We start from the raw sequence: 144,179 nt of genomic DNA on the forward strand, positions 1-144,179 counted from the left end.
CCCAAAGCCTTTGCTGTAGCTGAATTTGCTGGCTGCCCTGTGAGGGGAATGGGTGAGCGGGGCAAGGCAGCCTTAGCCTAGTGCCCACTCCGAGGCACTGCCCTGTCACCCAGGCTTCCATCTCGTTGCCCCCACCGCCCCCCCTCCAGCAAGTTCTGGAAGGCAGACGCGCATGCGCCCTCCTGCGCCCCTGCCCAGCTTTCCACGTTTCACTTCCCTCCCTTTTCCTCCGCAGCTCCTGCTCCACCGCTACGATTGGCCAGACGACCTCCTCGCCTCGTCCAATGAACGCCGGCCTCTCGCCCCCGTGTTACTGGGTAGAACAAAACAAAAACAGAGCAAGAGCGGCCAGAGACGCTCCGAGGCAGCGGCAGAGGTTGAGGAGCGGGGGTCAGGGCAGCGGAGCGGGGACAGGTCAGCGGACCAGGGACCTGGGCGAGCAGCGCCAGCGGCCCGAGGGGTCAGTACCGGCGCGGCTCGCACGCTCTGGGGGGTGAGGGGTGGGGGCTGCGCCCTCTCCACAGCGTCGGTCTCCCCTCAGGTGCAGCCGCACGTTGGGAGGGGGAGGGGGCGTGGAGGCGGCCGGGTCAGGTCAGGTCTGGTCCGGGTCGGCGGGGCTGGGGTGTCCGGCCGCCTCTTCCGAGCCCCGCCGGCCCCGCCGCGCCCGCCCCAACGCCCCGGGCAGCGGAGAGCCCACCCGGCCCCCTCCCCTGGGCCCGGAGCGCGGCGGCGCGGGCCCGCCCCTCCCGGACCTCAGCTCCGCTGGACCAGGCGCGCGGGGCGCTCGCCGCCGAAGGGCTGCGTCCCGTCCCCGCCGAGGCCGAGGTTTTATTTTTCTGTGGCGGGTGGGCGTCGGGGGGCGCGTTTCTGGCTTGACGGGAATCCTGAGGGAGGCTTGCGTCCTCCTCGCCCCCCTGGCCTGCATGGGAGCCCTCGGAAGGGGCACCCCCTCCTTCGCCCGGCCTATCCAGGCTCGGCCCTGCGCCCCTCGCCCCGGGTCCGGTCGGGACTGGCGGCCGCGGGGGTCCGGGCCTGCGCCCGCGGCGGGCCCGCTACCGTGGGGGCCGCGCTCTCGCCGGGCCGTGGGGAGGCGGACACGTGCCCGCCGCCGGCCCTGCGCGGACTGGGCTGCGCCTCTCCTGAGGCAAAGGGTCGTGTTTTTGTTTTTTTGGGGGGAGGAGGGCGGTTATGTTTTTAGTTTAAATGAAATCTGCCAGAGAAGACAAAGACAGGAAGGGAGCCCCCTCTCTGTGGAAAGCGAGCTGTGCTTGTTGCATTGGGCAGTGTGGTGCTGCAGCGTACCCGCGAGTGTGTGGCTTTTGCGAGAGCTTCGGAAACCGTTCGCTGAGGTCAATGTCGCCCGCCTCCCGCGTCCCTGTGAGCACTGCCTGCGTTGCCAGCAACAGAACAGTATCTACAGATAAAACAGTTAAAAATGCTGCTTCGTGTGGAAAAGACAGTCACCGCCTGTTTTTACTTACGTTTTACTGTTGAGTTTTCGAACTCTGGCATTCTTGCTATTGTAAGGCTTTAAAAAAAAAAAAGGGGGGGGAGGGGGGGACCACTGCCCGATGGGTTGCAAATTTAATTATTGGTATTTATGCCCTTACCCTTCCTTCACTATAGGTTTGTTAAATTCCCTAATATCTCAGCAGGCGTCTTCGTATTATATTTCCATTGGGTTTTCTGTTGTAATAATAAGAAAAGTAGTTGCTAGGAGTGCAAAAAGAAGTGACACTTGGATATTTTCTGTGTGCTCACTTTTGCATCATTGTGGTTAAATACTTCAGCTGGTTTTCTTTTAAGTTGCTAATTAGCTGTAATTGTAGCCCTGGAATGAATACAAATAAATTTCTAGCTTACATGTGGACTGAACTTAAAAAATGGTCAGAATGGATGATCAGGTATATAGATTATCAGGAAATGGGTATTTTTGTGGGTGGGTGGAGTCAGAAATGGAGGCTCTGTTTTTTAAGGAATGTCTTGGCAGTTGAAGACTTATGAGTGTGCTAGAGGCCCAATGCACGAAATTCATGCATGGGTAGGGTCCCTAGGCCTGGCCAGAGATCAGGCCCAATCTGGGGGGCAACTGGCAGGGTGATGGGGGGGCTGGGGGGGGGCCCGCTGGCACCCGCCTTGGCTGGCCTGGGGCCTGCGGTGCCCCCTGATGGTCAGTGCATGTCATAGTGGCCGGTTGGTCCCCTGTTTGGTCGATTTGCATATTAGGCTTTTATTATATAGGATATTTCTGTGAAACATTGTAGATATGAAAACAATGTTTAATTTCAGCCTTAGTTTTGTCTAACATGTATAGTTTTCTTGTTGAAGCTTAAATTTGTAGTTTAGTATGAAGGCTGTGGGTTTAAATTTATTGATTTACATTTTCTTAATTTTGGGGGCAAAAATGTTAGGTAAAGTGGGGGGAAGACCCCACTGCTTTGAAGACATAAACTCAATGTTTGTGTTGCTATCAAGTATGACTGAGTTCTTGATTGCATTATCATTGCCTGAAGAAATAGGGCTATTTTTTATGATTACTTAATAAAAACAAACTTGGTACCATATAGATGATATTCATTACCTGATAATTTTCTTTGCCCAACTGAATGTGTTCTGTATAATATTTCAAAAGAAATATAGTTACTGTTTGGAGAGCAGTATTTAAAAATTTGATATAACAGTAGGAGTCTGTTTTAATAAACTTTTCTCTTTTAACCCTAAAAAATAATCTTCCTGTAGTATATACTAAGATTTGGTATTGAATATGTGCAAACAGTGCTGGATTTAGAAGATGTAGGTTCTAACCCTGGTTCTTTCACTGTGCAGCCTTCTCTTTCTGTGGACAGATCACCGGCCTTCTTAGAATCTGTTTAATTGTGTGCAAAGTGGAGTACCTATCTCAAGATTTTTCTGAGAGGTACATGAAATAATGCATGTAAAATATTTTTGAATTATAAAGGGCTTTGTAAACACCAGTTATAATGGTTTCATTTCCTTTATTGGCTATGTTCTGTAGAAAGTACTTTCTTAGATTATACTTGCATAAAATATGAAAAAGACTTTAATGTAACTCTCGTGTAAAAATCTCATACACACATCATATGACATTTTCACTTCACTGTGACATAATTTATACACAGAAATGAAACAGACATGCCTTTTCAGCCATGAAGGACACTAAATGTTGAAATTTGCAAACTATTTTGTTTGCATATCTTTATGTATCTCTTGTATATGTTTTTAAGGTTATTTTTACTCCTAAATCCAGAGTTTGTGGGAATTATGATATTAAAAGGTATTTATGTAAAATCATGTTTTTAAATTCAGAATATAATTGGAATGATGTCATCATTTTGTTAATTTCTGAAGCAACATGATAGCATCTTAGTAGCCTAAGGATTATGTCATATTAAGAATTTATGATTTTAACAAAAGACATTTACTTTTGTTTTATAAAATAATAACCTTTTCTGGAGAAAAGGGTTACAAACTTGAAAGATGTTAAAATAGCATATATATTGAAAAATTTAAAAATTAGTTTCACCTTTAAGTCCAGGAGGCATCCACCTATCATTATTCTAAAATGACATCTATTGTTGGTTAAGTTATATGAGAAAAATATGCTTTTCTGTAGTTCATTAGTCATTTTCATTAATTTCATTAAATGCCTTTCCTCTGAAATTCCATTTTATGTCTTAAAGGAAGAGCACACTGCTGGTGAAATTATTGTAAATGACTGGAAGGACTTATATGTAAACTATACTTAAGTATTTGACAAATATTTACAGAGAGATAGATTCTGAAATCATACTTGGTTACACCTGGCAATAGTTCTCATGACAATGTATCTTGATAGTCTTTCATATAACATTGAATTTATATCACTAAGTTAAATTGTCTAAATAAAAGATAACTGATTTCATTAAAACCTTCCAGCATTAGTATTTTTAAGCCATTTTGAAATTAAGGCCTAAAATAATGAGATACTGATGTCATTGTACTCATTTCTTTTTAAAATAGGTAAGATTCTTTTTTCTAAAGTGTATTTTTCAGATTATAAAAATAATACCATTGTTATGGAAAACAATTTTAAAAATTTCTCCCAATCTTATAGTTGTATAACAGTAATTATAGATACCTAGGTGATGAAATGGCAGATATATCTGCCTTTAGATATGTTGTAGAGTGAAAAATAACACAGGCACATGTTATTATTGATTAACCAAAATACTGTTGTTTGCATTTTGTAGTAGTGCTCATAATTCATTGGTAGCATACTATCCAGTATTCATTTATATCAGATTAACTATGAGGCCTGTTTTCCTAAAATATTGGAAGTCTGTGTGTGTACTCCTTTAGCTTGAAGTAAACATGTATAACAATATCTTTTAATGCCAAGTTAAAGGGGTAATTTGGCACACCCAGAAATATAGACTTTTTTTTTGGACACAGATATAATGTGTCAAGAAGATCGAAACCAATTATTATTTAGGGTAAACTATCTTTAAAAGTAAACAAAACACATGGAATTGTGTGTGTGTGTGTGTGTGTGTGTGTGTGTGTGTGTGTGTGTGTTTTACAGTGTTAAGTAAATTGAATTTACCTTGATTATATCAGTTTGGAAGGTATTGAAACATTTTTTTTTTCTTTTTAAAGAAATAGATCCCAAAGGAAGACTTCCATTTGGTAATTTAATCAGTGCAAGTGAAATTAAGGAATAATGGATGTAGAAAATGAGCAGATACTGAATGTAAATTCTACAGGTAAGTATTCATATTTTGAACCTTGATTGTATTATGAGCAAGTTTCAGGCCATACCAGATTTTATGAATACATGATATTAAAACTGTCTTTACTTTAAAAACCATCTTATTTATGCTACAAGAAAATAGGTCATGTTATTTTTTAAATCAAGTTTGTGATTCTTATTTTTATAGAAATTCATCACATGTCCTTATTTTTCTGCCTATCCTTCCCATTCCATACTCTTATTCTGTGCTATCCTATATAATAAAACCCTAATATGCAAATCAACTGAACGGTGGAATGACCAGTCCCTGTGACGCACACTGACCATCAGGGGCAGACGCTCAACGCAGGAGCTGCTCCCTGGTTGGTGGTCAGTGCGCTCCCACAGCGGGAGCACTGCTCAGCCAGAAGCCGGGCTTACAGTTGGTGAGCACAGCGGTGGTGGCGGGAGCCTCTCCCACCTCCACCTCAGCGCTAAGGACCCCTCGGGGGATGCCCGACTACAAGAGGGTGCAGGTCGGGCTGAGGGGACCCCCCCACCCCAGTGCACGAATGTCGTGCACCTGGCCTCTAGTTTATAGTAAGTAAACCTTATTATCCAGAATGGAGAATAGTGCTCATCAATATTTTCACATGAGCTAGTGATTTCTATAACATAAACTATTATTGGTATCTTTGATATCTTTGCTAACTAATAATTTATATTTTATAAATTACCTAAGAGTACTTTCTCTTTATTTTCCATCATACTTCAATAGCACATTATTATAAAGATTTTTTTTAAATTGATGTCCAAATGCTGTTACTTCAGACAATTTGAAATGTATTTCTAGCTTTCATTTTTAAACTTTTTTTGTGAGCCTATATTTATTATTATTTTTTAAATTTATCTTTATTGTTGAAAGTATTACAGTTTCCCCTTTGTTTTTTTCCCATTGATCTCCTCTGCCCCTGCCCCTCCTAGGCCTTCACAACTCTATAGTCTGTGCTATGGGCTATGCATATATGCATGTAAGTTCTTCAGTTAATCACTCCCCACCCCCACTGCTGCCTTTCCTCTGAAATTCCTTAGTCTGTTTCATTGTATTTCTAGCCTTTAGAGTAATCTTCATAGAGAGTTAATTGGGATTTTGAAATATTCCATATAGTGAGAGCTTTTCATGTTAATATATTTTAGATAATTGTTTGCTTTATAACTTTATTAATAATTAAAATGATCATTATTTTTTATAATTTAAATATATTTCACTTTTTAATGATACAGCTTCATTTTTTAATGACTTTAATTCACTGTTGTGTACAAGTTATATAATTTTCTTTGATCTGACCAGACACTTTGAAGTTGAAACTTCTTTCCATTTTGTACTTATTAATCTGATTTTAAGTGTGTTAGAAAATTATAGTTGAAAAAATTATTACAGTACTTAATTATTTTGGTGCTGCTATACACAATAGTTATATGGGTACTGTATTTGTTTTTTTATGGTTACAAATGGGTATCATGTACTTCATTGAGATGGGGATGGTAATAATACAATATAAGAATATATTTCACATGTAGGTAATTTCTTCTTTTAAAGTAGTTTTACACATGTTTAAAATGTATTGGTAACATTGGTTAATAACATTATATAATTTTCAGGTATATAAGATTACATAGTTCTATATCTGTGTATCTATTATGTGCTCTCCACCCAAAGTCTAGTCTCCTTCTGTTTATTTGACCTCCTTTATCTTCTGGTAGCCACCATTCTGTTGTCTTAATCTGACCTTTGTTACTTTTTGTTTTATATTCCACATATGAGCAAAATCATACTTTTTTTGTCCTTTTCTGTCTGACTTATTTTACTTAGCATAATATTTTCAAGATCCATTTATGTTGTCATAAATGACAATATTTCATTTTTTATGGCTGAGTAGTAGTTCATTGTGCGTGTGTGTGTGTGTGTGTGTGTGTGTGTGTACACACACACACATCTGGTAATTACTTCTTTTCAGAACTGTCCAGTGTGATAACCACTCACAGTTATGAATAGACGAAGCACAGTTTATTCTTGTATTATTCTTGATTAATTATTGCATTATTTATTTGTATTACAAATACAAACCTACTTTTGCCCAACCTTGTATATGAAAATATATTAAAATAGTTGAAGAAGAAAAACTCAAGTGTGGGGAAGTATGTACTCCAAGGGACCGTTTAAAGCATTTAATTATACTTCTAAGTCCTTTATTTTCTGAGCAAGTTTGGTGGTTCACCTTAATTCTATATAATAAAAGCCTAATATACAAATTGACCGAACAGCAGAATGACTGGTCCCTATGATGTGCACTGACCACCAGGGGGCAAATGCTCAACGCAGGAGCTGCCCCCAGCCTGCAGGCTCCAGGCCAGCCAAAGCGGGTGCCAGTGGGGGTCCCCCTGAGCACCCTGCCGGTCCCCCTACAGATCAGCCCTGATCGCCGACCAGGCCTAGGCACCCTACCCATGCATGAATTTCATGCATCGGGCCTCTAGTTGTAGAATAATGTTTTCTTCAACCACCAACTCTTACTTGAAACTCCATCTAATTTGAGCTCTGGTCCTTCTCTTTCCTCTTAATTTTTTGTTTTTCTTTCTTTACATTCCTTCTATGTTCATCCTGTCTCTTTATTTGTCACTACTCTGCTGTACTCTAGCTTTGTATGTCCTATAATTACAGTCATCTGAGATTCACATGTGGGTTTTATTCTGACCACAATCTGTTTTAGATGTGTAACTTTTCTATGAAACATTTTCCATCTGTAAAATGAAGATAAACATCTTCATTATAGTTTTGTGAAGATTATAAACCATGTATGTGAAGTGCGTAGGATAGAATCTGGTATTTAGTAGGTAACAATAGTGATGGTAATGACAAAAGTAATAGTATTACTACTATGACTATTAGTTTAGCTATAATGATGGTTATAGCTAACCCTGGCTTCCTTTCCTAAAAATCTTTTCAAGATATCATTTCACTTTTCTTGAATCTATTTTGTTTAAAAGCTCGTTATTTTTTGGTTAAAAGTACTACTTTCTTATTTACCCCAAAGTTACTAACCTTTCCCTTTCCAGTTAGTTTGTGACTGAATTACTGCAACATTTGCTTAGCTGGTCTCCCACTTTATACTTTCTCTTTTTTCTAATACATTTTGTATTATTCTGCTAAATGAATCCCCCATTAGTAGGTCAGTAATGGTCACATATTGGCATATCATAATTCCCCCTATGGTACCAAATCTGAGCTCTATTTGAATGTGGAGAGGTCAGCAATTATTCTGGTGATGTAAGCAGGGACAAGATCAGAAATTACAAATTAATGAGTTTACATTTTGACCCCATGAGAATACCTTCAAATGGTTTTCAGCAGGGGCATGTTTTAGAAAATCAGTCTCCATGCAGTTTGGAGAATGGTTTGAGGACGGAGGGTGTGGAGAATGCTTATGAGACTAATGAAGTAATTTAACACAATGTTTGTTTCTAAATTTTATGTTTTGTTAAGAATTATAAAGATTTTAACACATCTATACTTTTTAAAGGTTGATGTAAAAAAATTCAGTTTCAACATATTAAAACATGTTAAATCCCAGACAAATAGACTTGACACATCTTAATTACATTTGGAAATATTTAAAATCATCTGAGGAATTAAACTCTGACTTGAGTTAGCCTAAGTGGAAAAACAAACAAACAAACAAAAACCCTCTGGCCTATGGGTAACTGGTTTAGTAGTTTTCTGACATACAAAGTTTTCAGAGCAAAGCTGACTGTCTTTGTCATTTGATCTGCACAGACATTTGAGTTGATAGTATGAAGGATACTCTACTAGGTGCTGAGGATACCAAGAAGTACAATTCCTCTTTTGAAGCTTATGACTTATTTGGAAAAGCAGGACTGCTATATAAAAAGAAAGTGATTTTGGTGAAGTGGTTAATGAGTGATAAGAATATTAGTGTTATTGTGGGTAGAAGCGTGAGGAAAGTTTTTACAGAGGAAGTAATACTTGACCTATATCCTCAAGGATTGTAACGGAAAGAGCAGTGAGGATGACATTCTAAACAGAAGACTACTGGAAACTCCAGATAGGTTGCTATCTTTCATGGGGTAATGTACAAATCTTATTAGTATATAGGCTGGAAGATTTTCAGAGGATGGCTAAGTAATATGGGTCAAGTTTGGAGAGATGAATTAGGACTTTAGATGATGGCTTTGAAAGCAAGCTTTATCTTTGAAAGCAATGAACAGTTCAACTCAATAATCATATGTGATCATTTATTTGCCAGATTAGTAATATTTAAGTATCTGTAATCAATCATGAGATGTTTGGCAAGTTATTTAAATAATTTTAGCCTTAGTTTCCTTAACTGTATAAATGATGTAGTAAATAGCTCTCACACTTGTGTGGGTGAATGACAGAGTGCCAACACAGTGCCTGATAAATAATATTAGGCATTCTGTACATATTAGTTTATCTTTCTTCCAAGATCCTTAGTCTTATATCTTCAACTGCTTAGCTCTCTTATCTCACCAAAGTCTAAAGGTTTTATATTTGGTGTCTGTATTAAGATAGATGGTATAACACGAGATAGCATGCTTTTAGTAAACTTTGTTCATTTATATTCAATGCCTTAGTTTACTTTTCTTGATAATGTGAAAAGTAATCCTATTTAGTTGTCATTTAGATTGAACCATAAGAAATTGCCAATATGTGATCATGAGTGACCTACAAAGGTGGCAATTTCATGTGATTCAACCTAACGTAAGTTATGACGATCTATATTAATAAAAGTGTAATATGCTAATTAGACTGGATGTCCTTCTGGACGATCTTCCAGACGAAGCCGGGGCTGTGAGGGAAGCCCAGGTCCCGGGTGCCAGAGGGAAGCTGGTGCCGGCAGCCGGAGGAAGGAAGGCCTACTCTTGCATGAATTTCATGCATCGGGCCACTAGTAATTAGTATAACAGTAGATGGTTAAAATACTTACCTTTCTTCATTTTCCTCTTTAAGATCCTGATAACTTAAGTGACTCTCTGTTTTCTGGCGATGAAGAAAATGCTGGGACTGAGGATATAAAGAATGAGATAAATGGAAATTGGATTTCAGCATCCTCCATTAATGAAGCTAAAATTAATGCCAAGGCAAAAAGGCGCCTACGGAAAAACTCATCCCGGGACTCTGGCAGAGGCGATTCAGTTAGTGATAATGGAAGCGAAGCCATTAGAAGTGGAGTAACTGTACCAACCAGTCCAAAGGGAAGGTTGCTAGATAGGCGATCCAGATCTGGGAAAGGACGGGGACTACCAAAGAAAGGTTGGTATATACCACATCCAAAGGCACAAGTGGAAAAAAATATTGCCCGGTTTTTGTACTACCATTTCCTTCTTCTACAAATGAGAGATATTTAAACAGTGATAACATAAGATTTGGGTTTGTATATATTTCTTACATAGTACTAAACTGAGGGTCATACCACTTTTTAAGTTGAGGCATTTTCATTTTTCAAAACTAAATTTGAATAGATTTAGTTTTTTTTTTATCAGAACTTTATTATTTCCAGCAAATCACACACTGACGTTTTTCACAGTTATGAATTATGCATGTTCTCTCTAACTCTGCTTGAAAGAAACAAGGTCAGGAATTCATCATACCTATTGTCTAAGGCAGGGTGGGGAACCCTTTTTCTCCCAAGGGCCATTTGGATATTTACAAATTATCAACTTAAAAATTAGCCTGCTATATTTGGTCAAACATTTAATTAACTCACCCCTAATGCCTTGGCAGGGCCAGACCAAATTATACAGCCTAAGGGCCAGGCATTCCCCACCCCTGGTCTAATGAATCAAATTATGATCATTGTGAAGAATACATGATACATGCAAATTTGATTGGTAATATTATTCACAGAATTTTAATGATTTCATAGATCTAGTTCCAAGTTCTCTTTAGCTCTCTTTATCTTGGATACTGGAGTGTAATTATCTGTTTTTCTGCTGTATCTCTAGTGCTTGGAGTAGTGACTAGCTACATAGATACTGTACTTAAATATTTGTTGATTGCGGGGGGGGGGGTCTGTCATCTTTTGTCTATGGTAGGATTTTGATACAGTTTGGTGATTTTACTAACTTCTGAATGGTGGGAACTTCAACTTATAGCCTAGGGTTCTTGCAAAATGTTTTTGTCATTTGTCCAAAATAGTTACTTTGTTGAATGGCTCTATAGCCATTGGTTGGATCAAAATAGAAACTAATTCTCAGATTCTGTTTTGCTCTGGTGACAAGGATTATACTCTGGATATAAAATAAAAACCTCTAAAATATTGGTGATACTGTAAACTTCTTTAAAATTATTCAATATATTGAGCCTTATAAAAACATTTCAGTAAGTTTATGTAGAAAAGCAACTTTGAAAGTTGCATTTGTTAAATTTTTACTCATCTGCTTGTATATAGAAGTAGAGAGAAATAATGATCAGTGCTCTTAATGCTTAAAAAGCAATTATTTGTAACATTACTAGTTGCAAAGTATAGTTTCATATGTACTTTTATATCTAAAGAGTATTTGACTTTAAAACATGATGGTGGTCATGGTGTTTCTTTGTTAATTAATTTCTTCCTTATTGAGTTTTCTATGCCACATTGTACTGGCTCAACATAATTTCTTTTTGTGTTGATCTCAAGAAATGCCAAATAAAATTTAGAGCTAAATTGAAATATCACCTTTGAGGTCCCCAGTATAGCTATTTTTTTTGTAATCTTTTTATTTGTTTTGCTTTTATTTTAAAGCAGCTGCCTTTTTAGTTTTAACTTTATAAACTATTTCAACTTAATGTTTCTAAGTAGATTATAAAATATCTAATCTTTACTGAAAAAGCAGTGATCAGAATAAAAAGAGGTTTAAAGTATAAGTCTCAACTGGAAAAAAATAAAATAGTTTTTTAGCTGTTATTTATTTATTTTAAAATGTTTTATTTATTTATTTATTTTTAAGAGAGAGGAAGGGAGTAGGGAGAGAGAAATAGAAATATCAATTAGTTGCCTCCTGCATTCCCCATACTGGGGATCAAGTCTCAACCCCGGTATATGCCCTGACTGGTAATTGAACTAGCGACCTCTTGGTGCATGGATCAGTGCTCAACCACTGAGCATACCAGCCGGGCAGCTGTTATTTTTAATTAACATCTGAACATCTAGAGTTCTTTCAAATTTCTCTATGCTTTTTCAATTCAAAACTTTTCAGGTGGTGCAGGAGGCAAAGGTGTTTGGGGTACACCCGGGCAGGTATATGATGTGGAGGAAGTGGATGTGAAAGATCCTAACTATGATGATGACCAGGTATCTGTGTTTTTGCTTTTTTAATATATGTTTAAATCCTTATACGCTTTTTTGATCTCATGTTCATTGTGTACTCATGTTTGTCAAGTCATATGTTGTATGTCTGTGTTTATAATCTATAACTGTCAAGTCATATGTATATGATTATACTAATGTGTATATGTGTAATTTATGACTATATATGTATATAGACACACACATTAATATATGCACGTAAGTCATTTATTTACTCAGTACCTTCAGACTGTTAGGTTAATTTTGGATTAGGAAAAAAACAAGATAACTGATAGTAATCTATATATATAAAAGCCTAAGTGACCAGTACGACCAGTTGACCGAACGACCGGTCAACCGGTCGCTATGATGACACACTGACCACCAGAGGGCAGACGTTCAATGCAGAAGCTGCTCCCTGGTGGTCAGTGTGCTCCTGCAGCCGGCCAACCTCCTGCAGTCCCTCCCCCAGCTGGCCGGCCCCGATCGGCCCTGATCGCCGGCTAGGCTGAGGGACCCCACTCGTGCATGAATTCGTGCACCGGGCTTCTAGTGTATACATAATTTTCTTTTGGTTTCTGAAGTGAATCAAAAATAGATCTTCACAAATTTACTTAAGATTATCAAATTGTTTTTCAGTAAATTCTTTTGAGTTAATTTAGTTTCTTTAGTAATGAGAATTGAGAATAATATATAATTTTTTAATATTAGTAAAAACATAAATATTAAGTGGCTTTTATATATTGCTGTTTAAGATGTTAAGTTTGGTAATTTTGAAACATGGATATTTTTTTCTAGAGATAGTGCTGAGAATATAAAATTTTCATAGATTTTCTAATGAATTTACATATATTTATCTTTTTACTGGAAAATTTCTAACTTATCCCATAGTAGAATAGTATAATGAACCTACTTGTACTTATCTCCTAGCTTTACCAACTTTAATAATTAATAACTCATGGCCAATCTTTTTTCATCATCTACCTCCATTTACTCTTCCTGTTGTGTCTGTTCCTTCTCCCCAACCCCCTACAGCTCTGGATGAAGATAAGATGTATAAGATAAGATGTGATGAAAATTTTAGACAGGAATTTATCAGGGTATATGTTAGATTGTTTTTGTTGTGTATTGTTTACTAGTATATGTATGTACTTAACTATTTTAACTAACGGATGTAGAAATATTTCTAAGAGAACATGAAAAAATATATTTTAAAACCAGTAGGACTCATATACTATAGAAACTTTGCTAAATATTCTAGATTTAATATGTAATCTTTCAAGTTTATGTTGTTAGGTGGAAGCCAGTCACAAGTTACATATAAACATTTCAGGGATTTTTGCATAGCAGAAGGGGGATACTTCTTTGTGAATTTTCAGTTTAATAGTGTTTTTCCCTTAGAAAGTTTTTTGTCACTACAACATAGATTTTTGTTATTAGGAACATTTATTGTGGTAATGCTAATCATGAAGGCTTTGGTTCCTGCTTCATTTTTTAAAAAAAGTGAAGTTATAATGAAAATACTAGATAAGATAGGAAGCCATCTTAAAACTTTTTGGTCACCAAAGGATTAGTTTTATGAGATATAAAGAATTAACAGAAGATAATGGGGGGTGGGGGAGAGGTTGGAAGCAAGTCATATTTGCTGTGGTTAGTGGTTCTAATCTGTGTCTTGGTTATTATATTTAGATTTTGTAAAAGAAGAACAGATTAAATTTTTATATAAGTGATAAGTGATCAAAGCATATACCATGTCTTCTCTCCCAGAATTGGGATTACTAACCAGTTGAAATATAAAATTACCAAACAATTTCAGTTTATCTGAATATTTTGTTCTTTAATTTATAATTCTTTCATCCCCTTCCCTTCCCAGGAGAACTGTGTTTATGAAACTGTAGTTTTGCCTTTGGATGAAACAGCATTTGAGAAGACTTTAACACCAATCATACAGGAATATTTTGAGCATGGAGATACTAATGAAGTTGCGGTAGGCTTAAAGTTGCAATTGCAATTTATTTCATTTAGGAGAGAAAACACTATTAAAAGCAAAACATAACTAGAGTGATCTTGGATCACTGAATAAGTTTAAGAATTTTCTTTTGTATAAATGAATTTTTAACTAAGAAATGGAGTAAAATTTCATGAATTTAGATTAATTCTTACCTATTTTGGATCTGATGAGGGCTGTGTGCCATTTCCTTCCCTGAAAAATGACACAACATGATGTTTTTATAATTATAAAATATTTTTAAATTGATAGTTTATAAAATATAATTTTAACTTTATTCCAACATTTAAAACAATAATCCCACTTAAAACAATCCTTTAAGATGTCATTTTAAACTTTATATGATAGTATAAAGTAAATTTTTGTGCAAAGAGAAAGCTTTGAAGAAAATCAGAGTATAAACAGTTTATTATGATAATGTGAAATTAATTTCTCCATAAATGCTTATAAAGCAATATTCCTAGAAGTAATGTTAATATATTATAAGGGAGAGGATTAGTTAACTCCTAACACCAAACTTAGTAATATTATGTGGTTTAACCTTTTGCACTTGGATGTCGAGTGTGACTCGACACGGTTAGCATTAGAATAAAGGAATAGAGAAAAAAGCAAGCGAGAGCAAAGGGTTAATAAACTATTTTAGATTTAATTCACATTTTTTTAATTGATTTTGAGAGAGAGAGAAAGGGAGAGAGAGAAAACAGCAATTTTTTGTTCCACTTAAGCACTCATTTGTTGGTTCTTGTATGTGCCCTGACCCAGGATAGAACCTGAAACCCTGGCGTATCAGAATGAAGCTCTAACCTACTGAACTACCTGGCCAGGCCTGTAATTCACATTCTTGAGTTCATTGATGTTCAAACAGTTAAAGCTTGACAGAGTGGGTCAATATGTAATTTATATGCAGAGTAAGATATATTTATTCTACTCCTCAAAATTTGACTGCCTCTCTGATTATTTCCACATGGGGAGAGGTAAGGATATATAAAATCTTGATTTTTCAAATTTAAAATACTTTTTTTTAATAGGAAATGCTAAGAGATTTAAATCTTGGTGAAATGAAAAGTGGAGTACCAGTGTTGGCAGTATCCTTGGCATTGGAGGGAAAGGCTAGTCATAGAGAAATGACATCTAAGCTTCTTTCTGACCTTTGTGGAACAGTAATGAGCACAAATGATGTAGAAAAATCATTTGATAAATTGTTGAAAGATCTACCTGAATTAGCATTGGATACTCCTAGAGCACCACAGGTTTGTATTATTTTTCTTGTTTATTCTCTTCCTCTACTACCCTTCCAGGTATAGAAATAATGCACACTGCTAGGAAATTGTATTAGATGAAAGAGGAAAATATGGCCCATATTTCCTGTCACACAAAAATAGCCCTTTAACATTTTAGTGTATTTTCTCTGAGCTAGTCCCCGCCTCCCCCCTACCCCCCGTTTTCATCATACTATTATTTTATATCTTATTTTCCACGTAGTGCTCTGTGTAGTTTTTAGTTCATACTTTTTTTTTCTTATCTGTAAATTCTCTATTATACATAGTTAAGATGTTTTGTGAGCTGGGATTTTTCAAAGATGTAGATTATTATTATTGAGGATCGAATTTGCTTAACTAATGTTTATTATAAAATAATCATAAGGGAGACTGTCCCCTTTTGTAGCATTGTGGGAAATAATTAGAAAATTCATGGTTTATGCTTCTGTTTAGGTTTCTTTTCTCAAAGCCTTATACTTTTTTAAATGTATTTTTATTGATTTCAAAGAAGGGAGAGGGGAAATAGAAACATCAATAGTGAGAGAGAATCATTGATCGGTTGCCTCCTGCACGCCCCCTACTGGGGATCGAGCCTGCAACCCATGCATGTGCCCTGGACCGCAAGCGAACCCGGGACTCTTCAGTCTGCAGGCCGACGCTCTATCCATTGAGCCAAACTAGCTAGGGCTCAAAGCTTATATTAGACTTAATACATGCTGACATTATAACATGACTTTCTGGTTTGAAATAAAAAATGTGTGAAATTTTTTTCTGGTTCCTTGACCAAAGTCTTAAATCAAGATAGGAGCACTTAAACATTAACTTGGGAATAGAGTATAGGTAGGTTAATTCCTAAATGCTGTCATTCAAACATGGATGTTTTAAAATATCAGTACTCATCCCTGGTTGGTTTGGCTCAGTGGATAGAGCATAGGTCTGTGGACTGAAGGGTCCCGGGTTCAGTTACAGTCAAGGGCATATGCCTGGGTTGTGGGCTCAGTCCCCGGTAGGGGGCATGCAGGAGGCAGCAGGTCAACGATTCTCATCATTGATGTTTCTCTATCTCTCCCTCTCCCTTCCTCTCTGAAATCAATAAAAATATATTTTTAAAAAAAATAAAATATCAGTACTCATACTTGGAAAAAAATGATTATGTAAGTTCATATTCATTATGAAATTTAAAAAAATAAAAAGCCAAAATGAAGAAAAATAATCACTTTTTATATTTTGATGCTAAATGTTCCATTTTACTTTCTGTGGGTATAGGTGTATATATTTTGTATATCCTTATATTTTTTGTTTTAATAAAAAATGGAATCGTACATCATATGCTATTTGTAAACTTGATTTCCTTTATAGCATAAAATGTAAATATATTTCCCTGTGGCCACATAGTGTACCATCTTATATATGTACCATGTAAACATACCTTAATTTTTTGGACACTAAAGTTTCCAATTTTTATAAGAAATAATGCTATAAACATACTTTCAGACAAATATTTTTACACAACTTTTCACCATAAGATAAATTCCTTTCTGAGACAGGTTTTTGAGAAAACCTAGTCCCATTTATTTTTCCCACAAGAGAGGTTTCTCTTGACTTTAAGTCATTGACTTAACAAGTATTTTTAATCACATACTCTGTTTCAGGCATTGTGCAAGGTAAGGTGTTGGGGAGTCAGTAGTGAGCAAAACAGATGTGCTTTACCCCCCATGTCATTTAACTTGAAGGTTAAGTTGTGGGAGTGTGTGCCAAGCATAACTAGTTAGGTGCTGAATAAATGTGTGTGTTTTTTTGAACGTTCTAAAAAATACCTACAATTTAGGATTGTTGGTATTGACTGTGTAGTTCAAACAGTCTTCATCATTTATGTATTTAGAAATTGTAAAGGTTTATTTTAGATTTCTTAATATAGCTTTTTTTTTCCTTATTATAGTTGGTGGGCCAATTTATTGCAAGAGCTGTTGGAGATGGAATTTTATGTAATACCTATATTGATAGTTACAGAGGAACTGTAGATTGTGTACAGGCTAGGTAAGTAAATTAATTTTCCTACTTAGAATTTCAAATGAGTTTAAAATTCCACAGGATTCTATTGAAATGACAGATGAATTAATCAGACATTGTAGACATCTATTTGTCATTTGTATTCTCCACTGTTAAAACAAAATTGAGAGATTGTTGGCCTAATATAATAGGAAGAGAACATTACTCTAATGCAGAAGTTCTGGGTTTTATTTATTAAAAAAAATTGATTTCAGAGAGGGAGGGAGAGGAAGAGAGGGGTAGAAACATCTATATAATAAAAGCATAATATGCTAATTAGACTGGACATCCTTCTGGACATCTTTCCTTCCTGACAAAGCTGGGGCAGAGGCCCCCGTTCGTGGCAGGCGGGGGCCAGGGCCAAGGCCCTTGCACGAATTTCGTGCATCGGGCCTCTAGTCAATGATAAGAGAGAATCATTGATCAGCTGCCTCCTGTCTGCCCTCTGTTGGGAATTGAGCCTGAAACCCGGGCATGTGCCCTGACCAGGAATCAAACCATGACCTCCTGGTTCATGGGTCAACGCTCAACCACTGAACCACACAAGCTAGGCAGAAGTTCTGGGTTTTAAACCATTAGCTATCTTCATGTCAAGCCACTCTTCTCTGGATCTCAATTTCCTTATTTATAAAATGTAAGGATTGGACTTAGAGTTTTCTTTAAGGTCCCTTTAGGTTTAAACATTCTGTAATTATTTAATACTAGAGGCCCAATGCATGAAATTTGTGCAAGGGGTCGGCCATAGCAGCAGCCCCAGCTGCCTTGTGGCCCCGCCCCCCCACCCACTGGTCTTTCTGGGATTCCGGAAGGTCGTTCTGCCATCTGGTCTAATTAGCATATTAGCTCTTTATTATATAGGATATAGGATTCTAGTAAGATGGACAATATTAACAAAGGAGCCCTATTTCAATTTTATTTTATATTTTTATCTGTCATAGAAATCTTAAGAAATAATGTTTTCCACTCTTGTTCTTTGGTATAATTAATTATAAGCTAAATGTGATATTTTGGAGTTAGGCTATATGATTTTTAAAAACTATGTGGAAACTTATATTTGGATTTAGCCATGTCTTAGGTTTTCTTATGTGTAGATGTTAATTTTCGAGGACTACTACAGGTCATAGTGGAATGGTCTCTGGTGGGAAAGAAGGCTTGAATTCTATCTCCTCCTCCCCCCCCCCCCCCCGCCCCAACTTTATCCATGATTTGGTCCTGCTGAAGCATCTCCAAATGTCAAAATTATTTTTTTTGTAGAGCTGCTCTGGACAAGGCTACTGTGCTCCTGAGTATGTCTAAAGGTGGAAAGCGCAAAGATAGTGTGTGGGGCTCTGGCGGTGGGCAGAAGCCTGTTAATCACCTTGTTAAAGAGGTAACTATTAAAAAAAAAAAAAAAAAAAAAAAGAGGTAACTATTAAAAAAAAAAAGAGGTAACTATTGGTTTATTATCTTTAACTTAATTTATACGTATTCTAGGAAAATAAACTATGCCCTCTAGCTGATATTTTTGTGGACAAAAATTAACTTCAGTCTTATAGCTGCAAATGGAAAATTGAATAATCTTTGTATATTTGGCTTCATATGGTTTTGCTATAAGTTTCCAATAATTATATAATTGTTATTAAATTTGTATGGTTTCCTTGACTTAAAAATTAGACTGTGTTAAGTTAAAAGGGCTTTTATGATTAAGAAAGCTGTGGATGAACCTTAAAAGAATGCATGAAATCTTTTTCTTATATCGGTATTTAAATTTTTTCAAATACTATTGCAATTTTGTAGTTATCCAAAAAATATCTTTTTTTTCATGTGAGCATTTTGAAACTGGATAGTCTCAGATTATAAATTATGAATTATGACTAGATTAGATTAGAGTGGTAAATTTTTATAAGAAGATTCACTACCTTTTTTCATGCTTTAAACTATGTAACTAATTTACTACATTAAAATGCCAGATTTAGTCTCTGGATAATTTTTCCCTGGCAGTATGTTTCTATGTCAAGAAACTAACAAACAAAAAATTAATCTTATTTGTAGATTTTTAAGAAAATTAGAAGATTTAAAGTTTCATGTGCTTCTAAATTAGATTATAATCTTTATATGTGACTATAGTTTTGAAAATAAATTTCTTAGTGACATGTATACTTATTTGAGTGTTAAGGACCTTAAAATGTAGTTAGAGCTTTGACCAGTTTGCTTTTATGTGTGTTAAGACAGATGGGTTGGTATTTGTAATCATGTAATATCATAATTTCAATATCATTTTTTAAATTAAAAAGTTATTAGAGCAATTGAGGTATAAAAACAGTCAAGATACTAGGGCAGTTTGGAAAGAAAATGAAATAAAAGGCACCTAGACTGTAAAGGAAGTAAATTCTCTAGTCCTAGCTGACATGATCTGTATAAGGAAAACCAAATGAATCCACAAAAACACAAAAGCAAAGAGCCAAACTATTAATAAATGAATTAAGCAAGGTTGCAGTATGTAAGATAAATATAAAAAATTCAGTTTTCTGCACACTGAGTGATCTAAAATGAAATTAAGAAAACAATTATATTTTCAGTAGCATAAAAAAGATGAAAATAGGAATAAACTTACCAAAAGAAGTGTCTTGTGCAGTGAAAACTGCAAAACATTATTGAAAGAAATGAAAGAAGACCAAAGTAAATAGCTATCTCATGTTTATGTATTAGAAGACTTAATTTTGATAAGATGGTAATACAGATGGTCCCCAATTTGGGATGGTTTGACTTGATGATTTTTTGACTTTGTGATGATGGGAAAGCTATATGCATTCAGTAGAACTATACTTTGAATTTTGATCTTTTCCTGGATTAGCGATATGCAGTATGATTCTTACTTGTGATGCTGGGCAGTGGAAACGACATGATTTTGCCTAGTTATAGGCTAATGTAAGTTGTTCTGAGCATGTTTAAGATAGGGTAGGCTAAACTATGATGTTTGGTAGGTTATGTGTATTTAATGCATTTTTGACATGATATTTTCAATTTACGTGTTTATTGGAACATAATCCCATCATAAGTCGAGAACTATCTGTACTCTCCCACAAATTAATATTTTGAGAAACTTCCAAACTATTTTATGGTATGTAAATTATCTCAACAAAAAAATGGTTAAAATAAAAATTGAAATAAAACTACGCAGTATTTTAGTTTGACATTATTTGGATCTTCATTTCCTTTTACATGGAAAGATGAGTTGGACAAAGAAGACTTTTTGAAATGTATACATGTGTTCATAATTCATCATTCTCAAAAATTCATGAAACCTGATGGAAAACATGTAAACCTTCAGTTACATAACAAAGTTTAAAAACTAAGTAATATTTAAATAATAAATTTATTAATTATAGACTGAAAATGTTATTCAAATGACATAAATATTTACTTTTCTAAAGCATAATAGGAATTATCAGGATGTATTCTGTTAATCAAATTGTATTTTACCTTTTATGAAATATGTTGTAGAAGTGTGAAATATGAAGTAGAGACACTGAAATTACTTTATTCAGTTAACCAGCATCAAGCATCTTCTAGGTGCAAAGGTGACTTTAACACGTATTGTACAGGAAAAAACATTCTTAATTGACATTCTCTTGTTCAAAAACTTTTCCCCGTTTTCTCTAGGGTCATAGATGTTACTGTATAAATGTGAATAAGAAAGACAAGACTTGCCTCTTTAGCTATATATTATTGGAAGCTGAATTACTGATGAACGTTTTAGATAATGGTTTTCAAATCCTCAGAGAAAAGTAAATGGAAATCTTTACCCTGTCTAGTAAAGCCCTGATATTTTGTTTTTTTTTTGGCTCCCATTACAATATTAAGGTCATCTTGATGAAAGGGAGAATTTGTGCCACTTCAAAAGTTCATTTTGAGACTTTCAGTTAGTGCCCTCTAGTGGTATTTAAGATCCCTTGTTTTACAGGGAGCATTAAAGAATTATGGTCACAACTCAGGCCATGAAAGTCTTAATAGTCTATTCATAAATCTCAGTGATTATTAAGACACTCTGAATCACTTCATTTTCTTCATAATTAACCATTTAAAATTGGAGATTTCATTTATAAGCATGAAAAAATTTTAATGATTGTGATATGTCAAGTTTATATGTTCTTAGCTGTTTGTAACCTGCTATTTCATCATGTAATATATTGAGATGAGGGTAAGTAAATCTTTTAGACAAAGCACAATTATTTAAAAAATCAGAAATTCTGACACATCTCAATTTTTAAATTTAATAGATTGTTATGCTGCTGAAAGAGTATTTACTCTCTGGAGACATATCTGAAGCTGAACATTGCCTTAAGGAACTGGAAGTACCTCATTTTCACCATGAGCTTGTATATGAAGTAAGATTACTTTGATATCCCAAAGAGAATTATTGTGTTCCTTTTTAAAAAATCGATTGTAGAGAAGGAAGGGAAAGAGAAACATCAGTGTGAGAGAGATACATCGATTGGTTGCTTCCTGTACATGCCCTGACCGAGGATCAAACCCGCAACCTAGGTATGTGCCCTGACCAGTAATTGAATATGAGACCTTCTGGTGCACATGGGACAACGCTCCAACCAACTGAGCCACACCAGCTAGGGCTATTGTGTTCCTTTTTTTGTACTACAGTGACATAATACTTCTTTAATAATATACATCTTGTTTTTTTGAAAATCAATGAAAAACATCCTCGGGTGAAGATTAAAAAGCAGGTTAATGTTAATGGAGAAAATTGTTTTTAAATTTTTATAAGAATTATAGTTATAGATTAAAGGAATCTAATACATTTAAGAGCAGTTTCTTACATGAATTAATGACCAAAAATACATTCATGCATTCATTCAATTTTAAGGCCATTGTAATGGTTTTGGAGTCAACTGGAGAAAGTACATTTAAGATGATTTTGGATTTGTTAAAATCCCTTTGGAAATCTTCTACGATTACTCTAGACCAAATGAAAAGAGTAAGTATAACATTATTTTGAACAGTTTTTAGGCTTATACCTTAAATATATGATTGAATAAAGATAATGAATTGTTAATGAAATTTTCCTTTAGATATGGTTAGCAGTAGTATGTCTATAGCTTTTTGTTTGTTTGTTTTTAAATAGTAGTGTTTATGTTTGAATCTCTTGCAGTCATTTTTTGGAAAGTAACACTTCAATAGGTTTTTTTAACCTGCATTTTAAAAAATGTGATTGTGTGTTCTTCCTTAAGAGTTCTATTTCTAAGATATAATTTCTGTTTTATATTTAAGGAGAAATAAACGTTTAGCAAATTATACTTTAAAGTAATTTATTTCTATTTAAAATTGTATGCATTGCTATTAAAGTGTTGGTGAGGTTCTTACTAGCCCTTTTTTAAAAAATGTAAATGTACAGGGGTGGGCAAAAGTAGCTTTACGGTTGTATGAGCAATAGTTTATTCTTGTACTATTTATTAATTATTGTATTATTTGTACTATAACTGGAAACTTACTTTTGCCCATCCCTGTATATAGAGAAGTATATGGGAAAGAAATGTGTCCTATATCTCAGTCTGGGAAAGAAATGTGTCCTATATCTCAGTCTGCCTCAAGATCATTTGAGAGAACAGTTTTAATAAAACATCCTATAACAAATGTACCTGTTTCAAGGTTCAGACCTGACTTTAGTCTTATTATATAAACATTTGGCCTTAAATATAGCTTGATGACAGTGAAGAATTGTATGGCATTATGTATTTTATATGGGCTAACAATTCTGTATACAATTTCATTTTTTTAGGGTTATGAGAGAATTTATAATGAAATTCCGGACATTAATCTGGATGTCCCATATTCATACTCTGTGCTTGAGAGATTTGTAGAAGAATGTTTTCAGGCTGGAATAATTTCCAAACAACTCAGAGATCTTTGTCCTTCAAGGTACTTTATTACTTTTTCAACTTAAAATACTGAGGTGCTTGGAAGGCTAAGCTAATTTTCCATCATTCCAGTTCTGTCAGAAAAATAATACTATTAATAAATGGAGCCACTCAAGATTGAAAAATCATCTATTTTGTGTTTATGGAGAAACAAGGGTGAAGCTTATTTTGCCCCCTTGTGAATTTAAACTCATAAAACCACTGGAAGTCAACTTTTGTGGAGCAGTTCTGTTCTAAGTAGTTTAACCCTTTGCACTCCTTGCCTTTTTCTCGATTCCTTTATTCTAATGCTAACCGGGTCGAGTCACACTCGACATCTGAGTGCAAAAGGTTAAATACTTATTTCAGTGTCAATGTTATCATCAACTAGCGTTCCAGTTGCAGGAAGAATCCTGCAATAGGGTTTCCTGCTGTACTCTACCCCGCCCCGCCTGCTCTCCTCCCTTCTCCCCTGCCCCGCCTTCTCCTCCAACCCACCCGCTCTCCTTCCTTCTCCCCCGACCCCGCCTCTGCTCCTCCCTTCTCCACCAACCCACCCGCTCTCCTTCCTTCTCCCCCGACCCCGCCTCCGCTCCTCCCTTCTCCACCAGCCTGCCTGCTCTCCTTCCTTCTCCCCCGACCCCGCCTCCGCTCCTCCCTTCTCCGCCAGCCCGCCTGCTCTCCTTCCTTCTCCCCCGCCCCGCCTCCGCTCCTCCCTTGTCCTCCCCCCAGCTTGCTTGCTTCTCCGCAGCTTTGCTCCCTTCTGCAGCTCTTGGCTTCTTTCTACGCTGTCTTGATATGCAAATTAACTGCCATCTTGGTTGGGGTAATTTGCATAGTCGCCCTGATTGGTTGGTGGGTGTGGCTTGGCTGGTGGCCGTGGCTTGGGCATAGCGAACGTGTGGTCAATTTGCATATTTGTCTATTATTAGGTAGGATGAGAAAATTGAGTCTTAAGGAGGTGTAATATACCTTTTCTAAGGTCACAAATGGTAGAGGCCAAGGGTCAATCTAGACTTTTTCTGGCTTCAAAAATGTTAGGATCATTCCTGTACTCTTAAGTTGCTTTCTTTTGCTCCTTCATAGAATGGAGAATTGGGGCTAATTGGATCTTTATATTTGTGCTACGAGGATCTAACTCTTTATAATAGCTAATCTTTGTGAGTCTATTTTACGTACATTTTAACTTTTTATAATTTTTATCAAAAATTTTCAAAGTTTGTGTATTTTTATTTAAGTATATTGTGAGTGTTAAATCTCAGAGAAATATTTCCTGGCAGTGTCCCTTGTTGTAGAAAATAGAAGCCATTAAGAGAGAAGGAAAAGATAACAGTGGAAGATATAATTTAATGGCTTTGATAAAAATATTTGAAAATGTAGATCTCTACTTGCTGATGGCATTCTTTATGTACTGATGTGCCAAGTGGTATACATCAGTTAAACTGTCAACTTTGGCAAGACTTCTTGCAACTTACTGTTTTGTTCCCCACCTTGGCCTCTAATATTACAGTGTATGCCTTTATGTTCATGAAAATATAGGTAGTTTATAGTTAGACTTAGTGTGAAAAAGGGTCAACACCCTGGCACTTGCTTTTTAAAAGTTTCAGCCTCTGTTCAAAGGTCTAACCGGTTACTTCTGTTATGGCCTTACTATCAAGTGTCATTTGAAGAGATACCTAAACTTTTGACTATTTATCCTCTCTCCTTTTGCTTAGTTTGTGAAGTGCACATTTGTGTGTGGTCTCAAGTGCCAGTGTGTGTTGGTGTAGGGTCAGAGAATAAGGGCTAATTCTGCCCAAGCTCTGTTTTTCGCTTATTGCTTTAGGCTGCTGGTCAACTATTTCTCCTGGGCTCTTGCTACTACATGTAGCTAGAATGTGGTTACAGTACAGAGCAAGGTCACTTGAAATAACATGAATCCCCAAAAGGGGCATGAACTGGAATTAATTTGATTTGATTGATTTTTCCATATTCAGGTTATGGCTTTTCTACATCTGAAAAAAATTTTTTAAAGATATTTTAAACATGGATATTTTGATAGGTTGTATAGCTCTAGTTTGCATAATTCCAGATTATATTGTTGTTTCCTATTTGGCTGTTTAGCTTTCAAATAATATTAGTAACACAGTAGAAATAAGTATTAAATTTCTAAATAACAAATGTTTGTCCTATATTTTAACATTTTTTAACATGACTCCCTTTGAACAGTGAACTTATTTTAATAATTAAGCTTTTATTCAATAGGATATTGAATTCTAGGAAAAATATAGCAGGAAAAGAGTTTTACAAAAGCTTTAGAGCCATGCTGACTTTTAAAAAAAACCAATAAAAACCTTTCAAAACTTAATGAATAACCAGGAAATATCAAGTTTTAAGTTTTTAAATTGACTGTAGTCAGAATTTGTATGTTTTCATGTTTATGTTCTTTGCATTACAGGGGCAGAAAACGTTTTGTAAGTGAAGGAGATGGAGGTCGTCTTAAACCAGAGAGCTACTGAATATAAGAACTCTTGCAGTCTTAGATGTTATAAAATATATATATCTGAATTGTAAGAGTTGTTAGCACAGTTTTTTTTTGTTTGTTTGTTTTTAAACACTTGTTTTGGGTACAAGGCATTTCTGAAATTTTATAGACTTAAATTTAAGGGGAATTTTTAAAGGAAGTGTTTCCTTTTTTTTTTTTGATGGTGTAAAGGAGGGACAGAAAAGTAACCACTTCTTAAGTGGAATGTTCTCATAAGCTACCTTTTGTAAGTGCCATGTTTATGACCTAATCATTCCAAGTTTTGCATTGATGTCAGATTGCTATTCCTTTTTTTCAAGGACAGTGTTTTTGTAGTAAAATCACTGGTTTATACAAAGCTTTATTTAGGGGGTAAAGTTAAGCTGCTAAAACCCCATTTTGGCTGCTGCTGTTGAAATACTGTGCTTTGGGAGTAAAAAAAAAAAAGTTATTTCATTGTCTTAAAGAATTTTAAGAAAATGAGTTAGGAGACTTATTCATCTTTCCAGGGAACATATTGATTGGTCTTAAAGACTAGACAGTTAAGTAAATGGTGGCTGGAACATTTATTTTTCTACAAAACTGGAAAAATGAACCCAGTTCTAGAAGAATGTATGACAAAATAAAACATGTGAAACAGTGTTGATTCTTTATTGGGAGTACATTTATTTTAGGTTTTTAAAAATACTTTTATTCACATAGCAAATAAAATCATATAAGGAGTGCATTTGAACCTAGTGAATTTAAACTTTCTTACAAACTTTTATATCAAAAGTACAATAGTAATAATTCCTTTTACTATTATACTTAGGAAATGCAGGTTTCCTATTTGGCTGTTTAACTTTCACACTTTAAAAAAGTTTTTATCTATAGCCTAATGAAATTTCTAAAATATATATTACCTTTCATCATTCTCTTTTTTTTTGTTGTTAATCCTTACCCAAGGATATTCTTTCCATTTATTTATTTATATATTTTTGAGAGAGTGGAAGGGATGAAGGGAAGGGAAAAGGAAGGGATTAGCAAAAGAGATAAGAGAAACATCAATTGGTTGCCTCCCAAACACATCCCGACCTACTAGGGTCCAGAGATTGAATTTGCAACCCAGGTACATGCCCTTGACTGGGAATTGAACCCGAGACCCTTCAGAGCCAAACCAGCTAGGGCCTTTAGTTAAGTTCTATTACCAAATAATGTCTCAAAATATTATTCTTCAAGAGACTCAAAGTTTTGCATTTATTCCGTGTCTGAGAAAATAGTAGCTACCGATAAATAATTATCTGAAGAATGATCACATTTCTAACTTCTTTTGCAGAGCCTTAATTACGTAGGAAGGTCTTAAGGTCTGTGCTAATTTAAATGGTCTATTATTGATTGCAGCCAACCAACCAAGGATTATATTCAGAATTTACAAAGGTATTTTTGGGAATATATTACATTACAGGTTTCAGTACACTCTTTTAGGACTAACACTACAGATTGAATTTCATGTTTATCTCATGGGCTCTTTTAAATCCATGTTATTTTCCATTTCTAGGGTTTTGATACCTGGATGATAAAGATAGCCATTATTTCATTAAGTCCTTGATATCAGTATAATTAAAAGCTCAGGTGAGGGTTTCTTAAATTTATTTTAAGAAATAGAGTTTTGTCATGACTTGTAGGATCTGTTTAAGGCAAAATAGCCTTAAACATGATATGTCACACCAAATTCATAAAAAGTTTTAAAAATTAGGTAATGTAAAAGCCCATCATGAGCACTTAATGCAAGATTAGAATGTATCTCTAAATTCAGTTTTTAATAAACATTAAAAATTCTCTGAATATAAAAGTTGTATTTAGTCACTTATACCTAAGAATGTTATCAGCCGTGTAATAGTAATGGTGAACACGAACTTAATTGCTAGTTCTAAAAACTTGGGTAAAAAAACACACAAGATTTGGGTTAGTTTTGTTAATGGCTTATATTCATTACAAACCATACAAGTTTCATTAGTCTTGGGTATTTTATATTACCTATATGAATATCAGTTTTATTAACACATACTACTTTAGCATACAGGTAGATTATTTTCTAGCTACTGTTAATAGCTAGAAAGTGCTAAGTTATTCAGTGAGTCATTTGCTTTTGGTCCTTTTCTGCCATTTCTTGTTGGCGAATTGTTTCTTGTGCTGCTTGCTGCATTTTCTCCAGTTTTTCCATAGTCAGAGATTTTAAGGGTAAAAGTTTGGGTTTACACAGCACCATTGTGGTTATATCTTCCACAGACAACTGCCCTAAGTTTAAAAAGAAATAAGGATTTGATTGAGATAATTCAGTTGTTTGGCAGTTTGGATTTGCAGTTAGAATGAAGGTCTAAAAACTTAACCCATTATTAATGAAAATCTCTTGTTCTCATAGTCTACCCCTGTAACATTTCTAAATTTTATAAACATAAAAGCATTTAATGCTAGGAAGTTCATGAGGAAGACAAGTTTCAAACTTTATAGCTAAAATTCTAAATTATATAAGACACAACTCGTGTCAAATGTTTAGTTGAAAAGATTTGGAAGAAATGCATAGTGCCTAAAAATACTTACATAGTGAAGTATGGCATTAATTTAACACCAATATTCAAATTTCTGAGTGTTTCACTGAAAACTTTAGCATTTCTTACTATTTAGGGTTTTTTTTTTACCCAGATTCAGACCTTATTTAATTCTAGAGGCCCGGTGCACAAATTCGTGCACAAAGGTGGTGGGGAGGGACCGCGGGAGGTTGGCCGCTGGCCCCGAGGAGGGAGCCAGCCCTCGGACCCCCTGGGAAAGGGGCCACATCTGCCATCACCCACCTCCCGTTCCCCGTCCCAGCCCAGTTGGGGTTGGGAGAGGAGGCGACAGTTGCAGGGCCAGGTGCGGAAGGGATACCGATGCCACTGTCAGCGCCCCGCCTCCCCACCTCCTCCTTCCCTCGCCTCCGCCACCACGGCAAGCGGGCGGCCCCTGGGGAAGGGAGAGGACGGGAGCGAGACACAAGGTTGTGTCGAGGGCTGACTTTCAATAGATCACAGTGAGGGAGCTGCTCTGCTACCTCTGAAACCCCGACCCAGAAGAAGGTCTCTACGAATGGTTTAGCACCAGGGGTCGATGGGGGCCGGCCAGACAGGGGGAGGGGCCGCGGGAAGTTGGCTGTGGGAGCACACTGACCACCTGCATTGAGCGTCTGCCTCCTGGTGGTCAGTGTGTGTCATAGCGACTGGTCGACCGGTTGTTCCAGTCGTTTAGTAGTAAGGGTCGCTTAGGCTTTTATAGATATAGATTATGGTATATTACAGTACTCTTTTTCATTAAGAATTTTGGTTGTAACCTGCAATCTTGAGTATAACAGGCTTTCTAGGTTTAAGAAACAGTGCTTCATTTGTCATCATTTTACTGGGAAAAATAAACCAATTGATGGACAGTAAATGTGGGACACAGAACACAGTAGTTTCAGATTCTTAGCTACTGAGCCTACTATGTGACACTGCCTATTACTTGTTATGTTCCTATTATATCCTATCACTTAAGTAATAGTGATTTAAATACCTTGTTTTGGAAGAACTTCCCGGAACATGGACTTCACTTCTGCCATATCTGAATTGCTGGATATAGTTTTTCCTTCAAGAAGAAATCAATTATTAGTATTATTCAAGAATGAATTCCCAACATATTGCTTGAGACATTTCCATTGTAATTTAAGAAGTAAAATCAAATTCCTATAAATAAACTACCTATCCTCGTATAATTTTCCCCTTAATTTCCTGTGGATCTTGTAAATGAAACAAGGTTGAGCTAGTTCATATAAGCATCTAGATCTTGTCAACTTTCACTGGTCAGTAGTGTTAATTGGAAGACTGCATATTCTAAATTTACCCCCTCCTAGTGAAAAATTGTCAGAAAAATTGGTACTTGTTTAGACAAAGATAATTATCTAGTAGATGTCAGCTGAGGAAAACAATGGCATTTGTGTGTAGCCATCTTGGTTTACTGATAGCATCTTCCCTGAATGACGGGTGACGTACATGACCATTTGGAAGGAGGTAAGAGGTAATTAGGGAAAGGATGAGGTAGGAGGTAAACATTTCTTAACATTCTTACTTCTCTCAATAGCTGGTTTCTACTTTAATCCTTTTGCTATAATGGCAAAAGGCATCCTAAGGATCAGTTACTGGCTGTACACTTTCAAGTTGTAAGAAAGTAGCAAACAGGTGAAATTGGCTCTTGAAGAACAGAAATGAGGTATGCTTTCAGTTTGCTATTTTCCTCAGTACAGAAATACTATATGCTAAATACCAGTGAATACCCTTATATGAGTATTTTGTGAATATCCTAGCATATATGCCATCTCTGGCTGATGACTTTTGTTCCCACTGTTACATCCCAGATTATAGCTATGCTATATATTCAAGGTGTTCTGGACGTAATTTGTAGCCTGATCCCTTTCCAAACAGGTGATTCTCCAGACAGTCCCACCCTTTTTGTGAATTTCGCCATACTGATGCTGATGCAACCTTAACCATGTGTCTTTCACAACATCACCACCACAGAAGATTTATTATTTATAAAGTGGTGATGCTGGCCTGGTGCCTGCCTTAACCGCCCACTGCAAATGAGTTGTAATCAAATGAAGCTGCTTAGTTATTCCCACTCCACTACTACTATGACGTTCCTGATAAAAGCTTCCTACTCTTCATTCACCAAGCGTCTTCCCCTCATTCAAATTCCTATTCCAGAACACCTAAGCAGCAATCTTACCATTATGCTGCTCTTTCTGGGAGTGAAGATGAAATAGGGGATGGACTAGAGAATAAAGCAAGCAACTCATCACTAACTGGAATCTGAGATAACTGCATATGCAATTTCCTTAGAATGCACAGTTCCTCCTGCCACATTCTTTCCTCCTTGCACTTTGGCCTGTCAGTGGTAGGTACCTAGTAATCATCCCTACCCTCTCCTCCCTGCCCCCGTGGGTTATGTTGAAGGCTAGTAATACTAGATACCTGATTAGCCTGAATATAACTAAAACAACATAGCGTCTCCATTACAGATATCAATGAAAACATTCACTAGGCCCTTTTTGGGCCTAATCTGACATATGCTACTGAAAAGGAGAATATACCCTATAGATGTTGATAAATGTGAAGGAAATACATAACAGCTAAACATTTTTTTGTCACCAAACTTTTATCAAAATGCTAAACTGGTGGGTGAACAATACTAAACTCTTATTAGCTGTTTTATGGGTTAGCAATGCCAGCCACCCAAAATTCAATCACTGTCCTTTGCTTTCTTTGGTATATATCTCTTTCACATCCAAATTCTGGCTGGAGGAAAACAGTGAAACTTGGTGCTCCACCAAACCTTACTTCTCAGTTTGACTAAGCTGCCATTGTTATGGGAAAGGGTGTGGGGCCAAAGGCCCGGTGTGGGGCAGATTAGTGCCATCACTTGGCTGGATGGAATGCTTTACTAGGTCTGGTTCTTGTTCCTAGGTCCCCTTAGGCATTGGCAGGAGAGAAACAGGAAGGGAAGGGCTAAAATAAGCATGGTGGTGGCTGGATGGCCACATCGGCAAAGCTACACTGTCTTGATAATCAACTGCCCAGGGAGTCAGAGTAGGAAGGAGCATTAATTTCCTCCAGATGGCCTGCTAATAGCCAAACCTGGGTGTTCTGTTAGGTGTAACATGGCCTAAGAAGCTGTGGCTGCTCTAAGTGTACTTTCTTATTGGGAAGATGTGTGTAACATCAGAGACAGATGGGCCAAAGAAGAAACATGCCAGCTATGGCTGAAATTCATTATTTACCATAAAATTGCCACGCCATTTAACTCAATAATTATCTGTCTACCATGTGCCAGGCACTAGTAATTAGTGAACAAAAGAGACAAAAAACAAAAACTTTGCCCTTTTGGAGTTTGCAGACTAGAGTAAGGGGAGAGAAATAATACAATGCTAGGAGAATGGTACATGATATAGAAAAAATAAAGGGATTTAGGAATGCTGGGGTCATGCATTGCAATTTAAATAGGAAAACCACTACAGCCTCATTAAGGTAAAAATCATTCTCATTTTGGTGTGTGTGTAATGTCTTTTGCAAGAAAAGTCAAAAGCCTGATAGTATCTGCAGTTAGAGAAGAGAAATGGGTGCGCTCTGTTGTTCGGTGGGTTTGTTGGTAGATTTCTTTTAGAAGGATATTTTATAGTAGCTACCAATATTTTGTAGTATTTACGAAAACTTAATACGTACATTTTCTTTGACCCAAACATTCTAAAAATAATAAGCCCTAAAGAAACAAAGCAGGGGTGGATAAAGATGTAAGAAGAACAATGTTCATTAAAGCACTGCATTGATAAAATGTTGAGCAATGGATAAATGGATAAATGTTCACCAATATGTCAAAGGTTACATTATGGAATAGCCATACAATGGAATCATATGGAATACCATGCCAGACTTTAACCTTTGTACGCAATAAGCGTCTTTGGATGCAAGCGGCGGACCTTCCCCACATGCCACGCACGTCTATAGCTGCAAACCTCGCATATCAACTCTGGTCGCCCAATTTTAAAATCAGACTTGTTAGTGACATCTCTGGGTTTATAAAGAAAATTATGGTAACTTAAATTCATAAATATTCCAGCACACATGGAAGAAATTCCAATATCGTCCCATTTTGGACGCGTGGTAGTTAACTGGTTAAAATTGATACAGATTGTCAAGGCATTTTAAAACATAAAACTCTTACACTAATAGAACCTAAATTTTTACTGCTTAGAGAGAATGCAGTGTCAATCATTTTTTGAAGCTCTTGGTCTGGATAATTAGAAAATAATCTGCTTCCTTTTCCCACATGGTTCCTTTAGTTTGTAATTTCTCCTAGAGAATGGGTAAGTTAAAAAATCTCTAGGGTGATTTAGTTTGGTGATCAAACTAAATTACAGGTGAGGGACTAGACAAGAGCACTAAAGCATGCTCCTGAAGCTTGAGACTATATATCAGTGGCCTTCAAGTTTTATGCTTCCATAACCCCCACAGATTTTGAAAAACTAGGTAGATAAACTACTCTTTTACATATTTCTAAATTGATATAAATTTGTTATAAGTTTAGTTCTAAAGGATATAATTTCCAGCATACTTAAAAATAACTTTTATATCAGTCTTTGAAAAGTATACCCAGTATAATCTAAGTATTAGAGTAGTTTGATAGCTACCATCATCCATTAAAAAAGAATTTCTTTTTTAGTTAGATATTTTACTTTGAGGTCTATTTTGTCAGATATAAGTATTGCTACCCCTGCTTTTTTTTCATTTCCATTTGCCTGAAAGATATTTTTCCATCCCTTCACTTTCAATCTGTGTGAGTCTCTTGTTCTGAGGTGGGTCTCTTGTAGACAGCATATACATGGGTCGTGTTTTTTTATCCATTCAGCTACTCGATGTCTTTTGATTGGAGCATTTAGTCCGTTTACATTTAAAGTTATTACTGAAAGGTATTTGTTTGCAGTCATATCTATTTTTGTGTCTGTATTCCTTCTTACCTGTTTATTTCTTCTTTTTACAGTATTCCCTTTAGCAATTCTTGCATTGCTGGTTTGGTGGTGATAAACTCCCTGAGGCTTTTTTTGTCTGCAAAGCTCCTGATTTCCCCTTCAATTTTGATTGATAGTCTTGCTGGATATAGTATTCTTGGATTCAGTCCTTTGCTTTGCAACACTTTGTATACCTCCTTCCATTCACTTCTAGCTTGTTGTGTTTCTGATGAGTAATCATTTGACAATCTGATGGGTGTTCCTTTGTAGGTAACTCTCTGTCTCTCTCTTGCCGCCTTTAGGATTCTCTCTTTATCATTTATATTTGCCATTGAAATTATGACATGTCTTGGTGTGGGTCTTTTGGGGTTGATCCTGCTTGGGACTCTCTTTACTTGCGTAACTTTTATCTTTCCCATATCCGGGAAGTTTTCTGTCATTATTTCTTCAAATAGATTTTCTAAACCCTGCTGCTCTTCTTGTCCTTCTGGCAGCCCTATTATACGCATGTTACTTCGTTTCATGTTGTCCCGAAGCTCCCTTAGGCTTTCCTCCTGCTTTTTAATTTTTTTCTCCAATTGCTGTTCAGCTTGAGCTTGTTTCTGTACCTGATCTTCTAACTCACTAATTCGGTCCTCTGCTTCTTGTAGTCTACTGTTGAAACTTTCCATGGTGTTTTTGATTGTAGCTATATCACTCTTCATTTCTTCCTGATTCTTGCATAAGTTGTTGATTTTCTCATCCATCCGTTGTATAAATTCCACGACCATTACTCTGAACTCCTTTTCGGTCATGTTGCAAGCTTCAGTTTCACTAATTTCCTTTCTTGGCGACTCCACATTTTCTTTCCTCTGTGAGATATTTCGTTTCCCCATTCTGGCTATTACCAGAAAGCTCAAGTTTCCGTTTGTGTGGACCTGGGCCGTGTGCTGTGGGGACTTCGCTCCACCCGAGTTTCACTGGAGTGCTCTGACACTAGGACGTGTGGCTGCCTTTGGTTGGTGGGAACCAGACTTGCCCAGGGTCAGTGTCCCCAGTGTTCTGTGTGGTCTCGTGTGCACACTTGGAATCAGGGGCCCTGTCTGCACCACACTGTTGGTATGCGCCGAAAATGAGATCCTTAGGATGTGCCAGGAGTCAGAGTTTCCCTGTGTCTGCACCAAGACTCGAGTGTCAAAGTCTCTGTTGCCTTGTGAGGTTTCTCGTTGAGAATCAGGGTCCCTGTGTGTGCATGCACCAACAATTGGGGTCGCTGGCTCTTAGTGTGAATGCGCTGTGAGTCAGGGATCCCCGGCAGCTGTGTCCGGCGTGCCAAATTCCCTGAAGTGGAGCTGCGTCCTGTGTGTGCTCTCTCTACTGAGCCAAACCGGCTAGAGCGCACATTCTTAAAATCCTGAAGGTGAGCTGATTCTGTGGTGCACTCTCCCAAAGTCCCGGAAGGGGGGCGGAGTCCGTCCTGCGCGCCAACTTCCCTGAAGGGAAGCCCTTCTGTGCACGCCCTAAGATTCCCAGAAGGGGGAGCTGTGACCCGCAAGCCAAATTCCCCGAAGGGGAGCCCTCTGTGCGCACTGACAGATTTCCCCGACCGGGAGCTGCTTCTGTCCTGTGCCGCGCCAAATTCCCTAGTGGGGAGCTCGTCCCTGCGCAAAGCTCGGCAGCTTGGGCGAGGGGCGGGTCTATCAGTTACTGCGCTCTCGGACGCGCCTGTGAGCGTTCAGCAGCTTGGGGGAGGGGCGGGTCTATCAGTTACTATGGCGCTCGCGCGCCTGCTGGGAGTGGGGTAGGCTCTTTGACTCACGGAATTCTGCTGAGAAGTCTGGATTCTTGTTTGTTGGTCAGAAGCTGTGATAGCAGTTCTCTGTCCCCAGTGGCTGCAGGGTCCTGGTTTGTGTCAGAAGCCAGGATCCGCGTCTCAGGCAGCTCTGTTTCCCAAGATGGCGTGGTCTCCGCGTCTGCACCAGCCGCTGAGAAGTGTCCGCTTTGTGCGCGGGACTGCGCCGTCTAGGACTGCCCAGTTAGGGAGCCCCTTGGAAGACGTGCAGAATCTAACTGACCCTAGCTCACACACACACACACACCACACACGTCTACACTCTCCTCTATGGGTTCCTCACTCGCACTCTCTCCCTACCTTCCAGCCGGTCGCCATCTTTTTCTAGATATTTTACATTGTATTCTCCTTAGACCTCTATTTCCATTCCACTTAATTTTACTTTAATATATTTTCACCCTTGAACACATTTTAATTATCCTATCATACTTTTACAAAAAATGTTTATAAATATAAATGAAAAACTTAAAAAATATTCTGGATTGAGTTGTTACAATCAGTGAAAAATTGATCAAAACAAATTACACATTAACAAAATGATTACTGAACATAAAAAATAAAGTTAATGGCTATATATCTGGTATTAAGTTTTGGATGTAAATACTGGAATTGAAAAGGATGCTGTTTTCGGTGATGATAATTATTCTTTCAGAGTAGAAAATAAATGTAATATAAGAAGGAGACTTTGGGATCATGTGTCCTATGCAAACAGATTTTTTCTTTCAACAAAGTTACTAAATGTCTATAATGTGCCAGCCACAACTAAATGCGGGAGATACAGTGGATAAGAACCAGTTCCTCTCCTTGAGGAATTTGGGGGAGGTGAGATGGAGGAGAAACACAAGTAAATAAATAGATACAATTGAACATAGTTTAAATTTAATAAAAGCATATCTACTGTGCCTTAAGAAACCAAAACCATGAGTGACTTGGCTCAGGATAGGTGACAGTGGCTGGTCTCTTAAGAATTACTACATGACATTGTGAATAGTCCCAGAAGGATGAATGGGGGTTCACTATGAAGAGAGCTGGTTATGTAGCAAGGGGAGGGTGTTCTAGACAAAGTGAAAAATATGTTTAAAGAAAGAAGCATTAAAAAAAAAAAAAAGCCCAGTTCTGGCTGGGTGGCTCAATTGGTTGGAGCATCATCCCATATACCAAAAGGTTGCAGGTTTAAGTCCCAGCTAGGGCACATACCTAAGTTGCAGATTTGATCCCCAGTTGAAGTGTATGCAGGAGGCAATTGATGAATGTTTTTCTCTGTCTCCCTCCTCCCCTCCTTCCTTTCTCTCTGAAAAATCAATGAAAACATTCTGGGGTGAGGATTAAAAACAGAAAAACAAAACTCAGTGTATGTACTGTGGTGGGACTGGCAAGGTGGAGGCCAGTTCATGCTCAGCCTTGACCGACATGCCTCTGAGCTTGAAGTTCAGATTTAAACCTCCATCACCAATCCAATCCCCATGCCCCCTACACCTTTTGGGTGATAAGGAAATGATCAAGGATGACTGAGATTTCAAGCTAACATGTTTGAATGAATGGTTGCTGGTATTAATGCAAGTTGGGAACACGGGAGAAACAGGTTAGGAGGGAAGGGTAAAGACCATGAATGAGTTTCAGCCCCACTGAGTGTGGAAGTCCAAAAGGAAAGTAAAAAGAACCGGAGGCCCACAGAGTGAGTGCTACAGTAGTTGAAGCTACACAAATGGATATAATCTCACCTAAGAAGGATGTGGAAAGATGGCAGATCGTGGTAGGATTGGTGGTAAAAAGAGATCAGATTATAGTGTAGTGTCTAAGAGAAGGATCTGGAGACAGATTAGTCATTTAAACAAATTAATTTTCTAGGCCTCAGCTTATAATAGCATTGACTTAGCTTACTAAATAAGAGAATTCATGGTAAAGCCATTAGACCAGTCCTTAGCACATGTAAAAGCTCAGTGAATTTCAGTGACTCTTACTGTTATACCATTACAGTGTTGTCCTTAAATTAGATACTCAGGAATAATAATAGCCTACTGACATGTATTAGAGTTATAGAGGCTTATTAATAAAACAGAATGAACCCGGCCAATGTGGCTCAATAGTTGAGCACCAACCTATGAACCAGGAGGTCACAGTTCCATTCCAGGTCAGGGCAAATGCCCGGTGTTGCAGGCTTGATTCCTAGTGGGGGATGTGCAGGAGGCAGTTGATCAATGATTCTCTCTCATTGATGTTTCTCTCTCTCTCTCCCCCTCTCCCTTCCTCTCTGAAATCAATTAAAAGTACATGTTTATTTAAAAGACAAAAACAATGAAGAAAAACCTACAGGCAAGCAGGAACACTTTATAATTGTCCACTCCTTTACACCTATATTGTCTTAAAAGTTATCTTAAAGAATACTTTCAATGCCTATAAATCTACTTTAGCTTCTTTCCTACAGTTTATCATAGTGGCTCTTAATTTTTAGTTTGCGTAAGAATAACAGAATAGTGTTTTAGTACAAAATCATGTATTTTAACTACACAGATATTTAAAGGGATTTCTATAGTAATTTTGAAAATAACTCTTACCCTAAGAGGTAACTTTTGAATTGAATTACTCATTTACTTACCCTCCATTGCATCCCCTCATACATAATTAAATTTAACATACTCAAACCAGGTCTATCTTACCCAACATCACATAGCTGGTGAGTAGAGAAACAGGATTTGAACTCAAGCCTGACTCTAAAGCCTGGTCTCTTTAGTTTTCTCTATGCTGCATCTGTGGGAATGGCCTGAAGATCCCCAAATGCATTTAATATGGTGCCCATTGCAAGAACACCAACATTTAAGATGATAGATTAGAGAATAGACTATAGAGTGTAGAAGCCAATGAAGGTTAAAGTAACATGATCTTCATTTTCTGCTGAAATGGGCAGTTTTGAAGCTACTAATTATCTTTGCAAAGGAGGATGAAGATAAAATGAAAAAATACAATAAATCTCACTATACAAATATAAGTGCAGAATACTGACTAAAGCACTGCATTTTTTTTCTCTTTAGTTTGAGAATTATGTCAAAATTAGACTAATGTATGGCTCTAACGGACGTGGTCTTTCCTTCTCACACACTCCCGTTAATTTGAGGAGTCAGCATTCCAGCTGTCCTGTTTGATACCACTCTGAAAGAAATTTAGCAGGAAAAACTGCTTTTTATTTGTGGGCTTTGTTTATAGCATTAGCATTATTTTTAAAAGATGCCACTGGAACTTTAAAATCACAACCTTAATTAGAAATATGCACTTTAAAAGTTACAAGTTTTATATTTTTTCTCACAGACATATGAACATATGACAAGCCCAAGATCATGGGTTAAAGAGCTGGACAAGACTATTAGCTTTAGATTGTAACCTAGTTTCACCTAGGCATCTGGAAAATGTAGGCTATAGTCATCTAGGGAGCAGACAGAAAGAGAATAGATTACTAAAATCCAAATTCAATTCTTGTTAAAGCATCATATACTATGGATCAGAAATATCAAAATTAAAACATACTGTAGGTGCCAAAGCCAAGTCTTGGTTTCTAAAAATTCTCAGGACAGTATTTAGATGTTTTTAAAACTGTCCTCCTAGGTCACACTAGTCTCCTCAATCCATTTTTAACCTTTGCGAGGTGCCCCAAGGAGCCATTCTGTAGGTCAATGTAGTTATCCTCCATATGTGCCTACCACTCCAATCATAATTCTTCTCCACCCATTAATTTATCTAAAACTTACCAGCTTAACCTAATTGTACAGAACCCCATTTTAAATGTTTGAATTTAAATGCTTCAGAGTATCTAGGGTTCCAAGTATTTTAAATAAGTTACGACAGTAAAATCCAATTTATCATTTAAAACAAGTTTGTATTGGAGTTTGTTTCATTTGTTTTCTAATCACATTTATACCTTAAATAGTGTACAGGACTGTATTCTGGATGCTCTTGTGCTGTGTGACCTTGACTACATTGTGTAACCAACTGGAGGTCTGATTTTCTCATAAAAAACATGTTTAGTATATGTCCTGGGTTTCAAAGTTTAAGTGAAAAGTGGATATAAAAGTGCTTAGAAATACTGTTTGACCCTTATTATCCCAGGTCTAATTTTCATATTGCTATAATAAAGGATTTGCTCTAGATTTCCAGTTAAGTATCTTTCAACACTAAACATTCTCTGAGTCCTCATCAACACAATGGTAACTATAAGACAATATGAAGGTGTTTTCTGTTTAAAATCAGTTTTACTTATTTACTTTTCAAGAGCATGTGCTGCCAAATGTGTTCTTAAATATATATTTTTTAATATAGTATATATTTTATTAGTTTGTACTGATACATTCTCATATTACAAAGGCAATTTAGTATAAGAATCTCTTTTTGATATTTGAATCTTAAATATATTTTTAAAAATATAATAAAGCAAACTTATTTCGTAATATAGTGCAAGGTAGAAAAAATATGGACAAGTTTTTAAGTTGGCGGCACAAGTGAAAACCTTCAAAACTATCATTAAGGGAATAGAAGCTTGGTGTATGTAAGAACCTATCTTGAATTTCTGATGAAGGTGACAAGTCACCTGTTGCCTAACTAGATAAGTAAATGCACCTGAAATATGGCAAAAAGAAAGCATTGCTTAAGCATTCTGAGATTCTCAACCAAAGTACCAATCATGTTTTCATGTAAGAGACACAGAGGTAATAAACTGGTAGCCCTTGGTTCTATTTGTTAAATGTTTTGCTGGCTTGCTAAATGTTTAAAAATTATTTGAACCAATGTTTAAAAAGCAGGATATTTTACCTAAAGTCCAAATTTCAGCTCCTCTTGACACATATGGCAACACGAGGCCCATATTCCCACATGGCAAAATTTAGCTAGGGCTGGGAAGTGATGCCTCATTTAGATGAGCATGGGGAATTCTCTAGTTTCCACTATAGTGTATTGGTTCTCTTTACCTTACCTGCCAGCAGCTACAGGCATGTGACTTTGCAACTTCAGTAAAATACAGAGCCACTGCAACATATATGCCAAACTGTCCTATTTTATAATTAATGTGTATTAAGAAGCAAAAGAAAAAAAATCTGGGAACTGAGAGAGACATCAGAAGCAATCCTGTTTATGTAAAGGACAGGACATTTTTCTTTTGTGAATATTTAACATTAGTTCCCTTTAAGTCAGGGGTGGGGAATCTTTTTTCTGCCAGGGGCCATTTGGATATTCATAACATCATTCACTTAATATAGTTCACTTAACATATATTTATGTTGTTATGAAAAAAGCTCCTAGATTAATGAATTTGGAGTCCTGCCTGTGGTTGCCTTCACAGGGCCAGACGGAATGATTTCACAGGCCTTATTCGGCCCCACTCCTGCTTTAAGTAAATTCAATCTGGCTAGTCCAGGTTGTGGTTGGGGGTAGCAGGACTGGTAGAAAAAACAGCAAAAATGTTTATCTTTTGTCTTACCCAAGACTTGTGATTGACTTAATAGAAGGATTTTCAAAAGCAGATTTCTGGATGTGAACATGAGAAAAAAGTAAAAGTGGGAGCCCTAAAAGAAGGTGTTTTTCAGCAGACACAATGTAGTAATGCTCACTCTCACTGAATGGCTGCCCACATGCTAGCTGGGTGCCTAATTTGGTTTGATAATGCTCATCTGGAGATGCCAAATAACTTCATATGTCATGTAGTTGGAAGCCATAGTAGATTCTATTCTGTTCTGCTATCTGGCATCTGCTGGTAGAAAAATGTTGCAACATGTTTCAATTTGGCTAATGACTCCAGACTCATGAGAATAAAATGTGTGGTGTCTAGCTTCTGGAATGTGCCTAGGCCTAAGAACAGGAACTGTTCTTCTTGGGTGAACTTGGACGATGGCATTGGTTCTGGTATACTCCAGTAGCAGACACTACTATTAAGTTAGTAGAAAATGACACAACATCCTACTCATGCAAAATGTCTTTTTCTCATAATTTTTGCCATTTTAAAATTCAGGACTAGAAAGTGGTCCTAAAAATATTATTAACCTTTTAAAAAGGTATTTGAAGAACTTTTTAGCCCTAACCGGTTTGGCTCAGTGGATAGAGCATTGGCCTGTGGACTGAAGGGTCCCAGGTTTGATTCCCGTCAAGGGCATGTACCTTGGTTGCGGGCACATTCCCAGTAGGGGGTGTGCAGGAGGCAGGTGATAGATGTTTCTCTCTCATCAATGTTTCTAACTCTCTATTCCTCTCCCTTCCTCTCTGTAAAAAATCAATAAAATATATATATTTTTAAAAAGAACTTTTTACATTCCCAGCATCTGAGATATACAGCTATTTCAACAGTATACAAGGAAGGAGAAAAATTTGATAATTCCTTCAGTGTTTCTCAAAATCTGATCCTCAGATCACCTGCATCAAAATCCCCTGGACAATTATTAAAAACAGATTTTTCTGGAGGCTTCCCCAAACTCTCTGAATCAGAATCTCTGCTTATTTTATTAAGAGCCCCACATTAAACTTGGAGAATCACTGTCTTAGATTCATTATTACTCGATAAATATTTCATGCCCATGTGCCCAAATTGGACTGCTTTAGAAGTTATTAACTACCACACACATAATATACCATGTGCTACACACTAAGTAACGCACTTTATATATAGTTGAGTCATTCTGTTCAACAATCCTAAGGGGTTTTATAGCTACATGTAATAGGTGATTAATAGAATGAGTAAACTGTCCAAAGTCACCAGCTAGTGAATGGCCCTGTTCCGAAAACCCAGATCTGATTCTAAAATCTGTGGTCTTAATTGGTATATTCTTTTGCCTTACTTGAATATGAAGTCAACTTAAAATTATTTCACAGTGGCACATGAGCAAAATTTCTTCTACACAAAAGAAGTGAGTGATGGAGTACATTACTTAACTTTCAATTTCTGCCCTCCCAGAGCATTTCCTTCTGCTCCCTTAAGTGCATTTTCTTCCTTGCACTTATCTCTCATGATAAAAAATAAGTCTAGGATCTGAGAACTACTGAGCTTGGCACTTTTGGGAGTTTTTCTCATGATTATGAAGCAAATTCTGGAAGTACATCTCCATCCATTGGGCTGAGAATTTTCCTAATGTGCCATTAAGTATAATTTTGATTTTGCAAATTTTAATAGGCTTCGATGAATGTTACCAAAAGCTATCACAGAACACCAGGACAAATCAGGACTTGCAAGAGAATTTCAGGGGGAAAAAATAACATTTCCTAAATTGAAATGTGGCCAGATGGCCAGCAGTTGCCTTGATACCTGCTTTAATAACATCAGTATTCATCTGTAGATGAATTGCAGGGCCCACACATCTTTCATCAACAGTCCTTGGAGTTGAAACTCAAAAACTATGGTGATATCAGTACACTTTGCTGCAGATTACATTCCATCAGCTCCAAGTGTAGGAAAAATAGCAACATTTAATAAAGGTAGGTAGTCAGTCTTGCCAGTCCAGGGCACTAACGCATACTCCACACATACAGGAGCATTAAATGCTAAACTATAAGACACCATAGAAAGATGTATGTGCTGAGAAGTGGAATGAATTCAACTCATGGCACGGGTAGATGTAGCTGCATTTGAGAAGGCTTAATCATGACTGGAAAAGTATGAATACTGTAAAGTATGCTAGAAAAAAATGTTTAGTAGAATCTGATCAAGTATGTAGACCAACTTCTGATTTACAAGAGACAAAGACCCTGGCCTGAACTCTTCAAAATGCCAGTGTAACAAGGAAAAAAAAAAAAAAAAGAATGAGGGAACTATTCTACATTAAGGCTAAAGAGTTACAATATCCAAGTACAATATAGGAACCTTGACTGGATCCTAATTCTTTCTTTGCCAGGGGAGTGGAAGAAAAGATATTCTTGGGTCAAATGGAAAAATTTACATAATAGATTTTAAATAGTACAGAATTATTAATTTCCTTAGTTGTGATAATGATACTGTGTTTTGCAGGAGAACTTTATAATTCTTGGGAAATACATGCTGGAAATTTTAGGGCATCTACTTAACATTAGGTGTCTGCAATCTATTCCCAAATGGTTCAATGACAATGAAAATGTGTGTGAGAAGGGATGAAATAAATATGACAAAATGTTAACAACTGTTGGATCTAGGTGAAGGGTATATGAATGTTTATTGTATTTTTTCAACTTTTTAAATATTTATTTTAATAAAAAATTGGGGGAGTAGCTCATGTTGGCAAGTCTTCAGAGGGGAAGCCGAAGAAAGGTTAAGTAGTAGGGACCATGCTGAATTTCTGATAAACTGAAGTTCTAAAAAACTTTGCTGGCAATATCTTGGGCATCCAGGAGACATCTCAAAATTCAATCTTTTAGTAAACACTTACCAAAATACCACGTGCAGGGTAAAATGACAGGAAGATGAACCTGATACAAACCATTCTATTTAGGCATAAACATAGTAGTGAAACTAAGGACATAAGCAACTCATATATAAAATAGAGGTCATATAAGAGGTACTAAAAGTGCTAAGTAAGCTCAGAAAATTACTTCCTGCTGGGGAGAATCTGGAAACACCTCCAACGATAACCAGGACATGCATACAGAATCACAAAATGTAGGTGCTTCAGAGATTAACATAGGAAGAAACGAGTAGTTCATTTTGGCTGGGATATGAGTACTAAGGAAGTAGAAATTAAGAAGGTAGGTTTGCACCCTTGTTGTTGACTGGCTGGGTAAAACCGATTTTCAATTTACCTGAAAGTTCTCCTGGTCTTTTTCCTTTGCAGTTTTAGGCATCCAACCCGGTATCACCAAAATGACTGACAATTTTTTACTCAAGTCTAGAGAAGGAACTACATGAGATAGTGAGTGACAACTCTTGTAAAGCATCACATATACAAATACTGTAGTTATATATTCACAAGCATTAAATTCTTTAATAAACCGCAGACATGCAGAATTCGGATGTAAACCTTCATCCAGAACTGCAATCAGTGCTTACAGATCCTCAAGAGAGGAGGAAAAAAAGGGAGAAAATTCAAAATATGAAGGAGGCGGGGATATAAGACTTAGAGAAGTGTTGCTGCCATGATAGGGACCTCCTTTTCCTTTTTAGCTAGGAATGGAAAATGATTTCTTCAAGCTCCCTAATTCTTCGTCCTCCAAAGGTCAGGAGGTGAAAGTACTTCATAGGAATTTGCGGAGGCGTGGTCAGGAGCTTGGAGCGGGAGTTAAGGGCTCCGCCCTGAGGCCCGCGCCCTGGCCCCTCCGGAGAGGGCTGGCTGCAGCTGGGCGAGGGGGCCGGTGGGGCGGCCTCGCCCCACAGAGAGGCGGAGGGAGGGCGGGCCGCCGCCGGGCCAGCCCGGAAAGAAAAGCTGCTTCCAGCGGAAGCAACTCACGGCCCCGCTCGCCTCCGCGGCGCTCTGTCTCCCAGGGACCGTCGGGCCCAGGCCTGCATCTCAGGCGGGGGAGGCCCAGGGACACCCACATCACTTCGCGACTCCAGTCGAAATGGGCACTCTCGGGGCCCCGGGGGCGCACGCGATTCCCACTCTTCCGCCTTGACCCCATTCAGAAGTGCCAAACGCAACTTCCGGGCAGGACAGGGATTTTCGGAGCCCTAAACTCTGGTCCACATAGGTAAGTGACCAGACGTCCCGCAAACGAAGGGCCGGGACACCTGCTCCCTCCTCGGCCCCATCCCAGGCAGCTAGTCCGGAATATTAATTAACTGGCCTAACATGGGATGTCTGGTCACCTTTGGTCCCATTTTGGGTCTACTTACAGATGCTTCTCTTCCCAGACCGCTTAGCTGTTGCCAGGGCAACGGAGGGGGACGAAGGGAAAACTACGTCACACAGGAGACGGGAGGTCCGTAAACTCCCGCTGCCATTATCAGTTATGGCTGCTGTGGCTTCAACGGTACCTTCCTATTGGGTGTTGTCTCTACCCCGCTGGAGGCTTACTCGGTGACCGGGCGAGCTCGCGGCGCCCCGCGGGCGGGAGAGGGCGTGGAGGAGCCGCGGAGAGGGGAAGGGCGGGGCGAGGAAAGCCGAAGCCGATGGCTGCTTCTGATTGGGTAGCGTCGCTGGCGCTAGTGCCTCGTTCTGATTGGGCAGCGTCGGTTCCCCTAGCCCCGCCTGACTTGCTTCCCCAGCCCGTGAGCGGCCGGCGCCGGAGGGGTGGGGCGGGGTGGTAGGAGCGAAAGTGTGGCGGGGCGGGCGGGGCGGGGCGAGTGGGGGAGGGGCGGGGCGGGGCGTGTGGGGGAGGGGCGGGCGGGGGGCGGCGGTTGGGCAGCGTCTCTTCTTAGGAGGAGGAGGAGGAGGAGGAGGAAGGAGGGCGAGCGAGGAGGATGGCGGAATCGGGGCTCCTGACGGTAACCTGGGGCCGCTGAGGCGGGAGGGTGTCCGTAGGTCGGGTCTTCCTGCCTCCCTTCCTGCCCGTCGGGCGGTCGGGCTGTCGGGCTGTCGGTAGGGGGAGGCCCCGCGCGCCCTGACTGGCGCGAGCCGGCGGGGCCGGGGCGAGGCCCCAGGGGCCGGGGCCCTGGGAGGCGCCGCCGCCGCCGCCGCCGCCGCCGCGGCTTTCCTGGGTGCTGTCGCCGGGAGGGCTGGGCCCTTGGACCGGGCTCTCCGTGCAGGGACCGCGGCCGGGCGCCTAGAGCGAGCCGGCCGGCTCTGACAGCGGCCGGGGCCAGGCCTGCGGTGGCGGCGGGCGGGCGGCCGGGACAGCGCCCGGCGAGGGCGAGGGCGAGGGCGAGCCGGCGCGAGGGCGCGGGCCGGGGGCGCCCGGAGAGCGGTCCTGCTCCCCTCGGCTCCCGGAGCCGCCGGGTCGGGGCTGTAGGGAGACCGTGGGCGTCCGGGAGGGCGTGTAGTGCTTGCCGGGGTCCCTGGCGCGGCGGTAGAGGGACGGGGTGGGGGGTCCTTCCTTGCCGCCTCCCCAGAGCCCACCGCGCTCTCCTCGCCGCCTCTCCCCTCGGTGGAGAGCGGCGGGCAGGTTTGGGGTGTGTTGCCAGGTGAAGCGAGTTGTAGGCATTTCAGACTGCTCTGTCGGACATGCCTGATGGCAAGCAACCTCTTGCACCGTAGCTTTTAGAGATAGAGGAAAAGTACTCCCCCCCCCCCCCCAATCCCCCAACTCAACACTGGAGGTTTCAGGACAAAACGACCCCCCCCCCCCCCCAGCCCCTCAGTATCCATTGTTTTGTATCACCCTCCTCCCCCGCCCCACGTTTAGGTAGAAGAATAAAAAGACTCCAAACCATTAATTGACACCCCCCCCCCCCACACACACACACACCCCGCCATCAGCAGCGGGTTTGTGTTATTGTGTTGGTGTGGATTTACAAACAGGTGGAATGAATAAGGATTCGGGAGCTGGAGAGATTTTTAAGCTTTCAGCCCCTTACAGTCGCTGATGTGATTTTGTCGTCTGTTGCTTTGTACCATAATGGGGGTGATGAGAATAAAAGAGGAAGCAATGTTTTGCAACCTCCCCAAAGAAATGTTTTCTAAGTCTCTGGGGATGCTGAAGCAAAAGTGGGTTGCAGATGTGGACTGTATAGTATTTGCCTTCATCGTAACTACCAGCAGTCTATAAGCTTATTTACACTTGTGCAATTTTGTACATTTCTTAAATGTCAGCAGTTTCTAGTATCTACTCAGAGGGATTATTGTATCTAAAACTTATTTTTGTTATGTTTTTCAGAGTCCCAGGGTACACTTGTGTAACCAAGTATTTTTGTACCTAAATGAAACATCAATACTGAAATATTGTCTTTATTTGAAAGACCTCAGTTTATTAGTGTACTAATATATGTACTTCCATGCCATAATCCTCATAACTGCTACGTTGTATTTGAAGAAATGTAGCTATTGGGTACAATTTGTAACATTCACAAAGCTTACATTTATAGTTTGAATTTATCGTGTTAAGGTTTTTCTATGTGACAAGTGACAAGAATTTTGAGGAATGAAGTATGTAAATGACCATTCCTACCTATGGAACTTAGATTGAATATAAGCCTTTTAAATACTTGTTTGGACATAAGGTACACTGTACTTTTAATTCATTATGATTATACATTTGAAAAATAGACCATAGACAAATAAATAAAGGCTTTGTCTAAGGTTGTAACTTTCAAATGGCTTACATGTAATATAAAGCTAACATGTAAAACTACAATAATCATTGTTTTCAAATTTTATTGAGAAGTAATTGACATACATCACTGTATAGGTTTAAAGAATATAGCATGCTGGTTTGGTTTATATATATTGTGAGATGATTACCATAACAGGTTTGGGTAACATCCATCTCATATAGATATAACAAAAAGAAAAGAAAGAAAACAAGGAAATATTTCTCCTTGTGGTGAGAACTCTTAGGGTTTGCTCTCAACTTTCCTGTATATCATACAGCGGTGTTAGCTATAGTCAGCATGTTGTACATTACATCCCTAGTACTTATTGTGTAACTGGAGATTTGTACCTTTTGACTACCTTCCTCCTGTTCCCCTCCTCCCATCCTCCTCTGGTAACCACAAGTCTGATCTCTTTTTTGCTTTTGTTAGTATGTTTTGTGTTGCTTTTTAGATTCCATATCTAAGTGAGATCATACAGTATTTGTCTTTCTCTGACTTGTTTGCCTTCAAGGTCAATTCATGTTGTCCCAAATGGTAGGAATTCCTTGTCAAACTATATTCTTGAAATGCCAGTTTTGAGGTATGGACCTTGCCTGTATCTAAGGTTCCTTCCTTTCCCCCCAAGATGTTTGTTCAGTTTTTGAAGAAACAACTATATTTATGTCAGGTTGGCATTTGTTTTCTGATCTCATTGTTAATATAGTTTTCAAGTGTTTAAAATTTTCTCTTATTTTTTATAAATTGTTTTGCATTAAAGAGGGATATTAAGAGCTACATTAATAGCTTGTAGCTGGGTAATTTTTTAGTTTTTAAACTACCATATTCAGAAATTTTATCAAAGCTGTGTTTTGATAATTGTAGCAAGTAAGATTTATATTAATAACTTGTGAACTACAACCCAGTCAGAAATTTGAAACATTTCACTTTTCAAAAGAAAGCAAAATTATGAATTCTTTTGTTAGACTTGCTGGAATTATGCTTTTTAAACAATACTATTTCTTCAGTGTCTTGGGTCAGGGCTTGTTTCACGTTCAGAGAGCCATAAACTGGAATTCCTGTAAAATACTCCCAAAGATGGTTTCTGAATAGCTGCTGGTATATTATTTTGCCTTGGCTTACCTGTGTGAATTATGGGGGAAGGGTGGATAATATTGGAATTCTTTGTTATTTGGGCAGTTAATTATGGTCATATTTGTTTTGAAGATATGCTAAGTTATCAATATCTGTAATGTAATTTAATATTTCTGTAGGACTTGTTCTTTAAACAATTTAAATTTTTAGATTTTTTTCTAGTAAAAAGATATTTAAAATCTGTAAAAATCTGTTGTGGATATGAGGATTGATATATTTTTGAGGTTGAAGATTAAATAAAAGAATATATCTTTATAATTCAATTTACTATATCATTCGTGTATGAAAAAGCATAAAATCAATACTTACAACAACAAAACAAAGCCAAGACCAACACACACGCCCCTCCAAAACAATAAAAAACAACCAAACAAGTTGACCCCCAAGTCCTTTAGTGAGTCTGAGGTTTTTATAGTTTGGCCTTGGTGGAAATATTCTTGAACTAGTTTACATTATAAAATATCAATTAGGAGAGGAAATTTAGATATAAAATAAGCACTTGGATATTTCCTAGTAAGACTAGTAGGAAATTGGTAAATATTTTGTGAGTAGATGAATTAGATAGAAATTGGCTATAATTTAGCAGCAGAGTGATACATTAAGTATTTTTATGTGATACTTGAGTATTACAGGCATGAAATTGTTATTTTTTGTTTATTGTTAGGCTTACGTTTTGTGCATTATATTATGCATGGGCATGTTATAATTTAAGGCTAAATCTTTCATATATATGTATATGTGTATGTATATTCTGTTATCCCTGTCTTCTGAATTTTGTTTACTTGTTACACTGCATCAAATTTATGCCCTATAGATCTTTCTGAAAATATTTTCTCTGTTAATATAGTAGTTAAAATTTTGTATTTTTCTACCTCTCTCTACACTTTTAAAATCTGAAAAAATGTGTAAGTTACAAGGTGACCTCTGGTGTGCTTGAACTTGATATAGAGTGTTCTGCAATATAATTGTCATCAGTGTAGGTTGAGAAGAACATGCATAAGTCTGAGAAATTGGTTTATGTTCTAAAATATGTAGTTGAATTATTTTAGGGTAAACTAATGTTTATTATACCTTTGTTGGGTATTTTCCCCAGGTTTGCAACTTTTTAGCAAATCAAAATTTCTTACACGTGAAAAGCATATTCTAATTACAAAGGGCTCTTCAGCTTTTCAGATGTTGGCAACATATGTGCTTTTTGAGAAAATAAGAAGTTCCCATTATCAAGATTTAAAAGAACTAATTAGATTTCACACTATATATCTCATTGCAATTTCTCTATAAAGATCAGCACTGGTTGCAAAAAGTAGTGAATGCTGTTAAAAGGCAAAGGTTCTTTTGTCAGAAAGAATGAACATATTGCTTGAAGCTAAAACATTGCAAGAGACCTTTAAAAGGTATAATTGGTCCCTACATGAAATGAACCTGAAAATCTTTTATGAAGTATTTGGCATGTCTAGCTTCTAATATTTACAGCACTGTGAACAATCACAATTTAAGCACTTTATTTGTCCTCAAATACTATTTATAAATTCTACAATTTTAATTTAGTAATTTTATAGTTGACAAAGATAGATCTTTTTTCTTTTAGTTTTTCTAATGTCTTGTAGGTAAAGTGGAAATGGGTTGTTCTGACCTTGATAATGTCTTAGAATTTGGAGTGAATTTCATCTATTAAATTTGAGCTTTCTCAGTTTTGTGTTATACAGTACTCCTTCCTGCTTTTAAGACTTTCACAGTTTTGCATATAGTCTTTATGTTAACTTTCAAATTTTGTTCTATAAATATTTCTTACTAACTACAGTTTCATATTCACTAATGTCATAGACCTTCTGAGTGCCATGCATGGTTCACACTCTGAGGATGCAGAAATAAATATACTGTGTTTCCTACGCTCAGCAAGTTCAGTTTGTTGCCTGAGCTGGACAAATCAGTAGTTGGTTGTTTTAGAGTGACAAGTGCTTTGATAGCACTATACACTGAAGAGTTTAGATGAGTTAAGACTCACACTACATGTATAACCAGCATTGCTTACTGGAGAATTGGGCCTGAACTAAGTCTTGAGGAATAAGTAGGATAAATAGAGGTTAAAAAAAGCATAGAAGTTAGAGACATTAATGTCCATTTGGAGAATTGCAGGTGAATAGCAATTTGGATTTCATGTATGACCTAATATTTTAGGTGATACAGTAGGCTTTCATGAAAGCTCACATTTTGAGAGACTGTTATTTCTTGTGTGCCTAATTTAATTTGGGCCTTGAACTGTAGATCTGCATTAATGTTGGGGAACTGCTCAAAATTATTACTTAAAACTTAATAAAGTGTGTATTTTATTAATATTTTAATTAAGTACAAAAGAGAAGATATTAGCCTGATAGGAAATGATTCCCAGGCTTACAACTCCGATTATGTTTCAAAATAGAAATTAAGTATCTTTTTCTCAGAATTTATGCATCATGTTAAGAGTAACAATTATGAATTTCTTTAGAGCTCATGGTAGGTTTTTATTACACATTTAAAATTTGCTGTTCTGAGAATTAAAAACAACTTCTTTGCAAACTTATTTAAAAACTAGTAGCCTGGTGCACGGATTCGTGCACATTGAAAGGAAATTAATTAGAAGAAAGCTTCATGTGGTAATTACATTACTGCAAAAAAAATAGTATATATGGCAGTATTATAAAATTAAAATACAAAATATTTTAATATCGCTGTTTGCCCTTTCTCTATAATAGAAGTGTCAGAGATGAAAGAAAATTAATAAAATGTATATGAAAATAATATATAAATTGATTAGTAAATAAACAATAACAACATGATATAAAAACAATGAAGACATGATATAAAAATAACAAAAACAAAAACCATATTGATAAAAACAATGATTGATAAATTGATTAATAAACAACAACAACATGATATAACAACAACAAAGTGCCAATAGTTGGTCTTCAGATACATTCTGGCATCGCGTGCGATTGGCGCCAGTGAGAGCTTTATATGTATTGTGCATGTGTGAGTCAATGTTTATTTTTAAATTGCTAGTGTGTGTCATATGTACTGGCCGGTCAGTCGGTCAGACAGTTGGATGGACTTGTGGTTGGTTACTTAGCCTTTTATATATATAGATGCCACTTTTTCAGGTAAGTAGATCAGACTATATGATTAGTAGTTATATCCTGGTAGAAGTCTTTTTATGGTCTTACATGATTTAGAAGTTTTCTGAACTTGAATCCTATCTAATAAAACAGTAATATGCAAATTAACCTTCACTCCGCTACACCCACAAGCCATGCCCACCAGCCACGCCCACCAGCCAATCAAGAGCGATATGCAAATTAACACAACCAAGATGGCAGTTAACTTGCATATCCAGGTGCAGAGCGAAGACTGAAGACAGTGGAGAAGGAAGCCAAGCACTGCAGAAGGGAGCAAAGCTGCAGAGAAGTAAGCAAGCGGGGCAGGCAGAGAAAAGAGGGAAGCAGGTGGGGCAGGGGAGAAGGGAGTGAGCGAGGCAGCAGAGAAGGGAGGGAGCGCGGCAGAGGAGACGGTGGGAGCGAGGCAGAGGAGACGGTGGGAGCGAGGCAGAGGAGATGGGTGGGAGGGAGCGAGGCAGAGGAGATGGGAGGGAGTGAGGCAGCGGAGATGGGTGGGAGCGAGGCAGCGGAGACGGGTGGGAGCGAGGCAGCGGAGACGGGAGGGAGCGAGGCAGCGGAGACGGGAGGGAGCGAGGCAGAGGAGACGGGAGGGAGAGAGCGGAGATGGGAGGGAGGGAGGCAGCGGAGATGGGTGGGAGGGAGAGAGGCAGCGGAGACGGGAGGGAGCGAGGCAGAGGAGACGGGTGGGAGCGAGGCAGCGGAGATGGCTGCAGGAAGCCCTATTCTTGCAGGAGTATTCCTGCAATGGGCGGCTAGTATTAAATAATATTTCATATAGTAATACTTTTTCAAGGGCACAGTGAGGCCTTCTTTGCCATCCCAAACTCCATTTCCCACAAAGTGCAATACTGCCATAGTTTCCCATTTTAAAACATTCTCGTATTGCTTTTCTTTTGGTTTTGATACTTTCATTTTCATTACAGAAATTTGAGAAATTTCTTTTTAAAATTCTCACATTTTACAGTTTCCTTATAAATGTTATAACATCTCATTTATCTCAAAGTTATTTAATAGGAAACTAAAACTTTCTGATATCTCCTTGAATAAAACCAAATGGTAATGTTCACCTGGCTAACCTAATCACTCTTCAGCCTTCAGTATTTCATCCTGGGGGAGGCCTTCTTTGATCCCTAGTTAGATATTTCTGTTAAAGGTCCCTTAGCACCTGCACTTTTTTTTATTCCACTCATCGTTTCTGTAATGATGTGTTTAATGTCTGTCTTTTTGCTATTCTGAAAGCTTTGTGATGAGCAGAGCCCCCCAAACAAACAGGCCACTAAAAAAGGATAAAGAAGTGTCATTGCTCTTAAACACATTTCCTGCTTTTCGAATCCCCCAGTACTCAATTCAGGGCTTTTTTGCTCTCTCATAATATACAATTTTTAGAAGTTTGGTAACAATGTAAAAAGACCTGGGGTACTCCTAAAGCCCATATGAGAGTTGAAAATAAGAATAGAGGGAAAACAGTTAAAAGGAAATACAAAACTTAAAAAAAAATTATCAGTTTAAGGCACCTTAATGTTGTGATAAACACACGTAGACTCTCTCAAGACACTATTTTATATGTAGCTGTTTTGTATTTCAGAAAGGTTTCCATCTAAAATGATATAATTAAAAAAACATTGAATCCTCACAGGAGGAGGTGGTTTTTAAAAATTGATTTTAGAGAGAGAGAGAGGAAAAAAACACATTGATGTGAAAGAGAAACATCTGCCTCCCCAGGGATCGAACCTACAACTCAGGCATGTTCTAGGAACAAAATCCAAGGTGCTCCAACCAACTGAGCCTTACTGGCCAGGGGCCAGGGCTACAATTAAAATTTTTTAATGTGTTACACTTTCGTTATTGGAAAGATGTGCTTAATGAGGTGAAATACAGTAGGCACCATAAGTATTTGAGTAAAATTAAGTAGAAGCAAATAATTATCTGATGATACAGAATCAACGCAGTATAATATTCTGACCTTAAAATTTGCAGAAGTAGCTTTTATACCAAACATGTGCTCTTTGTTTATTTAGCTGTGAAATACGTAAAATTGAGTAACAACATGTTGTTGTTTTTTTTTTATCAGTTTTGAATGAAAACATACCTGTTGCAATGATATGACAAAATGATATATTTCTGCAACCTCTATTCTGTTAAAGAGAGTAAGCTTAATCTCTTGGCATTTCCTAGTAACCTGGACTGGAAAAATTAGATTGGAGGTCATATAATAGAAGTATATGCAGGATAACAGATTGGGTGACCTGAAATAGATTATATTTAGTTTTGTTTTATATATCTTATAGTATAAAATTTCACTTTAGTTCTGGTTCAGATAAATTGCATTTTATCTTAATATTGTAATCTATTCTATAACTAAGGATAAGTACGTAGACGATCTAATTATTTCTTATTTTGTTGCTAAAATAAATATTGGTTTACCATGTGTTAATTACAGTTTTAAACTTATAGAAATAGGATACTTATATACTAGGCAGCTTAAAATAGTAAGGTTTTATGATTTAATCTTGAAGACATTTATTTCTGTACTTTGGAAGTAGTGATTTGGAATTTTTAATACTAGAAATATGTCCTAGTTTCAGAACACCCACTAAGCAACTGTGGGAACTCAGCATGCTAAATGGCTTGTAGTGCTGCAGTATTTTTTAATTTTCCCCACCTCCTGTTATATAATAGCTTATTGTAGTACACACTGAAGATGAGTATTTGGGCCAAGAACAAAATGTATTGAAGCCCCCAAATATGTGAGACTGTGTCAGGCTTTGTGTTGGGCTCTGAGGACCTAAAGATGATCCTATATAATAAAAGGCTAATATGCAAACCGACCAAACAGCGGAACAACCGGTCGCTATGATGTGCACTGACCACCAGGGGCAGACGCTCAACGCAGGAGCTGCCCCCTGGTCGTCAGTGTGCTCCCACAGGAGGAGAGCTGCTCAGCCAGAAGCCCTGAGCCTGGCTCACGGCTGGCGAGCGCAGTGGCTTGGCGGGAGCCTCTCCTGCCTCTGCCGCAGCGCTAAGGATGTCTGACTGCCAGCTTAGGAGTGAGCCGGCAGTCGGACACATCCCCTGAAGGCTCCCAGATTGCGAGAGGGCGCAGACCAGGCTGAGGCCCCCCCCTCCAAGTGCACGAATTTCGTGCACCGGGCCTCTAGTCAAATATAATGATGGCCAGTGAGTGAATGCTATAAATTAGGTGGTAATATTTTAGGTTACAAGTAAGGCATAAAAAGCATTGTTTTGGGACTTAAGAGAAATAAATGGAATCACTATTTTTGAAACAAATTTTTAAATGCTATTAAAATTTAAAAAATAACTCTGATATCAACATTTCCATGATGATTGTATACATGAGTTAAAATTTTCAATGGAAATTATTTTAAACTTCCAGAATGTTGAGCAACATTATGCCAGTCTATGAAAACCAGCTACTGAAACTGTTTGAAAACTAATTATAAAGAGTGAAATCTACTGCCTGGTTGGAGTGGCTTAGTTGGTTGAGCATCATCCCCTGCACCAAAAGGTTGCAGGTTCGATTCCTGGTCAGGGCACATGCCCGGGGTGTGGGTTTGTTCCCTGGCCAGGGGCAACCAATCCATGTTTCTCTCTCTCTCCCTCCTCCTACCCTTCCTCTTTCTAAGTTTGTTCTCAGGTGAGGATTAAAATAAAATAATGAAATCTGCTAGTTTACATGCATTATTCAAGAAACTATGTTTGTAAAGGCATTTGATAAACAAACTTCTGTCAGCTTATTTTGTTAATGGAAAAAGGGACTGAGTTGATCCACACTAATTGTAATACCTACAAATGGATATTACAGTTAAATGTTTCAGTTTAAGGATTTTCACCATAGGAAAAAGGAAGGACTTAAGCTTTGAAAGTCAGCTATATAATTCTTGTAGAGTTAGCTCTGAGAGTAATGCCTTAACTCAAGACTAATTCACATACAAAAATATAAAACTTATGGCCTTTTCTCAACTGGAACTCAATTATACCTGATAGTTTCATATATATATGGGTATACTAGTATATATGTAATAGTTGATATAATAATAAGGGTCCTGTGGTAAGATCTTAGAAGATTTTTGTTTCATCAAAGAAAGTTGAAATTAAATTTCATATAATTTAAGTTTTGCTATGTTATACTCAAATTCTTTGAAAATTGATAATCCACAATAGTAGGTTCATGTCCTAAAAATAAAAACAACTTGTTAATTAGCCCATCTCTTTCCTGACTATACTATTATCCAGTTTTTATAAACTAACAATTTGATAATATTTGAATTGCTTCTGAGAGGAATTAAAATTAAGTATTGCCAAATAATGTTTTTTTCTTTCTGGCATGGTTTAAGTAATTAATATATTACTTGCTACCTGCAAATTACTATGATTTATATCTTTGTGATGTAAGAATTTGTTTTTACATCAAAGCTTCTATAAACTATGTGGGAATCATATTTTGAGATTATAGTAATAAGATAGTAGATAGTACATACCAGTTGGGAACTGATTGGGTTTAATGTGTTAAATTACAAAAATAATAAAATGTCCTTTTATGTATATTCAAAAATATAAGCAAGGCCTGCCTTTCTTTATTTTGAGTAGTTTTTGAAGGGAGAAATACTTTATTGATCTTAGTTAAATTGGGCCTGGCTGCTTAATGTATTTCTTTTGACCTTATGTGAGAAAGATTTTTTGCTTTGGGATATTTAAAGAAATTAATACAGAGCTAAATGAGAGATATTTTTAAAGCCCCAAATGTATTATGTAAATCCTGTTTTAACAACTGTCAAGGATAAGTAGATAAATAAAATAATTACTTGAGCATATGGTCTTCATCTAAATAGTTTCAAGACGTGAAAAAGACTGTTAGTTTTATAGTAATGGGAACTTATTAAATACTGATTCTTAAATGTAAAATACCTACCTTGAGACCACACACTCCTTTAATCTTGTTACATACAGTACATTTATTTTTGTTTATATTTTTCTGACAGTTTCTGATAAATAGTTTATAAAGTAAGTAATGGAAAGGATTTATAATCAGATAAGACCTAGTAAAGGAATGTGAGGTTTATACTAACAAAAATGAAACAGTTAAATGTAATCTACTTAATTTTTAGCATAAAAGTACTGAAAATCATTTGTTTTTTTAAAATTGAAAATACTTTATTGAGCATTACAGTCATCTTAATGTTAATAACCTAAGATAGCAATTACATTTTATCTCTTTTGCTTTACACTGATAATTAAGTAACCAACTTACTGGTTTATTACTAGTTTGCCCCTGATAAATGAAGAGTAAAGTATATTTTGGGAATACTTAGGGTCGTGTTTGACATGTTTTGAATTCCTTGGCAAGAAAGGCAATTTAAGCAATATTCAGAGGTAAATCTTTTGGGGGAGTGTTTGTGTGGCATAAGTTTTTCAGACAATGTTTGGTCAAGGATATTTGATGTTTACTATCATATCTTAAGTTATATTGAGACATTTAAATCCCCCCTACACAACCTCTACCTTTTATTTTGATACTTTGTTGGAGAATCTTGCAATTTATAGATAGGTTAGTTGAAGTGTTGTACAAGCAAGCTGTAATCTCATTATGGCTTATGTTGTGGGTTGGGTAAACAAGAATTTTCAGTTCTTTGCTCAAAACTTTTGTTTGCCCAAAATCAAAATTATGTAAGTTTTATTTTTTCTCATAAGAAGGAACACAGATTTCCTGAAAAACTCTCATGTGTATGCTATTGTATAAAATAAATTAACCATGTCTTCTCCATGTCCATTCAAACTATTTCATCTTGCCTCCTCGCAAAGGGAAAAATAAGTTGAATGAATTTGAAGGTGCTATGAGTTGTTCACAGACAGCTATTTATTTAGCCTTCATGAAAACTACTCTTACCTCAGGTTCACTCATACTGCTTAAGAATGTGGTTTTTGTTTTTCTTTTTAATTGCTCTATGATCAATAATGTTCCCTGAGCACGTTATTTTGGGGTGCTTTCTTAACTTAGGTCTTCCAGTTTTGAGGATTCCTTTTTTAACTCCTGAACAACAAAAATATATAGCTTTATGTGCTTTGGAGGGAAGACGGTTTATTTTGTTCCTTTAAGCTACTTAATAAGGAGTGTTTCAGATCTTATAAAAAAGGAAAATATAAATGAAATCTTGCCATATAAAAGTCAGAGTGATTTCTAGTTAATTTTAAGTGGAATATAGGGAAACTATGCATGAAGCAATGTGTGTGTGTGTGTGTGTGTGTGTGTGTGTGTGTGTGTGTGTGTGTGTGTGTTTGTTTGTTAATCCTCACTCAAGGATAGGTTTCCAATGATTTTTAGAGAGAGTGGAAGGGAGGGGAAGAGAGAGAAACAACCAATTGGTTGCCTCCTGCACACGTGCTTCCTGACCAGGGCCGGGGATCGAGCCCTTGACCTGAATTGAACCTGGACCCTTCAGTCTGAGGCCAATGCTCTATCCACTGAGCCAAACCAGCTAGGACGAGAAAACATTTTTATCTGTTTATTGTTCAATTATCTTCATTCAGTAAGTGTTATCAGACAACTTAACCTAGTAAGTATAATCCAGTGTGATGCATGTTCTGATAAGGGGTAGTTTTAAGTGGAGGAAGGGATATTCAGAAATGTTTCTGAGTAATCAAGAAAGGCTTCCCCGACCTCTGAGCTGAGATCTGAAGAATACAAGAATTCAGTCAGTGAAGAATTGTAAACCTAATGTTTCTGGCAGAAGAGAATAGCTTGTATAAAGTCCGGGGGCAGAGATAGCAGGACCTGCTGTGACTAAAGTGCAAAGTGGGAAATACCAGAGTTGTGGCAGGAGAAATAAGCAGGGGCCAGATCTTGAAAGACTTGGTAATTACTGCTAAGAAATTTGGATTTTATCCTGAGGGCTGTGTTTATGGAGGCCACCCACTCTTCCCTCAAGTGTTTTAAATTGTATAGTAACCCGATTAGATGTGAGTATTTGAATGATCACTCTAATTGCAGTGTAGTGATTAGGTTAGGAACAGGATGGGGGAGTGGTTGTGGTAAGACCAGTTACAAAGCTATTGGAAGAAATTTGGTATTGCCTAGAGCAGGGTAGTGGCAGTGAGAATGAAGAGAAGTTGAAGTCAGGAGAAATTTGGGGAAAAGGGTGGATAGGATTTGGTGATGGTTAGGATGTCAGAACTGAAGGAGAGGTAGGAGTCAGGATGACTCCAGGAATCTTGACCTCCCCTCCAACCCTTTTTAGTCGCTTTCTCCTTAGCTGTTGTCTTTTTAAATTAATTGATTGACTGATTTAAGAAAATTTAGAGAAAGGGGGTAGAGAAAGAAAGAAAAACATCGACTTCTTATTCACTTATTTATGCATTCATTGGTTGATTCTTGTATGTGCCCTGACCGGGGATTGAACCCTCAGCCTTGGGGTGTCTGGACAGTGCTTTAACCAACTGAGCTACCTGAACAGTGCCTACCTGTTATCTTTTTTAAGAAGCCTTTACTGATTCCCCCAGTGTCCAAGACTGTTTTAGGGTCTTCTCTTTGTGCTGCAGCAATCTTTACCACACCGTTCTTTGCCTTATCCACTTGTTTGTAAGCTTACAGACAAGAACTGTGACTTATTATTGTATACTTAGCATCTTGCATAGTGCATGACACTTACTAGTATATATTAAATAAAATGTTGAATGAATGAAAATATAGTTTTTATACTTATATAAATTTAAATATTTATAATTGGAGAAAAACTTTTTTTTTTTCTGAACTGCCAGTATCCAAAAATTGGTTTATAATTCAGTGGATCAGATCACTCCATGAACTTTTGAATATCTCTTGTAGTATAATTCAGATCTGGAGTGCTGGATATATTTAGTTCTTCATGGGCTATCATGCACTAATTTAAATGGGCTTTGATATTATGTTGACCTCTTATATTATACATTTAAATTTTCTTTATAAATGAAAATTTAATTACCTTTATCCTTTCTCAGTTTAAAAGTCAACGTAACCAAACTAGCACTGTTAGGATTTTTTCTGTTTCAAAATGAAAATAGCTTTTTTTTTCATCCTTGATTATGAAAAGAGTGAATGCTTATTATATATATTTAAAAAGTGATACAGAGATAAAGGAAAGCGAAAACCATCCTAATACATTACCATCATTTGATGGATGTTTTTCTAGACTTTTAAGATTTTATATGTATTTATGAATGCCATGATTAAGTTAAAAGAAAAATTATCAACAGAAAGGAAATATATAACATCTATATTAATAGTCTCATTAATAGGCAAAAGGTATTACTATCTTTCATACGAAGAATACTGATAACTAGTGTATAACCTATAGATTGGAAAGTCATATATTCTTCACAAAGTACACTATTATATTAAAAGCACTGGTAATTTCTGCTGTAAAAACACAGTTTAATAATGTTTGAAATACATCTTATCCTAAACCTGTTTGACCATGGAACAAAATGTTGTAGAAATAGATTTTGGGAAATTTGGAGAATGTATTACTGAACATTTTCAGGTTAGCATGTTGTTAGGTATTCCAAAACATGTGTTTGCATGACAGAATTATCTGTAGCCATGGGGAGCTAATAAGGTTTTTAATATGGATGAACTAGAGGCCCAATGCACGAAATTCGTGCATGGGTAGGGTCCCTAGGCCTGGCCAGCGATCAGGGCTGATCTGTGGGGCAACCGGTAGGGTAATCAGGGGGCCCCCTGCTGGCACCTGCATTGGCTGGCCTGTGGCCTGTGGGCTGGGGGCAGCTCCTGCATTGAGCATCTGCCCCCTGGTGCTCTGTGCGTGTCGTAGTGACTGGTCGTTCCGCTGTTCGGTTGATTTGCATATTAGGCTTTTATTATCCTACCTAATAAAACAGTAATATGCAAATTGACCGCACCTTTGCTATGTCCAAGCCACACCCACCAGCCAAAGCCGCGCCCACCAGCCAATCAGGGCGAGCATGCAAATTACCCAACAAATATGGCGGTTAATTTGCATACGCCGAGGGAGGGAGGAGTGAAGACTGAAGACAACTTAGAAGGAAGAGGGAGGAAAAGCAGAAAGCAAGGTGGCTGCCAGAGGGAAAGCCCGGGTGGGGCCGGGCGGGCGGCAGCGGCGCGCAGGTGCAGGCGCGGTGGTCGCAATGGCGGCGGCAGCGCACACGGCCGCAGCGGCCGCTTGCAGGATTCTTCCTGCAAATGGGCTACTAGTGTAGGATAGGATTGCCAGTGCTCGTCATATGTATCGGCCGGTTGGTCGCGTGTAGTTGGCACCAGTGAGAGCTTTATATGTATCGTGCATGTGCTAGTCAACCTGCGTGTCATACGTACTGGATGGTCGGACAGTCGGTCACTTTTTTATATATAAAGATAGAGGTCCAGTGCACGGATTTGTGCACCGGTGGGGTCCCTCGGCCTGGCCTGTGGGGATCAGGCCAAAACCGGTTCCCCCACATCCCCCGAGGGGTCCCAGATTGTGAGAGGGCAATTCTCGGGTGATGCACCCAGGAATAGGGCTCCCTCCTCTCTGGTTCCAGGTGCATCACCCAAGAACTGCAGCTGCCAAGTCACTGCAGTTTGGCAGCTCTTGCGTTGAGCGTCTGCCCCCTGGTGGTCATTGCACGCCATAGTTACTAGAAGGTTGGCCGGTTGCTTAGGCTTTTTAGCCTTTTATATATATATATAGACTAGAGGCCGCGGGACCCAGCATCAAGTCCCTGCCCACCTTGGAGACAGTTGTGGACGAAGATAAGAATAGTTTCCTCCCCTAACCTTTCCTTCTAAGGAGCACTTAGATTGACCTTCATTGGAAGATGAGAATTGAACAGAGCAACACTTACTTGTTCCCATGAAGAAATCATATGACGTTCAGCAGGTGCCTTTTGGCGTTTGGTCATGACGGCATCATGGCCACGGTGTTTTTATAATAGAGATGGTATATAGATTACTCAGAAGGTAATTTTTGAACATCCCAAATTGGTCTTTGAAACTACTTTGTGTTAAGACTCAGCAATCAGAGTTTTAGAGCTTTAGGTACCTATGAGATCATGTAGACCCCAAACTCAGTTTTTTGTGTGTTTTTTTTCCAAATGAAAAAACTGAAGCTTAGAAAGATAGCATTTGCCTAAGGTCACACTAATTTCTCAAGGGATTTGGAACCCGGATCTACAGCTCCAGAGCTTTTGGTCTTTTTTTTTAATGCACCCTTCCCCACCCCCTCAACATCCCCGATATATTACTTTTAATCACATTCCTTTTGAGAAAGTAATAGCTAGAAGATACCTTCATTTAATATGAGAATTGAAAGTAAAGTTTGATATAAATTAAGGTGGGTCAAATTTAATGTAGATAGAACATCTCAAGTAAGTCTCTGGACATACTGGACCCACAGTCCCCCCTTACTGGTCTGAATTATTCTCTTTATCCTAGGTGAGAGAAAAATAGTTTTGGAATATGAATCTACTCTTAACAATATTACTACTAAGTAATAATCAGTGCTAGTCTTTAAGAATCAGTACATGGATCAAGGAAGCATGAGTCAGGTTCTTTTCTGAATTGAGCTGCATCATCATTTCCCTTGTGGTCAGTTATGGAAACATTTATGTATATATTTTACTATTAGTGGCAAAGTGGACCTAAATGCTACAGAATCAAGTCTTGTTCTGTGAACAGTTTTCCTTGGTTCATGTATCTAATCCTGATTATTTACATGATTTTTTATATCTACTAAATATATTCTGAATTAGTATAGTGGTTAAGATGGTTTTGGAGTCAGGCTTGTGACTGCCAATTATGCTCTGTGTGATCTTTGACAAGTCATTTGATTGTTTTTGAGCCTCAGTTTCATCATCTATAAATGAGGATTAATCTTCTTCAGTATTATTGCAAGGACTTAATGGGATAACAGCTGAAAGCACGTAGCACAGTGCCTGGCATGTAGTAAGTACTCGATAAATACTATCCGCTATTATTAGTGGTGTTATTGTCAGATTCACAGCATCCTATTGGTCAAATAATTTAACTTCCATAAATCTTGGTTAACTCATTTGTTAATGGGAGTAACATCACTTGGGGTGCCTACCTCTCTGGGTTAATTGGAAGTCAATTGTAATCATGTGATAGGAATTTATAAACTCTCAACCTGAACTGAAGTGACAAGTCTTACACAACTAGTATCAGGCAGGTGAAAGAGAGTGGATATTTCTTTTTGAGAAAAAGTTTAGAGATCGACGACGCATCTGCCTTCCTTCAGTACTGGCATACTGAGGCGCATGCAAACATATAACTGCCTTTCCGAGTCAGTCAGGCCCAGAATGCATATCTATATCATGGACTGCTCATAAGATTCCAGATGAAGAATCTGTGGCAGATTCCAAACTCTTTTAGCATTTGCTCTCAACCTCCATTTCTTTACCTTATTCCTCTCCATTTCCTCTGCCAGTCTCTCATCACTGATAGCTCCCCTGTCTTTTCAGAGAGAGGTAAGCACTTAAAAGTTTAAGGATACATTCTTTTATTTCTTCTGTGCTCTTACACAAATGTGTAACTCTCACATTTCAAACAAACAAATAAAAATACCCTAATTAATCATGTTGTGAAGAAGCCACATTTTCAAAAAGGATTTTCTGGGTTGTATGCCCACCAGCAGACTGTGATTGTCCATTTCTCTGTATCCTCACCAGCCCTGTTCTTTTTTTATGTTTTCATTGGTAGATATAACATTGTTTCTCGTATTTTTAAATCAATATTATTCTAGTGAGTAGTGAAGATACCTTTCTAGGTCTTTCAAAACGCCAGGGGAGGGACCCAGAGTTCATTTGACCATTTACTTCAGAATGGAAACATAACTTTGGACTCCGTGATTCAACTCACCAAACATTGGTTTAGCAGACTACCATACCTTGGTTTTTACCCTTAACTAGAACTTAGAAATCACTATCCTAAATTTGATGTTTCTCAATGCTTTATTTGTGTCTAATCTTTATATATAAGTACCCACAAACAATATATATATATATATATATATATATATATATATATATATATATATATATATATGTTTGAAAACGTTATATAAATAAGTTATTCTTTAAAAAAAAACTTTTGTGGAATTTATTGGAGTGGCATTGGTTAGTAAAACTGTATAAGTTTCAGGTATGCAGTTCTAAAATACATTATTTGTATATTGTATTGTGTTCACCACCCCAAGTCAAGCCTCCTTCCATTACTTTCTTCTACCTTCCCCTACCCCTTTCTCTCTAGTAATCACCATAGTGTTATCTGTGTTTATGAGGTTATTTTTGTTTTTGTTTAATCCCTTCACCTTTTTCACACAGTCTCCCAACCCCCTTCTCTTTTGACAGCTTTCAGTCGGTTCTCTGTGTCTATGAGTCTGTTTCTGTTTTGTAAGTTTATTTTGTTCATTAGATTCCACGTATAAGTGAAATCATATGGTACTTACCTTTCTCTGACTGGCTTATTTCACTTAGCATAAAACTGTCCAGGTCCATCCATGCGGTTGCAAAAGGTAAGATTTCCTTTTTTATGGCCCAGTAATATTTCAATGTATATATGTACCATGGCTTTTTTATCCACTTACCTACTGATGGGCACCTTGGCTATTGTAAATAATGCTGCAATGAACATAGGGGTGCATACGTTCTTTCGAATCAGTGTTTTGGGTTTCTTCTGATATATTCCCAGTGGAATTTTGGGGTCATTTTTGAGGAAACTCCATACTGCTTTCCACAGTGGCTGCACCAGTCTGCATTCCCATCAACTGCATGAGGGTTCCCTTTTCTCCACATCCTCACCCACACTTATTTGTTGATTTATTGATGATAGCCATTCTGACAGTTGTGAGGTGATATCTCATTATGGTTTTTTAAAAATTATTTTTTTATTTTAAATTTTATTGGGGTGACATTAGTCTACATGAACATATAGGTTACATGTGTGGATTACTAATTTACAAAATCTGTATATAGGACCTTGTGCCCACCGTCCAAAGTCAAATATTCTCCTGTCACCTCGTATTAGGACCCCTTTCTTCCCCCACCCCTCTCCCTCTGGCCACCACCACACCACTGTTTGTGTTCACAAGTTTCAGTTTTATATTCCACATATGAGTTAAATCATATAGTCCTGTTTGACTTATTTCACTTTGCATAATGTTCTCAAGGTCCATCCATGTTGTTGTAAATGATGCTATTTCATCCTTTCTTATGGCCGTGTAGTACTCCATTGTGTACATGGACCACATCTTCTTTATCCAGTCCTCAATCGTAGGGCACTTTGGCTGTTTCCAACTCTTGGCCACCGTGAATAATGCTGCAATGAGCATAGGGGGGCATATATCTTTGCGTATAAATGATTTGGAGTTTTTTTCAGGTACATACCCAGGGGAGGGATTGCTGGGTCATGTGGTAGCTCTATTTTTAATTTTTTGAGGAATCGCCAGACTGCTTTCCATAGTGGTTGTACCAGTCTACATTCCCACCAGCATTCAATGAGGGGTCCCTTTTTTCTACAACCTCTCCAACACTTGTTGCTTGTCTTGTTGATAATGGCTACTCTAACTGGTGTAAGGTGGTATCTCATTGTAGTTTTAATTTGCATTTCCCTGATTGCCAGTGAGGTTGAACATCTTTTCATTTATCTATTGGCTCTTTGTATGTCTTCTTGGGAGACGTGTATTTTCAGGTCCTCTGCCCACTTTTTGATTGGATTGTTTATTTGTTTGTTGTTGAGTTTTATGAGTTCTTTATATATTTTGGAAATTAAACCTTTGTCGGAGCTACTGTTTGCAAATATCATCTCCCATCTGGTTGGCTGCCTGTTTGTTTTGTTGTCCATTTCTTTTGCTGTGCAGAAGCTCTTCAGTTTGATATATTCCCATTCATTTATTTTTGCCTTTAGCTCCCTTGCCTTTGGGGTCAAGTCCACAAAATGTTCTCTACCACGTAGGTCCATAAGTTTGGCACCTATATTTTTTTCTATGTGACTTATAGTCTGGGGTCTTATGTCTAAGTCTTTGATCCATTTTGAATTAATTTTTGTACATGGGGATAAAATGCAATCCAGTTTCATTCGTTTGCAGTGATGTTGAGCATCTTTTCATGTCTCTTGGCCATCTGTATGTTCTCTTTGGAAAAGTGTCTATTCAGGTCCTTTGCCCATTTTTTAATTTAATTGTGTGGTTTTTTTTTGGTGTTGAGTTGTTTGAGTTCTTTATAAATTTTGGATATTAAATCCCGTATCGGATGTGTCATTGACAAATATGTCCACCCACAGAACCATTCTTTATATATTATTCTGCAATTTAATATGTTTCTGTTTTTGGAGGTGGTTTTTACTCTTGTTTCTGAGACTTATCTGAGTTTCTGTAGGTGTAGTGATTTTTAACATGGTGAAGAGGGACTTTGCCATAGAGGCTCCATGTGCAAGCGTGTAGAAGTTTCATACTGTAAATCCTAGGAATAGAATTGATGGATCTAATGGGTAGATGTGGCATTTTCAAATTCATCAGGTTTTTACCAAATTGTTCGCCAAAATCGTTTTAACAACGATACTTTACCAGCAGAGTGTGAGTTTTTTCAGCTCCATATTCTCTAACAGTTGGTTTTATCAGACTGTTTACTTGCTAACCTGATGGCAGTAATATCTCTTTTTAAAAAAAATATATTTTATTGATTTTTTACAGAGAGGGATAGAGAGTTAGAAACATCTATGAGAGAGAAACATCGATCAGCTGCCTCTTGCACAACCCCTACCGGGGATGTGCCCGCAACCAAGGTACATGCCCTTGACTGGAATCGAACCCGGGACCTTTCAGTCCGCAGGCCGACGCTCTATCTACTGAGCCAAACCGGTTTCGGCAGTAATAATCTCTTAATAGTTGTCAAATTACTAGTGATATTGAGTAGTTTTGAAACAGTATTTATGGTCATTTAAGTATTATTCTGTGAATTGCCTGCCCATTTTTTAGTGCTGTATTTATATCGTGGAGGCCCTCTTCACTTTGCTTGTATTCTTAACTCCCCATGCATGCACCTATCCCTTAACCATTCAGCTCTTCATGTGGACATCTTCCTTACTTACCCCTTTTACACTCCAGTGTCACACACTGGTCCATCACTACCTGTGTACAGTTTTTTCACTCCATTCAGTCTCTGATTCTCCATGCTGAGCCATCCCCCAGTCAGGACACACATGCCCACCTCCCTTGGCCTCTGACACCTCTTGTGGATTGCCACCATATGTTGATGTTCACTTTGTCTTGTTTGGGTTCTGATATCCCCCAAACTGAACTGCCCCCTTGTGGGATTGTTTTTCTCCTCTCACCTGGGCTCTGAAATCCAAGATGGGGGTTGGCTTTCAGTACTCTACCCTCTTTAGTCTTCTGCTGACATTCTGCTATGGGACTTTTTGATTTTTCACTTTCTACCATCACTGGGGTGGATGCCCACCTTGCTCTGCAAAACTCAGTTGCTTTAGTTCTGACTTGACCAGGATGGGGAATGGGTGTGTTTGACACTCAAAAATGTTATTACAGTTTTATTAATGAAATAAGAAAAATACAGATACAACAGAAACAAATGATTATATATGAAGGACAAATATTATATTGCTGTTGTGAAAGTTTAACAAGAATTTGAGGTGTGAAAAGATTTACCTAGGAACTAGAAATAAAACCAATAATTAAAAAAAACTTACATAGTAATAGACATTCATGAGAGTCTCCTGGGAGGTACCTCCTGAGAGCAATGTAGGAAAGACTTTCTGGAAAAAGTGACCTCTAGAAGTCTTAAAAGATGTTTATGGGTTCATCTGGAAAGGTGGTACCTGGGAAAGGAAGAGGTATAAGGGATATATTGGGGAAAGTATACAGGCAAAGGAAGAAACAACAAGAATATAGGCATGGAGGGAGGAGACAGTACCATATGTTCAGGGAACAGAGAACTCTGATAAGGGTAGTGTATAAATGCTGTCGCCAGGGGGACTAGGGAGTGGAGGTGGAGAGGAGGAAAGGATTATCCTAGCAGAGGGAGCAAGCTGAATAAAGGTAATGCAGAAAAAGCACTTTAAGCAAACTGTGTCAAGAGTACTTAAGATAGGAATGGAGATTATATTGGTACAAATGGTAAAACTGAAAAAGATAGATTGGAGCCTGACTGGAAAAACCATGTACACACACACACACACACACACACACACACACACACACACACACGTGTAAGTATGTGTGTACGTTTAGTATGGGAGTGATTTCAAACCACTGTTTTCTTAAAAGTGTTATATAGTATATTCCACTTATCTGAAGACTTAATAATATATTATCAATTAGTTGTCATATGTGAGTGTTTTGGCTGTCTAAACTGTAGCCTTGTTTGTATAAGGTAGAGCTCACATCCTCTATATAGAAAATTTTAGCATAATCCTGTGCACTTAGACCAGTGATTTTCAACTGGTGTGCCAACAAGAATTTTTAAAACATGCAGTACCTGAATATTTTACTGACCTCTTTTCTCTTAGCTTGTCAAATTAAAAAAAAAAAAATGACAACAGCCAACACAACAATAGCTGTCCAGTCTGAATGAATCAAAATTACACCTATTTTTGGGTTAAGATTAGCAAAAAATATGTTTTCTGGTGTACTGCAGAATTTCAGTAATTAGTTTATTATGTGTGCCATGAGATGAAAAAGGTTGAAAACAGCCCTGGCTGGGTGGCTCAGTTGGTTGGAGCATCATCCATCCTGTACACCAAAAGGTTGTGGATTCGATCCCCAGTTGGGGCACATATGGGAGGCAATCAGTTGATTCATGTTTATCTCTCACATGGATGTTTTGCGCGCGCTCTCTCCCTCCTCACCCCACCTCCACCCCTCCCCCACCCCCACCCCCTGTCTCTGAAATCAATTTAAAAAATCCTTGGGTGAGGATTTAAAAAAAAAAAGATTGAAATTTGCTGGCTTAGACTATCATAGATTTTGTGGTTTGATAAAACTTTATTAACATCTTCTAATATCTTATGCTAATCAGGTAAGATGTTATAGTTTTATCTTTAATCTTTAAGCCCTAGTACCAAATAAAGATCAGTTAGTTATAAAATTAGTACTAGAGCCACAAAACAAAAATTATATTTTACATTTTGAAATCTTTAGGGAGGAGTAACTCCTTCACAAAAATATTACTCATTTTTTAGCCTTTGTGGATCCCTTTGGTCATTTTACTAGTGAACTTTTTCTTCTTTTAAGAATCATTAAGAGTCCTAACTTTTCCAGTTCCTAGAATATAGATATCATTGGAGACTGTTTCTGAAAGGTAGCCCCCAGATCTACCTGCATCAGAGTCAACTAGAGTGTTTGTTTAAGTGCAGATCCTTAATGCCCTTTTCCTAAGGTGACCAGACGTCCCGCCTTTGGCGGGACAGTCCCAATTTTTAACAATTTGTCCCGTCCTGCGGCGTTTTAAAAAAGTCCCGATTTTTGGAAAGAATGCACGACAAGCTAGGGAACGACGGGAGAACGGGAAGTGAATATACGGTTTTCGGCGGCCATGTGGCTATTTAGCCAGGATATGAGTTTTATATTATTTTTGTTAATTTTATAATGTTAAACTTTAATAATAACAAATAATTGTTGAGAACTGATTATCGAGAACTGCTTATCAAAGTTCTCATTGTTGATCAGTTGTTAGAATTTGACGATCATTGTTTGGACTTAATGAACAATGGCACTTTTTGGGATTGGCAACAACGAAAACATTTTGTAACTGTCTCTCAGACGATACACATCGTACTGCGTGCTAGTAAGCTAGTTAAACAAGTGATGTCATTACAAATCAGCTATTCAGATAATTTAGGTAAGTAATTTATGTATTTATTTCATAAATACATAAATTTTCTTGAATTTAGCAGACAGTACTCGTATTATTTATATTTTATAGTGGCGGCAAAAAGTCTAGGGCCGGCCTTGAAAGTGACACTTACGACATACGTTACGGCAAACTCATGACCTTTTAAACAACGACAGCAATCTACTAGAAAAAATTCACTCAAATGAGAAATATGCCAAAGAATAAAATAATACTATACATAATTTTTTATTTATTATATTTGTAAATTGTACTTATGTTGAAATTTTAAAAAATATATTACAATACTATTTTTGCGTTCTATGAAAATTTTTGTTTGCTCCATATAGACCAAATTTTTAATCAAGGACCCCCCCCACCTCCCCCCCCCGTCAATGGTGTCCCGCTTTACCAATGTTAAAATCTGGTCACCTTACCTTTTCCTGAACTATTTGCTGTTCTCTATACATATTTCACTTTGCTTATTTTGTTCTTTTACCAGACTGCTCTCTGTTCTATCATCATCACTTTTGAAATCATTGCTGTTACTTAGAGCTATCTGGTAATTAGTTGCAGATAGAGCAGTTTTAGTGTAGTGGTTAGGAACATAGGCTGTGGATACATACTATCTACGTTGGAATCTCATCTTTACCATTTTTCCAAGATTAAAAGCTAGTTAAAAATATTTCTGTGCCTCAGTGTGTCTGTGAATGAAATAGGGATAACAAACTTATCTCATAGGGCTGTTAAATGTATTACATTAATTAATATTTGTAAATTCCTTACAATAATGCTTGTACATGGAAAGCACTCAGACATTAGCTGCTGTTGTGACTTCTCTTTTTTCATCTCTTAACAAAGTTTTGTCCTATAGTAACTGGTATACTTATCTTACCTCTTCCTGTTCAGACTATAAATTATTTGAGGATAAGGTCTACCTTATTAATTTTCATAGTTTTTCTAATGATTTTGCATAAGTGTTTGATAAATATTTACTGTATAAAATCATAAGAAAATGCCAAAATTGTCAGTATAAATGTTTTTGAGAGCCCTTTTGCTTAGAATAAATTATAATCTAAAATATTAATATTATCTGTGTTCTATTTCAGGAATTCTAATGAATCATTGCTTGACCAGCACCATTTTACCAGTTGGAATGAGTTATCAGAAATGGGAATAGATCCAACATGTAATAGATGGCTGTTACTCCGTGTTGATTACTTCTTCAAGCCAGTACCTTTTTAGATTCCATAGGATCTTTGTCTCTTCATCTTTGAATTCCAATTACTGTTGTTGGCAAATAAAATAAAAAGAGTTCATGTAGTTTTTGCTGAAGCTTGAGTCACCATGAGTAGTAGTTTAGGAAAAGAAAAAGACTCTAAAGAGAAAGATCCCAAAGTACCATCAGCCAAGGAAAGAGAAAAAGAGGCAAAAGCCTCTGGAGGTTTTGGGAAAGAGAGCAAAGAAAAAGAACCTAAGACCAAAGGGAAAGATGCCAAAGATGGAAAGAAGGACTCCAGTGCTGCCCAACCAGGGGTGGCTTTTTCAGTTGACAATACGATCAAACGGCCAAATCCAGCACCTGGGACTAGAAAAAAATCTAGCAATGCAGAGGTAATTAAAGAGCTCAACAAATGTCGGGAAGAGAACTCAATGCGTTTGGACTTATCCAAGAGATCTATACACATATTGCCATCATCAATCAAAGAGTTGACTCAATTAACAGAACTTTATTTATATAGCAACAAATTACAGTCCCTCCCAGCAGAAGTGGGCTGTCTAGTAAATCTCATGACACTGGCTCTAAGTGAAAACTCACTTACCAGTTTGCCTGACTCTCTTGATAACTTGAAGAAGCTGCGGATGCTTGATTTACGGCATAATAAACTGCGAGAAATTCCTTCAGTGGTGTATAGGCTAGATTCTCTCACCACTCTTTACCTTCGCTTTAATCGTATAACTACTGTGGAAAAGGACATCAAAAACCTGTCAAAACTCAGCATGCTTAGCATTCGAGAGAACAAAATCAAACAACTACCTGCTGAAATTGGTAAGAGCCTTGGTTTACTATTATTGTATGTAGCAATAATTGGAGTACTTTTCCATACCAGTAAATATTTGATACTTGCCTAAAAGAATCTGGTTTCTAAATTCTATATTATTTATGGTTTACTTTAATTATTTAGGTTTAGCAATATTAATAGTACATGGTTTGAGATATTTTATAGACTCAAGAAAATTAATTTGAAAATAGATGCAATTAGGCCTTTTCCCCACAAACCTAATCTGCTTTCATTTTCATTGAAGAAAAAGTGAATTTGAAGCAGAAAAAAGATGCTTGCCTGATTTTTAAGTTGTTGCCCCTTATTTTTCAAGTATTTATATATGTAATTTTACTAGATCCATTAAGGCTACATTTTCCCATTTTCTGACTTTCCCTTCTTTACCTGAAAAATGTTTAAATTCACATCCTTTTTCTACCTAAGTTACTACAAAAGATTGGCATATCAGGGCAGTGTCTGATGAAAATTGAGGAATTTTAAAAGTACTCCCATGTTCATTAAAAACAATCCAAGAATACAGAAAAGTAGAAGAAAAGTCACATACTAAATGAAATACTGTTAGCAACTTGGTAGATTTCATTCCAGTTTTTGTATATAAAGCTAAATTTTACTGAAACAAATGTTTTTGAAAGAATGGTAGTCTAAAAATAGGAAATATACATGTGTAAACAAATCAGTAAAAAAAATTTATTGTCTTGATATTCTTAATTATGGAAAAAATTTTAGAAACATTTGGAATATAGTAAACCTTCGACTTAATTTTGGGAAATTGATAAAGGTATTGTCTTTGTGGGCCCTTTTTATAAATTTTAAAAAATTGACATAATTGGTTATGCAACTTTTAAAGGAAAGTTTTCTTTTGTATGAAAGTCCAATTTATTCTTAAAAAAATAGGTTGGATTAAATATTTTGTTGCTTTGAGCATTGGTCTTGTAGTGAGTGATAAAGGAAATTTCCTCTTCTTAGGCTCTGCAGCTTTCTAGAGACATAGTATTCTGTATTTTAAAATTTTTATCTAGTTTTGAAAAAGATGCAGTGTAAATTTTAGTTACGGTGTCACTACATTTGACTCTAACCAGATACTTAAAATCATAATTTAATTTTGGTTTAATTAAATGTACTTAGAAAAATCCATGATAGATTTTTCTGAAGCAATAGTTACAAAATGTGGCTCACTTATGAGATATTAAAGTATTCTCAGGAATTCGAATGGAAATACTCCTTTCCATGTCTTCAGATGAGGATGTAGCTGTTGAATGACTTCTGATTTTATACCAGATTCAGTCAAAATTTGACCTGTATATATGGCTCATGGTGGAATAGAAATTATAGGCTTTTGGAGAAAGAAATGGTTACTTTTTATATGGGAAAAAATGTTTTTGCCTATCTTTGCTCTTGTTGTTTTACATATGTTTTATTCTCCATTCTAAAACTTTGGCTTTAATTCATATGAAGTCTCTCTTTAAGGATTTTTTTTTCCAATAGAGAACTTATCAGATTACCTGGGAATTAAGAACACATTTTAAAAAACAACTGTTTTGATTGATTTTAAAGCAGAGAGAAAGGGAGAGAGAGAGATAGAAACATCGATGTGTGAGAGGAACATCTATGGGCTGCCTCCTGCACACCTCCTACCAGGGATCAAGCCTGAAACCTGAGCATGTGCCCTGACCAGGAATCAAACCAGTGACCTTTTGGTGCATAATATTTATTATGAGGAATTAAGACGTATAAGACTTAACTTAGATGCATGGATTTGGGGCTGTTCAGTGTTCTGTACATGTGTACTTTACATACATTATCTCATTAAATTGTATAACCCAAGGGAATAGGTATTTCTCCTCCTATTGTGCTGAAGAAGGAACTGAAAATGTAGAGAGATTAGATAATTTACTCAATATCATGCAGCTAGGAAGTTAGAATATAAACCTAGATCTTACACTACTGCCCCCTCTAGTCTAGAAAAGTGGGTCCCACTCCCATGGATTATGATTTAGTGGTCTGGCCAGTCCAGGGCATCTGTACTTTTAAAGAATAAGCTGGGTTATTCTATGTGTAGCTTCAATTGAAAGCCATTGCATTTGATTTTTCATTTTTTTTTGAAGTGGGGAGGTGTGATCAGCAGCTTAAGATGTAATTCATATACCATACAATTCACAAATTCAAAGTATATAATTCATTGTTTTTTAGCATGTTCACAGAACTGTGCAACCATCACAAACCATTTTTAGAATATTTTCATCACACCAAAAAGAAACTGTACCCTTTAGCAATCACCACTCCTATTTTCTCCCAACCCCTTAGCCCTAAGGCAAATACCGATCTACTTTCTATTTCTATAGATTTTCCTATTCTGTACATTTCATATAAATGGAATCATACAAAATATGGTCTTGATGATTGGCTTCTTTCACTTAGCATCATATTTTCCGCATTCATCCGTTATAGTGTATATTAGTTCTTCATTTCCTTTTATTGCTGAATATATTTCCATAGCATGAATATACCACATTTTATTTACCCATTCATCACTTAGGTTGAACATTTGAGTTGTTTCTACTTTCTAGATACTATGAATACAATTACTATGAACATTTTTGTACACGTTTGTGTTTGGACATTGTTTTCATTTTTCTTAACGTATGTGCCTAGAAGTGGAATTACTGACTCATATGGTAATTTTATGTTTAATATTTTGAGGAACTACTAGACTGTTTTCCTAAGTGAATGCACCATTTTACATTACCAAGAGCAATGTCTGAGGGTTCCAATTTCTCCACATTTTCAATATGCTTGTTATTTTCTTTTTTTATTATAGCCATTCCATTTATTATAAAGGAAAGACAGAAATAGACCATCTTTTACTACTTGTTAAATAAAATCAGCTCTTTTAAGAATGTTTGCAAAATAAGGCCTAGGCACAAAGATGAAGTAAAATGAAAATTTGACATTTTTAAAAGTGTTATACTCATTTCATATAATTTGCTAAAACCCATAAGAGAATTTAGAATCCAGAATTTATGCAAATTATCATTTTGTTAAACTTCCATTTATAAATAATAGATTATTATTGATACATATTGGATTTATAGTATGCATATTAATGGATTTTTATTTTCTTGTTTAATAAGTATACCACTTTCAATTATGCCATCCAGTTTGCGTTCAGCAGTATTTTTGAGGAATGTGAGGAATTAGAAGTTTTAGAAATATAGCGACATTTAGTCTAAATCATATTTGAAACTTAAACATTATTCAAGGTTGTATTATGCTACTGCCTTATAGGGAAATTATATTAAAACTAGAGGCCCGGTGCATGGATTCGTGCACTGGTGAGGCCCCTCAGCCTGGCCTGCGGGGATCAAGCCAAAACCAGCTCTTCGACTTCCCCTGAGGGGTCCCAGATTGCGAGAGGGCGCAGGCCAGGCCGAGGGACCCCACCAGTGCACAATCGGGGCTGGGAAGGGACTGCGGGAGGGCTCCAGGGCGTGTCCAGCCCATCTCGCCCAGTCCTGATCAGCTGGACCCTAGCAGCAAGCTAACCTACCAGTCGGAGCGTCTGCCCCCTGGTGGTCAGTGCGCGTCATAGCGAATGGTCGAACGGATGGTTGGACACTCAGTATATTAGGCTTTTATTCTATAGCAGTGGTTCTATAGGATCAGAATCCTATCTAATAAAACAGTAATATGCAAATTGACTGTACCTTCGCTATGCCCACAGCCAATCAGAGCGAACAAGATGGCGGTTAATTTGCATATGCTGAGGGAGGGAGGAGTAAAGAAAGCAGAAAGCATGGCAGCTGTGCGGGTGGGCAGCGGCGCAGCTGTGGAGCACAGGGCCATGGTGGCCTCTGAGGCCGTGGTGGGCAGTGTGAGCGGCGGCAACGCGGCCACAGCGGTGGCGGCGGTGGGCGGGGCGCGCAGTGGAGGCGGCAGGCGGGGCATGGCGAGCGGTGTGCGAGGGCGTGGTGGCCTTGGAGGCGGTGGTGGCTGCTGGTGGGGCGTGGTGATCATGGCCACAGAGGCAGCTGTGTCAGCGGGTGCAGAGGGTCGGGAGTGCGCAGCGAGGTGGGCTGAGTTGGGTGGGCGGGACGGGTGGGAGGTGCCCCGCCCGTTCGGCCCGTCCCGCCCGCCGCAGCGGGAGAGGTGGGGGGGCGGGAGGGAAGCCCGCCAGAAGTCTTGCAGGAAATATTCCTGCAACGGGTCCCTAGTATTTATTTAAGTATTAATGACATCTTTACTAATGCCCTGTGATTTGATACCAGGGATAAATATTTACATGGGTAAACATTGGCAAAAAACAATAAAAGGATACTGAACAGATAGTACGTGTAAGCATATGAAGAGCAGAGGTAATATATCAGAGAGTAGCCAAGAAAACACTGCATTTGGTAATGTTCATTTACTTTTCTTTTGTATAAGGCATGTCTTTTTGTGTTAAATAGATAGATGGAAACCTTCGTTATTGCTTTCTTTTGTAGATGAGTATTCCATTCTGCCTGTTATACCTCCTTTCACAATTTGCTACTTTGAAAGAGACTTCATGTACACCAAGAGAGTCAAGAAATCCTGTTTTCAGAGAGAAAACAGTATATAACCATTCCCTACTGCCCACCTCTGCCCCAACTGGTTCCTTTGAGTTTCATGTTAGATGATTTTGTAAAAAAAAATATTTATTTTTTGGCCTGGATGGAGTAGAATGAGGGCCATCAGATAGTCAGTTTGAATAATTCATCGGTTTAATTTAGGAAATTCTGGACAAGGAAGTTTTATAGAATTTTATTCTTCTAGGAAGGAAATGGTTACTTTTTGAAACCAGAAATAAACCCCATCTTTGTCTCTTACTAATATTCCTACAATTTATTGTCCTTCATTGAATTATGGCCTAGTTTAAGATTTCTCCTCTTATTAAAGTTTCCCCCTAATACATTATTCTTTATAAGGTAGGAGAATGATCTGATATGTTAAAGCATATGCTTTTTGAGGACCAAGATTATTGTCTCTCATTTAAAAAACAACTCTCACAGCATTCAGATATATGAGAAAGTAGAATAAGCAATTTTTTGTACACACTTGACTCAGTAACATTTATTGAAATAAAAATCAATTTTCTACTATACTGCAGTGTTACATTTTATAAGTCAAGTTAGATATACAATTAATATATAATAAATGCATATATAATCAGTATCTATACAAAAATGCAAAAACAGAATGAGCAATTCTTTTAAAAGTTGAAGGATCACAGAGATTTTAATTTCCAATTATGTAATTTTCTATGAACTATTGTAGATAATAAATGTTAAGTTTTCAATAAATGTGGTTTGAAGTGAATTTAATGAAACCTAGTGTTATTAGCCATTTTTCAATATTAACTCAAATTGTAACCCTTAATCCCTAAAATTTTAAAAATTTTCCCAGGACTGCCAGGGGTTATACAGTTGCTTTCATGGTCCAGGTAACATTATTTAATTATTTCATTTGAGTATTTTGTACCAGTGTTAATGACTAACTTAGTTTGGCACGAAAAATAAAACAGGAAAGGGAATTCAGAGTTGTTAATAAATAACTCCTTTTGACCAGGATTCAGTATGAAACCTTAGAGACTTAGAAATTAATTGTTGACTTAGTTTATTGTTATCAAATTGTTGGGTCTTTCATTGAACAACAAAAATCTGGAGGAGTTATTATTGGTAATGGAGGCAGGAGAAGAACAGGGAAAATAGCACTTGCGCTGAGGAAGGATTTGATAAGCTATCATTGACTTCTGGTACTGCTGATGTGACAGCACGCTACACATTCAAAGCAATGTAGACACTGCTACCCATGTTGCTAAGTTGTAGGAGCAGTTAACTGAAAGACTAAGTCATTTTCTTTTTTAGGTATGTTTGAGATACAGCATATTAGTTTCAGGTCTACAATATAATGATTTAGTGTTTGTAAGATGCCATTTTCAAATAACAGTTTTAGATTTTGTGTTTGACATTAATTCTGAAAGAGTATAATTATGATAATATAAAATGAAGTTTTCCTTTTAATATTATTTAATATATTTAATAATTCTTATTGCATTTTTATGTTGGCCAATTTACAGGTGAATTATGTAACCTCATTACGCTGGATGTAGCTCACAATCAACTTGAACATCTTCCAAAGGAGATTGGAAACTGCACACAGATAACCAACCTTGACTTGCAGCACAATGAACTGCTAGACCTCCCAGATACTATAGGTATGGTATGAGAGGTGAAAGAAGATATTGATAATTATTTATAGTTACTTGGACATTAAAATACTGTTTTTGATAATAAATATTTAAATACTAGAATTCAACATTGTCAGAGTAGTAAAACTTCTAAAAGATAGTATTTTAAAATCACTATTTCCATTTCATGGCAGAAAATAATTATATTTTGGGAAATGAGCTCAACTGGATTATAAAGAAGATAGAATATTAAATCATATGTATATATTCTATAGCTCTGTGCTTAAATTGCAGAATGTGTGCATTTTCTGTTTTTGCTGATTTCAGAATGTTGCAGTTCATTGTATAGAGTATGGTCCCTTTTTCACTAAAGTAGACCATACTGAAAAATAAAACCATTGCTGTTTAGTTTTTAAAACATGGTCAGTATAGTTTAAAGTATGTTCATCTGTAATATTGAGGGACAAAGAGAAGAAATGAGCACCTAAAAGCTAAATGCCAGTGATTGGCAGTGATCAGCCTACATTTATACACAGAATCTCAGCAACATTGACTTAGTCGCAATGGCTCAACACTAAAGCAAACTATGGCTTGATTTCTAGGTTGCAGTTTAGTTTGTGGTTTACCGCTCATTGAAAGAGGTTAGAGGTTGAAACCACTGTAGGGGGTGAATCACACAGTAAGTGCCAGACTTCTGATGTCAGTTTTTTTCTGGTATAAGAGAGTTTTGATATTTCATCCTTAGTTTTTTTCACCTCTTTTATTTTTCTGAGAGGAATAGATTTTGGCAAAATGTGGATGACTCTTTGAACGTGCCACGTTCTCAAGAAAGTGATAACGCCTTTGCAAATGTGAATTTCTTCATCAGAATAGCATATTCTCATACATCACATTTTTAAAAGTTCAGGTTCTTCTACCATACACAACAGTGAAAAAGAAAATGTTTAGGAAAATTGAAGGTACTATTTTTGTTTAAATAACCATGAATTTTGGTATTATGTAATGTTATATGGCAATTTCACCATCATTTTCATTTTGTAATTTTTAAATTCTAGAAACCTATTCTGATTTTGAAAGTGAGAAACTTAAGTTATTGTGCCTTTGGAAGAGAAGTTTTAGGAATCTGGTTCTATTTACTGGGCTTTTGAGTTGATAAGCATTTACTTTTAGGTTTCAATGAAAAAAATTTTAAAATGGTTAAAATGTATTTGTCTATTTTACTGTAAACAGTGATTGAATGAGACATGTTAGTTATTGGAACAGAATTGTGGGGACTTTTTACTATTAATAAGCCCTTTCCTTGTCTGGCAGATTTTAGAGACCCCTTAATGAATGCTCCAGCCATCTATAATAATAAAAGCATAATATGCTAATTAGACTGGACAGCCGAACGACCTTCCAGACGAAGCCGGGGCTGTGAGGTGCCAGAGGGAAGCCGGTGCTGGCAGCTGGGGGAAGGAAGGCCTACTCTTGCATGAATTTCGTGCATTGGGCCTCTAGTTATATTATAGTGGAATAGCTTTCTTCCATAGGGAAAACAGTAGTATAAGGGAGAGAAAGGATTGGCCTTATTTATTCCAGTTTTTTTTTTTTTTTTTAAGGTTAACTGCCTCTTTTATCTTCAACTTCATACAGCAAATTAAAATTTGAGATTTTGAAGTTATTCATAGTCAGACATTAACACTACTAGTAGGAAATTTCCTACATTTACCAGGCTTGCTGTAGCTATAGTAGCCATGGGCATTACATAGGCTTGTTTTTATTTCTCCCTCCAGACACATCTCGGCAATGTCATCAGAAAGGCACTAGTGAAGCATCCTTAGTTAACTTAGAAAGCACTTTAAAGACAAAATTAAGTTTTCTTTGCTAAGTGGTAGTTTTTATTGTTGCTTTTGTATTCAGTTTTCTGCTTATTGGAATCTTAATTAAACAGAACCAGTGAACTCTTTTTAAAAAAACTGTTTTATTGATTTTGGAGAGAGAGAAAGGGAGAGGGAAAGATAGAAATGTTGATGTGTGAGAGGAACATCGATTGGCTGCATCCTGCACACCTCCCACTGGGGATCGAGCCCACAGACCTGTCATGTGCCCTGACCGGGAATCAAACCGGTGACCTCTTGGTGCTTGGGTCAATGCTCAATCTAATGAGCTACACTGGCTGGGCAGAACTAGTGAACTCTTGAACCAGTTTCCAAACACCATAATAAGAAAGTAATATAAATGAGCATAGCATATTTCTGGAATAGTTCAAATTGCGGGAATTGAAGTGATTGCTATTAAAAAAAAACTTAGCAAATTTTGAATTATATTTGTCTAAACTTATGGCATAGAATTATCAGAGTATTTTCATTGCAAATGACTTTGACAATAAAATGAACTATTTTGTCATTTCTTATAACTTCAGTCACTTATTTCTTCAGCAAGAGGGGAAGATGCAAATGAATGATAACTACGTAGATGAGGGTTATGAGGCCATCTCCTAGGGTTTCAAGGGTAAACTTATGCTATAGACTAATAAATCTTCTGTAGGTATTGTAGTAAAGTTGCATATAAGAATGTTATTCATGCAACTTTTTCAAAAAAGATGAAAAAGAAAGAGATAGACAAACACCAGAAGATTGCTGAAAGTTGGAAGGCATCCAAACATTTGTCTCCCAAAAAGTTGTCACACAAGACAACCACTTCTGATATTCTGTTATTCCTAATGCTGGTAATACTGTTTAATTTAAAATCAGAGCTTCTATTTGATGTTCATACACTGCCAGTTTAAAAATGTTATGGCAACTGTTAATAATTTGAAGCCAGGAAAGAAATTAACCAGTCACGTTAAAGAAACACTAAATTCTCATCACTGTTTTTTGTTTGTTTTATAAAAATGTACATATTTTCTAGTGTATATTGTTTTGGGAAATTAAATTGGATTTAAACCTTTTATGATAGCAGATGTCATATTCATTCATGTAGCTTACCTGTAGCTTGCCGTATACTAGTATGTAGTCTTGGCAATAAAACTAGAAAATGCCTGTTTTCTGCTCTGCTTTTTTTAATGTATTCAATAGTGGCTAATTTGTGCTTAAGCCTAGTGTATACTTAGGTAACAAGAGAGAAGATAACTTTCACTTTGGTTTGTAGTTTTTAAAAATACGTTTTTTAGGAATTTTTTACCATCAGGTCAACTTTTCAGAGAAATTTTGGAATGTTTATATTAAAACTCATGGAAAATATTGAACCTTTCTTATCTCAGAATAATTGTGCATTGTATACTTTAAGTAATACCATTAGAAATTTGAAAAATTTTTCTTCAAAATTAAATGTTCATTTTTATATATAATCACTTGTTCCATGTTGGATCATCATCACATAGATACAAATGGGGTAACTATTATAAATTTCAAATGTACACTGCTTGATGTTATTCAATTAGGCCTTATCTGAAGGTTAATTTATTATTAAAGTATGACAATACTTTCTAATAATTTATTTTTATAATTGACTTATAGTGTATTTCATTATTTCTCTAAGACAAGTGGATACAAAAGTGCCTTCAACATCATCCTAATTGGTGGAGTGGAGTGTGTTGTTCCTTGGTACTTGAAGTTAAGGATCTTGCTGAAATAATGCTTTATAGTAATTCATAAATATCTGGTTGATAGCCTAGGACAGTGAGAGGCTCATCATATATTTTTTTAAGTTCTCTTTTTGTGTATATTCATAGGAAACCTGTCCAGTTTAAGTCGTCTTGGTCTGAGATATAACAGACTGTCAGCAATACCCAGATCACTGGCAAAATGCAGTGCACTTGAAGAATTAAATTTAGAGAACAATAACATTTCTACTTTACCAGAGGTAAGTAGAAACAAACCTGCAAGATAATAAATGAGAAACTAGTAAGCTTTTACAGCTGGGTAAATAATTTGATGATCGAGCTTGCCTAAAAAGGAGTATGCTATGGATATATAGCTGCCACTAAGATAACAATTCCAAAGAAGAAAGAATAGGTATGATTAAAAGAACATATTAAAAATTTTTTTTTGATGTGCAGAAAGGAGAAACCAAAGTGGTAAGTTAGTGTGCTACATTCCCCTTTAGCACCATGTAAATCTTTTTCATGTCATTTGAAACTAGCAATAAAAGCTATAATAAAGGAAAAGTTGTATGGCTGGTTTTAAAACTCACTACCCCACCTAGTTCAGTTTTTAAAAAAGTTACTGAAGAAAGATGATAAATGAAAAGAATGAACTATATAGGACATACTATTTATTATCAAGATAATATTGGCAGCAACACACCTGTGACCCAAGTTATTACCCTGCTTTCGCAATAATATTAAAGCCTATTTTGCATCTATCAGTCAACAAAATGTATTATTTTTTTAACACATTAGTTTTAATTTGGGTTTGGTTGGTTGTATTAGAAAAATATTTTCACTTATTTTACTCAGATTATTTGGAGAAGATACTTTAAAAAAAATCCTTTTCAACTTTATTATTTTTTTACTCTTGCCTTCTTTTGCTATGTACTATTTTAGCATACCCACCAATTTGTATGTTTGCTTATGGTTATTCAGCATAAATTATAGTATTCTAACATATAAAAGAATGGAATTGTGGACTAATGGATTGAGTGAGCTTTTGCAAAGTCTATTTTTTCTTAATTAAAAATATAAGTGGCCCTATTATGTTTTGACTGTTGCTAGTTTTTCTGTGGTGTTTGTGTATGTATATTTGAATTAAGAATAAAGATGCTTTGGGTGAATATTTTTCAGATTTATGCTTTGATTTTGAAAGAAGAGTTTGAGTAGATGAAGCTATAGGTTTGTAGCAATTAGTTTACATAATGAATATATTCAATTTATTTGTTTCTTAGGGATACAGAAATAAAATAGCACCTATTAATTTAGCTCCTATTAATCTGGGTATTTGGGATTTCAGAAAGTGGCTTGGTTAGAGTACACAAATGAGTTTCCCAGAATTGTAGTTTCTACTGTAGTGGACCGGTTCACTAAAACTATTATGAGAGTATCTCACCTGTGGCAAAGATTATCATTGTTAGCAGCAGTTTAAGTGGGATAAGGAGTAGAATCCACAGATTGCAGATAGAGCTCTGACAACTAGCCTGTCTGGATTTTTGTGTTTCTGTGATATGGTAATTTAAAATGATCATAATGGGTGAGGTTCTCCTGTTTAATGTCATCATCCCCTTTTCTAAAAGTGATTCATATCCATAATAAGACAAATAATTAGCATATTAATTAGACCTTGTTGGGATGCTTTTTGGGTGTGATTTATGAGTTTAAGTAAGATTGACTGCTTTTACAACTTCACTGTGCCTAAATATAAAGACTAGGTACATATCAAATTACACAGTGAGAAATTTAAAATTTTATTTATATATTTAGTCTTACTGTCAGTGAAGGGAAACTAATAATTATTGGGTTCCTCTTAGGATACAGAGATTGTGAAAAGTACTTTCATAAATAATATTTTGTGAGTGAAAAAAGCAATGATTTATTTTTGATAGAATTATAAAGAGGACAGCTCTCTTCTGTCTGGCTGTGGAAGAAGGGCTGGCTGTGTGTGTGTGTATGTGTTTAAACTGGCCTATTTTCAGGTGGAGAAGCTATGAGAGTTTTGATTGACGTTGTCCAAATACGGGAAAGTATTGAATCATATTTAAATATAGTACCTGTGCTTTGTAAGAGCATATTTCTAATGTAAATATCTAATTATTTGTGTTTATCATAAATACAATAAGGAAGACAAAATCTAGACATTCAAGCTGGGGTAGGCAAGAAAATCAGGAAAGTGCTTTCTCGTTGGGGCTTTCATATTGCTGAAAGCAGAACTGACAAAATGATTATATACTTTGATATTTGAAGACTTAAAATGGGCTAGTTTTAATGTAGACATAGGAAAAGGAACTTAATGCTTCAGGAATAAGGCTAGGAGCTCTATATGTATTAATCCATTCAAATCTCCATTATAATCTTAATTTTTGGGGTATTCTTATAAAATAGGTGGGGAAATAAGACTTAAGAGAAGTTACGTTTCTGGACAAATTTGTTACATATTTTTCTGGGAATATGGTGAGATATATATTGATTATCTAATTAATTCACCAAAGGTCACAAAACTGATAAGTGATTATCTTAGATGGGAACTTAGATGTGTCAGACTCTAAAGCAATGATAACCCAAAAGCTTCACCATGTGATCTAAGAATGAAAGATTTGAGAGCTGCCTTCTTGCTGCCCCTTTTCAAATATCTTCAGGTATGAACATATTAAAATAGAAGAATGTCAATTCAATAAATAATTAGCCTAACAAGATAACATTTTTGCCGTGGGACTCAATAAAACTCCTTTATTTTCAATAAAGTATGATACAGACATTTTTCCTGAATTGACTGCTATACAAAATTCTCTCACCACTCTTATCTGCACTCTTCCTTTTATCTGTGTACACCAGTAGACAAATGTTGAGTAGCTTCTCAACATTCAGTATAAAGAACAAGTTTCAGTTCACCATATAATTACACCCTTAATTATATAGTTATTTCATTCCTTCAGCTGGCCATGCAAAAAAACTCCCACCTCAAGTGCTGAGTCTTCAGTTTCCTCGTGGTGGACAGCTAACATCTGAACATTATTTAAAGCACACATACGCATGCACATTTCACACTGCTTGTTTTATCCCTGCTTGGGCTTTTATTTCAGTGTTTTCTTTTACTTCTCTAAATATTTAATTTTTTTTTTCTTCCTATAAAATTTATGTCACTCTTAGTCTCCTTACTGCTTTTCCAGTTTTTCCAGTATTTCTCATCTTTTCCTTCAGTTTAGGTAGAGAAGGGACTTAAAATTTAAGTACGTACTACATGCTAGATATTGTAAAATTACATATGCATTTTATTTCTTTAAAAAGTCTTTACTACAACCTATAAAATAAGGCATCATCATTTGCAAATGACTAAAACTAAGGTTCAGAGAAGTAACTTGCCCAAATCTCAAGCTCCTAAAGGATAGAGTCAGGATTCAAAAGTGTTTTATAGACTATACCAGAGTTTCTCAGCATTAATGAGCATACAGATCACCTGAGAATCTTAGGATTCATATGATTCTGCAGGAGTGGGCTATAGGACTCTGCATTTCTAACAAGCTCCCAGGGGATGCTGATTTTCTTTTCCTTGAACCAGACTTTGAATAGCAGGAGCCTATCTATATATATAAAAGCCTAATGTGCTAATTGTCCCTCTGACCATTTGACTGGTTGCTATGACATGCACTGACCATCAGGGGGCAGACCCTCTGATTGGTAGGTTAGCTTGCTGTTTGGGTCTGGCCGGTGACTGGGGGCCGAACACGTCCTGGAGCCCTCCCGCAGTCCCTCCCCAGCCCCAATTATGCACCGGTGGGGTCCCTCGGCCTGGCCTTCACCCTCTCGCAATCTGGGACCCCTCGGGGGATGTCAGAGAGCCAGTTTTGGCCCGATCCCAGCAGGCCAGGCCGAGGGACCCCACCGGTGCACGAATCCATGCACTGGGCCTCTAGTTCTCAATGTGTTGATTATATATGGTTAGGGTTAGGGTTAGGGTGTGATTTATTTCTCTAAATAGGGTTTAGTCTTTTTTTTATATATATATATTTTATTGATTTTTTACAGAGAGGAAGAGAGAGGGATAGAGAGTTAGAAACATCGATGAGAGAGAAACATCGATCAGCTGCCTCTTGCACACCCCCTACTGGGGATGTGCCTGCAACCAAGGTACATGCCCTTGACCGGAATCGAACCTGGGACCCTTGAGTCCGCAGGCCGACGCTCTATCCACTGAGCCAAACCGGTTTTGGCATAGGGTTTAGTCTTAATAGCAGAAATTCTTTTGTAATACTTAAACATCTAGCACTGTGGTTACATGGTAGAAGGCTGAAGTAAGGAGATAAAGGGATAGTGGGAGTATGTGCTTAATAAATACATACTTGATAGGTGCATATTCCCTCAGAAATTTTACCATATGGAGAAGCAATCTATACTAATAAATGGGTAATATGCTAATTAGACCGGGAGACCTTCTGGGAAACCTTCTGGACAAAGCCATGGTGGTGGGGCCGAGGCAGAGGCGGTTAGGGGTGATCAGGCTGGCGGCGGGGGGAGGACAGTTGGGGGTGAGCAGGTCGGCAGGGGGGGCAGTTGGGGGCAAGCAGGACAGCAGGGGGGACAGTTGGGGGTGAGCAGGCTGGCTGGGGGGCAGTTGGGGTGAGCAGGCCAGCAGGGGGGGCAGTTGGGGGCGAACAGGCCAGCAGGGAGGCATTTGGGGGTGATCAGGCCAGCAAGGGGGGGCAGTGGGGGGCTAGCACGCCAGCAGGTGGGGGGGGGCATTTAGGGGTAATCAGGCCAGTAGGCAGAGTGGTTAGGGGCGATCAGGCAGGCAGGCAGTGAGCGGTTAGGAGCCAGCAGTCCTGGATTGTGAGACGGATGTCTCCCAAGGGGTCCCAGATTGGAGAGGGTGCAGGCCGGGCTGAGGGACACCCCCCCCCCCACCCGTGCATGAATTTCATGCACCAGGCCACTAGTGTATTATATAATATCAGAAAGTATAGTCATCTTCTGAATTTAATATTCCTAAAAGGAACCATTAAATTACTAAATAACTGCTTAGTCTGTGCCAGGCATTATGTTAATCTTAATAATATAGAGATAGGTACTTAACTAAGACCTGGAAAGGATTGATCTCACAGCAAATGGCAGGACTGGGACTGGCTGATACCAAAGTTTCTGTTCTCTAGAGGTCTCAAACTGGCCACGCATGAAGCACCTCTACCCCACATATGTATTTTCTTTATAGAGCGATTTAAATACATTGAGCCAAAGAATAAAAAACAAGATTTCCTATAAGTAAATGAATTTGCTGTTTCTTGTAAAATCTGAAAACCTGACTATATTCATTCCGTATTTCTGCAAGGAACAATTAGCTAAAATTGAGTAGTGACTGTCACTCTCCATGAGGCATCACAGAACAGACCAACTAGTCTCTATCATTTCTTTCCTGCAAGCCCTTTAAATCTTTTTACGGTTCTAATTCTTACATTTTATTTCTTTTTTTTTTTTTACAGAGCCTTTTATCAAGTCTTGTGAAACTGAATAGTTTGACCTTAGCTAGAAATTGCTTCCAGTTATATCCAGTAGGTGGTCCATCTCAGTTTTCCACCATTTATTCTCTCAACATGGAACACAATCGGATCAATAAAATTCCATTTGGAATTTTCTCCAGAGCAAAAGTATTAAGTAAGCTGAATATGAAGGTAAGCGTCTGTTTGTAATAGGGAAAAAAGCTATGTGACTAGCACTTCTACTAATATTTGTTTTCTCTATCAGTGTAGGGAATGGGTATTTGCTTCTTGCTGATGGGGTCTAAGCTGATAATAAGGATATTTCATGGCAATTTGTATTAGATAACAAATATCTTAGGACCATGCATACCCTTAGCAGTTTGTCCTAAAGAAGTACCTATTAAGTGTTCATAAAAGTATAATTGTAGGGATATTTATTGCAGAGCTTTCTACTTAATTGGTAGCAACTTATTATAATATTAATAGAGATTTCATTTTTTTAAAGTACTATAGGCATACTTTATTTTATTGCACTTTGCTTCATTACACTTTTCAGATACTGTGTTTTTTGACAAATTGAAAGTTTGTGGCAACCCTGCATCAAGCAAGTCTGTCCATGCCATTTTTCCAACAGCATTTGCTTACTTCATGTCTCTGTCACATTTTGGTAATTCTCGCAATATTTCAAACTTCTAAATTATATTTGTTATAGTAATCTGTGATGAGTAATCTTTGTTGTTACTGTTGTAGTTGTTTTGGGGTGCCACACATCGCACTCATATAAAACGGCAAACTTAATTGATAAATGCTGTGTGTGTGTTCTGACTGCTCCACTGTCCTGTCATTCCCTCATCTCTTTCCCACTCCCTATTTCCTAAGACACAACGATATTGAAATTAGGCCATTTAATAACCCTGCAGTGGCCTCTAAGTGTTCAGGTGAAATGAAGAGTTGCATGTCTCTCACTTTAAAATTAAAAGCTAGAAATGAATAAACCTAGTGAGGAAGGCATGTTGAAAGCTGAGATAAGCTGAAAGTTAGGCTTTTTGTGCCAGTTGAGTTGTGACTAGAAACGAAAAGTTCTTGAAGGAAATTAAAAGTGCTACTCCAGTGAAAACATGAATGTTAAGAAAACAAAACAGCATTATTGCTGATACGGAGAAAGTTTCAGTGGTCTGGATAGAAGATCAAACCACCCACAACATTCCCTTAAGCCAAAGCCAAATTCAGAGCAAGACCCTAACTCTTCAATTCTTTGAAGGCTGAGAGAGGCAGTAGGGAGGCTGCAGAAATTTATATAATAAAAGCCTAAGCGACCATCACGGTGGAACGACCAGAACGACCTGTCGCTATGATGCACACTGACCACCAGGGGGCAGACGCTCAACGCAGGAGCTGCCTCCTGGTGGTCAGTGCACTCCCACAGGGGAGCGCCGCTGGGCTCACAGCGGGCGAGCGCAGTGGTGGTGGTGGGAGCCTCTCCTGCCTCCGCGGCAGTGCTAAGGAGCAGCGAGGGTAAGGAGCGGCTAGCAGGCGGGCAGTAAGGAGCGAGAATCTCAGACTGTGAGAGGGGGCAGGCTGGGCTGAACCCCTCCCCCCCCCCCCGCCCCACCTCACGAATTTTGTGTCCAGGCCTCTAGTCCTTTATGAAAGGAAGAGTTCATGATGTGGCAAACTTCATTGCTCTTATTTTAAGATATTGCCACAGCCACACCAAGCTTCAGCAGCCATTACCCTTACAATCAACATTTGGGTAAGACCCTCTACCAGCAAAAAGACTGTATCACTTGCTGAAGACCCAAATTATGCTTAGCATTTTTTAATAGTAAAGTATTTTTAAATTAAGGTATGTACATTGTTTTTTAGACATAGTGCTATTACACACTTAATAGACTACATTATAGTGTAAACATAATTTTGTTGTGCACTGGGAAACAAAAATAATACATGTGACTTATTAAAGCATTACTTGCTTTATTGTGGTGGTCTGGAACCAAACCTTCAATATCTCTCAGGTATGTCTCTGTATCTTTAATAGAATACTATGAAGCCATTAAAAATAAAAATAAAATCTAGTTTAATAGTAAATACCAGTTGAAGCATTCTCAATTTATTAAGTACAAAAAGTTAAAGCATGCGGGACTTTCCGTACATACATTTTTAAAAGCTGTTTTTAATGTGCTTAATTATATATGAAATATTATAGATTTATATACATGTATATATTAGCCAGTGTAGATAACAAATACAGTGTTTATCTTTGAATGTCAGAATTATTTATGGGCATCTTTAGTTTCTTTTTGCTTATCTATATTCTCTACAGTGAATGAGTTTTACATTTGTAATAAGGAAAAAAGTTTATTACAAAAGGAGGAAAGAAATGAAAAATGAATTGTTCAGTGATTTAATTTGTAGTGGACAAACTTTAGGGCCAGAGGAGATAAATAAATTGGCCACATAACTAATTCATGGCTGAGGTGGGAATTCAGGAAACCTATATTTCAAGCTTCAGTTATAGAACACTTTCTTTCTGTTGTATCATAATACATCCTTTTGTCTTTGATGAACCATTTCAACATAATTGTGGTTCTTTCAACTACAGTCTCGATTCTGTCTATACTTTTTCATAAATATATTTATTCTTTATGATAATTCTTTGGAAGTATATAATAAATGAACTAGTGGAAATTCAAAATAATCTTACAATCTGCCGAAACCGGTTTGGCTCAGTGGATAGAGCGTCGGCCTGCGGACTGAAAGGTCCCAGGTTCGATTCCGGTCAAGGGCATGTACCTTGGTTGCGGGCACATCCCCAGTAGGGGTTGTGCGGGAGGCAGCTGATCGATGCTTCTCTATCATCGATGTTTCTAACTCTCTATCCCTCTCTCTTCCTCTCTGTGAAAAATCAATAAAATATATTAAAAAAAATAATAATCTTACAATCTTAAGCAGGTATAAAAATTATTGTTATCCAGTCTGGTTATATGAGAGTTAGCAGTGGTAATGGCTTTAATCTGATGTTCAGTTTGTAATAAGAGGTTTAGAACACAACAGTCCAGGTAGGTGTTCATTAGATTTTGCATTTGATTATACTTTTTATGGATATGATGTTAATATATTATGTTAGCTTAGAAAAGCCTGTTGTTTTCAGTGAAATAATAAAACTTTGCATAGAGCTTTGTCTTAATTTTCCTTCAAAATTATAACATGTTTAGCAAAAGTTTTTCTTGAAAGAAGGCAAATAAAGCCAGACATTTTCCTGCTCATATTAGCACAGTAATAAGTTTTTAAAATGAAAATGTTTTATCATTCTATTAACTATCAGTAGTTTGGGCATCAATAGGTCATAAGTTTAAATGTTATAATTAATAGGTAATAAGTTATAATATAATAAAAGAAAAACTTGGTTTTCAAATGAATGTTTGCTACTTGGGTTTTCTCTTATGGATAGTTTTATGTAAAATAATCATTGTATATTGCAAAAAAAATTTTAAATACAGATGAACAAAAAGGACATAAAATGATCCACCAATGAGAGGTAGGATCACTGGTAACATATTGGCATATATCATTGATACCCAACTGGGACTGATGGTCAATACCAATACCCCCAACACACAACAGTGTGGTAAGAGTTGTCATTGATAAAAATGTGTTTTATAAATGAATATGAGGAATATGAGGAAGCAGAAAAAAATAGTGAATCATTGGCATATATTTCACTTATTTTCTGTGTATAGCTATATCTAACTTTTAAAATTAGAATCACACTTTTCATCATTTGTTTTTATTCAGTGATAAATATTTTTTTGTCATCTTTTCTTTTGGACTTTTAAAGTAAAATTGTGGATACTTAATTAATATTTAATGATTTAATTTGTTGTCTTATTAAGACTTTTTCCCTCTCGTACTTTATTGCTCAGCATTTCTAGAATTGCTGTGGTTATCTAGTTTCCTTGTAGGCCCTAATTAGATGTTTATTCTTTCATTGTGTTCATGAGCATCCACATTTTATTCAGTGATTTCTGTACATTATTGTAAAATGGGGAAAACATTTATCACTGGGACCTTTGAAATCTCATGTTGGTTTATATGGTATATTTTTTTCTATATCCAATACAGATAATCACATAGGGAACAAACTTCCCGTTTTACCTCAAAGCAAAAACCTAACTATTGTATGAAAAACTTTGAAGGTTTAGAGCAGGCGTCCTCAAACTACGGCCCGCTGGCCACTTGCCGGTGTTTTTGCCATTTTGTTTTTTTACTTCAAAATAAGATATGTGCAGTGTGCATAGGAATTTGTTCATAGTTTTTTTTTTAAACTATAGTGCGGCCCTCCCAACGGTCTGAGGGACAGTGAACTGGCCCCCTGTTTAAAAAGTTTGAGGACCCCTGGTTTAGAGTTTTTATTGCTTTTCGTTCTTTATTTGTTCTCAAGAAAAGGGAATAAGTTTTGTTTCAGAATTCTCTTTCCGATGGATAGTTTATGGAACTTTGTTTTTATGGTTATACTTTAGATGCTTCTTTTTGTCTTTTTAGGACAATCAGTTGACATCACTTCCCTTGGATTTTGGAACTTGGACCAGTATGGTAGAATTGAATTTAGCCACTAATCAGCTCACAAAGATCCCTGAGGATGTGTCTGGTCTTGTTTCTCTTGAGGTGTGTATAAAAGAGCATTTAGAACTCCTTCAATCCTTTTACAGTTACCTCACTTATAAAGTTTTCAATTAAAATAAGCAATTTCTATTTGAGTGAAGATCATAATTAGAAATGTTAGGGTTCTCTTAAACATACAAACCCATTAGGATGATGCAGTGCTTCTGAATTACTCTTGCCCACTAAAAGTTGGTAGGTTTGAGTGCTATAAAAGTTTTCTAAGACTTAGCATTTAAAAAAAAAAAGCATTTTTTAGAACATATTTTCCCCCTTAATTATTTATGAACTCTGCATCATTGTCTATCAAAATAATTATGGATTCCTCAGACTGGCATTTAGAACCCTTTATGCAATTCTGGCCTACTTTTCCATCCTAATTATCTACCTACTCTTTTATTTACTATTTAAATAGATTATTTTCTTTTTTGGAAACATGCATATTTCTAGCTCTGTATGTTTAGTCTTACTGTTCTTGATATCGAGAATGCCCTCTCCTCATTCCCTTCTTTTTCCTTTTAAAATTCTTTTCTGGAATTAAAGGTCCATCTTATTGTCACCTCCTTACTCAAGCATGATTTCACCTGCCTCTGAGTCCCTACGATTTTCATTCTTTTGATGAGAAAGTTTACTAATAGTAAATACATATTTTAAAATGGTTTTTCTTTATATCCTGGTTTTCTAAAAACATGATTTTTTTCTTTTATTCATTATTATTATTTTTAAATATATTTTTATGGATTTCAGAGATGAAGGGCGAGGGAGAGAGGGATAGAAACATCAATGATGAGAGAGAATCATTGATTGACTGCCTCCTGCATGCCCCCTACTGGGGATCGAGCCCACAACCCAGGCACGTGTCCTTGACCAGAATTGAACTTGGGACTTTCAGTCCGTAGGCCGATGTTCTATCCACTGAGCCAAATTAGTTAGGGCTTCATTCGTTCATTCATTCATTCATTTAGTCAGGTGAAAGTATGGTATAATGGTTAAAAGAATGAGCTTTGAAGCCAAACAGATCTGAGTACAATTTCACTTTTATCTCTCTATATTTATGGATTTAAACTTCCCAAGTATCATTTTCCTCACCTGTGAAATGGGGATAATATGTAGTATTTTTCTTGTAAGGTTGTAGTTGATACATTCAGTATAGTGCCCTGCAATTAGTAAACTCAGTAAATGATAACTGCTATTATTATTTTCTTGGTCTAATTGTATATGGTTATTTTATTGTGGATAGTATAACTTTGAAGGAAATACATTTGCATAAAAAATTAACCAGAACCTTATGTAGATTTTCCCTATTAGTTTCCTTTTCACTATCCCCATACCCAGTATTGTTTCTTGACATCCCTATTGTAACTTCTCTGAGAACAAGGACTATCTTCTTCAACCTTTTTCCCCCTCTTCAGTATATTGTTGGATATCTTGCAATGTAAATAAATATACCACAAATAATAACTGTGGTGGATAGATGTAGGCAGTTTAAGAAGTCAGTTGTTACCTTCCTTAAATGATAGTTTGTAAGGGGTTTGAATAAATAACTGGTTTCCTAGTAGACATTTGTAACTATCAGAATACCATTAACTATGTGAATCTTGCTATAAGTAGTTGTAATTGTATATATTTTTAAGTTAATAATTATATACATTTTCAATTTAAAGTTAAATTCTTTTGCTTACATTAGTTTTGACTTAATCAAATAAAATCCATTTTTCCAATAACTATGGTGATTTTTTTTTTAGAATAGTAAGTTAATTATTTTCAGTGACTTATTTGAACATTATTCTTAATACTCAGTGTTTAGAAAATTAGCATTGCTTAATAAATTTTAAGCCACACAGTGGTAATGTATAATTCCATTTTATGAGTTGCCAAATACTATCAATAATTTCTCTCTAGGTTCTGATATTATCAAACAATCTTCTAAAGAAGCTTCCCCATGGTCTTGGAAACCTTAGGAAGTTAAGAGAGCTGGATCTAGAGGAGAACAAATTGGAATCCTTGCCAAATGAAATTGCTTATCTTAAGGATTTACAGGTAAAACATTATCCTAATGATTTTATAGTTATACTAGAGGCCCGGTGCACGAAATTCGTGCATAGGGGGTTGGGGGGGGGTGCCCAGCCTGCACCCTCTCCCATCTGGGACATCCCTCTCACAATCCATGACTGCTGGCTCCCAACTGCTCGCCTGCCTGCCTTCCTGATTGCCCCTAACTGGTTCTGCCTGCCAGCCTGATCACCCCCTAACCACTCCCCTGCCAGTCTGATTGATACCTAACTGCTCCCCTGCCAGCCTGATTGCCCCTAACTGCCCTCCCCTGAATGCCTGCTCACCCCTAACTGCCCTCCCCTGCAGGCATGGTCACCCCTAACTGCCCTCCCCTGCAGGCCTGGTCCCCCCCCGCCAACTGCCCTCCCCTGCAGGCCCGGTCCCCCCAACTGCTCTCCCCTGAAGGCCTGGGTCCCCCCCCCCCCACCCCAACTGCCTTTCCCTGCTGGCCCGGTAGCCCCCAACTTCTCTGCCGGCCTGGCCTGGTCACCCCTAACTGCCCTCCCCTGCAGGCTTGATTGCCCTCAACTGCCCTCCCTTGCAGGCCTGGTCCCTCCCAACTGCCCTCCCCTGCTGGCTATCTTGTGGGGGCCATCTTGTGTCCACATGGGGGCAGCCACCTTGTGTGTTGGAGTGACAGTCAATTTGCATATTACTCTTATTAGATAGGATGATTAAAGCTTTTGGATGCATTCCAAATTGCTCATTTTTCTTAAGAATTTGATCTTAGACCAGATAGATTTTCCTATTATAGCTTTAGAGCTGAGTTTTATGTTCATTTAACATGTTTGCTTTTGTCTTCCTAACAAATGATATTTTTTGAAAGAAAAACTTATTAATTCTTGTCCTGTCCAATCTAATTTCTCTGTTTGCTTATGCTATTGATTTAGTAGGTATTTAGTTCTAAATTTACATCAGTTGTTGGAAATATACATGTAACCATCTTTTCTTAAATTGATCTTTCAGAAATTAGTCTTGACAAACAACCAGTTGACCACTCTTCCCAGGGGCATTGGTCACCTTACCAATCTCACACATCTAGGCCTTGGAGAGAACCTACTTACTCATCTTCCTGAGGAAATTGGTATGAAACCTTTGGATGCTTGACTCTATACTAATAATTTGCTCTTTCAAGTAGTATTTCAGATAATTATGACAAATCTGTTTTTGTCAACTGAGGTTCCAGCAGACTTAAGATGTTTTTGTTTTTAGTTTTTGTTTTTTAAGAAAGCACTAGTAGTTGGTGGGTTGGTTGGTTTTGGTTAGGTTTCTTCATAGGGGGAATATTGTGTTTGAGAAAGTTTTAGCATACTTACATTCTAATAGGTATAACGTTAATTTCAAAGAGTTATTTCATATTTCTTCTAAATTTAAAAATTACACAGGCTTGCTTTAAACTAGTAATGTCTTATGCCAAAAGAACATTTCCTTATGAGGTTTTAGAATTAATAATAATATTTTATTAATATTAATATTTGAGAATACTTTAGAATTTTCTAAGTTTTTTTTAAAATATCTATTAACATAACCACCTTGAATTTGAGGCAGTGCAAGTTGTAATCCCATTTTATGAAGAGAGTTGATTGAGGTCACAAAGTAATTTTTAAATTAGTAATTTCATGTATTATGTCTCCCATCTATATCATGCTGTTCCATAGGCAGTATAGATTAGTGGTGAAGAATGGTTTTGAAGTAAAATAGACAACTCAAAATTTGACTTTATGGCTTTGGATAAGGTAGGGGAACCCTAAGTTTCAAATTTCCTGCTCGTAAAATAAGGATAATAATAGTAACTTCTCATAGCATTCTCTGAATATTAAATAAACTATTAAGTGTAAACAAATCTATTACTCGGTAGCCATTATTTTTATTCTTCTACATACCACTATCAAATATCACAAATTTTGAAGTTGAAAAATTGCCAAAACATGAGGCAACTTTACACTTTAAAAAAATACATTTTTTTTTTTTTTTTTTTTTTAGTTTGTTGTCGTGTGCATGTTAGAACTATTTTTTAAAAAATATTTTATTGAGGCCTAACTGGTTTGGCTCAGTGGATAGAGCATCGGCCTGCGGACTGAAGGGTCCCAGGTTCGATTCCGGTCAAGGGCATGTACCTTGGTTGCGGGCGCATCCCCGGTGGGGGGTGTGTAGGAGGCAGCTCATCGATGTTTCTAACTCTCTATCCCTCTCCCTTCCTCTCTGTAAAAAAAAAAAAAAATCAATAAAATATACTTGAAAAAATAAAGACAGTGTTTTTAAAAAAAATAAAAAATAAAAAAATATATTTTATTGATTTTTTACAGAGAGGAAGGGAAAGCGATAGTTAGAAACATCGATGAGAGAGAAACATCGATCAGCTGCCTCCTGCACACCCCCTACTGGGGATGTGCCTGCAACCAAGATACATGCCCTTGACCGGAATCGAACCTGGGACCTTTCAGTCCGCAGGCCGATGCTCTATCCACTGAGCCAAACCGGTTTCGGCTACACTTTTATTTCTAGTGTATTTATGCAGCTGGCCTCATGCAGTTGCTTGAAACATCTGCCTAGAAAGTATGAGTATCCTAAGTCTGAGAAAAAAATTAAAAATACTATATAAATTGATTTTTGGCTTACTTTTAAATATGTGATGCCTGACTCGTGTGGCTCAGTGTTTGAGCATCGACCTATGAACCAGGAGATCACAGTTTCATTCCCCGGGCACTGCCTTGGTTGCTGGCTTAGTCCCCAGTAGGGGGTGTGTAGGAGGCAGCCGATCAGTGATTCTCTCTAATCATTGATCTCTCTCTCTCTCTCTCTCTCTCTCTCTCTCTCTCTCTCTCTCTCTCTCCCCCCTTCCTCTCTGAAATTAATAAAATATTTAAAAAAATAAATATGTGATGCCTTAGTGAAAGATTTATACCAACTAACAAAAACCTTTCCATATGAGAAATTGATTAATACGAGAGATTGTCACATTGTCTACAACAGAAAAATGATTACAGGCACTGACTGTACAATAAACTTATCTCTGGAGTTAAGAAACACACACAAAAACCTCTCCAACCTTGAAAACCAGCCAAAAAGGAAGATTCTAATTTAACTGATGTGGAGTGTGACCTGGATATTGGCGTTTTCCACATTTCCTCAGTTGATTTGAACATGCAGTAAAGCTTGAGACTCGCAGTTGTAGAGAGTTTTAATGTGAGGAGAAGAAAGTAAGAGGAAATGGGTATTTCAGTACATATAATGCTCAGGACAGCATCATGCCATTGAATTTATTTTAGTAGTAACTAATTTTTAAAAAATAGTAATTGATTTGATTTTTTTTTAAACAGGTACACTGGAGAACCTAGAGGAACTGTATTTGAATGACAACCCCAACCTGCATAGCCTTCCTTTTGAGCTGGCTCTTTGCAGCAAGCTTTCAATCATGAGTATTGAGAACTGTCCACTCAGTCACCTTCCACCTCAGATTGTTGCTGGGGGTCCTTCTTTCATCATTCAGTTCTTAAAGATGCAGGGTCCATATCGTGCCATGGTCTGATACAAATCTGCTGGTCCCACACACTGTTCACAAATAGACTGCCATTAACGTTTCATATCTATATCTGTGTCTATTTATGTAGATATTGATATATTTGGCAGATTTATAAAGTCTGCATTATGTGTTTCTGCTAATAGAGGAATCATAGCCATTTAGATTTTTTTAAAAATTCTGTACAAAAGGCTTATATAAGTTTTCTTTGCTGAACTTGATGGATGTTTTCCTGTTGTGTAATATGCCAGTTTGCTCAAGACATTTGTATTGAATTTATTAAATTTAAGGGGCAGAGGTAGTACAGTTAGATATACTTTCTCTTAGCAAAAATAATGGGCAAATGATTTTGTTGCAACTTTTCATACACATTTTCCCCTTACCAGTTGTCAGATCTTTATAGTATTATAGGCCCTGATGGTAGAATTTTTCTTTAACTTATTTTGAAATTTGAGATTTAAATTTTATATATTGTTTACAGTCAGAGTAAATCACTGGATTTTTTGTTGTTATTGTTTTGATTTGCTCTGTTTTAATCAGTCAAATCTAGAGTTTATATTCTCTGCAAAGGATTTGCGTCAGCTGGTTTAAATATAAAAGATATTTGCTTTTTTGAAACAACTGGCAAAGTGAAAAGATAGTCAAAATTCTAGAATTCCTGTAATTGTGATTCTCAGATCAATTGTGAAGCAAAATATTTGAATTGAGTCTTTTGGTTGGGGGGAGGAGGGTATTGAGACCTTTTCTAGTATAAATATCTTTTCTTAAGTTTGGGGGAGCAGAAACTTGTACTGCAAAGGAGTTTTCATTCCTAAAAGTTGCAGGTCCACAAAAAATAACAAAAATTTGGCAAAAAAATATACATACACACACATTCTATATATGTATATACAATGCTATATAGATATGTATTTATTATATCATAAACTACAGTAGGTAACTTTAAGGATTTCTCCCTAGCCTTGTACAATGAAAATGAATGTTTTTCTTTGAACACTGCAATATATGTATGTTTCAAGGTTATTTAACAGTGTACTATGGTTTTATATCTTGACTTGCCTTGTACATCTTTCACTTCTGGAATATCTGCGTCTAAGCACAATATCTTCACACTGTGCTGTATTGCTGCTGAACTAAATGCACTTTTCCCCACATGTGGGGCACTGGCTTCAAACAATTCAGTTCAGTACCATTGATTTTAATCTCATCTTTCTTGGTAGTTGTTAATATAGTTATGGAAAAGAGGCATATTGCATAGAAGCCAGTGGGAGTTCTGTAAGATGTGCCTGTGCTCTTTGATGTATTTTCTTTGCTTTACTGCTTTTAGTCTGGCAGTGTTGTAAATGCGTGCCCCTTATACAGTACTTTTACTTTTGATAGTGTCAGTCTAAGTCGGTTTAATTTTTGAAGAGAGTCACAGAGCAAGTGCATTCTAGATATCATTCTAAAAAACACATCCCATGTAATGAGTAACTATTATGTGTAATTACATATTGCTGCTTGGATTTCTTTTTTTATTTCCATTTAGATGGGCATTGTGTTTTAAAGAAAACCATTTTTGAATTAAGGCCATGATATTAAGATAGAAATTTGGAGTGTTGTTTTGCTTTTCCTGGTGCTCAAAATCAGGACTAAGTTTGAGGTGGAACCTATATTCGTAATTGGCAAAGTTTTAAGGAGCAACTAAGAAATGGAAGGCAGGTGAAGATATAAAACCCTAGAATGCTTAAATGTGCTGTAAAATTATTGTAGATGTCACTGGATTTTACCAAGTAATATCCTTTCTTCTTTCCCCCCCATCTACTGTGGCTTTTCAGTTAAAATTTTGTTTATAAAAGGAATTTGTTTATTACAGCTCTACCTAGAGCTTGTGTGTATGTGTGGTTTTTAAAAATTTTATATCCGGGGTGCTTACGTATTATGATGGTGGAACTTGAACTTTAAAGGGAGTAATAACCTAATGTCTTTTTTTTTTTTTTGGGAGGGGGGGAGTATTGTTTCTTTACAATGAAAATAGATACTGTTTTTTAAGCATTTTGGTTACCCTATCTTAATTTACTAGTATATTGGTCTATAACAGATACAGAATGATCAAAATCTTACATGTAAAGTGATGTTATAGGTAAATCATATGTAGCTGAGGAGTTATAAAATTTTTTAAGAAGCATAAAACGTATGTTCTGGGTATGGCTGCCACATTGTAAGAGCCCATGAATTTTATTACTTCTAACAAAAAACTAAAGTGGACTCTAATTGAGATATCCTTGTGAAATCAAAATATTTAATATTTAAATAGAATGTAAGGGATATTGTTGACTACATGTGAGCTAATACTTTTCCTGAACTGCAGTAGGATTAACTAGCATATCCAAAATTTTTCTCTTAAAGAAAGGGTTTAGTCTTTTTATGAGGCTCAGTAAATTAAAAAAAAAAAGTCATAGAATGTTACATTGCTCTAAACTTTGCTTTTTGTTGATATATAGGGTGGGGCAAAAGTAGGTTTACAGTTCATATGGAAGATAATGCAATAATTAATAAATAATAATACAAGAATAAAATGTTTCATGTACTCACAACTGTAAACCTACTTTTGCCCCATCCTGTATAGTAGCAAAACAGCGACTGTCAAACAGTCCTTTTGTGGTAGTTTAATACTTATAAAATTCCAAATGATTATTTAATACAGGAAGAAGCGGGGAGATGCTAACTAATTTATAAACTTGATAGATAACAAATTAAAGCAGTAAAAAATAGAAACTCTTGAAGGAGAAAAAACACAAAAATTTACTTATATTAAAAGGTGGGTGATGCCATTGGAATGAGTTCTAAAAATGTGATTACATCTAATTTATCAAGTCTGAATCATTAAAAAATGGACAAACTTATACATCACAATTTAGTCTTTCTCTGATAACACTTTTTATAACTTTTCATCTCAGTTATTGCTAAGCCATGTGTATTGAATCCAAATTTCAGCTTGCAGAATTTGTAATTGTTCATCAATAAGAATGGGTAGTGGTTTAAATATATTAAATGGGACACTTTGAAATGGAAAGGGGGTGCTACCAATCATTATATTGGGACAACAACTGTACATCAGAACTGAATCTGGAAAATCAGGATATGTGGTTACTCTTGCATGATTAAGATTAGATGAAAGCAAATGTCACAATCTAAAAATAAGCAGAAGAGTAAATTCCTGAAATTTTCAAATTTAAAATGAATAACTTGTAAGGAAAGGTTTCCTTCTGCCTATACTAGAGGATAAGGTAGTATGCCAAATATCTAAAACTTTTTTCTTTATTCTTTTGTTTATTTTGGCCATTAAGAGCCAGTTGGGACAATTGGAAAATGTGACAATATTTTGAGAATTTGAATCTGCAGAATTGTGACATTGATTTGGAATATTCTTAGATTAATAAATTATTATGAGAATGTTTAATAAAATAGATACCAATACTTGGTTATTGAATAGAATGTCTTCTAAACCTGATAACACTAACTCTAAGGAAACATTTGGTTTATTTTACACTTTAAATATAAGTTTTTTTTGGGGGGGATTTTTAACTTTTAAAACTGAAGTTGTTAGTTACCTTAAAGAACTTTATATACTTAATTATCCTGCTAACATTATACATTCTAAACATAAACTTTTAATGTAAATACTTGTTAGTGTTAGGACTTTACCTTATCCAGATAGTAGTTTATCATGTTTCACATTGGGACTTTTCAAAGTTTGGTAGCAGGAAGAGTGTCCGTTACTGAAAGTAGTACAGACAAGGCTGTCAGGTGCACGTCTTGCAGGTTGTGCAGAGTTTATATTTGGGAGGGGCATAATTCAAAAATGTACACAAGAAAATTCTGACTCAAAAATATTACCTTCAAATTAGGCATGTGAATGTCCAAATCTTTTTAAAGTTATCACCTGATTGAATATATGGTTACTTTAAATTTCCTTGAGATTAGAGATAAGAATCTGAATGCTTGAATTTTTTTTAGTTTTTATCAATGACTTTGAAAAACAGTTAGAAAACCTAATTTTAATATTACTTATATCTTGGGGAGTTTTGTGTGGTTTTTGTTAATCATTATCCGAAGATATTTTGTACATTTTTAGAGTGGAAAAGAGGAAGGGAGGGGTAGAGAGAGAGAGAGAAACATCAATGTGAGAGAGACATATTGATTGCCTCCCACATGAGCCCAACCAGGGCCAGGGATTGAACCTACAACTTAAGTACATGCCCTTGAACAGGAATCGAACCCATGACCCTTCAGTGTGCAGGCCGATGCTCTAACCATTTAGCAACACTGACCAGGGCTATATCTTAGGGAATTTTAATACACAGTGTTTAAGCATCTAAATGTCCAAATTTGATGTGGTAGAAGTAGCATTCAGAATGCTTGGAATTAGCCTTTTAGTTTCTGAAGTGTAGGCATACCATGTATGTGAGTACATATTTATGAATATGGGAGATAGTCAAAGCATAATGGAGAAAACATAAATGAAGTGAACTTGTGTTTTAAGTCAGGCAGGTGATTGAATTGTAAAGAAGTTCCTGGTGTTGATTTTGGAGGATCATTGTTTTGCTGAATTTTATTACAGATAATATGCCTTGTAAGTAGCACTACTTAGTATAAAATGTTTATCATATAGCTTGTCAAACACTTGCTATTGAGGTCACAGTCTAATGGATTTCATACATATTTGAATAATTTACTTCTAAAAAATTAATAGCTGATTTCATTCAGAGCTCAATTTTTCTAACCTCCAAACAAAGCACCTCCTGTTACTGCTTTTAATAAGGGCCATCCTGAGGCAATTGAGAATATGATTGCCTTTAAAAAAATACTCATAGACTGGTTTATAAAAAATAAAATATTAACATGAAGAGTTAGGGATTAACCTGGGTTTAGAATGATTACCATTTTCCATTAAAATGTTTGATGACTTATTTTTTTACTTTTGTGAACATCAGCTTAGTTGCAAATAAGAAATTACACATTTTGGCCTTGGATGTCAACTTCAAAAGAATATTGTACCGTCAGGGATTCTAAGTAACCCCTACCTTGTTTAGATTGCAGATGAAAACTAAAAGCAAAATTGTTCTAGTTTTCTGTTTTTCTACAGTAATAACTTAGCCTGTTACTTCCCCAGGGCATAAGCAGTCTTACTACATCATTAGGTGAGATACCTGAGTGATAAGGTTTACTTTTTTCATTTTACATATATACACATATATACTTATACACACTTCATGGAGATTGCATTTTTCCAGCTTTTCTAATACATTTGAATGCCATGTAGTAAATGCCAGCTTTTTAAAATATACAATTCTAAAATATACAAACAATTCTAAGTTGAGTTTGTTTATATTTAAGAACCTTGGCAGTTATTTAATAACTTTTATATACTATTATTTGTTCCAGAGTGAATTTTAGAACACTTTGAATTATTGGAATTGGCATGGGCTGTGCATTTTATTGAGGATTGTTAAGGACTCAGGTTACTTCTGAACCTTAAAAATTTGACAACCTTAGTAATCATTTTTTCCTCTCACTTTTTTGGTTTTGGTTATTTTTTTTTAAGGATCAGTTGTGTATTATTTTAAGTAAGTAAGCTAACTTCATTTTCCCTGCTGTTCCTTTGGTTTTTATGTAATTCTGACTTCATTATCTTTATTTTCAAGATGAGAGGATATCCAGGATAATTGAATGAGTTATACTCTGATGCAGTATCATGTCAGCATAGAATTAGAGCCTGGGTCTTCTGACTCCTTAGTATTCTTGCCGCTCCATTGTAATGCTTTCCCATCTAAACCACATCGTTTCCACTGCTCTGATTGAAATATACTAACCAGATGAAAGCTGATAATGGAGCCTTTATTAAAATGGGTTATCCAGGTGAAAGCCAAATCAAACAAAATTTTTCCTCTATTGAGAATCTACAAATTGGAAAAACCATACATTGTAACAACCACAAATCTGAGCAATTTAGATTGAATTCCATACTTCTTTCCTATTCTTTTAAACCACATGCAAGATACAAGCCACAAACTGTTAGACTTAAGTCTAATGTATAATTTATATGCTTAACTGCTACTATTTTTGTGTGAGTAATCTTGTTGATTATAGGTGAAATATTTAATATAATTTTTGTTTTGGACAAAGTTAAGGATTGATGACTTTAGAGTTCGGGGTTCAAAGAAATCACATGGACCATTTGTCAGAGATTTGAAGTTACAGGGCAAACTGCTGCTTCCAAAATCGGAGCGAGGCAGATACAGAGAATCACAACCACCAGAGCATAAACCTCCATGGAAACCAGTGCTGGGGTAGGAAAGCCTAAACCATAATTGATGAATTGCTGATGGCTCAGTGTGATCCAGTCAGATTTAAAAACAAGGCCCAGTCTGAAGGGGCCCCACACTTTTTTTTTTTTTTTTTTTTTTTAGTTTTTTTTTTTTTAGTTTTTACCTCCAGGAGCCCTAGCATGTTCTCACAGTGAAGACTGTGGAACAATCTCTTTTTGCTTCCAGCATGGAAAGGGGGAAATAGCCATTTTGAAATATACTGAGAGCATTTCTGTTCTTAAGTCCTATCCTCAAGAGAAACTATTTTACCAGAGCCTAACCTGTTGGGGTTGTATCACAGTCTGACGGACTTGAGGGAAGAGAAATACCCAACTCTAGTCTTCCTGTGCCCCTGAAGAGGTGAAGACTAAGAAGTATTCATTTTTTGGTCACAGCCCAGGAGCACCAGCTCACTAAAAGACACACCAACACACGGCAGTGGAACACATTATCACATCACTGAAGGTCTATATCAGTTCCTTTTACCCAATATATCATGACTAGCTTTCAATAAAAAGTTACAAGGTATATTAAAGGGGTGGGGGAGAACAGCTTGAAGAGACAGCACTATCAGAACCAGATTCAAATATCACAAGGATGCTGGAGTTATCAGACCAGGAAATTAAGTAATCACTAATATGCTAAGGGCTCCAAAGCAAAAAGACCACATGCAAAAATACAGAGGTAATACAGCAGAAATGGAAATTCTAAGAAGGAAAAAACGCTAGAAGTAAATGGAAATGAATGCCTTTGATGAGCTCATTAGTAAGTGACATGGTTGAGGAAAGAATCAGTGAGCTGCGTACGTCAGCAAAAAGTTTCCAAATGAAAAAAAATGGAAGGGTGAGCAATACCCCAGAATTACTGGCCAACTATAAAGGGTGTATGTATAATAGTAATACCTGAAGGAGAAGAGTTCAATATTTGAAAATATTTGAACAATAATGATAATTTCCCAAATTTAATGCTAGACACATAACTACAGATCCAGGGAGCTCAGAGAACACGAAGAAGGATAACCTTAAATCTATACCTAGGCATATCATATCCAAATGGCAGAAAAGAAAGATATAGAAAAAAGATTTAAAAATCTTGAAGGAAGCAATAGGAAAAAACACCTTACCTAATGAAAAAGCAAGGAGAAGAACCATATCAGAATTGTTTTTGAAACCATGCAAGAAGGGAGTAGAGTGAAATATTTTGTGTTGAGAGAAGGAAACCCACCAACTAAAGTTCTGTACCCTGTGAAATTACCATTCAAAAGAAGAAATACATTCCTATACAAACTAAAATTTAGGGAATTTGTCTCCAGTGGACCTGACCTGTCTTGCAATAATTTCTAAAAAGTTCTTAAGAAAGGGAAAATGATATAAGAAACAATTTACATAAAGAAAGGAAGAGCATTGAGGAACAAATGAAGGTAATTTTTTTTATACTTAACTGATCTAACTTAAGTTCAAAATAATAGCAAGAATGTATTTGGTGGTTATAGATTATGGTGATTATTAGCATCAGTGTTGAGCACTAAGTCTGGTTCATTGTAGATGATTAATAATTTTTGTGAAATTAAAGCTCTAACATTCATTCTGGTCAAGCATTCTGTTTGCACAGAATAGAAACCTACTCACACAGATTGAAGTAAAAAGGGGAGGTAGTTCTGTGGGTTCTGGACTCTTGTGAAATCTGAGAACCGAAACAAGAGGTCCATCTCAGCTTCCTAGCAATAAAGTCTGGAAAAACCAAGGCAGCTTCTTTCTCATATGTGTTTTGGAGGACTCCATTGTTTCTCATATCTACTGCTCGCTGTGCATATGTTTAATATGTTTAATCCTCTTTATCTTTTCCACTGGTAGAGAGATGAAAAGAAATCAGGTTGTTAGTGAGAACATTCAGCCACCGCAGCAACCTTCCCAAAGCCAACTCTGTCCCTAGCTTGGACTGAATTTCATTTATGTGAGTTAATCCATTTTCTGTTGTCTTTTAACCAGTTTCAGTTGGGCTTTCTACTGCAAAAGAAAGCACCCCAAACAGCATTCCCCTATTTACCTGAAGTGTCATCAGCTTTGAGGTTCTATGGCTCTCTTCTCTTTCTCTTGGCTCTTTCTACCTCCAGTCTGGTCCACATCTGACTCAAAATCAACAGACATAAATCCTGCTTTTAAAGCATCCAGAGAAGGCAATTCCCAGTTTTCATTTCTCACAAATTTTAGTACTTAATGACCCTGTTGGTGGGTTTCTCTTATTAAGTCCAATTTGAACTTCAGTGATGGTTGTGCCTCTTCTTTGGTAGCTAATAATGTAAGTAACTGCATGTGTATCCTTACATATTATGAACTGTTCCAAAACCTTTGATCTCCACCCCCTCCTTTGCTTCTCACACAAAGAAATACCTATTAAAACCCATTAAAGTCCTATTTTCCCATTTTCATTTTGTTTTTAATTCTTCTCATGCTAATTTATTAATTAGCTGTCAAACTTTAAGTTGGGCAATCTTAGGATCTATTTGCATGTCTGAGGAAAATTCAAATTAATAAAGGAGAAAGTGTTGCCAACTAAACAAATGCTCTCAATGCATAATGGGCACCTATTAAATACCAAACACTACGTTATGTATTTCAATGTATTTGCTCATTTAATCTTTTTTTAAGAATGTGCATGAGGTGTGTACAAGTGTTTTCCCCATTTCCATATGAGGAAACAGGTCCAGAAAGTTAATTAATACAATGCTTAAGTGACAGAAACTGGACCAGAACCCAGGTTTGTTTTGCTCCAAAACTCAGACTCATGACTTGAATGCCTCCCCAGGCAGGGTTCCCTTTAGGATGGAAGACCTTGAGCTTTGTCATAACTAAGGAGGATGGAAAAGAAATAATTTCTAGAGAGCAGTGATAGACCACCTCTTAAATTGTGTGTGTGTGTGTGTGTGTGTGTGTGTGTGTGTGTGTGTGTGTGTGTGTTGGGAACCTTGTCTCCTTGGTTTCTTTGAGTAAATGTGAGGGGTGATTCACCTTACCTAATCAGATTAATGGGATGTTAGTTCAGGAGTTATTAATGTTGGTGACAATTAATAGGGCCAGTGGATCTGGCTCACCTGTTATGCCTGAGAATATCACTTGCCATGACTGTTTCAAGCTTTGCTTTTCCTTATGCTTCTGGACACAGCAGGCAAGATAATTCACCTGGATTTGAGGGAAAGGGACACCTATTTGTGAGGACCCGCCTGAAGGCCTGCAGGAGGGGATGGTAGATTCATGTGTGTGCACAGCCCTCACATTTCAGTGGAAACACAAACATGTCCTGCGGGGTTGGGCAGCAGCAAAGAGTCAGATGGGAGCCCAAACTTTGTTGGCATCCTGAAGGTAGAGATGATCCTGGCACAGACTGCTGACTTCCTGGTCTTGCCCAGAGGCCCTTGCAGAGACAGAAAAACCTGGCTTCATCTTCCAGGCTGGGGCAGGATGTGCTAGCACTTCAGAATCTCGTTGATGGAGGTGGTGGCAGGACTTCACTTGTGAGTGTAGTATAGCGGGATTGGCCTGGCAGGCAGTGATGAGAAATGGATGGTGGTACTTAAGGCAGTTCCCAGGACAACACTCTTGCAATCCATGCTTTGCTTTTGGCTTACATTTGCCTTCAGTGACAGTGTGATTCCAAAAGGGCTCCAGCACAGGTACAAGAAAGTGGAGGAATTGAATAATAGCTCAAAGGAAGCAATAGATTTTTTTTCCTAGTGACTGCCCCCCCCCCCGCCCCCTGCCTTTGTGTCAGCAATACAGCCACTTGACAGATGTTTAGTTCCAGCTGTGCGCACGGCATGGATGGCAGTGGGAACATTGTGTTCCCCACCTGCCCATTGTGTTCAGATGGCTGAGAGGGTGTGTTTAAGGTCTCTCTGTGTGGGTGTGTAGCCTGATTGTGTGTGTATGTGTCCAAACTACCGTTTGTGAGGGTTATATCACAGCCTAGGAGTCCAAGCTAATAAGGCACATAGCTTTTTCTTAGTCAAGTCTTAAAAAAACAACACACTCAAAAAACCCCAAACAACACAAAGCAAAAGTAAGCTATTAATACCACCTCTCTCCAGTTCCTCACTCCCTTTAGATGAAGTCAGGCTGTATTTTGGTGTCGTTTTGCCTGACACTTTAATTACAGATGAAATAGGGATAGATTCCAGAAATTTGATTGTGATCTTTTTTAAAAAATAACTTATTTGACCATATTGTTAACTTTCTTTTAATATATTTTTATTGATTTTAGAGAGAGAGGAAGGGAGAGGGATAAAGAGCTAGAAACATTGATGAGAGAAACATTGATCATCTGCCTCCCGCACACCTCCTACTGGGGATCAAGCCCACAACCTGGGCATGTGCCCTGACCAGGAATTGATCCAGTGACCTGCTCAACCACTGAGCCACACCAACCAGGAGGAAATGTGACTTTTAATAAACCTGTTTTAGGTATGCTCTGGGAATACAAAGGTGGTCAGGACAGTCCTTTCCCCTTACTAGATTATCGTACCAATGAACAGATAAGCTAGTGCAATAAGGGTGCACCCAAGCTATGGACGGAACACTTAGAGGCACCCAGGAGAGGGAGTGGCTGCTCCCACTGAGGGGAGGCTAGCAATCCTGGGGTTGCACAACCAGTTAGGGTAGTGCTTGCTGTCCAGCAGGTAGGCCGTTGGAAAGTGTTGCGTCTGATGCTTCCTCCAATGCAGCAGGCATCATGTGTGGAATGAAAGAACGCATCGTCCTCTACTGTCCTGCCCTAGGAGCCACGCATGGACGAGGAGCTCAGGGATGCTGGGAGGATTGGCCAGCTGGTCACTGCTCTCATTCCTGACGGACCTCTTGCAGGTCCCCCTGTCGTGTGGCAGAGGGAGTTAGAAATCTTGTTTGGCTTATAATCAGGAAACATGGGGTCCAGGCTTTACCCTGCTGCCTATTACCTGGGCAGGCTAAGCTAGTCTCCCAGGTCCTTGTTCTCCCCATCTGCAAAGGCAGGTGATAACAGCTACATATTGGGGTTGTTTGGGGAATAACATTAAATATCTGGTACATAAACTGCTCAGCATTGTGCCTGACAGGGATCAGTGCTAATACATAGTATTTATTTTTATTAATGGACCTCTATTTGTGTACCCAGAGCTGACTCATCCCCAGGCCATCAAAGCCAACCTCCCTATTTACAGTGGCTCTTAACTGTTCTGCCCAGATCCCTGGAGGGCTATGACACCCTCCTAGCTGACCCACCAGCGCACGGATTCTCAATCTGGGGCCCATTCTCCCTAGCTCAGGTTGGCTTGAGAAAAGTCCTCAGGTCATTTGAACCCCCTCCCTGACCCCCACTGGGACTTTTTGCTTAGGGCAGTGAGTCTTAAGCAGGGTGCCTGTTAGCATCCCCCATGGAGCTCTGTTAAAATACACAAACTGCATCCCTCTATGACTCATTGGACTTGCATAATGGTGGAGTACTGGTAAGTGTATGTTACCTTTCCAGGCAATGCTGATAAACAGGCCTGGTTAAGAAGTACTGTCTTTGTGGATGTCTCTCTGCTCAACGCTGTCTCACTAAGCTAGCATAGCACTGAATCTCCTAGCAAAAAGTAGTGGTGGCCAGCAGCTTTTCAAAGCTCAGAGATACTGACCCTAGTGTCAAACCAAGGAGGCAGAGTCTTTGGTGATGAGGTAAACATGTCAAGAGGAGGAACTCGGGGGTATAAAGGGACTCTGCATATAGCCCTGGACATGATGTAGACTGGGTGCTTAACAAAAGGAAGTGATTATCATTAATAGTTGTGTATTGGCCTAGCTCCTTGAAGGCCTATATCTACTTTAGGATAAAAGACTCCCAACCCAGAAATTAAGAAACCATTTGGCTGTTTGGGAAGCATTTAGAAAATGTGATGAGAGGTGTCATGCACAGGCTAGTGGCAGAGATTTCAAGGAAGAAAAGCACTGTGGTCTCTGTTTCCATTTCCCCTTTTGCTTCTGAAATGAGAAAGGAAGGAGAGTGTGTTAGCAGCTGGTGCAGAGAAGGGCAGCGAAGGCCTCTCAATACGCAGTCCTATGCTCTGCGAACAACACGGTGAACCCCAGGTTGCCACGGGCTTTGATTTTTGTCTCAGCATTCATTCTTGACGTTTGGGGCTCCTGGTTGCTGTGCTAAGATGAGTGTAAACACATTTCCAACGGAGCCTCGTGCAAAGTTTCTGCTCCTGCCAAGAGACTCAGCTGAGTTCTGAGTAAAGATGGGAAATGATGGGCTCAACGGAAGGAGGAAAATCTGCCCTGTCAGTCTTGAGATGATCCAGAAAAGGGGATGAGAGAGATTCCTCAGAATTAAGACAGGAAGGGGAGTTCACCCCCGCCCCCAACCCCCCAAGCAAAGACTGGGAGATAAAGGCACTGCAGTCAAAAGAGATATCTGTTAAGTACTTTAGCCAGACTATTTACATGAGAGCAGCAGCATCAATAACTTTATCAGTGATGCTCAAGGTCCTGAATTAGTCCCCTCGCCCCCCCCACCCCCCCACCTGAGCCTGCATCCTGCTGGGCAGAGGGGATCTGTTCAATCCTTGGAACTTCCAGCTAAGGTGACTGCATAAGCTTTTGCTGTAAGAACTTTCCTTGAGGTCTAATCTCTTTTTTGCTGACAGTTCCTATCCTCTTGAGCCTTACTCTTAAACTGCCTACTGCTTATTGGAAAAAGTGCAGATAGCCCAATACAGGCTGGTGCTCTAGAAACTGTTACAATTTATTAAAGGACATCAAGCATGCGGAGAAAAACAAGCCATTCGCCCCAACTCCATGCTATTCCTATCACAGAGGACATGGAAAATCTCTCTTCTCTTGGCCAGCACCCTCCCCTTACTAAAAGATGGGGTCTGTGCATCTGTAAACTGGGGGTGGGGTGGGAGGGTGGAGTCTAGCTTTCCTGCCGCAACAAAGACACGATGGTTCACAGCTGTCCAGAGCTGGGTATCCAGCGAGGCAGGGTCCAGGCCTGTTGGATCGCGGGAAGGGTGGGCTATGCCAGTCCAGGGTGGGTGTCAGTCCTGGGCTCTGATGCAGGACGAGCCCTTCCTTTGTCTGACCTCATCAGACAAATCCTCGCTCCGCTGGGGGCAGACACACAAAGTGTATGCTTTAGAAAGATGTCTGCAACATGACGGTGCAATTTAAAACCTGGGTCCTACTTTCCTGAGCTTGGACCCAAACATGTCCTGAGATAGGAGAAGGCGCTTTAGGCAAAGGACCGCCGGGGCGGGAGAAGGCGCCCGGGGCTGGCGGGTAGCTTCCCAGCGGTGACCACAAGCGGCCAGCAGGTGTCAGTGCGCCCTCGCTCAGTCGCGGCGCCGGCCTCCGCCTCCAGGACCCCTCCCCACCGCGGTCTTAGGGGGCGCGGTCCAGACCCGGAATCGCTCGGGTCTCACAGACAGCTCTGCTGCGGGGACGACACGTGGTCACCCTCCCCCAGTTGCAGCTCTGAACTCCGCCTGGGGCTGCTCCCCCGGAGGCGATCCCCATTCCGCCCCAGGGGGTCGATCCGCACCTGTGCCTTCCTTTCTCACCGGGACTCCACTCGCACGGCCGCCAGTAGCACTTACGGTGGAGGGCAGCCCGGCCCAGGGCGGGACTGCTCCGGATGCAACCCGTACCGTACCGGTGGCCGCTTTTCCAGCTTCGGGTCATGGGTCTCCAACCCCTTTCCTCCCAAGACCCAGCTCGACGGGGACACTCCCGGGTGCCCGCTGCTTTCGTCTGGGCTGGCCGTAGCTGCTCGGCCAATTCCCAGCAGGGGCCGCTCCCCGCCCCTCGGGCACGCTCTTAACCCCCTGGCTCGGGGCACCCGCCTCTCCAAAGGGCAGGTCCCGCCGGGGAGGCAGGGCTCCCCTGGGTCAGGCGCGGGGCACGGGCTCCGGACCCGCGGAGGGGAGGCGCAAGGGGCGGGGGAGGGTCGGCTTCCCACGTGGGGGCTGACGCCGGCTGCTCGGCAACGCCGGCTTGATCCCGGGGCTATAAAACCAGTCCACCGCGAGCGCGGCGAGCAGCAGCAGCAGCGCGGCTTCCGTGCAGACGCCCTGCAGCCGGCGCGCCGCTGCCCGGCCACCCCAGCGCTTTCTCCGCCGGCCCGGCGCTCCCGCCTCAGTTCACGCTGCCTTCGGACCGGCGAGTCCGGTCGCGCTCAGCGCCCGCAGCGCGCCAGACCGACGCCCGAAAGACCCTCTGCCTAGACCGCGGCTCCTGGAGGGTCCATCGCCCACCCGCCCCGGACCGCCTGAGCACGGGGGCGCCTTCATGCGGCCCCCACACCTCTCGCCCGCCGCCGCCGCCCCCGAGCCCCGCGCGCTGCGCCCCGGCCCCAGCAGGGCACGCAACTTTGGAAGTCGCGCGGCGCTCCCAGAGACGGCAGGGTCCGCGCCCGGGCCCCAGCCCTGGCCCCGCCGGCCCCGCCGCGTCTGGGGGAAGCAGGAGAGCCGGTAATCGCTTCGGGGATGTAAGGAGACAGACGTAGGACCCAACGCCCGCATCTGCACCCCTCGGCTGCCTCCCGGCGTGGGGGCGGGCCCCGCACACGGTAAGACCGCTCGCTTTTGCTCAGGCTCAAGAGTCAAGAGATAGATGTAATATATTTTTAATTTCCTGTTATCTCTCCAAGTTACCAGGCCAGCGGTGATTTTTGTTCTCTCTCCGGGAAGAATAAATCTCTTTACCCATCGGCTCGACCTCCTCTCTCCCGCCGCCTAGAAAGAAAAGTTGGCTGCTTTTAGGAGCTGGGAGCCAGAAGGCGCCCACCCCGGGCGCCCGAAGCGCGGACAGGGCGCCGTTCGCGGGAGCAGGGCCCCATGGGCCGCTAGCGGCTCCCCAGCTCCAGCTGGACGTCCCCGCGGTCCCCACCCCATGTGAGGCGCCGCGGGGCGAGCGGGCCGCGGGGAGGAAGAGGAGGACCCACGGGCTCCGAGCCGGAAGGCTGCTGGCACCAGGCCCAGGCGAGCGGGCACCCGCGTTCATGTTCCGCCAGGAGCAGCCGCTGGCCGAGGGCAGCTTCGGGCCCATGGGCTCCCTGCAGCCGGACGCCGGCAATGCGAGCTGGAACGGGACCGAGGCGCCGGGGGGCGGCGCCTGGGCCGTCCCCTACTCTCTGCAGGTGACGTTGACGCTCGTGTGCCTGGCCGGGCTGCTCATGCTGCTCACCGTGTTCGGCAACGTGCTGGTCATCATCGCCGTGTTCACCAGCCGCGCGCTCAAGGCGCCCCAGAACCTCTTCCTGGTGTCGCTGGCCTCGGCCGACATCCTGGTGGCCACGCTCGTCATCCCTTTCTCGCTGGCCAACGAGGTCATGGGCTACTGGTACTTCGGCAAGGTGTGGTGCGAGATCTACCTGGCGCTCGACGTGCTCTTCTGCACCTCGTCCATCGTGCACCTGTGCGCCATCAGCCTGGACCGCTACTGGTCCATCACGCAGGCCATCGAGTACAACCTGAAGCGCACGCCGCGCCGCATCAAGGCCATCATCGTCACCGTGTGGGTCATCTCGGCCGTCATCTCCTTCCCGCCGCTCATCTCCATCGAGAAGAAGGGCGGCGGCGGCCAGCAGCAGGACGAGCCGCGCTGCGAGATCAACGACCAGAAGTGGTACGTCATCTCGTCGTGCATCGGCTCCTTCTTCGCGCCCTGCCTCATCATGATCCTGGTCTACGTGCGCATCTACCAGATCGCCAAGCGCCGCACCCGCGTGCCGCCCAGCCGCCGGGGCCCGGACAGCGCGCCGCCGGGGGCCGCCGAGCGCAGGCCCAACGGCCTGGGCCCCGAGCGCGGCCTGGGCCCCGGGGGCGCGGAGGCCGAGCCGCTGCCCGCCCAGCTCAACGGGGCCCCCGGGGAGCCCACGCCGGCCGGGCGGCGCGACACCGACGTGCTGGACCTGGAGGAGAGCTCGTCGTCCGAGCACGGGGAGAGGCCCCCGGGGTCCCGCCGGTCCGAGCGCGGCAGCCGCGCCAAGGGCCAGGCCCGGGAGAGCCCGGCGAAGCCCGGGGACAGCCTGCCGCGGCGCGGGCCGGGCGCGGGGCCCGGGGCGCTGGGGACCGGCCCCGAGGAGGAGCGCGGCGGGGGCGCCAAGGCGTCGCGCTGGCGCGGGCGGCAGAACCGCGAGAAGCGCTTCACGTTCGTGCTGGCCGTGGTCATCGGCGTGTTCGTGGTGTGCTGGTTCCCCTTCTTCTTCACCTACACGCTCACGGCCGTCGGCTGCTCCGTGCCGCGCACGCTCTTCAAATTCTTCTTCTGGTTCGGCTACTGCAACAGCTCGCTGAACCCGGTCATCTACACCATCTTCAACCACGACTTCCGCCGCGCCTTCAAGAAGATCCTCTGCCGCGGGGACAGGAAGCGGATCGTGTGAGCGCGGAGACCACCCCCGACCCCCGACCCCCGACCCCCGCCAAGGACTCGCGCGGACCCCAGGCGGCGGCTCCGAGGGCGCGTCTACCCGGTCCCGGCGCGCTGACCACCCGGCCTGCCGGCTCCGCGCGCCCTAGCCTGGGGGTTGCTCTGCGGCCTCCTTGGAACATCTGCCTCTTCCCTACCGGGGAAGAATACTGGCTGGGAGGGCCACCCGCCTCCCCCGCCCCACCCCTCCTTCCCCCATTATGGTTAGGGCGATCTTCCAGGGTCCCTGGGCCGCCCCCATCAGTATTGTTTCCTGAAGGTATTTTCACCTCCCCTGAGTCCAGACAGAGCAGTGCAGAGCAATCGCTGAAGCCCAGAGGATGTGGCTCTCCAGGGGTTAACGACAGGGGTTACCTGGCCCTGGCACCTCGCTCTCCCCTCCCCCCATCTCTATTTGTAAACACAACTCAGGGCAGCCCAGCCCGCCCTCCCATCCTCCCCTGTAAATAGACACTATTTTTGATAGTACCTGCGGGGCGGGGGCGGGGGTCCCTAATGTCGCTTGGCTGTTGTCGTCGGAATCCTGGCTGTGGGAGATGCCCTAGAGGCAGACACGTTGTGTCTGGGGCAGGGCAAGTCCCTGGGCAAAGCAAGCCCTTTTCTAGTGCCATGACTTCCCTCCGTGTCCTTTTTCACCAGCAACTGGTGACTGTCCCTTGGGGCCTGGCCCCCGCTTTGAGATGCCCTGAGGGGGAAAAGATTTGTCCATTTTCCTTCCTGTGCCTCACAGCATAATTGCCTTTTCCTATGTAAATATTGCCATGATGGACCAAGACGGAAGCAATGAACCTTTCTGGCTTGCATCAGCCCCGTGTATAAAGCCATTACCCCCCATGCACCTTTTAACTCACTTTAAAACCTCTTTCGGATGTCCCCTCCCTCCTTTTTCTCCGGGGCCACTGCTTGAAGAATATGTATGTTTCTATTTTGTGTGTACGTGCGCCTCTCTGTCTCCCAGAGTGCTGACTGTGGGGAAATCGTCGAGCTGCTGTTTTTAGACACAGAGAAGTGTAAATTATGTGGAAGAGGCAAACCTGATACAATTTGCCCAAGGTAAACAGTTTGAAAAGACAAATGGGCCTGCCAAACTGTACAGATCCTGCCCCAAGAGCTCTTAGGTATCAAAGTGTTGTCCTTCCCCCCACCTCTGTTTTTCTGGTTGAGATCGCGTCACTGATGAATTCCCAAAGTCAACGGAGGAGGGCGGAGACCTCGTGTTTACAGGAGTTTCTACACGTTTCAGACAGAGACTCTTTAAGGCTTGCACTCTCATTTTACTAAAGAAAAATTAATGTCAGCAACATGTTGCTAATGACAGTGGATTTTTTAAATAAAAAGTTTACAGATCAAATGTGAAATAAACATGAATTAAATGCTCCTGCCTGTTATCTGACTTTCCAAAAGCTTTCAGCCTCCGAGAACATCTTTAAATTGAAAAATACATGCACTTTATAAAACACCTTTACAAGTGCAAGCAGCAACAAAGGTACCATTTACTAAGTGTTTTTTTTTTTTTTAATGTGCTGGACACAATGAGGAGCCCGCTATAGGTTTTCCTGCATTTAATCTTCCCATGAATTAAGGACTATTATTATGCCCATTTTACAGGTGAAGAAACTGAGTCTCAGAGGGCAAGTGATTTGCCCAAGGTTAACAAGAGGTGGAAATGCTTCGTATCCAGCTTTGTCTGGTTCCAGGGTCTGTATTCTTAGCCCCAGAGCCGTGCCAGAGTTGCATGGTTACCACTTTGCAGAATGCTGCCAGCAGTGAGGTCTCTACACAAAGTGTGCCATGTCCACAAAGTATGGGCTATATCCCAAGTGTGTGGATACACACGGAGTGTGCACCTACCGCAGGGTGTTTATATGCCCTAAAGTGTGTACCTACTCCAAAGGGTATGTATATCCCCTGAAGTATGGCCTCTGCACCAAGTGTGGAATATACTCCAAAATGTGTATCGCACCTTACAGTATGATAATGTACAACATGTGGTGTGTAGCCCATGGTGTGGTATAAATACCTAAATAGAAGCATGTCTTGGTTGGTGGCTGGAAATCTCTCTGGCCAAAAGCGGTGAGACCGTGTCACCTCACAGCTCCCTGTCCTTCCTGTTGCGTTGCCGGAATACCAAGTTCTGCCCTGCTGTCCGGGGGAGCTTAAGATCCTCACTGTGCGGTGATGGTTATAGCACTCTGAGGTGGCAAGGGCCCTTAGAAATCCAAGAATCCGACCCCTCGTTTTCCAAGAGGAGTGGCTTGTGCAGGGTCCCACAGCTCTGGGTGACGGGGCTCGGGACCCACGCTGCCTCATGCAGCTGGAGGCAGCTAGAGCCGCTCTGTGTCTAATCACACACAGCTGGTGGAGAGCTCTTCATCCGGGAGCTGGACTTGAGGGCCCATCACAAGCCACAGGTCATGGTTTGGGGAAGGATGGACTTTGTAAGGCAGGCACTTTGTAAGGACGGATTTTGTAAGGTCCTGGAGCACCCTCCGGGCAACACTTGTCTTTAACTTTTTTAGTGGGGATGAGGGGGGTTGTGTCAGGGTGGAGAGCCCCGAGAAGTCATCTGGGTCCTGAGCGGCCCTGGGGGGAGGGAAGGCATCGGTTCCCAGAGGTTTTTAGAGAGGTGGGAACACCTGAGCCTGCAGATGGGAGGGTGGGCAGGCTGCTGGTTCCAGTGACCTTTGCCTGGGGGCTTCATACCATGGCCTTTGCTGCCAAGTCTGGCTGCCTGGTCTGGTGCTGAGCCCTGCTCCCTGCCCCCACTCCAGCCTCTTTCTCCCTCCCCCTCAAGGCACCCATCGCCCCAAAGGCAAACAGTGCCAGACACTGAGCCAGCCTGGCCGGCCCCCAGGAACTAGGCTGTGTGTCTCAGACGCAGGGGCAGATACAAACAGTGCTTGCTGTTGACTCTTCTGCTCTGTCTGCGGGCCTGTGTTTGTCTTGCCTTCACCCCCAGAGGCCCTGCTCCCTGGGAAAGGGGGAAGTGTGGGTAATGGTGCCCCATAGGGCAGGCCCCCACCCCCACTTTCCAGCTGCAGAGAAGCCTCAGAGTTGGAGTCCTGGGCTACATGGGGAGAGAGTGATGCCCCGCTGCGGCAGGGGCATCACTGTTCATTGCAGAGGGCTCAAGCAAGTCTGCAAAGGTGTGGGGTGGGGAGGGGATTGGAGGAGGCGAAATGGCCCTCCTGGGGGTCTTACCGAAAGATCAGGAGGTGAGACTGTCACCTCACAGCTTCCTGTCCACATCTGGTCCGGATTACCAGCCCAAGAGGACCTGTCTTCACGATGGAATCTCCTATTTTATGTGACTTTGGTTCCGTATCAAAAGCCACTGGCTTTTGGATCTCAAGCATGTTTTGCCAGATTTACTCCTGCAAGGTGCCTTGAGTTGGAGGAGGGGTAGTGCCCTCGCTTGGGCCTGGGTGCAAGACTTTATTCAGTATCTTCTGTGCCTTGGGGCTGGAGGGGAGAATGGCGAAAAAGTGCCTTTGGTTTCCCCCTTTTTATGACTCGACAATCAAATCAGAGTTTTAGAGCCAGAAGTTCCCACACACATGCTCCACTCCGATATTGTGCTGCCGAGGGACCAGAGACCTTGAAAGGGTGACTGGTTAGGGGGCCTTCTGGGGAACCTCGAGCCCACCGCTCCCGGACTCTCTGTCTGATGCCGTCGATATTCATCAGGAACCCTGTTTTGCTGTTGGGTCGGTGAGTTGCTGATCACCCCCAGAGGAGCCCTCGGTGCTTGTTCTGTGCCAAGCGCCATGCCAGGCACTGTGAGGCAGCTCTCTCCCTTCCATGCATGTGTCCCGCAGAGCCCAGCGTTGGTCCCTCAGTGATTATTAGGGCCTGCCCTGTGCTCTGGAAGCATTAAGGCTGCCGGGGGTGGGAGGAGCGCAGGTGCAGGATGTGCCGGTGTGAAGCATTAAGTAGCCATACAACAGTGACAGCGTGGCGGGGGTTAGTGGATGCTGAGTGCCCTGAAGGTCACGGCATCTCTCTGTACTGTTGTGTGTGCAGTGGGGGAGAGGTTGCTGCGGCTGGGAGCTCAGGGAGTACAATGTGGGAGATGGGGTGCCAGGACTGTAGCCAAGGGAGGAGGGGGTGCAGGGAAGGCAGCTCTGGTTCCAGCAGCTGAGCCCCGTGGAAGCACTGCAAGGCCTAGGGCAGGCCTCAGTGTTCATCTCTCCAACCTGGTCCCCCTTTGAGGACACCCATCCCCCCAGGAAACCTACCCTCTGACTCAAATAGAGCAGCAGGATCCAAGCACCCAGGCTCCTGCCCTGGTCAACGCCAGGGCCCACCACCAGGCCGGGAGTGCAGGCGTCTGCCCTGGGCCCGCATCGCCCACAGTGGGCCTGAGAGTCTGGGACGCCGCAAAGGGTGCCTCCCTCGGTAGAGGGCGTGCCTGCGAGGGTAGCCATGTGGAGTCACGCAGCACAATCACCAACACCAGGATTTGTTTTGAAAATAGCATCGATCTCTTCGATTACCAGAAACCCTGGGGTTTAGAGTTAAACACACACACAAAAAGGGAACAAGGCCTGTTGGAAAGAGCCTGGACCTGGGGATTAGGAGGCCTGGGTGCTAGTCCCAGCTTTGCCTTCTACCAGGGGTGTGACCTCACGCAAAGCCCTCTCTGAGCCCCAATTACTTCATTTATGAAATGAAAATGGCTGGTCTAGACCAGTGTGATTTAAAAGTGTGTTCTGTAGAGTTTAATGAACTACAAAATCAACCTCAATCTCTCTCTCACACACAAGTATTTATCATCTATCATCTGTCTATTTACATCATCTAGCTGAAGAATTGCTGGGCTAAGCGACTGTAACAGGTACTTTTCTTCATGTTATCTCAGAGCCTCGGATATGCCAGTGTGGTTGCGATTCTGAGAGGGGTGGATAGGGAGAGCTGTGTCTCTCAAACTGCCCGGAGTGCAGGCGTTCATTCTTTACAGAGCACCTCGGTGAGTCATGTGGCAGGAACACGTGTTGGGTCATCCTGGGCTAAGGCATCTCACCGGGCCTTTGAGATTCTGTGATGTGTCAGCTCTGCTCTCTCTGCTGCTCCCGCCCCTAGGCGAGGCACACTGGGCAGGGGCCAAGCTGTATGTTCTTCTTGGGCACAGCTGCCTCTAAGCGTCATTGCCCTCATTGCGACTAGGGGTTGTGTTGGGTTTGTGACGAGTATGGCCCGAGTGCCCCACACACAGACAAAAAGGCACACGCAGACAGGTAGACACAGACAGACAGGTGCACACCATCCTCCCCGCCAGCTGCTGAGTCAGGTGAGAGACAGCCCCGGGGAGCCATGTGACTGGCTCTTGGCCAAGGCTGTCTAGGCTGCCCTCAGGTCTGTGGCTCAGGTCCAGCCTGGGAGGCTAAGAAGCAGACCCTGAGCTGCTCCGCAGTGATGACCAATGAGGCTGGGGTCTGGGTGCCAAGTGGTGGCGGGGGGGTGGGGGTGGAGAGACGGGGAATGGTGCCCGTCAATGACCCTACTGTACCCTTGCCCTGGGTACACTGAGTTCTGCTGCTCCTCCCTCAGCACCTGTGGGCACCCCTTAGCCTTCCGTATTAGCAGGTACACACGTTAAGGATTCTTTTTTATGTCTCTGTCCCAGAGGAGGCACTGAGAGTCTTAACAAATGTTAAGTTCTTTTATTCATTCATTCATTCATTCAACATTGATTTTTTTTTGAGCTGTTCCCAAAGCAATATCACTCACTGTTCCTGCACTCTTTGTGCTGGGGGTGGAGTGGTGAACAAGATAATTAGGACCTTCACTCACGGAACTTCTTCTTTTGTGGGGAGACAGATATTAAGTGGGCACCGGGGAGTGGTAAGCAGGCTGATGAGGTGGTACAGTGGGAAAACTATTACAGCAAAGTGAAAGGGAAGGTCTAGAACTCTACCTCACAATATGGACACTTCTCACCTTCCTGCTGAGCGAAGAAAGCAGACACAGGAGGAGCACATGCTATAGGAAGCTCTCTACCTAAAGTACAAAAGTAAGGCAGTCTATGATGTTGGACAGGGACTCACTGTTGGGGAGCCTGCCCTGGCCGAAGGCATCAGAGGGGGTCCCTGGAGAAGTGACAGCTAGAGGGGAGCTGAGGGATGGGCAGGGAGGGGTCCGGAAAAGGGACTGGGATGAAACAGGAGCATCACATGTTCAAGCAACGAAATGAAATTCACTTTAGTTGGACCGTGAGAGGCAGAAAGGAGATGGGACAGGCTGAGAGGGGGTGGGGTCAGAGCCTGCAGCCACCTGGAAGGACTTATCATGAGGACAATGGGAGGCATGGGGTGTTAGTGTGTGTGTGTGTGTGTGTGTGTGTGGTGGGGGGACAGGGGCGTGTGGGGGTCCTGGGGACAGTTTAGGCAGATGATGAACATGGTTAGATGTTTTGCTGCTGCGTGGAGACTGATGGGGCGGGGTGTGCTGGGAACAGATGATAGTGGCCTGGTTAGTGTGCTGACATGTCACTCAGGGAAGCTCAGGCCCCTGCCTCTCCAAAGTCACCCAAAAGCAGTGCAGTCAATGTGCAGACCCAGATACTGGGATTTCAGTGATGCCCTTGCTTGCAAAACTGCATACTCCCTCGCCCCCCCGCCCCCCCATACACCCTCAGTGAATGTCCATCTTCAGAGAGGGAGAGAGGGGTTCCTGGGCTCAGAGCGCACGGCTACATGCAGACACCTCGGCCGGCCTTGGTGGGGGGAAACTGACAGGCCGTGGGAACGGGTCTGACCTGCTGCCTGTCTGAACCTCGGCTGCCTTATCTGCACAGCAGGTCAGGGAGGATGAAAGGAGACCACGGAGAACACGCCTGTGCGTGGCTGTGTGCGCCCCTGACTCTCTGACCCTGCAGGGCAACGGAGAGCTTGAAGGCGCTCAGCTCCCCGGGGATGCCGCTTGGGATCAGGAGATCTGATAAACCCCCAATCTGGGACTCATCTCACTTAATCCTGTACCAGGCCCCTTGAGGAGAAACACCCTCTGTCTGCAAGGAGTTCAGGGAACCTGTGACTTGACACAGCTGTCTGCTCTCAGCAGCAATCCACCGCTCGGGGCAGGGCCTTTTCCCCGGACTCTCCGCGCGAGCTTGACTGCTTGAAACCCAAATCCCTGCACTTTCAACACTTGCTGGCTTGCAAGGGGGCCCTCCCTCCCAGGAGCTCCCAGAGACAGTGCCCAGGTCTCGGAGGAGGGAATGGCTGGTGTCCCTGAGAAGGGCACTTTAACAAGCGGAGACTCGGGCGTCAGAAGACCCGGTTACAACCCTGGGCCCATCCCGGAGCTTTGATTTTAACCGTGCACAGCTGGCCCGCCTCCTCCCCACCTGCAATGCGGCCGTGATGGCCCCAGTGTTTCTGTGAGTTGCCCAGGTCAGTGCAGAGTGCAGACCTTTGCTCCTCGGGTTTGGGAGCGGGAGGCTTGGCTTTGCTCAGGAAGCTGCTGTGGGATGATGAGCGGAGGGGGGGCGGGGCGGTATTTTGGACAGGGCGAGCCCCACGCCCTTCGAACCGGTGTTTTAGGGTGATTGTGATAGGGATTTGACCTCTTAGGCTCCTACTTTCTCTCCTCCAGCCCGCTGAAAGAAAGGCCTCGTGTTTTTCAGTAGAGCAAGAGGGTGGGATTGGACATACTCCTGGTCCCATACAGGACCCACGACGACCCTGATGGTTTCCAGGGAGGCAGCCCCATGCCAAGGCCGCCTGACGCTGAGGCCGCCTGAAGCCCAGGTTAGGGCTCCGCAGCCTTCTTGCACCCCAGGCTGGTTTTCTTCTCCTGATGAGAACACTCTTGTTTCTGCCTCCACAGCTCTGCTCAAGCTGTTCTGTCCTCCGTGTGGAATGCCACGTGACTCTTCCCCCTGCCTCCAACATCACACCCAAACTTTACAGCCAAACTGCAGCACAACATATTTTCTTAAAATCCTCACTCGAGGATATTTTCATTGATTTGAGAGAGAGAGAGGAGAGAGAGAGAGAGAGAGAGAGAGGAAGAAATGCCAATGTGAGAGAGAAACATCAATCTGTTGCCTCCCATAGGCACCCCAAACAGGGATTGAACCTGACTAGGAATTGAACCCACAACCTTTTGGTGTGCAGGATGACACTCCAAACAACCGAGCCACCTGGCCAGGCACAACCCTTTTGAATGTTAATAGTGGAAAGAGCCTGAGGTTTGGCATCAGTTATTCCAGGGCTTGAACCTTGCGTCTGACTCCCTGTCAACTTCCTTCCCTGTTTCTGAAAATGCCCCGTGAGTGCTGCTGTGGGGGGCTGCTTGTGGGCTGGTCCCCCGATGACCCCGTCTTCCCGGCTCCCAGGGAGGGTCTTTTCACCACACTTTCTTCTTGCTCAAGTGGCTCGGGGCCAGGGATTGGTCTTTTCCAATCCGCTGTGCCTGCTTTGTGGGGGGACTTGTGGTCAGAAGAGTTTCAGACGTAAGCCAAGAGGAAAGCATGAGAAAGGCAGATGTTTTGCTTTGGACAGATTCTCCCCTTTCAGCCGCCCCTAGCCCACAGGTTCTCCCAAGCTCTTCAGCACCTGGGTCAGGCGAGCTTGGATTTTGATGTGCACTTGCACTGTGGCTCCATCTCTGACCTTGGACAAGTTGTGTCATTTCCCAGAGCCTCAATGTCCTTATCTGATAAAGGGGTAAACTGTTAACCTCTTCCACGGTGTCATGGCCGCATGGTTATCTTGTCATAGCCACATGTTTATCATGTTTCATTCCTGAGAGTGTTAGTTCCACAAGGTGGGGGGTGGGGCGTGGTTTCCTGCTGATTCTCAGGCCACCCACAGTAGGTACCCAATAAACTTTTATCTGATGAGTGTGAGAACGATGCTTAATGTGATGGCATACACCCAAGTCAGTAGACGGGCCCATTGAGAACCATGTTAGAACCGGATGGTGAGTGCAAAGGTGACTACATAGTGTCAAGTGGGAAAAGGAAAGCTAAAACAGGAACACACACATCGTGTGATGCTCCCCACACGTGTGTACCCTGGACACAGGGGATTAAGTTCCTTTTTTTGTTTTGTTTTGTTTTGTTAATCCTCACTAGAGGATATTTTTTCATTGATTTTTTAGAGAGAGTGGAAGAGAGAGGGAAAGACAGAAAGAAACATCGATGTGAGAGAAACATATCGATTGGCTGCCTCCTGCACAAGCCCCAACCAGGGCCAGGGCCAGGGAGGAGCCTGCAACCAAGGTACGTGCCCTTGGCTGGAATCGAACCCGGGGACCCTTTAGCCTGCAGGCCAACACTCTATCGGCTTAGCCAAACTGGCTAGGGTGGGATTGCATTCTTGAAGAACAGGGGCGTGCTGTCTGTCGTTAGAGAGCTGTGCCAGGTGGGTGAAGTCCCCTCTCCTAAAGGTGTTTAAGCGGAGGATGATTTGGTGAAATGGTTTCTCTCTGGGCTAAGGTAGAAACCATAAAAACCTGCAAGAGCTGCTGCCCTCCTGGGCTTTGGTGCCCGGATGCACGGATAGGCGTTCAGCCTTCCAAATTGTGCAGCCGCGATTGAGCACGGATCCTGTAAGTGTCAACAGTGCCTGTCAACCACCTGCGTGTGAGGTGGGTCCTGTGAAAAAGGAAGGAGAACTGGGGTCCAGAGTGTGTGCCCGGGTAGCATACCTCTGCTCCCTTTAAGCTGTGCGATTCCAGGAAGAGAGGAATGTTTGTGGACCATATTTCTCTTGTCTTTCCAAGACCAGCTGGTGTGTTACCAACTTCCCAACTTCCTCCATGTTCTTTCCCCCTTAAGATCTTTCTGGCTGCTGAATTCCATTATGTAGGTGGATTTTTGACTTCCCATATTATTTGATTTGGGGAGGGGAGGGGAGGAGGGAGGAAGGAAGTCTTTGTGAGCCTTTCCTCTCTAACTAGCTGCAAACGGCTGGGTGGGCCAAGACTGTGCTTTATCTCCACAGACCAACTCCCCCACTCCCCACCATGCATCTGGTATGGGGCCTGTGTATAGGCGGTGTTTGGTGTGGTCTTGTTGACCCTGAGGCTTTTGTTGTCATAGGGGTGGGGTAGGAAAGTCTGAGGGCAGAGTTAGGTTTGGGTAAGGAAGGCGTGGGCAGGGTGGCCAGAAGAGCAAGGAAGTGGCCAGTGAAAGAAGGAGGCTAAATCCACAATCGATTGTCCACGCTGTGTCCATGTGTCCCAGTGGCTGTATTGAGCCCTCAATAGAGTGAGCCTGGCTGGATTCATGGCTTGGATGGAGACATGGGAGAAAGTGACTATAGCCACTTCAACAAGGTGAATTGACCTGCTGGTCAGGCGCCCTTCTCCTGGGCCCGCCCTGTTAGGTGCTCTATGTTCTGAACCATGAGGCGTGGATAATATGGAAGGGATGAAGGCCCAAGAGCTATGGGCAAAGGGCTTGCCCTTACCTTCTTGGGCGAAGAGCATGGAGGGATCTGGAGGTGGTCCCCGATCCTCCACTGTCAGCAGCCTTCTCCTAAGGGTATGATGGACACAGGGATTTAGAAGACCCCAGGCCTGCAGCTGTGTTGAAATGAGCCTTGATCCCTCCCTACTACCTCCACCCCAGGCTGACCACTGCCCCCTCCCTGGGAGACACCCTCACCCATCGGCCCTGCACACTGGCACTGGGCTCCGTTGTGAGCAGGAAGAAATTGACAGCTTTCCAGAAGAATAGCCCTGCCTTTACCTCCTCCCACCTGAGGTGGCCTGGATGCTGGATCCCAGACTCCGCCAAGGGCGTGAGAGAGGGAGAAGAGGGGCGGGAGGGAGAGAGGGAAGAGGAGGAAGAGGGAAAGGGAGAGAGAGACTGATTTAAGACTGAGAAGGGCTCTAGCTGGTTTAGCTCAGTGGATAGAGCATCAGCCTGCGGACTGAAGGGTCCCACATTCAATTCCGGTCAAGGGCATAAGGGGATTGAGCCTGGGTTGCAGGCTCGATTCCCAGTGGGGGGAGTGCAGGAGGCAGCTGATCAATGATTCTCTCTCATCATTGATGTTTCTATCTCTCTCTCCCTCTCCCTTCCTCTCTGAAATCAGTATATATATATATATATATATATATATATATATATATATATATATATATGTATATATATATATATATACATACACATACACACTAGAGGCCAGAGGCATGAAATTTGTGCAAGAGTAGGCCTTCCTTCCCCTGGCTGCCAGCACCGGCTTGGATGGAGACATGGAAGAAAGAGTGACCATAGCTCTGGCACCTGGGACCCGGGCTTCCCTCGCAGCCCCAGAAGGTCATCCGAAGGATGTCCAGTCTAATTAGCATATTATGCTTTCATTATTATCCTACCTAATAATAGACAAATATGCAAATTGATCGTACCTTCGCTATGCCCATGATTGGCCAGGAGGCGCGGGGGGGCGGGACTTGGGGTGGCCGGGGTGGCCGATTGGGCTGGCGGGATGCTGAGCTCGCGTCGCCAGGGCGGTGCGAGCTCAGCATCTGCGCCATGGCTGTGCTGTGGCACAGAAGGGGCCTCTGGGGCAGTGAGCTCATGTCCCGCCATGGACCATCAAAAGTGGGGGAGCTGGGTGCCTCTTCGCTCAGGCACCAGGCCTTTAGAAGCCTTCACCGTGCCGGAGGCTTCTGAAAGGCCTGGTGCACCAGCAGACAGGCACCCAGCTCCCCCATGATCGAAAGCGAAAGCGTGTAGGGGACCCTACATGTGCATGATTTAATCATGCACTGGGCCTCTAGTAGATATATATTAAAAGATTGAACAGGAACAGGAGGCAGAGGTCAGAGACAAGTGCAAAGTCAGAGAAAGCACTTCCTTTTTCTCTTCCTTCCCGCCCCATCCCTAGCCCTGTGGATGGTGACTGTGTCCCGGGCACTGGCGGCTGCGGTGAGAGGGAAGCACAGAGGTACAGAGGGCCGAGGCACTTGCAGGGGCTTCCAGCAGTGAGCAGTGTGCTTGGGGGAGAGGAACCCCTGAGCAACGGCCCCTCCTTGGTGACCCTGTGTGTGGACTTAAATAGGCCGCAGCTGAGCCTGGCTTCTAGCAGAGGCCCTGATCCTCTCACTTTCTGTCTCTACGACTTAGACACATCATCTTCCCTTTCACTGCCTCAACTTCCTCATCTGTAAACTGGGTATCCTACCACCACTCCTATAGGCAAGTCAAATGACACTACCATGAGGCAGCATTTTGTAAACTGTTCTTTGATGCTGGACTCGGCAGAGACAGAGCACAGGAGCCCCCCCACAGCTGTGCTGGGGGTCTCCCAGGGACAAGGGGGACTAGAGTCTTGGGTCTTTTGTACTGGCCACAAGAAACCAGGAGCTCAGAGGGGTTGGGGAGATGAGTATAGGAGGAGTGGGGGAGGTGAGTACAGGAGGAGTGGGGGAGGTGAGTACAGGAGGAGTGGGGGAGGTGAGTACAGGAGGAGCGGATGGGAAATCAGGCAGAGGAACCACGCCCTCGCTGCTTCTGATTTATCTGGTCACTTACTCCTGGTTCGGAGCTGGTTCCCTTCCTGAGGCGGCAGGGAGCACAGGGCCCTTGGGTCCTCAGGCGTGATGTGATATTTTTATGGAGGTGGTGTTTGGGGACTCAGGAGGAAAGCGGCCCTCTGGCACCGTCTCAGTCTTGGCCGTCCCTAAAAATACGATGTGATGCGGCTAATGAGAAAGCACAACAGGCCTGGCTTGGCATGACCTAATATAGCCTGGCATTCAAACCGGGCCAGGATGTGAATGGGGACTTGTAATTGAAAACACAAGATGTCTCCGATGGGATGGCAGGCAGCCGGCTGCGCTCCCTACGGGGGTGCCGGGGGGATCTGAGCGGAGGACCTGGGGGCTCCCCTGGATGTACACCTGTGGGTGGGGTTGAGGCCTGGCTGAGAGCCCCGCTTGCCCACCCTCTGGCTAGAGGGTTGGCATCAAGCTGACCAGCCCCATTCACTCTTGTGGGGAAGAGCAGTGGGCTCAGTGTCATAATTCCATCACCCCGACTTTATGGAGAGAAGCACAGACCATCCTGCCCTGTGGACACCCCGACCAGCCTGGGCTTGGTCCTGTACGGAATCTCTGAGAGAGTCTGGCCAGCCCTCCCACCTCACACGGTGGACTGATGCCAGCCTCCCTGTGGAAACGTCACGGCATCACCAGTGGGTTGTTCTTCCTCTTCCTCCCCCTTCTGCATCCGTGTGGTCCCAGGCGTCAGCCACGAAGCGGAAGGACTCAGAAGCTGCTCTGTGCTGACTTGTGACTCAGGTCTGGGCAGGAGGAGGGGGCAGAACATGGAGGGGAGAAGCAGGTTGGCCAGTGCCCACTCACCCCTGTTTGCCTGACACTTGCTTGGTTTGGGCACCAAAAGTCCTAAATCCAAGGAAACCTCTCACTCCTGCAACCATCGAGATGGTTGGTCACCCTGCTGTATCAACACCCCCAAACCTGCCAGTCCTGGGGGCCAGTGTGCTCGGGACGTGTCCTGGGCGACTCAGCCAAGTCACAGGGCTGTCAGCCGGCAGAGCGAGGACCCACGACCTGGTCACAAGTTCAGGGTTCTTTGCCCCTCGCCTGCGTTTCTCGGGCTGCTCCACGAGGCAGAACCTGGCTCTCTCCAGTGATCTTGGCCAAGGCCTGTCCTTGGGATGGATGTGATGGTGAAATAGCAGAAAGAGGGAGCAGTGGGGGACTTGGTCACCCTTGGGGGAGTAACGGCTCAGGGCGATGGGATCCCAAGAGAGGACTCAATCTCTGCCTTAAAAGGTTGACACTCTAGTTGGACATATGCTGCAGGCTTGCCTGCGGGTGCCTGGCTCAGGTGCCACCTACGCAGGTACCAGGGAAAACAGGGAGAGGGGCGTGGCCTATAGAGATTGCCTTACTCTCACTGCCCTTATAGAATTTATTCAACAAATAGTTATTGCATATTTGTTCCTAAACGTGTTGTTCCCTCTGTGTGGGACACACTTGTCTCCTCTTCCCTCCTCTCCTCCTTCACCTCTGCATCCCAGTTCCATCCATTCTTCAGGTCTCAGCTCAATATATAATATTTATTGAACACTTAGCACTTTGTAACTCATTTAATCCCCTGAAAACTGTATGAAGCTATTAGACCCATTTTTGCAGATGAGGAAACTGAGTGGTTAACTGGCTTGTCCAAGGACACAGGAACTTAACCGTTAGGCTGGAGTGCAGCCTGGCCTATGCCTACCCTGGAAGGAAGGCTTTCCTGAGGCCCACGTCCCTGCTCCCAAAGCCTCTGGGGTTATTCCCAGTTGGAACAGTTGTCACAGAGTCATGTAACACTGTCCGTTTTTTTTTTTTTTAATGGATTGATTTTAGAGAGAGAAAGAAACAGTGGTTTGTTGTTCCACTTATTTATGCATTCATTTGTTGATTCTTATATGTGCCCTGACCCAGGATTGAACATGCAACCTTGGCATAATGGGACAGCGCTCTAACCAACTGAGCTACCTGGCCAGGGTAACAGCCATCCTTGTTTTTCCTCCATGAAAACAGTCCCTGGAGGCTGGGATGCACCGTGTGCATGGGGGACTTGACTCAGTGTGGGGACAAGGGGCATTGCTCCAGCAAATGCATGGAGATGGGAACCGCCACAGCTCTCTGCTGGCTCCGGGCAGCTGGGTGAGCAGTTGGTCACCATGAATGGCTTTAGCTTTGAGTGCACCAGTAGCTGTTGAAATAAACGCTTTATAGCCACATCCCGAAGTACCACGATAGCCTCTTGGAAAACCTCATGCTATTTTTAATCCCTGTAGCTCAAGAAAATGCCATCTCTTTTCCTTCCCCACAAGCCAATTCATTGTTGATCTTGCTAGGGTCTTAAAACCCTGTTCTCCTTTTTAGCTCAGCGAGACCAATCAGCAGTGGGGTGGAGTTCCTCGTCCATTTCTATTTTCATATCTTGTGTCACTTGTTCACATGGGAAAAATCCAGCTTTTCCCCCATGTTGGGCCCCTGCGTAGCCTGGCTTTGAGTTGTAGCTTCGCTTTGCTCTAAATGAAGGTGTGTGTGTGTGGCGGGGGAGACTGGAATAAAGGAACGTCAGGACTTAAGGTTCGAGATGCCTGGAGTTGGCATGCCTGGCGCTAGACACTGACCTTGTTTATTTCAGGAGTGTTTCCAAGGAGAAACAGTGCCTCCCAGGCGGGAGAAGCCAAGAGGGTGGCTTTCCCATTGGAGCCATTCACGCTAATTCAATAAGGGACACCGGGAGGCGCTCGGCGGGCACAGTCCTTGGGCAGTTTACAAAACGCTTTTCCTGAGTGGTCTGTTCTGTGTCCGCTAGCACAACAGGATGGAGGGGCCAATTCTGTCTGGGAGGGTCAGGGAAGACTTCCCAGAGGAAGTGACGTGTTAGCTGGGACTTAAAGGCAAAAGGAACAGCGTGTGCAAATGCAAAGAGGTATAAAAGGGCACCATGAGCCCTAGCAGGTTCGACTCAGTGGATAGAGCATCAGTCTGTGACTGAAGGGTCCCAGGTTTGATTCGGGTCAAGGGCATGTATCCCGGTTGCAGGCTCCTCCCCGGTCTGGGCCCTGGTCGGGGCTCTTGCAGGAGGCAACCAATTGATGTGCTTCTCTCACATCAATATTTCTGTCTTTCCCTCTCTCTTCCACACTCTCTAAAAATCAATGGAAAAATATACTAGGGTGAGGATTAAAAAAAAAAGGGGGGAGGGCACTGTGAATTTAGGACACAGGAGGAGAAAGCTCGGCATACCTGCACTGGAAGGTGCATGTGGAGGAGTATCATTGATGAGGGAGGAAAGTTGGGCGCAGACTTTGAAGGGCCAGGCGTGCTGTTATAGGCGGCAGGGAGCTGTGGGTGTCCATTCTGTAGGGAGTTCGCTCTGAACTTTGATGGAAGCTAGACCATTCTGATGTGTGCTGGGCGCTGTGCTGGGCACAGCATGTTGGATCCCTAATATAAGAGGACTGACCTTTTACTTAAAAGGTGTGGTGAGTACAGCCTGGACAGGCAGGGGTGGGAACACTTAATCTGATACCGTCCATAGGGGACCACACATGTCATGTCACCCCCTAACGAGGTGCCGCCACTCCTCCCTCTCATGTCCATTGCAGACACTGCTAATCAACCACTGCATGATTTCCTGCTGCCTCTGGTCATGGCCACACATGTCTCCCCAAGGCAGAGCTCCAGGTAGCCACGGTCATTCAGCTGAGCTGGCGCATGAAATGAGGCGTATTTGCCATTCTTGTCTCGGGAAAATAAAACCTAACATTGACATCAGTCCAAACCAAGCAGCACCAGCGAGGAGAGCTTCGTAAAGGTCCCTGAGAAGTAGCATTCAAAATCAATACAGGGCGTCTGTGGGGAAGAATTGAGTTCACAACCTGGAGAAAGGACCATTTAAAAAAAGAAAGTACCTTGGGATTAATTTTCCTTCAAAGTGGCAGAATCACACAGTCATCATCATAAACCTGTCACTCTCTCTGCCACACACTTGGAAATTGTAGGCAATTTTCAAGGCCTTGCCGCCACAGGTTTTGCCATCCAATTTCCGCTTTCACCGGCAGCACGAGAAGGGAGTTGCAAATTCGGATGTAAACAAGGAATCGGCTAGTTGGGGTCCCCAAGGGGAGAGGGGGCAGGGGGCAGAGGGCAGGGCAGACACATGCCGAATCTGGCCCAAGAAGGCCAGCTATGCTCCTGGTCAGGAAAGAGGTGAGACTCCCTCCCACCGCCCCACTGTCCCCAGTGAGAATTCCAGGATGACAGCGGGCTCAAGTTCATTGGAAGATCTGGGCTTTGTGCTCTGGCTGCCAGTCAACTTCCCTCTGGCCTTTGGCAAGCAGGTGGGACAAGCAAATACCATGCTGGACTTTTGATCCTCCCTTCTCTGTACTTGACCCTTGCCCAGGACCTGCCTTTTCTTCTCATGCTTCTCAAGCCCCACCCCAAGAAGCAGAAGGAAAGTGATACAGGCCCCCGGTGTCCACCTGCTCCCAAGTCCCCAGGTTTAGCACAGCCTGCAGGGTGCTGTGAAGGGTCCCACCCCATCCCTCTGAGCATGCCCCTTCCCTCACTGTAAACAAACACCCATTTGCCTCCCATTTACCTCAGTGCACAAAGCCCAGCTGGTTTATAATAGGCTGAGAGCCCAACCCCTGGCTGGGCTTAGGGATCCAGCACTCCACACCTAACACCAGTCAGCATCTGTGAGTACCCACCCCCCTGCCTCCCCGCCACCCCGCCACCCCAAGTCCCCTGAACCATGGAGGAATGAACCACTGCATACCACACCAGGACCCCACAGCAGGGCCATGCACAGAGTAGAAATCTCATTCATTATTGCCTTCAGAGCTGCAGGAACACCCATGAGGGGCTCCTTCCAGTCCAGGGCAGGGTCCCCGGCCAGCTCAGGGCTGAATCCTTAACTGGGGCCTCAGTTTCCTCCTCCGTAAAATGGAGACTCTCACCCTGACTTTGCAGGCTTGTCGGGACAATTAAAGGCGGTGTGCATCAGGAGCCAGCTGCAATGGTACTTGGCGCAGAGCAGGGAATTAGCACGGCTGACCGACCGCGGGGCCTCAGCTCCCGTCTCCAGGGCCTGTCCCGCTGGAAGGAGCTGACATCCAGCTGACAGCCCCCTGGCCCGTGGGGAAGGCAAGAGGCCTGGAGGCGTCACTCACTCTTACCGGGGGGCAGGGAGGTTGTGCTGTCACTGAGGAGTAGAACGGGGAGTTTTTGCACGTGAAGAGTGGTGCTGTGTCAACCCTTCAGCCCACGGTCACCCCGAAGGCCCGAGAAGTCACAGCAGATCCCACAGGATGGTGATGCGAGGAACTTGGCCTTCCTCCGGCCTTTGCCTCTGGGTCCTGTCAGGGGCTTTCATGACGCACACGCACCGTCCCCCCTCCAACCCCAGGCCACCTGAACGCCTGACGGGTCTGTTTTCCTGTCAGTGTGACCAGTGTCCCAGCAGCTGGGCACCCACTCGGAGTTCCTGTAGCATCTTGTCCATCCACACTCCTATGGAACCCAACCTGCCCAAGGGCTCTCCGTGGTGCCCACAGCAGCAGCCTTACACCCCGGGGCCTGCGCTGCCCTGGCAGGTGTGCGTGAGCAGGGCTGGCCCAAGAGGTGGTTGCCCAGCCTTGCAAACAATTGGTTCAAAACGAACCCCTCTTCAGCGGAGAGGGTGTCAGGGAGGACCCAGATGGGTGTGTTGTCTTCCACCGCCCCAAACCATTCAGCTCTGGCCCCAAACGTGCCCAGCAAACCGAAGCTCTCAGAGGGTTGTTGCACCTTGTTTAGGGCCATCTTACGTTCTCAGCACGCACATGTCAATGACCATTCGCTGGCCCCCAAATCTTCCAACACCCTAGGATGTTCCCTGAAAGCCACTCTGGTAACTATTGCTCCCTCATCCGCTCCCCGGCGTTCTGCTCATTTCCCGATTATGGGAGTGGACATGTCAACAGACCACTCGACACCCAGCAAGTGGTTTCCCGTGGGGACACTGAGATTCCGCCGTGTGGCGCTGTCCCCGGATCACAGCCGGCAGGGGCTGGGGAAGGCTCGGGGACCGAATCCACGCGAGGATGAAGGAACTCCAGGGTGTGTTGTCAGTGACTTGAATTTCTATTTCCATTTGCTCCAGCCTGCCAAGGACGTGGCTTCAACCACTCTCATTGTAATGAGAGACGAGGAGGAAGAGCAGTGATGACATGTGCACGACAAAACTTGTGTTTCATGTTTGGGATTGAAAAGGGAAGGTGGAGACAAAACAGTGCTTATTTGATGTAGTTGCTATCACAGCTCAGCTGGCTTCTGCAGGCAGGGCTGTGTGTCTGATCCCTGGGCAGGGAAGGTGGCACGGGGCAGGCTGTGATGGGGGCAATAGCAGGTGTGGCAGTGGGACAGAGGTTGGTGGGACATGGCCACTGGGGGGGGCGTGTCACAGGGGAGAGGTCCCAGCTGTGGCTTAAGGAAAGCGGGATGGGGCACCTGGTCCAGGTGAGGAGCAGCGAGTGCAGGGGCTGGGGATGTGGGCACACAGGGCCCCCACACCCGGAGCTCCATGCTGACAGGGGAGCAGTCTGCTGCGTTCCTCCTCGGCCATCTCCCCAGCTCCCAGAGGCTGAGCCCCATCCTGTTGGCTTGGCTTGGTGGCAGGTGGATAACTCAGCACAGGGCTGGCCACTCTGGGGGACAATGTGGGGTGCTCAGGGACCCATTGATTCTTTCCCTGGCTGGCCTGTTGACATAATTTATGCATCTTATGTTCTGCGTGGCACGTGACATCTTTGGGAGGTGACAGACGCTCCCTGAGAGTGGGCTGAGCCCTGTGGGGTACTCACAGTGGGCTTCTCTGATTAACTGGAGGGGCAGGGCGACCCTCCCAGAGCCGCCACCCTAGCCCACCCCATTGAAGGACCAGGCAGGCTGCCGTGGAGGGGTGCAGGCAGGGAGAGCAGAGGTCCCACGGACTCCTTGGAGCTGAGCCTGAGTGACAGGAGCAGGAGCTCAGGCACTAATGATCTGCCCCAAAGGACCGAGCTGGCCGAGGCCTCCGACGGCTTCATAGACTCAGGGCAGCCCTCACGCCTTCTCCCCCGGGACTTCACTTGGGTCATTGACATCCTCCTCCTGGACTGACCCTGACGGAGGCCGTGCTGGGCTCCTGGCATTTGCTCCGAGGGCCTCCCCTCTGAGGGCTCAGGAGAGAAATAGACCAACAGTGAGAGTCAGCTATGCACAGTGTGGATACGGCCCATAGGGTCCTGGAAGCAGAGACTCCTCAGAAAGTTGTGTGTCACCTCGTGTGGCTTATCCCCCAGATGGTTTCACCGCCCCGAGGGGCTTCTAGTAGGGCACAGATGCTCCTCCTATAGCCGGGAGGTGTTCACAGAGCCCAGGACCACCTGCGCCCTCTCTGTGCGGTGGGGTCAGGGCTGGAGGGGGACAAGTAAACGGCCCCTCTTCCCTGCCAGGTCCTGACCAGTGGTGATGAGGGAGTGAGGAGGAGGGGAGACCAAATATCATCTTGATGGCGGAGCAAGCTGATTTGGGGGAATGTGCTGAGAGCTGCAAGCACTGGGTCTTCTAATACTGAACCCCCAAATTACACAAATCCCCTACCCAGTCCCAGGCAGCCCTGGACCCTCCCAATCTTATCCACCTTAACTCACCCTATGATCAAGAACAATGAGAACTCAGGTTAGAAGAAACAATAAATATATATATTGTATACTTTAATATAAGTATGTCCCAAATATAATACAGGCCATACTTATGCTAGAAAAGTAGCTTACCTGATGTTTACATTTAAGTGGGTATCCTGTGTTTTTATTTGCTAACCTTAGTTTTATTGGGAACTTCTAGATGTTACTCAAGCATGATGCGGGGAGGGGAGAAGAGATGGGGTCGCTAAACCTCGTAGAAGGCTCACAGCCACGTAACCAAACCCCGAGTGGGTGGGCCGGGCAGTAAGGAAACCTCTTCTTGCTCATGATGAGCCCAGAGGCAGGGCGGCGCCCTGAGCTCCCGCTCCACCTGCTCTGAGGTCCTTGCAGCGCTGCCTCCAGGATGGCAGCCCTCAGTCACTACGTGGATGCCGTGTCTCCAGGTGCCACACGCATGTCATTGCCATCGGCTGGCCACCTGGCTCGCATCCCATTGTCCTGGCAACACGGCAGCCCTAGGCTGGGAGGCCCGGGAGCCCAGGCCAGTGTTTTCATGAGGGGCAGGCTGCTTGGCCACGGCTGCTTCTCTGGCCGGCGACATGCACTGATTTTCTTTCCCCATTTGGCTCCCAAAGGGCCTGGTAATGGAATTGAAGAAATCTGAATAAATTGTCTGATGCGTCATGAATAAGTTTGCAACGTGCCAAGCGTCCCCCAGGAGGCCCGGGACAGCAGGGCTGCAGCGCCAGGCTGCACGCTGGAGACCATTCCCAGGGACGGGCACCCATGGAAGCTGCTCCGAGTTCTAGAAGTGCTTGGAGGGTCGGGGGAATTGTGACATGCGTTTGCGGCACCAGCCTCTTGGCCCGTGACTAAGGGGTGGTGGCACAACTTGTTGGCTCGGCCTGGTGGCGGCTGGATAACTCAGCCACCCGGTCTGCGCCCCTGGCAGCTTCGGTTACTCCCAAGTTCTGTCAGTGATCCCACTTGGACCGCCCGGAAACGGCGCCTGTCAGTCTTTGCTAATTTATGGAGCCTTGCAGAATAGTTCTCATTTCATTTCCAGAAACACTCTATCTCAAGTACACCCAGAGAGCCCTTCATCTTTTCTTTTCCTGCCTCCATGCTCCCTCTGCCTCCTTCCTACATCTGTTCTCCAGGGAAAATGTCCTCAATTTTATTAACTCTTCTTCCTGTGGATTTTATGTCTTGGCCCATTCACCATGCTGACCGGGGGATATAAGATTTATTGATCTCGTACTTAACACGGACTCTTTTAAAAATCTGGTGCGCATCTTAATGGTGGTAGCCAAGAGCTTTTATTGCTCTTGAACCCTATGCCGCCATACTTCATGTCCATCTTCTCTCTAACTTCACAGTGACCCTTTGAAGCCGATGCCGTTATTACCCACCCTCTTTATAGACGGGACACGGAGATTCCCTTCCTCAGCGTTCTATAGCAAGTGACAGGGGTGGGCTGGGCCTGAGAACCTAACCCCAGGGCCTGTGCTCCTAGCCCCTCCACCTGCTCCTGAAAGCGTGGCCTGTGGGCCAGCACAGGCAGCTGCTGGAGCCTTGTGGGAAATGCCGAGCCTCAGGCCCCCACAAGACCGTGGTGACTCACAAGCACACGGACACCAGCGAAGCTCTGGTCTGTCCTCCTGAAAGGAAATGTGCCTCTGGACGCTTCTGGTGCTGCCTAGGGTCACAGTCAAGGCCGGCAGCCACAGCCCCGCTCCGCCCTCGTTCACCCTGTCCTCAGGCTCGTCTCCGTCCTGCACAGGTCCTTCCCGCAGGAGGCACAGTTTGTCAGAATGGCAGTGTGATGGTTAAGGCTAGGCCTTGGGGCCCAGCTATTTGGTCCAACATTATTCTAGATGTTTCTATGAAGTTTTTTTTTTTTTTTTAAGATGAGATTAGCACTTAAATCAATAAACTTTGAGTAAAGCAGATTGCCCTTCACAATGTGGTGGGCCTCATCTTATTAGTTGAAGGCCTTAATAAAATGACTGATCTCCTTCATAGGAAATGATGGGTTTCTGCCCTCAGACTCAATCTGCAACATCAGCTCTTCGCTGGGTCTCCAGTCTGCCTGCCTACCCTGCAGATTTTGGACTTTCCAGACTCGACAATTGCATGAGCCAATTCCATAAAATCTCTAGGTGTTAGCCACTCTGATTCTCTCTCTCTCTCTCTCTCTCTCTCTCTCTCTCTCTCTCTCTCTCTCTCTCCTCCCCCCTCTCTCACTCCCTCCCTTCCACTCTCTCTAAAAACCAATGGAAAAAATATCCTCAGGTGAGGATTAACAAAAAGAAAAAAAAAACAAACATCTGGTTATCCATTCAGCTACACAAGACATTTCCTACTATAAGGCAATCTATTAATTCCTACTGGGTACCTGAGTGCCAAGCACTGGGGGTACAAAGAGCAATACGGCACATTTGCAACTCGCTAGGCTCTGGGCTGGTTCGGATAGAAAGAAAAAGGTAACTGTCTTGCCTTCATTTGCTCTCAATCCAGCGGGGCAGGATTTCATGTTGCTGTGATGTGGGCGACTGAGGGACAGGCGGAGTGTTCCCCAGGCCCACACGGAAGGAGGCTTAGAGCCCTGGCTGAGCACTCAGACCTGGGTTCCTGTCCCGGCCCCACCACTGGCTGGTGCAGAGCCACATCGGTCAGACACAGGTAGCAGCAGTGGCTGGTGGTGAGGGTGAGGGAGGGCATTGCCATTGATGGATTATTGGAAGCTTGCATCAGTGGGTGCTTAGAGGGAGTTAGGGGGAAGCGGCATTACCTTTGGAGAACCTGATTTATGAGCTGGGGAGTGAGTTCCCAGGGCCCCAGAGCCAGCTGTGGCAGAGCTGGCTCCAGCTCCCAGACCTCTGGTCTCTTTCTGCCTCGGCTGGGCACTTGCCCCGTTTTCCCAGCTGGGCTGTTTCTTGTTGTTGTTCTGACATGGAAATGTGGCCGCAGAGGGGCTGGATGCAGCACAGAGGCTCATGCAGGGCCTTCACCAACCCCTTCCCACAGGTCCATGGTGCCTGGACCCAAATTGAAACAGAGATGGTCCCACCCCCTTTTACCTTCACCCCACTCTGACAGAGTCATTTTGGAAAGTGACAGGAGGCTAGTGGAATCACCTAATTTCCCCAATAATAGATCACCTCCAAGTGCAATAATTAAATGTTTTACAACAAACGGTTTCCTTCTGCATGACCGTCCTCCTCCCTTCCCCTGTCCCGGCTCCTGCTCTGCCCTGAGCTGGCCTGGCCTCTCTGGTGAGTCCCTTTTCATTCCTGGGCTTTGGGGTTCCAACCCAGGTCATGGTAATTGCAGGAGGACCCTATAGGGTTGTGAGAAAGGAAAGAAAGGGTAATGAGAGAAGCAACCAGATCAGGGTTTGAATCGTGGCTCTGCCACTTCCCTGCCATGTGACTTAGAAAAGTCACTTAATTTCCATTTGCTTTGGTGTCTTCAGCTGCAGATGGGGATAATGCCGCCACCCGGCTTGCCCGGTGCTTGTGCGGCTTAGAGCGGTGCCTGCCAAGTCCCTGGCACATTAAGCCTTGAGCAAAGGGGAAATGCTGCAATTTAAAAAAATGAATATTGTGAGGATAATTCTTTATAACATGCTCTGCCCTGAACCCTTGGAAGGAGAGAGAGAGAGAGAGAGAGAGAGAGAGAGAGAGAGAGAGAGAGAGAGAGAGAGAGGAGGGACAGAGACTGAAAGGAAATAGAGGGAGGAGGAAAAGGGTGAGAGAGACTGTGGCAGGGCTGGAGGGAGTGAACATTTGTCAATGGTGCTCAGACCCTTATATAATCACACGCTCCACAGCCAAGGGACGCACATTTGCCAACCTTTCTGGCCAGATGTCTGAGGTTTTAGAGAAGGGCCAGCTGGAATTTGGAGGCTGATTCGGTGCCACAGCAGCTCAGGAGCTGGGTGCCGTCTGTGTGTTCGCAGAAGATTTGGAAGCAACAGTGGCACTTTCCCCCATGATGCATGATTAATGTACAGCCGGCTGTGGCATGCACAGCTGTTGGATATTTTCAAGGCAAACGTCTCCCTAAGACCAAGAAAATACATGGGGCTAATCCACTGCCAGGTCGGGCCTTGGGGTTAGTTAGAGGCAGTAGGTAAGAGTCAGGCCTGCTGTCCTTTGGTCCTGGAGCATGGGGGCAGGGTGTCTGCTGGTCTTTTCAATGTCAGCATCGCTGGGAAGGAACGCCTTGCAAACATCCCATGGTCTATGGTTTCCTTTTGTGTCATCCCGCATGGCATCATGGGTGCCCAGCTCCAGCACTGGGCTCAGCTCAGCTGGGATCTCAAATGAACAAGGCAATGTCCGACACCCCATGTGCTTGCAGGTCCAGAGGGGCAGCAAGAGCGTTTGCATAGGTTCGAAGCAGGGCAGAGGCAGGGGAAAGTGCTGTCCTAGGTTGGGGGACCATGAGGAGGCGTCTACCCTAATTGGGAAATGAGGAATGCTTCCAGAACAGGGGCCAAAAGGCATTCCTTGAGTCAAGGCTTTTAAAAATGTTAGTTTTGTCCGGCCAGTGTAGCTCAGTGGTTGAGTGTCAACTTATGAATCAGTAGGTCACAATTCGATTCCTGGTCAGGGTACATGCCTGGGTTGTGGGCTCAATTCCCAGTAGGGGGCATGCAGGAGGCAGCTGATTAATGATTCTCATCATTGATGTTTCTCTCTCTAAAATCAATAAAAATATATTTTAAAACTTTTTATTGTTAATTTCGAGGGGAACCAAGAGGAGCTGCAAATTGGCTTTTGTGCATGGTCTATGTCCTTGAGTCTCAGTCCCACCTATAAAGAGATACTGGTTTCGCTGTCATTGGAAATTTAAATGGGAGAATGCCCATGCAGCATACAGTGCATGCTTGACCCATTGGAAGTGCTGAAGGGTGGGCAGCTGCTCTTCTGCTCTCGGTGGGGTTATTCCATCAGTGGACGTGGCAGTGGGAGTCCTGCCCTGAGCCCCCGGTTCCCCTTCAGTCCTTTCTCCCAGGCGTCCTCTAGAGAACCTTACCCCCTCCTGCAAGGATTTTGTGAAAGAATTGCGGAGCCACTTGAAGAGCTGGGGAGGGAAGGGGCGGGTTGCCATGGCTCCTCCTTCTCATGGACACCCTGTCCTTTCCTGCTGCTTTCGGGGGTGCTAACCCATGAACCGTTGAGCCCCTTGGGCCAAGAGCCATGTTGGGGTGCTCATGCTGCCTGCTTTCGGCCAGAAAAAATAAGGTGTCTCGCGGGCCCTGTCCCAGTTCATTTGGGAATGAGTTTCAGTCTGTTTCAAAAAAAGTCCAGCTTTCAGCGAAGGAATGTAGCTGGCGACGTGGGGGGTAATCTAATAACCGCAAGCCCTGAGGGTGAGCGCTGCATTGGCCTGGCCCTGGCCCTGGCCCAGGTGACCTATGGGATTAACTGGGCGGGAAGGCGGTGTTACTTCCTTACCAAGCCCTCTGTTTGCAACGTGGCTCCAGTGTGTAACCTGAGAGGCTCCTGTGGCTGGCGCTGAGCTGGCAGATATAATTTAGCCTGATCATTACGATTGAGAACTGAAAAGACCTCCAGAGAGAATGCAGCCCCGTCTCCTTTATAAGCCAGGGGACTGCCCCGTAGAGAGCCCTGCCTATGAGTTTTTCTCCTTATCATGCAAGCGCCTAATTTAAGCTTTGAATGCCTGGGCATCCAATTCAAAGATGCCAGCTCCAATAAACACATTGCCCACCCAACTAGATAAAAACCAACCCCCAATAAACACATTGCCCGCCCACAAAAGCCAGGCCGACCTCACCTCTCCTCCCATCCTCAGCTCCTTTGTTTTGGAGATCTTTGGTTGATTTATTTTATTTTTTAAAAATATGGTTTTTTAAAAAATTATTATTATTATTATTATTATTATTATTATTATATTTTTATGGAGAAAGAGATAGAAACATCGATGAGAGAGAAACTGATCTGTTGGTCACTTTCCCTCCTTTTTCTTCCTAGGCTTTAAAGCCAGCTCTTCAGTTTGAAATTGAACAATTAGGCGTGAACTTGTGTAACCCTAGACTCCCACCCTTAATTCCAATAAAAGCAGAACCCATCCCCCTGCCCCCCGCTCCCACCCTAATTGTGACCTCACTGTGTTTGCTCTGTACCTTTTAGGACTTCTGAGTAATAAGCCGTGTCTTTCAAAGGTTCCTAATGGTTGTTGCTGAGGGTGTCCTGCAATCATAAGCTGGTCCTACCACAACTTTGGTTCTGAAAGGGAGACCCAGGCCCAGGTAGAGTGGCCCCAGACATTTCCATCCCATAGTATCACTATCTATGGGCCAAGACAGGCACAAAACAGAGAGGTGCCTTTGGCTCGCTGCAGCTGACCAGCATCTGTTCTTTCCACTGGGACAGGCTAAATCAAGCCTAAGCGCAGCCACCTGCAGCAGGCGACCTGCGCCTCCTTAGAAGGAAAAAATTCTGCAGTTCTGTGTCCCATAAGAAACAAATATTTGTTGAAAGAGTGGATTTCTCTTTGCTCCTTCGATGTAAACTATCGTCTTCAGAAAGCCCAGTGAAAATGCAAATACGTTTTCTGGGAGAGGCAGCCTGATAAGCTATTAAATCCACAACACAGTGTATTGAACCAGTCCTGGTTACCTAACTGGGTCCTAAGGGGCCCTGCAGGTCATTTTGGGGGACGGGACACGGAGCTCAGGACAGGACTACAGGGTGGGGTTGTTTGCAGTGCAGGGCCTGCCAGGGAGTCCCAGACTCTGGAGGGAGAGTGGCCTAGTTCCACAGTTTGCCAACCCTGTTGGCAGGGTTTTGGACACTCAAGGGGAGGAATTAAAAATTGTGTCCCTTTAAGATCTTTCCAAATGCAAGTCCCCAGAGAGGAACTGAAGTTGGCCAGCTTGGGATGGTTCCCCCATTGTCAGGTTGCCAGCTATTATACTGAAACAATTAAGGAGAAATTGAGAACCCTTGCAATCACCACATCACACAAATGTATTCCATATACATAGTATAAAGTTTCTGAAAACTGTGATAAAATTTACACAGTTTAAAATTCACAGTTCTAACCACCTTTAAGTGTGGAATTCAGTAGTATTACGTACGTTCTCATTGTTGTGCAATCATCATCACTATCAGCTCCAGCATTTTTCATCATCCCAAAAAGAAATTTTGTATCCATTAAACAATCACTCCCCCTAGCCCCTGGTAACCAGCATTCTAATTTCTGTCTGTATGAATTTGCCTATTCTAGTTACCTCATGTAAGTAGAATCATACAATCTTTGTCCTTTAATGCCTGGCTTATTTCACTTAGTGTAATCTATTCAAGGTTCATCCATGTTGTAGCATTATAACAGAATTTCCTTCCTTTTTAAAAAAGGTTGAGTAATATTCTATTGTATGTATATACCACATATTGCTTATCCATTCATCTTTTGATAGACATTCGGGTTGTTTTCACCTTTTGGCTATTGTGCATAATGCTGCTATGAACATTGATTTACAAATAATCTGTTTCTGCTTTTCTTTTTTGTTAACCTTAACCCAAGGATATTTTTTCCTTTTTTTTTGTTTTTTGTTTTTTAGAGAAAGTAGAAGGGAGGGAAGGAGGTGGGAAGAGAAAGAGAAAAAGAAACATCCATGTGAGAGAGACACATCGAGTGGTTGCCTCCTGCACTCATTTCCACTGGGGCCAGGGATGGAACCTGCAACCCAGTACATGCCCTTCCTTGACCAGAAATCAAACCTGAGACCCTTCGGTTCGAGGGCTGATGCTCTAACCACTGAAAAACACTGGCCAGGGCTCTGTTTCTGCTTTTAATTCTTTTGGATATATATGTAGCAGTGGAATTGCTGGGTTATATGGTATTTCCGTTTAACTTTTTGAGGGGCTGCCATACTGGTTTTTACAATGGTTGTACCATTTAAAAGTCCCATTAGCAATGCACAGGATTTCAATTTCTCCATATCCCCACCCACACTTATTTTTTACATATTTTTGTTAATATTTTCCCTAATGGGTACATCCATATATTTTTTAAGTTGCTTTCTCCTTGGTCACAGATATCAACAAGAGCAAGAGCCAACCTAACCTTTCGTTTTTAAAAATAGGAACTGTATGACTCCAACAAATAAGCAACACGCTATGAAGATGCAGCACTGACAAAGCCCAGCGAAGCCAGCTTACACTTAATGCACATGGGCATAAAACTGGGCACAAATGGTTCCCATGAGCGAGAGAACTTTGTCAAATTTTATATGACAAAAGTAAACTGAGTTTTCTCTTAATTTGTATCTAGTATCATGCCCAACATATGGAGAGAGAGCGAGAGCGAGAGCGAGAGCGAGAGAGAGAGAGAGAGAGAGAGAGAGGGTTTTCCCCAGTACTGTCTCTTAGCCTCATCTTTGGTCCAATTGGATAAGGCATCTTTTCTTCCAAGGAGCCAATCCTTCTTCATTTCTGTTTTCTACTCTTCCTTTATCTTTCTTTTTTTGGATGCTGGTAGGATGAATACAAATAAACTTCTGGGCCCTGAGGCTGAGAGTCAAGCAAAAAGTCTAACAAAGGCATAGAACTGAGTTTATACATGACAGATGTCCACTGACCACCACTTCAGGCCTGCGTTAGATACTTTCTCATGAATTGATTTTGTGGATTCCCAATGACAAGGCAAGAAAAATTATGACTATTTTACAGATGAGGAAACTGCTCCCCAAAGAGGCAAATGATTTGCCCAAAGTCACACAGCTGCTAAGTAGCAGAGCTAGGACTTAAGCCTGGGTCTTCACACTGAAAGCTTGTCTTCCTTGCATCACCACCTGTCCCTTCATAACTGAGATAGTTGAATCAGACGTGTGTGGACAGTTGACTTCCACGCTGTCCCCATGGGAGAACTGCCTCACACCATGCACACTCATCATGCTGCAAATATTTACCAGGGTGCCTACAGTGTGCCTTCTCCATGAACATAGGCTTCCTTATTCCTACAAGAGCAGTAAATCAACCTTTGAATCGTCCTATGCTTTTGCCATTTCATAGTTAGCAGATTGACTCTATGAGGAAGGTAGTTATATCTGAGACCCTTAAGAAAGCCTTTTGACTAACATTGATGACTTAGGAGAATAATGCAAGAAAATCCTTCACAGAAGGTCTTAACCTTTCTCAGTTACACAGGCTGTATTGCTGGGATTATAAGGATCTTGATGATGACAATGATGGAGTTGCTATTTATTAAACTCAAACACAGTTCTCATTTAGCTGGAGTAATTGTTTTTCACTAACATTGAAAGTTATTTATTAATTTATGCATGCACTCAAAAATATTTACTTGGCACTTGATGTGTGCCAGGTACAAAGATGAAAAATGACCAGGACATGTGACCCAACCTTTGACCAGCTCACTATTCATGACTAACAGTGGAGGCAGACACATAAACCTTTAACTAGAACACAATGTAAGAAGTGCTGCAGTAGAGAGAGTGGCAACAGGATGTGGCAAAAGGGCTGTGGCAACAGGATGAGGTAACATTGACCTCTCCCTGCAGAAATCAATGAAGGATCTACTGAGCATGGGACCTTAGAGTTGGGTATGGAAACATGAGTAGAAGCTTGCAATTAGCAGAAATCAAAGATTAGTTGGTGGGGTGACAAGGCTGGCAACTTGACCTGAGACTAGCTTGATAAGTTTCATGTAGGGCAGGCTCAGGCATTTGGACTTTTACATTAGGATCTGTTGAAGGAAGGATTTCAAATGAGCTATCAAAAGTACAGGGCACGTTTCTGACCCTCATACCCTAATAAAATTTTCCCAGGTTGCCAGGAGAATTGGTAAACGCCATGCCTCTGAAACTGCTCATCATAAGCATTTTGTAAACCGTAAAATGACTTCCAAATTACCTATAAGATACTTTTGGATTTATTTATTTTTTAATTTCTGAGGGATCTTCTAAGTTGTGATGTTTCAAAACTCTTTCCAGCCCTTCACCTCATAAGCTTCCCTGCCAAGTTGATTATGCCTTTCTCGTCAGGCTGTTCTGAGGGATTAATGAGCTCATTGCCATGATGAGCTTGGCACATGAAACTGCGATCGCTGGGATTCCATCGAGCCAGCCTGCCATTTCACAGATGAGGAGC

The 144,179-nt window shown here is 41.3% G+C and overlaps 4 protein-coding genes across 11 annotated transcripts; 3 read left to right on the top strand and 1 right to left on the bottom strand.

Annotated features, from left to right (window-relative positions):
- The first annotated feature begins 322 nt into the window (after window positions 1–322).
- PDCD4 (programmed cell death 4) lies at window positions 323–26,388 on the top strand. 3 transcript variants are annotated; one of them, XM_079793509.1, is made up of 13 exons: window positions 349–460; window positions 2,827–2,917; window positions 4,657–4,763; window positions 9,780–10,082; window positions 12,008–12,102; window positions 13,970–14,083; window positions 15,133–15,354; window positions 17,303–17,400; window positions 18,667–18,781; window positions 21,672–21,779; window positions 22,274–22,384; window positions 23,186–23,325; window positions 25,741–26,388. In XM_079793509.1, exons 3-13 carry the CDS (start codon window positions 4,721–4,723, stop codon window positions 25,799–25,801), a joined length of 1,410 nt encoding a protein of 469 aa, XP_079649635.1. In that variant the 5' UTR covers window positions 349–460; window positions 2,827–2,917; window positions 4,657–4,720; the 3' UTR covers window positions 25,802–26,388. The 3 variants fall into 3 exon arrangements, with proteins under 3 accessions (XP_079649634.1, XP_079649636.1, XP_079649635.1); XM_079793508.1 differs by lacking the exon at window positions 2,827–2,917 and having other exon boundaries at window positions 323–460; window positions 25,741–26,387; XM_079793510.1 differs by lacking the exon at window positions 2,827–2,917 and having other exon boundaries at window positions 337–414.
- Window positions 26,389–26,563: 175 nt separating this feature from the next.
- Window positions 26,564–45,251, bottom strand: BBIP1 (BBSome interacting protein 1). 3 transcript variants are annotated; one of them, XM_079793511.1, is made up of 5 exons: window positions 44,953–45,250; window positions 43,923–44,020; window positions 36,384–36,477; window positions 29,371–29,442; window positions 26,613–28,083 (listed from the first exon to the last, which is right to left on the bottom strand). In XM_079793511.1, exons 2-5 carry the CDS (start codon window positions 43,962–43,964, stop codon window positions 27,917–27,919), a joined length of 375 nt encoding a protein of 124 aa, XP_079649637.1. In that variant the 5' UTR covers window positions 43,965–44,020; window positions 44,953–45,250; the 3' UTR covers window positions 26,613–27,916. The 3 variants fall into 3 exon arrangements, with proteins under 3 accessions (XP_079649638.1, XP_079649637.1, XP_079649639.1); XM_079793512.1 differs by lacking the exon at window positions 36,384–36,477 and having other exon boundaries at window positions 26,564–28,083; window positions 44,953–45,238; XM_079793513.1 differs by lacking the exons at window positions 36,384–36,477; window positions 43,923–44,020 and having other exon boundaries at window positions 44,953–45,251.
- On the top strand, window positions 44,160–98,928 carry SHOC2 (SHOC2 leucine rich repeat scaffold protein). Of its 4 annotated transcripts, none has more exons than XM_079793505.1 (9): window positions 44,160–44,807; window positions 70,574–71,514; window positions 77,622–77,759; window positions 81,448–81,578; window positions 86,838–87,026; window positions 91,377–91,499; window positions 93,396–93,533; window positions 94,515–94,632; window positions 96,869–98,928. In XM_079793505.1, the coding sequence occupies exons 2-9, from the start codon at window positions 70,812–70,814 to the stop codon at window positions 97,075–97,077; spliced, it is 1,749 nt and encodes a 582-aa protein (XP_079649631.1). In that variant the 5' UTR covers window positions 44,160–44,807; window positions 70,574–70,811; the 3' UTR covers window positions 97,078–98,928. The 4 variants fall into 4 exon arrangements, with proteins under 4 accessions (XP_079649631.1, XP_079649630.1, XP_079649633.1 ...); XM_079793504.1 differs by lacking the exon at window positions 44,160–44,807 and adding an exon at window positions 45,440–45,543; XM_079793507.1 differs by lacking the exon at window positions 44,160–44,807 and adding an exon at window positions 50,803–51,882.
- A 13,363-nt stretch (window positions 98,929–112,291) lies between these two features.
- Window positions 112,292–113,952, top strand: ADRA2A (adrenoceptor alpha 2A). Its single transcript, XM_079794101.1, has one exon. It carries the CDS (start codon window positions 112,431–112,433, stop codon window positions 113,814–113,816), a length of 1,386 nt encoding a protein of 461 aa, XP_079650227.1. The 5' UTR covers window positions 112,292–112,430; the 3' UTR covers window positions 113,817–113,952.
- The last annotated feature ends 30,227 nt before the right edge of the window (window positions 113,953–144,179 follow it).

The sequence above is a fragment of the Cnephaeus nilssonii genome, assembly GCF_951640355.1.
Source record: "Cnephaeus nilssonii genome assembly, chromosome: 16".
Lineage (NCBI taxonomy): Eukaryota > Metazoa > Chordata > Mammalia > Chiroptera > Vespertilionidae > Cnephaeus > Cnephaeus nilssonii.

Excerpts from the sequence above, each read along its gene's own strand:
- PDCD4 (XM_079793508.1), top strand. The coding sequence starts at position 4,721 with ATGGATGTAGAAAATGAGCAGATACTGAATGTAAATTCTACAG. Across the intron at positions 4,764-9,779 it reads ACTGAATGTAAATTCTACAG|ATCCTGATAACTTAAGTGAC; the intron begins GTAAGTATTCAT and ends TTCCTCTTTAAG. Across the intron at positions 10,083-12,007 it reads ACGGGGACTACCAAAGAAAG|GTGGTGCAGGAGGCAAAGGT; the intron begins GTTGGTATATAC and ends AAAACTTTTCAG.
- BBIP1 (XM_079793511.1), bottom strand. The coding sequence starts at position 43,964 with ATGCCTAAAACTGCAAAGGAAAAAGACCAGGAGAACTTTCAG. Across the intron at positions 36,478-43,922 it reads AAGACCAGGAGAACTTTCAG|AGAGAAAGGAAGGAGGGGAG; the intron begins GTAAATTGAAAA and ends TTGATTTTTCAG. Across the intron at positions 28,084-29,370 it reads GGAAGTTCTTCCAAAACAAG|GGCAGTTGTCTGTGGAAGAT; the intron begins GTATTTAAATCA and ends TTTTAAACTTAG.
- SHOC2 (XM_079793505.1), top strand. The coding sequence starts at position 70,812 with ATGAGTAGTAGTTTAGGAAAAGAAAAAGACTCTAAAGAGAAAGATCCC. Across the intron at positions 71,515-77,621 it reads ACAACTACCTGCTGAAATTG|GTGAATTATGTAACCTCATT; the intron begins GTAAGAGCCTTG and ends GCCAATTTACAG. Across the intron at positions 93,534-94,514 it reads CTTATCTTAAGGATTTACAG|AAATTAGTCTTGACAAACAA; the intron begins GTAAAACATTAT and ends TTGATCTTTCAG.
- ADRA2A (XM_079794101.1), top strand. The coding sequence starts at position 112,431 with ATGTTCCGCCAGGAGCAGCCGCTGGCCGAGGGCAGCTTCGGGCCCATG.